At 44.2% G+C, this 125881-nt stretch overlaps 5 protein-coding genes, 5 non-coding genes and 1 pseudogene across 11 annotated transcripts in view; 7 read left to right on the top strand and 4 right to left on the bottom strand.

Annotated features, from left to right (window-relative positions):
- The window catches only part of LOC118389190 (cytoplasmic phosphatidylinositol transfer protein 1-like), a 94513-nt gene extending 80266 nt beyond the window's left edge, over positions 1-14247 (top strand). Inside the window, 6 exon segments of the mRNA XM_035779008.2 lie at positions 589-660; positions 5990-6088; positions 7623-7778; positions 7997-8060; positions 10058-10207; positions 10210-14247. Coding sequence (XP_035634901.2) covers positions 589-660; positions 5990-6088; positions 7623-7778; positions 7997-8060; positions 10058-10207; positions 10210-10415 — 747 coding nt within the window. The 3' untranslated portion in view covers positions 10416-14247.
- A 1577-nt stretch (positions 14248-15824) lies between these two features.
- LOC118389189 (nucleolar protein 11-like) lies at positions 15825-26840 on the top strand. Its single transcript, XM_035779007.2, has 18 exons — positions 15825-16025; positions 16471-16584; positions 16722-16778; positions 17025-17176; positions 17440-17497; positions 17671-17812; positions 18632-18832; positions 19108-19184; positions 19300-19423; positions 19676-19770; positions 19878-19943; positions 20126-20310; positions 23945-24070; positions 24470-24703; positions 25053-25131; positions 25406-25498; positions 25604-25711; positions 26221-26840. The coding sequence occupies exons 1-18, from the start codon at positions 15879-15881 to the stop codon at positions 26332-26334; spliced, it is 2172 nt and encodes a 723-aa protein (XP_035634900.1). The 5' UTR covers positions 15825-15878; the 3' UTR covers positions 26335-26840.
- Positions 26841-28551: 1711 nt separating this feature from the next.
- Positions 28552-28633, bottom strand: trnas-aga (transfer RNA serine (anticodon AGA)). Its single transcript has one exon. It is a non-coding gene; the product is annotated as a tRNA-Ser (tRNA).
- A 1070-nt stretch (positions 28634-29703) lies between these two features.
- LOC118389388 (nucleosome-remodeling factor subunit BPTF-like) lies at positions 29704-77955 on the top strand (annotated as a pseudogene). The gene is made up of 32 exons (XR_008144699.1): positions 29704-30467; positions 32859-33681; positions 38733-38953; positions 46000-46245; positions 46789-46980; positions 48277-48626; positions 48862-49080; positions 49679-49827; positions 52216-52347; positions 57576-57705; positions 58193-58328; positions 58686-59003; positions 59439-61329; positions 62286-62410; positions 64547-64699; positions 64918-65068; positions 65320-65359; positions 65441-65666; positions 65957-66100; positions 68475-68605; positions 68939-69053; positions 69313-69527; positions 69926-70151; positions 70485-71064; positions 71800-71882; positions 72882-73107; positions 73249-73529; positions 74062-74235; positions 74970-75162; positions 75518-75602; positions 76589-76775; positions 77011-77955. The product of XR_008144699.1 is annotated as a nucleosome-remodeling factor subunit BPTF-like (transcript).
- Positions 77956-81883: 3928 nt separating this feature from the next.
- LOC118389188 (UPF0450 protein C17orf58-like) lies at positions 81884-91358 on the bottom strand. Its single transcript, XM_035779006.2, has 5 exons — positions 91206-91358; positions 88371-89003; positions 87855-87941; positions 87281-87472; positions 81884-85345 (listed from the first exon to the last, which is right to left on the bottom strand). The coding sequence occupies exons 1-5, from the start codon at positions 91267-91269 to the stop codon at positions 85158-85160; spliced, it is 1164 nt and encodes a 387-aa protein (XP_035634899.1). The 5' UTR covers positions 91270-91358; the 3' UTR covers positions 81884-85157.
- A 2460-nt stretch (positions 91359-93818) lies between these two features.
- On the bottom strand, positions 93819-93891 carry trnar-ccg (transfer RNA arginine (anticodon CCG)). Its single transcript has one exon. It is a non-coding gene; the product is annotated as a tRNA-Arg (tRNA).
- Positions 93892-94222: 331 nt separating this feature from the next.
- Positions 94223-99000, top strand: LOC118389187 (importin subunit alpha-1-like). The gene is made up of 11 exons (XM_035779005.2): positions 94223-94248; positions 94560-94676; positions 94792-94932; positions 95202-95290; positions 95407-95675; positions 96078-96172; positions 96447-96710; positions 96999-97232; positions 97812-97994; positions 98391-98540; positions 98791-99000. Exons 2-11 carry the CDS (start codon positions 94611-94613, stop codon positions 98878-98880), a joined length of 1581 nt encoding a protein of 526 aa, XP_035634898.1. The 5' UTR covers positions 94223-94248; positions 94560-94610; the 3' UTR covers positions 98881-99000.
- Positions 95696-95823, top strand: LOC118389672 (small nucleolar RNA SNORA71). Its single transcript, XR_004826803.1, has one exon. It is a non-coding gene; the product is annotated as a small nucleolar RNA SNORA71 (small nucleolar RNA).
- On the top strand, positions 96772-96896 carry LOC118389670 (small nucleolar RNA SNORA84). The gene has a single exon (XR_004826801.1). It is a non-coding gene; the product is annotated as a small nucleolar RNA SNORA84 (small nucleolar RNA).
- Positions 98145-98279, top strand: LOC118389669 (small nucleolar RNA SNORA84). Its single transcript, XR_004826800.1, has one exon. It is a non-coding gene; the product is annotated as a small nucleolar RNA SNORA84 (small nucleolar RNA).
- An 8442-nt stretch (positions 99001-107442) lies between the features above and the next one.
- LOC118389186 (uncharacterized) lies at positions 107443-115889 on the bottom strand. Its single transcript, XM_035779004.2, has 6 exons — positions 115651-115889; positions 110433-110626; positions 108836-109645; positions 108189-108249; positions 107825-107895; positions 107443-107783 (listed from the first exon to the last, which is right to left on the bottom strand). The coding sequence occupies exons 2-6, from the start codon at positions 110608-110610 to the stop codon at positions 107695-107697; spliced, it is 1209 nt and encodes a 402-aa protein (XP_035634897.1). The 5' UTR covers positions 110611-110626; positions 115651-115889; the 3' UTR covers positions 107443-107694.
- Between the last annotated feature and the right edge of the window lie 9992 nt (positions 115890-125881).

The raw sequence follows: 125881 nt of genomic DNA, 5'->3' as shown, positions 1-125881 counted from the left end.
AACGCCATTATCGAAACATTACTGTAGCAGTGTTTTATGCCAAAGGGTTCAAGATTGATGACAGTCTTGGAAACCTGCCGGTACCCCCTGTAACATGCTGTCTGAATCTTCTAAAGCCTTTGAGCTGTGGCATTTAGAAATTCTCAGAAAGTGATAAATGCCACCACAGTGAGTCATATGGCTTCATATAGAGAGGAGGAGCGGATGGAGGAAAGGGGGGTGAGGGGGAGACATGGCTTTGACAGTGACAGAGTTTCGGGCTCGATAAAAGGCCGTGTGTGAGTCATAGGAGGGGTACATGCACGCACGCGCGCACACACACACACACGACGCAGACACACACACACACGGACATGAGCACACGGACATGCATACAGAGCATACTCCTATTCATTCATCTCCCCTTTCTGAACAAAGCACCAAACACATCAGTTGGTGGGGATACTGGTACAAGAAGTCTAGAGACTAAATGTCTTGATGACACATAAACAATTATAAAACTAAACACCCGTTTCAGGTGAAAGAGGTTGTTTTTCCACCATTTTCAAATGTCTCACCTGATACATCTCATCTGTGTTTGTTTTGCAGTGTTCTTTCTTGCCCAAGTTCTCCATTCACATAGAGACGAAATACGAGGACAACAAAGGCAGCAATGACAACGTGAGTAAAGACCGTGTGTGTGTGTGTGTGTGTGTGTGTGTGTGTGTGTGTGTGTGTGTGTGTGTGTGTGTGTGTGTGTGTGTGTGTGTGTGTGTGTGTGTGTGTGTGTGTGTGTGTGTGTGTGTGTGTGTGTGTGTGTGTGTGGTGCACTGAGGCCTTCAGTATGATAAAGTAATTCCATAATAGGGGCCTTATGGCCCCTCAGTGTCAGCCAAGTGCAGCTCTGCTAATTGAAGAGCCCATTTCATTTATACTCTGGCCTTCTCTCTCTCCCAATTCACAAACTCGTTTCTCTACAGAATAATAGTTCTACTACTGTGTTAGCATAATAATATGTTAGGATAAAGGGTGTGTGTGCGTGCGTGTGTGTGTGAGGAGTTGTCAGTCTTGGTCTTAGAAAAGTCCACTCTCTCTTAATGTCGTAAGAGAGAGTAGATGGGCATCAACCTGTCTGGTCATTATCATGGTGTGTGTGTGAGAGACTGGCTTCCATGGCCAGACAATGTTAGTGAAAGTCCTGCAGATGTAAAAAGAGAGGTTGTTATATCAGACTGAATGTAAAGGAGAGGATATTATATCAGACTGAATGTAAAGGAGAGGATATTATATCAGACTGAATGTAAAGGAGAGGATATTATATCAGACTGAATGTAAAGGAGAGGATATTATATCAGACTGAATGTAAAGGAGAGGATGTTATATCAGACTGAATGTAAAGGAGAGGATATTATATCAGACTGAATGTAAAGGAGAGGATGTTATATCAGACTGAATGTAAAGGAGGGGATGTTATATCAGACTGAATGTAAAGGAGAGGATCTTATATCAGACTGAATGTAAAGGAGAGGATATTATATCAGACTGAATGTAAAGGAGAGGATGTTATATCAGACTGAATGTAAAGGAGGGATATTATATCAGACTGAATGTAAAGGAGGGGATGTTATATCAGACTGAATGTAAAGGAGGATGTTATATCAGACTGAATGTAAAGGAGGGGATGTTATATCAGACTGAATGTAAAGGAGAGGATGTTATATCAGACTGAATGTAAAGGAGGGGATGTTATATCAGACTGAATGTAAAGGAGGGGATGTTATATCAGACTGAATGTAAAGGAGGGGATGTTATATCAGACTGAATGTAAAGGAGGGGATGTTATATCAGACTGAATGTAAAGGAGAGGATGTTATATCAGACTGAATGTAAAGGAGGGGATGTTATATCAGACTGAATGTAAAGGAGAGGATGTTATATCAGACTGAATGTAAAGGAGGGGATGTTATATCAGACTGAATGTAAAGGAGGGGATGTTATATCAGACTGAATGTAAAGGAGAGGATGTTATATCAGACTGAATGTAAAGGAGGGGATGTTATATCAGACTGAATGTAAAGGAGGGGATGTTATATCAGACTGAATGTAAAAGGCAGCCTCACTCTGGTCTCTACATCTGTAATCCAACCCCAGCCTATCTCTCTTTTCTAACAACTGCTGTGGCCAGTGTCCCTGTGTGTGCACACACACATAACACACACATGCGCGCTTGGAGTCATATCACACACACATATCACATACACATTTGTTGTTGCGTACAGACACCAGGATGCAGACACACGTATGTGTTTGTACGCACAAGTTCCACTAAAAAGCTCCCATGTGAATCTATCCGCCGACACTGCAGCTTCAGGGCTGACCAGCACAAGCTCTGGTCTTTTACAGCCCTGTATAGCCCTCTGGTCCAAATTTCAGAGTCTCCTCTGCCAAGATACTGTACGTTGTGAAGTAATATGCAGCCCAGTGTTTCTGTGCTCACAATGATATGAAAGATAATGTCAGGTTGTAAAAACCTGTTTTCACGTTCGCAGTCCTGTTTCCTGACAGAGAAGGGGTTAAATGTCTGTTTGAATGTAATGTGTGTGTCTGCCTGTGTGTACATCCATACAATGAAGTGTGTGTGTGTGTGTGTGTGTGTGTGTGTGTGTGTGTGTGTGTGTGTGTGTGTGTGTGTGTGTGTGTGTGTGTGTGTGTGTGTGTGTGTGTGTGTGTGTGTGTGTGTGTGTGTGTGAGCAGACTACATATTCTGTCTGAATGAATGGGTGGAGGGTGTGGTTAGATGATGTGATTGACAATTCCACAGTCGTATCAGGTAGCAGACCATGACAGGGCAGGCCTGCCGTTAGGTTTGGAGAAGAGCCATTGCTTAAATTCTGTCCCTAATGGTTCATGGTTGTCATTATCTCTCTCTCGTTCTCTCGCTCTCTCTCGTTCTCTCGCTCTCTCTCGTTCTCTCACTTTGTCTCTCTCGTTCTCTCACTTTCTCTCTCTCTCACTCTCTCTCTCTCTCTCTCTCTCTCTCTCTCTCTCTCTCTCTCTCTGTGTCTCCTTTAGACCTCACCATTAGACAGTTGCATAGTTTCTTTCTCTCCCTCTGCCTCTTACTTGCTCGTTTTCATTCATTCTTGCACGCTCTCTTTCTTCTTCCCTCCATCTTCCCTGTCCTTTCACCTTCTCCCTCTTTCTTCTAAACGTTCCTATCTCTCATTATTTATTACACAACTCTCATTCTCTCTCCTCTTCCCTCATTATTTATGACACGTTCTCCCTCTCATTTCTCTCCTCTTCCCTCATTATTTATGACTTCTCCCTCTCTCATTCTCTCTCCTCTTCCCTCATTATTTATGACACGTTCTCCCTCTCTCATTCTCTCTCTCTCCCCTCATTATTTATGTTCCTCCCTCACTTTGTCTTCCCTCATTATTTATGACACGTTCTCCCTCTCTTCTCTCTCCTCTCCCCTCATTATTTATGGCACGTCCTCCCTCTCCCATTCTCTCTCCTCTTCCCTCTTATCTCTATCTCCCTCTCTCATCTGTCTCCTCTCCCCTCATTATTTATGACGTCCTCCCTCTCCCATTCTCTCTCCTCTTCCCTCATTATTTATGACAGTTCTCTCATTCTCTCTCCTCTTCCCTCATTATTTATGACATGTTCTGCCTCTCTCATTCTCTCTCCTCTTCCCTCATTATTTATGACATGTTCTCCCTCTCTCATTCTCTCCTCTTCCCTCATTATTTATGACACGTTCTCCCTCTCTCATTCTCTCTCCTCTTCCCTCATTATTTATGACATCCTTTCATTCTCTCTCTTCTTCCCTCATTATTTATGACACGTTCTCATTCTCTCTCTCTTCCCTCATTATTTATGGAACGTTCTCCCTATTCTCTCTTCCCTCATTATTCATGACACGTTATCCCTCTCTCTCTCCTCTTCCCTCATTATTTATGACATGTTCTCCCTCTCTCATATTCTGTCCTCTTCCCTCATTATTTATGACATGTTCTCCCTCTCTCTCTCCTCTTCCCTCATTATTTATGACATGTTCTCCCTCTCTCTCTCCTCTTCCCTCATTATTTATGACATGTTCTCCCTCTCATATTCTCTCCTCTTCCCTCATTATTACACTTTCTTCTTCTTACTACACCCTCCCTCTTTTCTCTCTCCCTTGGCTGCACTCATCCATGATGGCATGTCACCCCCAATGTGCCAGCAGGACTCTTTCACACAGCTTGTGGCAGAAGGGCCCCTTGGAGGGAGAGGGAGGGAGGTGAGAAGAAGAGAGAGGTGAGGAAGTAAAAGAGAGGACACGGAAGGAAGAGATGAGAGGGTGATGAAGATAGGAGATGGAGAGAAGAAAGGAAGATGAGAGTGAAAAAGAGAACAGAGATGGACAAGACGATGGAGAAAAAGAGAAAGACGACAGGAGACAGAGTGAAAGGGAGAGCAAATTTGCATGTCCATGTCTCTCTGTCTGTAAGCACTGAACCTGAGAATGTCGACCTCCCACCTCTTGACATTGAGCACAGCACTACAGCTTCACACCCTGCTATATGTCACAGAGGGCAACCAGGCAGCGGTCAGAGTCCACACCTCAGTCAACTGTATCGATTGGAGAAACGTGTGCACTTTACCAACCCATAAGGCATCTTGATGTTTTGGCATTTGAGACTAGTCCAAATATAGCACATGAGTTGAACAATCTACGGTTCATCTTGCTTCCATTATGATTTTTAATTTACATTGTCATACAACATCATTTGACATTTTTCTTAATGTAGATATTATACATCAATAAATAAGGTGGAAATATATTATAAATGTGGCACCATCACAGCCACTTTGCTCTCGTTGGACTCCTTTTCATAATCATATTTGGCAGCAAGGCATACAATATTAATCCATCGCATCGAGCACGAAGCCTTACATATCTCTCTGAGGTTGTGATCCGTGGTGTGGAGTGCTCTTTTTAATGTTACTTCTTGACATTCGTGCAATATTTATCCGTACGCTGCAGTTTCAATACGTCCGCCAGTAGCTCGAAGCACGATGTGTAACGTAGACGTTAAAACACACTTTGAAATGTTGCACTCTGCCCTGGCTGAGGATTCGTTCACTCATCTCCTGAGGCCTAGCGTAATGGAGTATTCCTCTCTATAACCGAGCCTATCTCTCACTCACACACTCACACACTCTCTCTCACACACTCTCTCTCTCACACACACACACACACACACACACACACACACACACACACACACACACACACACACACACACACACACACACACACACACACACACACACACACACACACACCTCTAGCTCCTTAGATGGAAACAGAGAGTGGCTAATGCTATTGGTGTCTGTTTGCCCTGCGGCTATATATGAGGTCTGTCTGTCTGCCTGTCTGTGAGTGTGAATGGGAGATTATGACAGTGAGAGTACTGTACAGCGGAAGTCCATCAACACAAGCTTAGAGCTCTCCCTTCTGGCTGCATTGCGCAATGACGTGTCTCTGCAGTAGCCTCGTGGATTAGCTAAGTCTAAGTGGTCCATAATCAAAGATCTAAGATCAGGGCCTGTATGTATCAAGTGTCTCAGAGTAGGAGTGCTGATCTAGGATCAGACCCCCTCTGTCCAAGTAATTGTATACATTATGATCTAAAAGGCTAAACTGATCCTGGATCAACACTATGGTTATGAGCTGCTTAGTGACTACAGGCCCTGCTAAATCAAATCAAATATCTGACCCTGTGGATATTCTGACCACTCTGGCTGAAATAGAATGGACATTGACTAGCTTCTGTCAAATATCAAACAGATGACAAATGTCTGTAAATGAAGGGCCTCGAATTATAACACAAAGAAGATACTTTGGGAGGCCCAATCAATATCATTGAGCTGTGTAGTTTTGTAAAGAGAGGATATTGTTGATGCCTGGAGTGATAGATGACTAACTGCACCTTTGGGAATTTTTGTTTGTTTTCAGATCTTCTCAGACAGTGAAAATAAAGACCAGGAAAGAGAAGTGTGTTTTGTGGATATCGCCTACGACGAGATCCCTGAGAGATACTATAAAGAGTCTGAGGTGAGTGTGTGCGTGTATCTGCATCTCTGTGTGTGTGTGCGTGTGTGTGTGTGTTGTTTCATTAGAGCTAATGGGGCCCAGGGGTTAATGTAGGGGTTATTGTAGCCACAGGCTGTCTCTGTAGTCGAACACTGGTGATTAGAGTCTTATTATTAGTCTAAAAATAGAACCAGCAACATGGTTCAGACATATCAATGACAGTGGATACAAGGACATTCACCGATACTTATTGATACTCGGTGATACTCAGCGATACTCAGTGATACTCAGTGATACTCTGTGATACTTATTGATACTCGGTGATACTCAGCGATACTCAGTGATACTCATTGATACTCAGCGATACTCATTGATACTCAGTGATACTCTGTGATACTCAGTGATACTCTGTGATACTCATTGATACTCAGCGATACTCATTGATACTCAGTGATACTCTGTGATACTCTGTGATACTCAGTGATACTCTGTGATACTCAAAGATACCCATCAATACTCAGTGATACCCATTGATACTCATTGATACTCTGTGATACTCGGTGATACTCAGCGATACTCAGTGATACTCAGTGATACTCTGTGATACTTATTGATACTCGGTGATACTCAGCGATACTCAGCGATACTCATTGATACTCAGCGATACTCATTGATACTCAGTGATACTCTGTGATACTCAAAGATACCCATCAATACTCAGTGATACCATTGATTTGGGGCTCAGTGATACCTAGTGGTACTTGGATAGTAACCGAAGGTTGTGAGTTCAAACCCCATGACAAGGTACAAATCTGTGATACTGCCCCTGATACAGGCAGTGATACTCTGTTCCCAGGATACTCTGTGAAAATAAGAATATGTTCTTAACTGACTTGCAGTGAAATACCCATTGAAAAAAAAAAAAAAAATTTATACTCTGTGATACTCAAAGATACAATGATACAACAGACAGACACCATTTCAGTCTATTGGTTTTGCCCTAAGCATCCTAGTCATCCAAACTATTTCATTGGGTTGGAATTTTATTCAATTAAGTTTACTTTTAGTTATATTCCCGAATTGAGTTTGTATTGCAGATAAACCCACAAAACACTCCGCAATACAGCTCTGACCAGATAATGCTAGCTAAGCTAACTCTAGCATCACCTTCTGATTCACTCCCCATACACCTCTTCCTTATCTAACTTTCAGTGTTAGAAATTAGCATGTTAGCATATAGTGTCTGTGTAAGTATAGTTAGACTGTTGAGTATAGCAGATGCAGTAAGCGGTGGTTGAATGATCTCAGCCCCTGAGATTTAGCGAAGAGTCTCTGGAGGGAAAGATTACTATTTAACGTCAGTGTTCCATTTATAGCTTTCCCATAATGCATTTCTCTCAGGGCACAGAGGTTTGGATTAATTACTGAGATCTGTGTGTGTGTGTGTGTGTGTGTGTGTGTGTGTGTGTGTGTGTGTGTGTGTGTGTGTGTGTGTGTGTGTGTGTGTGTGTGTGTGTGTGTGTGTGTGTGTGTGTGTGTGTGTCCACCCCAACAGGACCTGCGGTACTTCAAGTCAGAGAAGACGTCGAGGGGCATGCTGCAGGAGGGCTGGAGGGACACCCAGGAGCCCATCATGTGCTCCTACAAGCTGGTCACCGTCAAGTTTGAAGTGTGGGGCCTGCAGACGCGCGTAGAGCAGTTTGTACACAAGGTCAGAGATCACTCACACACGTACACACAGCCATTCTGTCCTCCACTAAACCCTTCCGCAAAAGGCTTTATACTCAGTGCGTGAGTAGTTTGTGACTTAGTGTTCACTATTTAAATAGCAAATAGCAGCCACTTAATCTATAGAAAGTGCCGGTACATTTTTGTATATCTGCTCTGAGATCAGTGTTCTCTGACCCCCTCTACTGTCTCTCCCTATAGGTGGTGCGTGACGTGCTGCTCCTGGGCCACAGGCAGGCTTTTGCCTGGGTGGATGAGTGGATCGGTAGGTCGACAAGCATTGCTCTATTGGTCCTCTCACTAACTAATCACTGGGTAGTTTTCAGTAGGGAATTTTTTTTATAGGTATATAAGTATAGGTAGAGTCCCTCCCAGTTTATTCTGTACCTAATGAACACTCCCCAAGTTTAACACTGGGACCTAAAGTCACTCTTTCCTTAGAATGGTATCAATAAGAAAGCACTTCCATTTTGATTTTACTCCTTTTGTGAGTTAAGTGGTTACTGTTGATGCTGTCTCTAATTTAGAGATACTGTCTGTATCATTGTGTGAAATAGAACTAAATAAGGCATGTGAACCCCTAAACACCATCCAATTCCCCATCACTGCATCTAACCCCGCTCTATCTTATACGCTGGGTGACCTCTCAGATATCAATAATCACGTAACCAAGGGGGCAGATTCTAAGCCCAGTTCTGGACTAAGAAGCATGCGCAATGGAGAATCTCCATTGAAAGTCCTTTTTAGTCCAGCAATAGGCCTAATCTGTGTCTGGGAAAATCGCCCCCTAGAAGTACTGTCATGTCCACGGTTGGTCTGTGTTCACGAGCTCACTACTTCAGTCATACACAGACAGCAGCCCCTGGACTGCAGTTCCTTTCATGTTTATCTGTAAAAACCAATTCCTGCAATTCTGTGTTGGCGTTCAATCAAACAGTATCCCTCCTGTACACTGGTCTGTTTCTTCTTGTGTCCAAAATATTTGTCATTCTTTTTGACATCAAGGCTTGTAAGATGTTGGCATCAATGGCTCTATTTGCTACAATTTCCAAACAAAAGAATAGCAATTGCTGAAATATCAGGAGATATTACACAGAAGATATTGCACTCATTGGATCATGAAAGCTGTGTGTATGTGGGGCGTGAATGCATGGCAATAAGAGCAGCAGCAGTAGCAGTAATACTAGCAGGACTCTTATTAGCACTCAGCTTTTTCCATGGCTGCAGGGTAAGTCCATAACAAGCCATTACTGCTGTAATGGGACACCGCTACTCACTCTCTCCCTTCTCCTCTACCTCTGGGGGGGGGGAATAACTTTCCCTCCTATGCACTATTTGGATGATTCCCCCTCACCCATCTCCTCCTGACGTATTTGGGATGACCTTGTCTAGGACTGTTCTTTGGGAATGTATTTTTTTCCGTCGATGCTCTCAACCCTTCCCGTCTGACTTGGAGGGTTCTGGATCATTTGTTCTCCCTCTCTTCTCCTTTCCCTTCTCCCTCTATCCCTCCCTTTCTTCCTCTTCCTAACCTAGCTTTGGCCCGACTAGCTCTCTCCTCTCGACACCAACTCTTTTCGGTCGTGGGAAGCTAGCTCTGCCCTCTCCACCTCCTATTGATTGTGCTTGAACTTTGACCTTTCACCCCCCCCCAAAAGCACTAATCCACCACTCAGCGCTCTCTACTCACCCACGGCGTGCCCCTCCTCACTTAACCCCTCCTCTACCTTCGTCTTGAGTGTCCTAAAGGGAAGACGCCAACATCTCCACCTCCCTCCTCCCCTCTTTGCAGATATGAACTTGGATGACGTGCGGGAATACGAGAAAAGTATGCATGAACAAACCAACATTAAAGTTTGCCATGAGCAGCAAGAGCATTCCACGAACTCCCCATCACTGGATGACATAGAGATTCATGACAAAGTCAGCGTATGTGTCGTTTCATTTCCTCTTGTTCTGTTTCATATTGACGTGTTCTGTTGTTCATGTCGACATGACTCAGGAGGGAACCAATCACTCTTTTTCTATGCAAAATGTTTTCTGAAATAAGTGGTTCTTGCAAGCTTTAGTTGTTTCTATATCGGGAAAACATGAAGTACAAAAATATTCACATCTTGAGAAAATATCAAATGACTTTTGATTTGAAAATGTTTGATAATTTTGATTATGACATAACTAGTAGTGATGCCAGGCTAAGATTAGAAAGAAGCATTAGAATGCTTTGGAGTGCTGTCTCCCCCCTCATTCTCTCTCTCCGTGCAGACATGACGATGGATGAGGTGAGAGAGTATGAGCGCACCATCCAGGAAGCCACCAACGAGAAGATTGGGATTTTCCCCCCATCGATCTCCATCAGCGAGATGCCCCTGTCCTCCTGCACCCTCTCCGGCCCCGCCAGCGCCCCCACCACCCCCTCTGCACTGAAGCCCCAGAGTTCCTCTCCGTCCCCAAGGACCGAGCCCGCAAGAAGTCCGCCCCTGAGACCCTCACCCTGCCCGACTCCGCTACCCAGAACCAGAGTGGAGTCCCCCAGGGCTCTATGCTGGTGCCAGTTCCAAATCAAAATCACTCCCCCTGGCCCTCCTCTGACTCTGACCAGGCTGGGTTAGGGGAGGAATAGGAGGGACGGGATGTTCTTTTCCCCAATATGCCCCGCCACCTCACTGTCTTAGTAGCCCAGCAAGACTAGCCTCTACGCCCCAGTGCCCAGTCCTCCAGGCCCAACTAACCATATCCCAGAGTTCAGTGCTTCTTACACATATCACCAGAGGTCAAAGGTCTAACCACCAGTTTCCAATCTCTTACATCCTCAACACAAGTCGGTTTTGTCAGCCTTCAATGGATGGCTTCCTCTTCCTGAGATCTAGCCAATCAGATGTCTGACCGACTGTGACAACCACCTAAGCTGTCCATCAAGAGAACATATCCACAAGGGGTTTTGTGTCCTGTCCTCAATTAGCGATCCCTGTGTTCGTCTTAAAATAAGTTATTGATAAAATGCCAGATGGATTCTCTTTTTTTTTATATATCAGGTCAGCTGATGATCCTTATGTAATGTAAATGTAGTTGCCATAACACCACGAAATTAGAGATACAATGATATTAATATTGTTTTGTGAACATCTTTCCATGGACTTCTCAGCCTACAAATATATCAAAATATAATTTGGACCTTGAAATAAATACACTTTTTAAATTAACAAAATGGAAGTAGGAGTACTGTAGTATAGTTAGATTTTATAAATACATTGACACCACCTTTCACCTGGACAGAGGACAGACCATTCAAAACTGAACCCAGATCTGTGTATGTTCACGTCTCCACTCCACACTCCTACTGAAACAGATGCAAGATCAGTACAATCACAGAAAGAGATCCCTTCTCAGGTCTCCAGAGCTCTGCCTCAGCCCTCTTTAGGAAGGGCAGGGAACGTAACCATTCTCTCCTTGCTTTAAAACACAATTTTTATACCTGCACAGATATATCTATATACTATATCTATACTCACCTGTCTACTTAACTAACCTTTGGAACGTTTACACAACATTAGATAAGCCATGATAAAATACATATTGGGTATCAAGTTTGACATTGAGGAGTGATGCAGTCCGTTTAATCAAATTGGTATAGCAACAGAACAGATATAACGAGGGAAAATGACATTTGGGGGATATGCTGTAAATGTAAGTGAACATTGAGCACAGTGGAGTTGATAAGAAATTCCATGCTTTCGCAGGGCACTCGCTTCAACCTGGCCTTATTCTATGTACTTGGTTATCTTTGCGTTGTGCGCATTGTGTTTTTAGGAATACCGATAATGTTGCTTGCCAATGTTGGTTCTGTACCAGTTTCGGTGGGATCCGAAAGTTATTTTGACGCAACAACGTTAGCGGCGGCCATCTTTTTTTCCCCCTGCGCTAGCCTCACCACTGTCATCAGAAACTTTTGGAGGGGTGGGGGGGGGAGAAACATTGAGGACTGAAGGTTTCTCTTTATGTAATGCCCTAGCTACTGTTTTATACAATCACATAAATGCATAAAGGGGTCTCATATGCCGCATGAAATGTTCACAAACATGTATACATATGTGAAGTATATGTGTATATAAATGGCAGGATATATTGTGGATGCGAAATTGTAGAGAAAGCGAATGTGCCGTTGTCCTAGGCTCTGTAGTGTAACCATTGTATAGTAAAGCGGAGTTTTAGCAGAGACTGAAACGGAGCATGTTCTGAGAAGACAACTCTCTACTCAGTGCCTCTGCATGCAAAAGTCTCTATTGTCTCGTCTGAATACAAATCCAAAACATTTCAATGAAGAAAAAACATCCCATTTTGTTGTGATGTTAAAGGGCAATTGCACCACTTTTCAACCTCATTTTCATTATCTCCAGCACAATACCGGTGTCTGCATATGTGAAAATGGCGCAGTTCTGCATTTTGTAGAAAGAAATATAAAGTTACAAAGTTCTGCCCGATGACATCATCAACCATTTTTTTTAAACTGATTTTCAAACACATTGAGATTCACGGTGACGTGGAGAAATAAAATACCCCCCTCTGGCTTGAAACTCGTTTCAGGTTTTGAAAATCACAGTTTTTCTTCCTTTTAATCCTACCTTGTAATGTCATAGAGAAGCATTTAGAACCTTCTCTTTGCAACCACAGATCATAGAAACACACCGTTTTCACATATCTAGACACCCGTATGGTGCTGGAGATAATGAAAATTAGGTTGAAAAGTGGCGGAATGGCCCTTTTTAAGCCTACTATTCAATGTATTGCAATTTCAAAACATTGATTTGAAATACAGATTCATGTTAGTTGCTTTCATCATTGTTTTGTCCTGAAGACGTCACATTACATTACATATGTGGGCATTTGCACTTTGTGATGAGAAAGCGAAATTAGCCGTTAACAAACATACTGACTGTTATATCTCTGTTTTGTTGGACAAGCCGACTTGTTGGTCAGATATAGACCACTATAGACCACTCTACACTATAGACCACTATAGACCACTCTACAGTGTCTAACCCCAAAATGTCTCATCTTTACACAAGATGCTCACTATCATTCTAAACTGTACTCGTCTTTGCTGTTAAATTTCCTGTGGGATACATGTGTTAAATGATATTGACTATGAGGAATAAAAAAAAGTTCCAGGGATATGTTTGAGTGCCAGTAAACGAATGGCTATATCAAAACGAACGCAACATGAAAATGCATAACATCCAGGGTCAGTTAATTTTCGGAGAGAAGGTCGAGGTTTTATAAATAGTCAACTCTTTCATTGTCGGTTGCATGCTCCACGTAAGTTCATGAAGACTTTTTGAGTGAGCTTACTGGAGCATGGAACCGAAAGTGAATGAGTTTACTATTTACGGAACCTAGTCCTTCACTCTGGAAAAATAACCAACCCTTGAGATTATACTTGTCATTTTCCATTTAGTTTTGAGAGTGCAAAAGTTTGGTTTGAATCTACAACATTTAAGGTGCAACGTCCCATTTGTTAGTTCTCTTTATCGAGCTGTTAAAAAATCCACAGTAGAAAAGAACATTGTAACTACATACTGTACGTTACAACCCTATGTGCAAAATACATTGAAAATAGGTATTTTTGGTTGAAAGGACATTGAAAATAGGTATTTTTGGTTGAAAGGACATTGAAAATAGGTATTTTTGGTTGAAAGGACATTGAAAATAGGTATTTTTGGTTGAAAGGACATTGAAAATAGGTATTTTTGGTTGAAAGGACATTGAAAATAGGTATTTTTGGTTGAAAGGACATTGAAAATAGGTATTTTTCAACATATTATGCTCACTGTGAAAAGATTTACTTAGAATTTGGAACCTCCCCATTGTAGTGTGCATCATCGACATTCCAGTTGCTTTTGGTGATCCTACAGCTCTTTGACATAATGACACATGATCTATGAAAACAATATTTGAATCCATCTTTTTTTAGTTTCTATTGGGGGGGACTGTGTTTACTTTTGAATTTTTACAATATACCTTGACTCGGAGGTTGGTTTTCTGTTATAAGTTTCACAAGTGCTGTAGTTTGATTTTGTGGTTTGCTGTATTTCAAATGGCATCTGTTCATTCTATGAAAAGGACCAAGCTTTCGTTGTGTCCCTCCTGGTGCGGCTTGCCAGGCTGTCGTGCTGTCTCCCTAGCTCTGGTCCAGGTTGTCACTGCTGCTTCCTGACACTGAGCCTCTTAAGCAGGATGAGCGTTAGCAATCCACACTAACACCCTGGACCAGAGCTACTGTTTCCCTATCTGAAGTGCCATCCTTGTTCGGCTACTGGAAGTCGCTCTGGGTTCTTCCACTGATTATACTTGTTATATTTTTACTGCCCTCCTTGAGGTACATTTTGGTTCTCTGTTGTAATTATTGTTTCACTTTTTTCTTAATTCTTGTAGTAAATAAAGTTTACTTGCTACTACATTTTGCCATTGTTGGTTGTCAGATGTGGTGCCTCTGAAAGTTTGTGTGTGTGTGTGTTGTATGTGTGTGTGTGTGTGTGTGTGTGTGTGTGTGTGTGTGTGTGTGTGTGTGTGTGTGTGTGTGTGTGTGTGTGTGTGTGTGTGTGTGTGTGTGTGTGTGCATGCGCATGGTGGTGTGTGATTGCATGGGGGTTTGTGTGTGTGTGAGAGAGTGAAAGATAAAGAGCAAGGGGAATGAACATTTTGCTTTACACACTACATGACCAAAGGTCTGTGGACACCTGCTCGTTGAACATCTCATTCCAAAGTCATGGGCATTAATATTATGTTGGTCTCCCCTTTGCTGCTATAACAGCACCCACTCTTCTGAGAGGGCTTTCCACTAGATGTTGGAACATTGATGCAGGGACTTGCTTCCATTCAGCCACAAGAGCATTAGTGAGGTTGGGCACTGATGTTGGGCGATTAGGCCTGGCTCACACTCTGCATTCCAATTCATCCCAAAGGTGTTCTATGGGGTTGAGGTCAGGTCTCTGTGCAGGCCAGTCAAATTCTTTCACACCGATTTCGACAAACCATTTCTTTATGGGCCTTGCTTTATGCATGGGGGCATTGTTATGCTGAAACAGGAAAGGACCTTCCCCAAACTGTTGCCACGAAGTTGGAAGCAGAGAATCGTCTGGAATGTCATTGTATGCTGTAGTGTTACGATTTCCCTTCACTGGAACTAAGGGGCCTAGCCGAACCATGAAAATAGTCCCAAAACATTATTCATCCACTACCAAACATTATAGTTGGCGCTATTCATTGGGGCAGATAGCGTGCTCCTGGCATCCACCAAACCCAGATTTTTCTGTCGGACTTCACCATCTGGTGAAGCTTAGTTCATTACTCCAGAGAACGCGTCTCCACTCCGCTCCAGACTCCAATGGTGATGAGCTTTACACAACTCCAGCCGACACTTGGCATTGTGCATGGTGATCTTAGGCTTGCGTGCGACTGCTCGGCCATGGAAACCCATTTCATGAAGCTCCATTAAACAGTTATTGTGCTGACGTTGCTTCCAGAGGCAATTTGGAGTGTTGCAACAGGACAGACAATTGGTCCCGTTCTGTGAGTTTGTGTGGCCTACCATTTCGCGGCTGAGCCGTTGTTGCTCCTAGATATTTCCACTTCGCATTAAAAGCACTTACAGTTGACCGGGGCAGCTCTAGAAGGGCAATTATTTTACGAACTGACTCGTTGGAAAGGTGGCATCCTATGACGGTGCCACTTTAAAAGTCACTGAGCTCTTCAGTAAGGCCATTCTACTGCCAATGTTTCCTATGGAGATTGCATGGCTGTGTGCTCGATTTTATACATGTGGCTGAAATAGCTGAATCCACTCATTTGAAGGGGTGTCCACATCCTTTGTATAAATAGTGTATATTGTATATAATCACAGGGGCACAGACCGCTACAGGCGTCACACAACATTACCACAACTCAATATGAAATACCATAAACTAGTCACAGGGGGGCGCTGTCTGATCTTACCGAAGTTGTTCATCTTTACACCAGACACTGAATACTCTATGGTAGCCGTGCGTAAGTCTCGCGAGGTTTGCACTTCCTATTTTCTTCATCCAGCATGGCCACGCTGTTTGAGGGATTCACGTTGTGCGGACTTGTACAAACGCCAAGAGCTTCAGATTCGGCAATTCAGGGAATTGAACTGGATGGAGACAGTGACCATGCCGTCGTCACCGATTCTACGAGAGCTGTCACTTTATACAAGGTAATGTTGACCAAAACAAGTGGCTGGAATGTTGAACCAGCTCAGCCGATGGGATGATGGTACACTCGTGTCCATTGACATTGCAGTAGGGGATCCGACGTGTTTCAAAATATAGCTACATATAAAAATAGAAATCGCTCACTCTTACCAGTATTGCAATGGTGTTCAACAACGATCTAGCTACAAGTCTGCGTATTCATAAGGGTTACTTGAATCAATCGACGTGCACACGTACTGTTTCAATGAGAACAGTAAACGTTACTACTAGATAGCTGCTTGGCGTGGGTTTGTTTGGTTAGCTGACGTTGGTGCCACTGTCAAAAAGGTAGTCACACTCGTCTTCTACTTGAATATGAACTTAACGTACCTTTTTTATAATGACCAAGGTTGTGTTTCTGTTGAAAAAATGCATGTGGTGTTTACGTATGAGGTGCTGTGTTGACAGGTTTCAGACCAGAAGCCTCTGGGTAGCTGGACGGTGAAACAGGGACAGTTGTTGACTTGTCCTGCAGTGTTCAACTTTCAGACCAAGGAATATGTAGTGGTCTCTGACAACAAGGTAACACTTGTGGACAAGTCCCACAAACATATAAACTAAACCCATTTAAAACATCTGGATTTGACAGTTGAACTTGATTCTTAAAATAAAGTTTTTGTCTTCATGTTGTTCATGGTCAATAAATGTTTACTCACTAGGTCATCAGAGTTTGGAAAGAAGAGGACCTCAATTTAGACAAAGCATTTAAAGCAACTGTAAGAATGAGCTCTCTCTTGCTCCCTCACACACATACAATTTCAATCTCATCTGCTTTGACTTTGTCAATCATGGTGACATACTCTGCAAATGAACATGACCTGTGCCAGCGAAGTCATTGTACCATAATCGAACAAAAATATGCCATGTACATATATCTCAGGCTTCCCTCTGACTTTGCAGTCATTTTGCGATGTCTCACAGTTATTGGTCTTTAACTACTTCCGTGTCTGCGTGTCTCTTAGGTATCTGCTGATGTATGGAGGGTCCACTCTGCCCCAGGGGGAGAGCCTGTGGTGCTGTTTCAGAGAGGGGCAGTCAGACTCCTGGACTCCCTCCTCTCTGTCCCCCAGCAGCCCATAGAGGACATCCTGTCAGAGGAGGAGGAGGACATAAGGTCAGACAATGGACACTAGTCTGGATTAGCGATCCATAACCTTCGGGTTGGTTGGCTTTAGTCCCATCACTATAGAGGCCGGTTTGCTTATTCTCTTACAGAGCCATGGATATTAAAAAATGTAGTCTAAAAAAAACTTGCAACTATGTTAATTTACAGTGAGTCAGAGGCAATGATAATGCTGTCAGTACTTGGCTCGTTTGGGTAACAATAGTTTGTGTGAGAAGCACACAGTTGACAAATGTCTTCATGTTACCTCATAGGTGGAGCACCAACATCATGGCTGAGAAACAACACTTTGTCCTTTTCACGACAGAGCAGGTAGAATATCCTTTCCTTGCGCTACACCAGTACACTGAATAGCCGTGTGCTCAATGACCTGCCAATGAGCAGGCATAAACCTGGTGCCATTTACAACATGCTATATTTTGTGCAAGTATGAATTCGGTGCCACACTGTCGTGCTTAACATGGCTTCCCTGTTGTCCGTCACAGAGAGGGGAGCACTTCCTGTATGTGCAGAGGCTCAACCCCAACACCCTACAGAAGTATAGGCTGGAGAGCGAAGACTCTGGAGCTTCCCCATTGAGTTTCTCTGCCTCTCTCCGGGACAAACACATCAACCTGCTCTACCTGTGTGAGTACGGCAGTCACTTCCCTGCCGAAGTAGTATGTTATAAATGTTAATGTAGTGATGTTAATTCAGCTTTTAAGATGCAGTGGTCCTTCTGTAGCTCAGTTGGTAGAGCATGGCGCTTGTAACGCCAGGGTAGTGGGTTCGATCCCCGGGACCACCCATACGTAGAATGTATGCACACATGACTGTAAGTCGCTTTGGATAAAAGCGTCTGCTAAATGGCATATATTATTATATTATTATATTAAATTGTTCTGGCATTTCCTGGTTGTTAAAATTCTAATAGTTATTTTCAGTTTGTGACAAAACAAACAATGTATCGTGTAGAGAATCAATGTACCATTTCAAATGCTGTGAAATGTCTTTTAAATAACCACAAATAATGTATTTTCAGCTGTTTGAAGCTGGTGTACAAAACCGAAAGTAAAAGACGCGAAAACGAACCTTAAGAACAGAGAGCATAGAAATATCACACATAGAACATATGTACTTCTTAGACTTTTTTTCAATGAGTGACAGATCTATAACTCACATTTCTGTGTGAATTTGGTCATGTTGCCCAAAAAGTTACATTTCAGCTTTAATGGTGTGTGTGTGTGTCCCAGATAACCAAAATACTGTTGAAATGGTAGTGCATTCGATATCAATTAAGCACTTCACAAACAATGAAAAACGGTTGTTGATCATCTTAGCTCCAGTCTCATGATAGCACTTATGGTTTTCCTGAGAAACTTGCTCTCTCAATTATGTGATGGTGTCATAAGGCTATGATTGACCTGACTTGCGTCTCTGTCTTCTATCTCACTCTCTTTTCTCCAGACCCTAACGGCTGTGTGTACCAGAGTGTGGTGGCAGTGCAGGGGCCTGTGGGGCTGGAAGGGGTGCAGGCCCTGCCTCGTAGCCTGCGCCTGCGGCTGCCCGTTGGGGAGGGGGAGCTGGGCGCTGCCTCGGCTGTGGCCCTGGACGAAGCTCATGTGGCTGTGGTGGGGATGCCCCATCCTTCCGCCAGGACTGGCAAAGGTAAATATCAGGGTTGGGATCAATGCCATGTCAATTCAGGAGCGAAACTCAAATGTCGATTTTCCTCATGTGGGAAATTGGAATTGTAGTTTACTTCATGAATTTGAGTGAATTTTGATTCTCACAAACATTCACGCAATCCAACATCAACACTTTTCGAAGTTCAGATTTGATTCATGTAAACAATGTGGTGATATCTTCCCCTTGTATGCTTGGGAGCTTTCACCATATTGCTGACATCCATCCAATCCTTCTTATTTATTTTTTTATTTCAGATTTCCTCTGCATCTGGAATACTAATTTCCAGACTCTTCAGGCTGGCAAGGAGATGGTGGGAAGAATCCGTGGACAGGTAGGAATACTCAGAATTGTGAATTTTTGCCTCAACTCAATACTTGTATCTTGCACTAAATAAGACCCGCTTCACTCCTATTTATATCAATGATCATTCCTTCGTTTCCCCTCAGGTCTGGTGTTATTTAGGGAAGCTGTTTGTCCCTCATGGCAAGGCCCTCTCCGTCATTCCCTACGAGTGTCAGAAGTCCTCCCTGGCCTCAGCCCTGGGGAAACTACGACACCCTGGGATTGCAGGTCACACGGCATCTTCTCAGTAAAACAGTCACCAGAGTGGCGTTAGTCGTCCTTGACAGTGTCTGGTTGAATCTAAAATGGCACCCTATTCCCTATATAGTCCACTGCTTTTAATACACTCCCTAGTGTCACCTATCTAATGTACTTAATCTGTCAATTACTGTTGAAATTATCTGAATTGCATCGCTTGAAATGTTAGTTTATAATAACAGTTTAGTGACTGGGATTTTATTTCATTTGCGTTTTTTTTAGTGTCCAAATCGTCAGTGGCTATCCCCTCTTGGAACACCCTACTCCATGGGGATCAGCCACAGGGGCCCACCAAAATAGTGGATACCAGGAAGAGTGTAAGTTAACCTGACTTCCAGAATTGATTGACCCTAACCCTAATACTTTACCACTAGAATGGATTCATGTTAATTTCACCTGTTCTGATTGGTCCTCCCTTGTACAGAAGCTGAGACGGAAGAGCCAATCAGCGCCTGCCCTCACAGTGGACCAAGTACTGGAGCTTATCAAGGTATTTTAGATCAACAGTTCATTTTGCTCTTCTGTTTTAGTCTCAAGCAGGTTTTGATGTTGTACATTGTGAGTGACCCACAAATGACCAGTCCCTTTCATAGTATATTTATATAAAATATAATTGTCCTCGAGGAAATGTTAAGTCATGTGTTGACTGTGGTCCATCTCCAACCCTTCCAGACTGGTCCAGTGGAGGAGGTCCGGAAGGAGGTGGAGGCCCTGGTCTCCAGAGGCGATGCCCAGGACCTGCAGCTCTCGGTGGGCCGGCTGGCCTGCCACTTGGTGGCCCGAAGCCAGGTCGAGACGGCCTTCTACGCTCCTGTGGCCTTGGCACGGCTGGTGCAAACACAGTGCCTTTGCCACAGGTGAGGGTGGCATTGGGTTGACTGGACCTCCTATGGCACGGGAGTATTTGTCCTTTGGACAGGGAGGTTATCAGAATGATGGGCGTGACAGGTTAATGATGCTGAAAGGACAACAACCATAATACCAGCACATGTAGGAGAGTGGCCCTTTTCCAAAAAGTACAGTGGTGTAGTAGGTGTTGCGTACACTCCCTTAATCCCCACTGATGCAAAGTAGTGTAGTGGATCTAATTATGACGTATCAATTATGTAGTACAATAGAGAAATCATATATATAAAGATGTACTCCTCAGTACCCCCCACAAATATAAATAAATACAGTTGAAGTCGAAAGTTTACAAACACTTAGGTTGGAGTCACCACTCCACATATTTCTTGTTAACAAACTATAGTTTTGGCAAGTCAGTTAGGACATCTAATCTGTACAGGACACAAGTAATTTTTCCAACAATTGTTTACAGATGTTGAATTATAAGTGAAATAATAATCTGTATTACAATTCCAGTGGGTCAGAAGTTTACATACACTAAGTTGACTGTGCCTTCAAACAGCTTGGAAAATTCCAGAAATTTGTGTCATGGCTTTAGAAGCTTCTGATAGGCTAATTGACATAATTTGAGTCAATTGGAGGTGTACCTGTGGATGTATTTCAAGGCCTACCTTCAAACTCAGTGCCTCTTTGCTTGGTATCATGGGAAAATCAAAAGAAATCAGCCAAGACCTCAGAAAAAAAATTGTAGACTTCCACAAGTCTGGTTCATCCTTGGGAGGAATTTCCAAACGCCTGAAGGTACCATGTTCATCTGTTCAAACAATAGTATGCAAGTATAAACACCATGGGACCACGCAGCCGTCATACCGCTCAGGAAGGAGACGCGTTCTGTCTCCTAGAGATGAACGTACTTTGGTAAGAAAAGTGCAAATCCATCCCAGAACAACAGCAAAGGACCTTGTGAAGATGCTGGTGGAAACGGGTACAAAAGTATCTCTATCCACAGTAAAACAAGACCTATATCACCATAACCTGAAAGGCCGCTCAGCAAGAAAGAAGCCACTGCTCCAAAACCGCCATAAAAAAGCCAGACTACGGTTTTCAACTGTACTTGGGGACAAATATCATACTTTTCAGAGGACAAATGTCCTCTGGTCTGATGAAACAAAAATAGAACTGTTTGGCCATAATGACCATCGTTTCCGGAGACACCTGAAACCCCACCTCTTTAAGGAATACCTAGGATAGGATAAGTAATCCTTCTCACCCCCCCCCCTAAAAGATTTAGATGCACTATTGTAAAGTGGCTGTTCCACTGGATGTCATAAGGTGAATGCACCAATTTGTAAGTCGCTCTGGATAAGAGCGTCTGCTAAATGACTTACATGTAATGTAAATGTTATGTTTTGAGGAAAAGGGTGGAGGCTTGCAAGCCGAAGATCACCATCCCAACCATGATGCACGGGGGTGGCAGCATCATGGTGTGGCAATGCTACCAAATACTAATTGAGTGCATGTAAACTTCGGACCCACTGGGAATGTGATGAAAGAAATTAAAGCCAAAATTAATCATTCGCTCTACTTTTATTCTGACATTTCACATTCTTAAAATAATATGGTGATCCTAACTGACCTAAGACAGTGAATGTTTACTAGGATTAAATGTCAGGAATTGTGAAACTGAATTTAAATCGATTTGGCTAAGGTGTATGTAAACTTCCGACTTCAACTGTGTGTGTATATACAGTGCCTTGCGAAAGTATTCGGCCCCCTTGAACTCTGCAACCTTTTGCCATATTTCAGGCTTCAAACATAAAGATATAAAACTGTATTTTTCTGTGAAGAATCAATAACAAGTGGGACACAATCATGAAGTGGAACGACATTTATTGGATATTTCAAACTTTTTTTAACAAATCAAAAACTGAAAAATTGGGCGTGCAAAATTATTCAGCCCCTTTACTTTCAGTGCAGCAAACTCTCTCCAGAAGTTCAGTGAGGATCTCTGAATGATCCAATGTTGACCTAAATGACTAATGATGATATATATATATATATATATTTTTTTTTTTTTTTGTATTTCTCCCAGACCTCCAAAATGGTCATTTTATAACATATCATAATAGAAAAACAAAAATGTGATGTTCAGGAGACCATTTTGGAGGTCTGGGAGAAATACAAAAATATTTTACATTTATTTTTAATTTGGTTCTCATCTGAAAAATATATAGGAAAACTCATTTTTTTAAAATGTAGAAAACAGGATTTTTCCTTCGCTGGGCAGGCCCCTTGGGTTTTTTCTTTAGCAAAATGTGAGTATACCCACTACCAGGCACCACTACACCACTGCATAGGGCCGATGGAAAGACAGCATAATGTTAAAGGATAGGCCGCCTATAAACTTGGACAGAATAAGCCAGTAGGTCCCAATCATGAGAAAATGAAAATCACAACATTTACGCTCATGTACAACTATTACTTCCCATTGCGTAAAACATTTCATGTTTAAGCACACAAAGTAACCAGTGTCCAAAAGTTTAAATACAACAATATTTCACACCTTATTTTGAAAGAGATTGCTAACAGCAAGCGTGGTGCAATAAAAAAAACACATTTCCACTCACCAGATGATCATTTGAAACTTAACTTCTTGTTGAAAGTTATTCTTGAAAAGTGAGAAGCTAACAGCCTCTGCAAACTGGTCTGCAACAAAAGATGGCTGCTAGACCGTGGGGAAACTACTGCTCCCTATTGTGTAGTGAGTGACCTGTTGGCCTTTGAGAAGGCAGTAGTTACCATGTGTTTTTTTTTTTTTAGCATAAATGGTCCCACCTATTACAAGTCAATTTGATTGGTTGATTAAACTGTCACTCCAAAATGTTACCCTAATACAGTTGAATGGCAAATTCCTTCTATCTAGCTTATGATGGCCTAGCCAATGGCTGTCTTGGCTATCTAGATTTATCTCCCAACAGACCACCAAAAAAAATCTTGATTGCATCTTTTTTTCTCTTCAGTGTTCACCTTTCCTGACCAACTAAATCTGAAGAGATTCAATCAGAACATAATTGAAAAAAACAATGTCATTTATAATTATTGTTATAATTATTTAATAAATTATCTGAAGTTGTAGAAGGCCCTCATTGTTCTCCACTGACTTCGGTTTAGTAATAATTTGTCGTGTCTCTATTTTCTCTCAGGTTGCATTTTTTTCACTATTCTGAAAGTCTAAAGAATCCATATGTTGTTCTGAAATGCTGGATATGTTGAACTCATTATTATGGTGGCCTTATGACAAAATTATAATCATGGTCTTGAATTGGACTTTTTCGGGGCTCAGTCTTGACTCTCGGACCGCTTGTCACCCTCCCGGTCTTGACTAAGTCTCGCCCCCCCAACCTCATCCGGTTTTGGTCTTGACTTTGACACTCTTTTCTCCGGTCTTGGTCTTGAATTGGTCTCGAACACTGCCAGACATCATAGGTGAAGACATGTTGGGTGGGTACCTATCCTATTTCTTTGCCTATCAGTAGCAATGAAGGAAAGGAGACTGGGAAAGGAAGCTTTTTGTTATAGTATTTTCACACAGACTGTTGTTGAGACCCTTGGTTTGGTTCTGACCTGTTCTATGTCTTTCTGCAGCATGTGTCCTGACCTCCTGCTGCTGGCTCTGGAGCACAAGGACTACTTCCTGTGTCAGCTCTGCCTGCAGCTCTTCCCAGACATCCCTGAGGGGGTCACGTGTGCCTGCCTCAAAACCTTCATCGGGTCAGTCTAACTCGATGGTGTATGGGGCGTCTTTTGTAACGACCTATACGTTGTGGATAAGATTAATTCTGGTGAAGTTCAGGATAGTGTTTCCTGCCAGTGCTGGAGCTTGATTATGTATTTGTTGGCCTAATTGTTTTGATGGTTGAAGTTTCTACTCATTGTGTACAATGCATATTCTTTCCACCACATTGTAAACCAAGCGCTCTCTTTGTGGCTGTGAATTGCTTTTTAAATGGTTTATTTTGAAGTTCTTTATTTCTAGAACTTGTTTTGTTTGAACAATTTCCAATGCTTCCAAGTGTTGTTACAGCAAATACATAGTTTGTCAATTCATATAAATAGCCTGAAATCAGGATCGTTGTTGTAACGGCTGTGTGTCGCTCTCCCTCCTCCAAGTGTGCCAGACGGCGATGTGGAGATGGTGAGCCTGGAGCCGGACAGCGTGTCCTTCATGGAGGGCCTGGTGGCGGCGGGGGCCCGGGGGGGCCAACAGAACGGCTTCAGCCCCCCTCTGTTTGAGGACAGCTGTGACCCCCACCACCAACCTAAACCTCCCCAGCACCAGGATAAGAAGAACCCCACACTGCAGCTGGAGGTCTGCCCCGTGGGTCTACACAAGGCTGTGCTACTGTATCCTTGTGTGTAGTCTGGACAACCAATACCCTAAACACTGTTCCATTGCGAGACTACAGTAATATCTGATAATGTCATTGTTGATTAAACAGTGTATTTGATAGAATCATCAATAGTCAGATGGATTGAACCAATACAGGGCTGTGTTACTGTATCCTCTCACTATAGGTTTGTTGAATTGGTTGATTCGTTCAATTGTTCATTAATAGGGATAGATACAATGACACATTTCATTGTCAACAGTCTGCTGCGATGCACCATAATGTTTACTGTGCGCTAATATCAGTCCATAGAAATGACTCTTAGACATGTGTAGAGGTGTTATAACTTAACTGTGCTGCCATAGTAATGAGGTCCTGCAGACGCCGTACAGTGACAACCTTCTCGTCCCCCACCTGAAGGACCTCAATGCTCCGCAGGTTATTGTGAGTAGCTACCTGTCTCTCATCTCCTTGACAATATGCCATAGTTGGGATCAATTCTATTTCATTCAAGTCGATTCAGGAAGTAAATTCCATTCTTCCTCATTGAAGAACAATAACATTTTGTTAACTTCCTGAATTGAATTGGAATTGACTGTAATCCTGCAATATACCATGGTGGGTTTTTATCTATTGACTTCCAATTTATAAACTGCAGTTAGCTATGAGGATATGTTGAAAGACTGGTTGCATCCTTCTATTTCCTTTCCTCTCCTAGCTCTTTCTTCAGTACCTCCAGTTCATCTATTTGAAATATTCCCAAGACGTCTACACACAAACGCCAGTTTTGAGATCGCCCACAATGACGCAGGTTGGTACATGGAAGCATTAAAGTTATACAAAAGATGAATGCATTAATTATATTGCATAGCATTAACTTAATGTGTGTGTTCTGAATTTCCTTTTTCTTTTCTAGATCATTGACTGGGTGTGCCTGTTGTTGGATGCTCATTTCACAGTCTTGGTCATGGCTCCTGATGCCAAAGGATTGCTGTCAAATCTCCAAAGCTTTGTCAAGTCCCAGGTATGTGCTTTCTCTTTGGTCCTCACTGCAAATGATAGTTGAGCATTTTTGTCATAATGGTTCCCTTGATAACAACTAGTGTCATTTGTTTTTATTGCTGTGATAATGAAACCCATTTGAGGCACCCAGGGAGGAATGTTTACCTCTTCAGTGGTTCAAACAGGAAAAGCAAGTGGTGTTGCCATTATAAATGCTAGCCGATTTCTGTCACGAGCAGCATCAACAATATTAGGATGAACACGATGCACGACTTTGCTCTCACACAGTCACACAAGGTGTCTGCGGATGTGCACTGGTTCGCTCCACTCTGCTAAACCGTGCCCGCTACTCAACCATCCCAGCGGAGGAGTTTAGCCACACGCTTCAACACTCTTATTTGTTGTGTAAATTGGCACACTACTGCTATTTACTTTGTGCATCTCCTTCATCTCGCTGACGCACATACTGTATGTATATGGTTCTTTGTTGTACGGGTTGATTTAACATCTATCCCTGTCTACCCATTCCAGGTGAAACTATTCTCTGAACTGGGGAAGATCGAGGGCAGCCTTCAAGAGCTCCACAAAATGAAGCCGTCGAAGGACATCAGCCAGTACTCCATAGAAGTCATTGAGCTTTTTTAGACCATATTTACAGATTATTTCCAATAAAACTCTGCCGTTGACCTTTTCCCCATTTTTATCTTGGTCAGTTGCATTGTTGTTCCACTTTGTATTTGGTATGCTACCAAAAGGTCCATGGTTCAACTGCTATATCATACCTCTCTACTGTAGATGCCTACGCTGGTCCCAGGTCTGCTTGTGCTTTCAACGATTAACATAGGAGTTGGCTGTGCAGCGCCCAAACATATCTGGGATCAGTCTAGTTGATTCCCAGATGTGTAGAGAAAATGATTCTCAAGTTCTGAACTGTGGCATTGCTGAGGCCGAGGTCCCTATAGCCATGTGATTTGTATTTGTCTGTATAATCTGAGGGTGTGTGTAGTAGAAATATTTGCTCATATGAATTATGAAAACTATAGTCCCATGATATTTCATCATGGCATAGATACTTTTAACCTATGGAACATACTGCCCCTTTTTATAGGAATATACTGACATGTCTAAAATAAAAATGCGTCTGAACCTTCCATATGGTTGACAATCTTGTGGTTGAATGTTGTATTTCATGAAGGCGATTTGGACAGTGAATAACGTCTCCCAATCACATAGTCGCACATGTTTTCTATAGATACATTTTTGTGTTACATTCTAACAAAGTCAATTCTGAATTCATATGACAGTATTTGTATTAAAAATACCCTATGCACAAAATGAAACTGGCCTTTGTTCCATCATGATGAGTTGTATGGTTATCATATGTATGTTTAAGTTAAGATTACATGGTACCCTATACAAAAGTATGTGGACACCCCTTCAAATTAGTGGATTTGGTTATTTCAGCCACACCTGTTGCTGATGGGCACGGGCACAAGTTAGGTTTTAAAAGTAGGTGGGGATCATGTATGTATGTATATATATATTTTTTTATCCAGTCAGACTCCAAACGGCCTACCCAACCACTGAAGCGCATAAAAATCGTCTGTCCTCTGTTTTAACACTGACTACCAAGTGTCAAACTGCCTCTGGGAGCAACGTCAGCACAAGAACTGTTCGTTGGGAGCTTCATGAAATGGGGTTCCATGGACAAGCAGCCGTGCACACAAGCCTAAAATCACCATGCTCAATGCCAAGTTTCGGCTGGAGTGGTGTACAGCTCACTGCCATTGGTCTCTGGAGCAGTGGAAACGTATTCTCTGGAGTGATGAATCACACATCACCATCTGGCAGTCCATGAACAAATCTGGGCTTTGGTGGATGTCAGAACGCAACCTGCCCCAATGCCTAGTGCCAACTGTAAAGTTTGGTGGAGGAGGAATAATGGCCTGGGGCTGTTTTTCATGGTTCGGCTAGGCCCCTAAGTTCGAGTGAAGGGAAATCTTAACACTACATAAATCAAATTGTATTTGTTACATGCGCAGAATACAACCTTACAGTGAAATGCTTACTTACAAACCCTTAACCAACAATGCAGTTTTAAGAAAAATTGTGTTAAGTAAAAAATAGATAAGTTCAAAATAAATGTAACAAATCATTAAAGAGCAGCAGTAAAATAACAATAGCGAGGGGGTACCGGTTAGTCGAGGTAATTGAGGTAATATGTGCATGTAGGTAGAGTTAAAGTGACTGCATAGATAATAAAGAGAGGGTAGCAGTAGCATCAAAGTATGGGTAGCTATTTGATTAGCTGTTCAGGAGTCTTATGGCTTGGGGGTAGAAGTCTTTTGGACATAGACTTGGTGCTCGGGCACCCCTTGCCGTGCGGTAGCAGAGAGAATAGTCTATGAATACAATGACATTCTAGACGATTCTGTGCTTTTCACTTTGTGGCAACAGTTTTGGGAATGCCCTTTACTTTTTCAGCACGAAAATTCCCACGTGCACAAAACGTGCAAGCTCCATATTACTGCTCATGATTTTGGAATGAGATGTTCGACGAGAAGCTTTCCACATACTTTTGGTCATGTAGTGTATGTAATTTAGATATCTACATCAATATTTTTTGCAATACCGCTAAAGGCTACATGCAACCAGAAAATGAAGTATTTATTTTTTAACACTTGGAGGTGCCCTTTTCCATTGTGTTGTACCACCTTTTGCATGAAGACTGTAGGTAATATCAAGACATTAACTACATTCAAATTTACGTAACAAATGTATAGTTGAATGATTTTGGGATTAGAAGGACTACCCTTTAAAGTGAAAATTCACATTAACGATTATTACATCATCAAAAGATGACGTTGTCGGCAGGATTCGAACCTGCGCGGGAAGATCCCAATGGATTTCTAGTCCATCGCCTTAACCACTCGGCCACGACAACTTGATATCTACACATGAAATTATTCCCAATTTAACCTATGTCGAATAAAACCTGCTGCTATTTATCATTTTAAAGACTATTAGCTATTTCTTAAACTACCATTCACTATGCTGGCTGCTTCTATTGAGAATGTAGCTATAACATCGAAATAATTAGACTTCTGCCTGCTAGACTTAATAAAGCAATGTGCTTGCTTTAAAGAGAAAAGCCTTGGCATAGACATACTACAGAGAGCAGGCATCAACCAGTACTAGACATAGTAGGCCTTGTTTAAATAGGCTACATTTGAGGACATAAACCACAGACTGTAATTAAACATCATGTAGCTAGGACCTATCATAAGAGAGGGATTTAGGAAACATTGTAGCAACAAAGAGAAAAAAAAGAAACAGTGTTGCACCACAACTGCTGCATTGGTACGTTTTGTCACCATTATTCATTCCATGGTGATGGAACTGTTCTGGTGTTATACGTTCTGATCGAGAATGTTGAATGACCTCTTCATAATATCCACTGTGTGCATCAATAAGTAAACACAACGTTTGAATGTATAAATGCATGCAATTTTCCAATGCAATACACAATATGTAAGTCGCTCTGGATAAGAGCGTCTGCTAAATGACTTAAATGTAAATGTAAATGTAATGAGTATTTTTTGCCATTAAAATAAGTTTATCGAATAACTGCATCAAAATTACAAACGGAGTCTCTTTGATAACAACAAATCAACTACCAATAGCTACATGATTTAAATGTTGACATATAGTGGACTCCTGCCTAATATGTGATAATATTTGCTCTAACTCTGAAACAACAACTTGGTTTCATGATTCTGATCTTTCCTGTGGCCGACTACGTATTGCTTGCTTACATTCTGGCTAGAATGACGACGTCAGCTGCAAATTGACAACGCTGTTACATTGTAATAAATCGATATTTTCTTGATTTATGTGAATTGGCATGACAAGTGAATGTAAATAAACAATCGTGGGGGCATCACGTTTGCATGGATAACACATTTTATGAACTAAATGCGTCCACTGTAGAATAGTGGTCACGTGACCTCCATACAGGGCCTGCTGTCTGTTTTCAGTGGAGGGAGATATCCGAAGAAAAATGGCGACTGCAGGCGACCTAAAGCGGGACGCAGGCCATTCTATTTGATCATTCTACCAAAAATTGAGCCCGGGGCTTGGTGGGGCTAATTGTGACTATCGCAACGTTGGTTAGGGTTTCCGAGGTTGCCCGGTTTCTCGGGTTTGTGTGGACTAGTCGCGCGCTAAAATTGAAATTAAAAATAATACATCTGCTACAATGCGAGGGAGAAGAGGAAGGCCGCCCAAACAGGCAGCGGAGATGCAGGAGGTTTCCCCTGTGCCAGTTCGCGGTTCAAGAGGGAGAGGGAGAGGTAACCGTGGTAGGGGAAGGGGCCGAGGACGTGGCCGCGGACGGGGTTCGGTGGTGGATACCGGCGATACAGAAATTCATCGGAGAGAAAACTACCATTCGTCCAGGGGCCGGAGGAAAGTTGGAGCTGCGACGACATCGCGGGGCAGAGGAAGAGGCAGGGGTTCGAGAGGTGGTCGCGGCAGCAGGGGGAGACGGCCACTGTGCAAGGTGGTCTACGATGACAACAGCGACGAGGAAGAGGATAATATTAGTTTGAGGTCGGAGGAAGACGAACTTTTACACGAGAATCCTTCCTCAGACTACGAAGAGGAGGCCGTGGACAATGAGTCCGATTTTCTGGAAGAATTACCAGATGAGGATGATGCTAGCTACTGTACAGATAGCAGCTTTCGGAGCCATGATAGCACGCACGGCAGCACTCCAGGTACGTTTGCTTGCAAATGCAATTTAGAAGCATTTTTCATATGCACGCCAAAGTGTTACAGTTTTATTTAGCACATTTGGGAAGTAAACTGCATTGTTCAAAATGGAGATTGCACTCATAAACAGGCCTTTGTTTAGGAGCTCTGGTGATCGTTTGCTAGTTCGCGCACAGTGAACAATACTGTCACCTCGCATGTTTTCTGTTATAAAAAATCAGCAACTATTGGCAAAAATGAACACGAATTTAACGATGGGGATTATTGTAATGTGGAATTGTTCATTTGCATAATTGCACCATTTTGCATGCAACATATTAGACGTTAGTTCCAGATAAACATTTAGCTACTTTCCATTCATTCATTTAGCAATTATCGTGAACAAGATTGCCATGCTGCACTACTTGGCTACAAAATATCACGATAAGATTTATACTTTTTTGTTTTAGAACTGCGCGTGCGTTTTTGATACTTTGTCGCCTTGCATGGCATGAATATACTGTTATACAGTTCCTGTAGTAGATGTAAACAATAAAGGGTCAGTTTCATCAACTAGTTGTAATTTATCCCCCTCCTCCTCCTCCTCCTCCTCCTCCTCCCTTAGTTTAAACAATTGTTTCCTTCAGAAAATCAAGTGTTGCGATAGATTTCGTGAGATTGTGGTCAAATCAGCTTGACAGGACATCATCGCGCGGCCCTTTGTTTTGAAAAGAGGCGCTCTAATTTCACCTGTTGCAGCTTGAACTCATTATAATATCACGTACTAAATTGTGCGGTAACCATAGCAAAGCCAATCTGTCAATGTAAACGAACAAGAGCAAAGGTAACCTTCTTTGAAAAATAATTGTTGAACTGTTAAGTCAATAGTTTTGATCTTGTATAATGTCAAAACATGAGTGAAAGTGACATTGATGTCATTCATGTACTTTGGACTTCATGTAGTCAATTTCAAGACATTTATGCAATATTAAGGATTATGCATAAGATTAGTATACATTATTGTACATTTTCTGATATATTTTGGTGTTCAGTAAAATTAAATTATCATAATTCCACATGTTCCTGTAGACCTGGAATGGATCTGCTGATTCATAATGCAATGCAGAAAAATATTTCCATGAAATTACAGATTTATTCATGTTATGTGTCCTAAAATGGCTGTGAATGTGTTTCATAACTTGCCCCACATCTCATAAGCACAGATGTGTACAGCCTAGACAACTTGGTATTTCTTGAATCATAATTCTATCTCTCCATTGCACCCCAGTGACTGACTACGCAAATAACCTCCTACCCCAATAACCTCCTTCCCCAAACAGGCCCGATTATTAACAAGTGAATATGGCTGAATTGTTCAAGGAGTGGTTTATGTGCCATTCATATGACCTATAATCACATACACACTCATTTTATCACGCTGAGTCACAAATACATGCTTACACATACACAGAGACTCTGTGCATAGGGCGGGAGGAATGAAGGCAGAGGTTTTTGTACACAGCCCTCACCGGGGGCACACGCTCAGGGGAGAGGTGCTTGTTGGTCATTTTTAATGTCACCTCATCTATGCCTACTCTTAATGTCTAATGTTTGAAATCTAATTTATGTCAGTTGTTATACCTACCTACTCTAACTGATATCAGAGGGTGTGGATCCCTGGCTTTATGTTTCAGATTCTGAACCTGATCAGGGTCCATATTCATAAAAAGTGCTGATCTAGGATCAGTTAAGCCTTTTCGATCATAATGAATAAGATTACATGGACAAGGGGAGCTGACCCTAGATCAGCACCCATACTCTGGCCCAGGGTAGAGTGAGTGAAGGAAGGCCAAATTCTCCACTGCACAGTGAATACTCAAGTACCAGGTGCTAGGTCGGCTTATTTAAATTTAAGACTCTTTTTTTTTTTTTTTTTTTTATGTACTGAGTAAATCAAAAGTTCTCTTTCCAAAGGGAGAAATTCTGTTTATAGAAGAGATTCAGACTTTATATACGCCGTGGATTTATGGAAATGTAAAAAATACAAGTTGGTTATAACCAATACGCTGTACTTAAAAGTTGATACAGCGAAAGTAATGCATACATTCACAGAGCTGTTATCCAGAAACAGTAACAAAATAGTTACACACTCAAAAGTGTTGAATAAGAAGCCCTGCCTGTTTGATAGAAACATCGACAGCTGTTATGGTTGATGCAAATTGTGCTGCCTGCTTTGGCTCATTCACTATGTATCTAGTTTTGTCTTTGTTTCTTCACCTGTTTTTGTTGTGTTTCTCAGAGTCCAGCACTCAGTATTAAAGGGACTTTTTTTCCTGACCCCATTTTATGTCTCTTGATTGATTTTAATTATTTACATCATTTATAGCTCTCTCTCTCTTCATCCCTCTCTATCTCAGGCCGGAGGGGCAGACACCCGCACCGGCCCCGCTCGCCCATCTTCGAGGCCAAGGAGGTGCCCTCCCTAGAGCTGCCCAAGTCCTCAGAGGACTTGCTGGTGCCGGCCAATCAGCTCCTCAACATCTCGGCCGTCTATGAGGTGCTGCGCAACTTCGGCTCAGTCCTGCGCCTCTCGCCGTTCCGCTTCGAGGACTTTTGTGCGTCGCTGGCAGGCCAGGAGCAGTGCACCCTGCTGGCTGAGACCCACACCGCCCTGCTCAAGGCCATCCTGCGCGAGGAGGACACGTCCAACACCACGTTCGGTCCTGCCGACCTCAAGGACAGCGTCAACTCCACACTCTACTTCATCGACGGCATGACCTGGCCCGAGATGGTGCGCGCCTACTGCGAGAGTGACCCAGAGTACCGGCAGGTGCTCCCTTTACTGGAGGGCGAGGAGTACCCCTACGAGCCCCTCGAGAGCAAAATTAAGGTCCTTCAATTCCTTGTGGATCAGTTCCTGGCCACCAACTTGGCTAGAGAAGAGTTAATGTCGGAGGGGGTGGTGGCGTACGACGACCACTGCAGGGTGTGCCACCGGCTGGGGGACCTCCTCTGCTGTGAGACGTGCTCGGCCGTCTACCACCTGGAGTGCGTGAAGCCGCCGCTGGTGGAGGTACCCGAGGATGAGTGGCAGTGCGAGGTGTGCGTGGCACACAAGGTGCCTGGCGTGGTGGACTGTGTGACGGAGGCGCAGAAGAGCAGGCCATACATCCGCCAGCTGCCAATCGGCTATGACCGCCACCGCCGCAAGTACTGGTTCCTGGACCGCCGCGTCGTGGTGTAAGTAGACAACAACAAACAAACGTTCACTCACTCCAAAATTATACTCAACAAAAATATAAATGCAACATGCAATAATTTGAAAGATTTTACTGAGTTACCGTTCATATAAGGAAATCAGTCATTTTAAATAAGGTCATTAGGCCCTAATCTATTGATTTCACATGATTGGGCAGGGGCGCAGCCATGGGTGGGCCTGGCAGTGCATAGGCCCACCCACTGGGGAGCCGGGCCCAGCCAATCAAAATGTGTTTTCCCCCACAGAAGGTCTTTATTACAGACAGAAATACTCCTCAGCTGTCTGGGAGACTGGTCTCAGACAATCCCGCAGGTGAAGAAGCCAGATGTGGAGGTTCTGCGGTTGGGTTATGAGGCTATTTGGACGTACTGCCAAATTCTCCATAATTATGTTGGAGGTGGCTTATGGTAGAGAAATGAACATAAAATTGTCTGTCAACAGCTCTGGGGGACATTCCTGCAGTTAGCATGACAATTGCATGCTCCCTCAAAACTGGAGACATCTGTTGCATTGTGTTGTGTGACACAACTTCACATTTTAGAGGCCTTTTATTGTCCCCAGCCCAAGGTGCACCTGTGTAATTACCATCCTGTTTAATCAGCTTCTTGATATGCCACATCTGTCAGGTGGATCGATTATCTTGGCAAAGGAGAAATGCTAACTAATAGAGATGTAAACAAATTTGTGTTCAACATTTGATATAAATAAGCTTTTTGTGCTTATGTAACATTTCTGGGATCTTTTATGTCAGCTCATGAAACATGAAACTAACACATTACATATGGGAGATTTCAACTGTACAGGGCAAATGGCAGACAGTGTGTATGTTTCAGCATGATAATGCACGGCCTCATGTCGCAAGGATCTGTACACAATTCCCGGAAGCTGAAAATGTCCCAGCCTGCATACTCATCAGACATATTTTGGATACTCTGGATCTACATGTACGTCATTGTGTTCCACTTCCCACCAATATGAAGAGGAGTGATGGTCACACCAGATACTGACTGGCTTTCTGATCCACGCCTCTACCTTTTTTTTAAAGGTATTTGTGACCAACAGATGCATATCTGTATTGCCAGTCATGTGATATCTATAGATTAGGGCCTTTCAACTGCCTGAGAGGAATCCCATTGACAGTTATATCTGCCCTACAATCAATAAGGCCTTTCAATTCACTGATTTCCTTATGTAACGCAGTAAAATCTTTGAAATTGTTGCATGTTGCGTTTATAACTTTGTTCAGTCGAATAAATAGTTATTTCAACTTCCTATTCTACCTGGCAGATAATTGTGTCTGTTCTAGACAATATATTTATATCTGAGTGTTCTGTAATGTTATATCCCCCTGGACATCCCTTTTCAAGCAATTGATTAGTTGGATCAGGTGTGATAGGACAAAGAATTGCTAGGGGCCTTGGAGGAACGGATTGGGAAACACAGGGTTATGGGTTAGGTTGGGATGATGGGCTAGGGCTGTTGTCTCACCTGGGGCTGTTGTGCAGGATTGGGCCTGGTCTATCATGTCCCTGCCTAAAACACCTCAGTCTTTGAAGGGATGCTGTTGTGTTAACCGTTTGCTGTCCTGACACTAGGAGGAACATGAAAACCGTTGTCATCACAATGTGCAATGAAGACCGCGATACTAAACTGAGTATAGTGTCCAAACTCCTTTTTAAAAGGAAAGGATGAGTGTTGAAGGCAACTGCTAATGGCTACCCCGGTCTTTCCATAGAAAGGTCCTTTGGAGGAAGAATGTGGGGCATATATTTGACACTTTTGTCTAAACCAGTGTTTCTTAGGTAGCCTAGCAGTTAGGGGGTTGGGCCACTAACTGAAGGGTCCCTGGTTTGAATACCCGAGCCGACAAGGTGAAAAATCTGTCTGTGCCCTTTGAGCAAGGCACTTAATTAACCCTAATCTGCTCCAGGGGTGACGTACTACTATGGTTGACCCTTTACCTGGTCCTGTGGACATTTTTGTTTTTGGCCTTGGACTACACAGCTGAGTCAAAGGATCAACTCATCAAGCTTTGGTGATTTCAATCAGATGTGTAGTGCTAAGGCAAAAACAAAAAATGTTCACCCCTTTGGGCCCCCAGGAACAGGGTTAAGAAACACTGATCTTAACATTATTTACAAATTACACATGTTGGTGTTTACCTTCTCGGTATCTCAGCCTGTCACATCTCCAACAGTGCTCTTAGGTCAGCTACAGGATAAAAACATTTTTGGAGAGAAGATGTGCAACATGTATAATAATGGCAATATGAAGACTAATACATTTGGCAGTGCTGACAAAGATTGGGCCAGAATCGATTTGCCTTGCTACCCTATAGGCATGCAACAGGGATTTGAATTTGATGCACACTGCTAATGGGAGCCAGTGGAGAGTGTGAAGGAGTTTTGTACAGTCTGGTAAGGGGCCATAATGGAGTTGTTAACTGTGACAGAGGTATTGGAGCAGGCAGGCTTTGCCAGGGAGGAAGAGCAGCTTCTCTTGTCAATGTTGAGCTTTGAGTTGGTGGGCTAGCATCTAATAACTGTGTGATTGGGAAAGTCAAGTCTCAAACCACTTTCTAACCCTCCCCTTGGCCCTAACCATTTGTTTCTGCAGATCTGTAAGGTGTGAGATCCATCATTGCACTGCTTATAGCCTACCTTCCCAGACCATACAGGTCTGCAAACATCGAGGGGTTAGGGCTATGGGGGACGGAGCAATTTAGCACTGGCTTTTTTTACCAAGCATTTAGATCTAACTTTCTTGCCTGGTCTTTGATATGTCTTGGGTTTTTAATCCAGTGGACAATGATATAATGCACATTGTTCAGATATAACCAGAAAGTACATGTTAGGACTAGTCCACAAAATATGTTGACATGTAGTAAATTTACTGCCAGTTGGTAGATGCAAAGATGATCTTTAGCTGACTCAAAGGTATCTCCATTTTAGCAAATAAATCTCCCACTGACAAATGTAGGTGGCCAGCTAGCTCGGATCATTCTATTATCTTAGCTAACATCGCATTAATGAAATAAGCATTTGTTATCCAACTTGCATAGCTAGCAAGCTAGGTGAAAGAGTTGTTTATATGTTGGCTAAAAACTAGCTTTTACATTTCATTTAGCTATACAAGCAAGCTAAAACTGCACAGCTCTGAGAAGAAGCCATGTCGACCAGCTGACAGTTTATTATGCTAGCTAGCTGATTCAAGGGTGAGTGAGGGTGAGCCGAGAGACATCTGCAAGAGTGCAGCCATCTACACAGGAGTGTTCACAACTAGCTAACAGGCTTTCGGCTAATGCAGCAATCGCTATGCTAACATATAAACAGCTAACTCTTGCTGTTCCACCCTGTTGCTAAAGCTACCCCACACTGGCTAGCTAGCCAGCCCCGACAGAAGCGCCAAACAATCAGTAATATATTATTAGTGATAATTACTTATTTATTCATGTGTACAGTGTCAATTTCAATCAGGTACTGAGGTTATCCACGCAAGAAACACTGTTAACCCAGAATCAAAATTGAAGCAGAAGTGCAAGCAATTGACCCGTGATCATGTTCAAACTGTGAGCTTTTTTTTACATGACAGATGGCACTCTTCAATCTTCGCTTTTATCCAGAGCGGCTTACATCACTTTTTTAGCTTCTCTGGTAAGGTACAGAAAGGCCAATGCCTCACTTGTTTGAAGGATAATGACAATGTAAACACACAAATATTAGTAAGCGATAGCATATACGCCAGCTATTAAGCACAAGTCACAGATGGTGTGGTAGCAGACTCCTTTAACCAGAGAGGAGAGTGTCACACACTCATGTACACGAGCACAGACACACACCTGAACAGAGGGATTCGGGGGGGGTCGCCTTCACTGTCTCATTGCCGTTCCCACTCAAGAAGGTGGCCTTCACTGGTTGCAGTGTAATCGATCTTCACCATCCCGATAGAGAGAGAGAGAAAGAGAGTGTGTGTGTGTGTGTGTGTGTGTGTCTCGAGTGGGTGGTTGCATCCTGAGAGGATGCTGACTAGATTGTTGGAATACTGCCTAAGGCTAGTGAGACTCAGGCCTAGACCCTGCTGTGCACAAAGCTGTCCATTTGTTGATATTTGATGTGGGCCTATGTGTTATGCATGCCTAGAGCGCCCAAAGGTCTTTCTTACAACTTTAATTTCCCAATAATCATGTTTTCCTTGATTGCAGCTAAGGCCATGTTATAAAACGTAAAAGTGCAATTCCATCGCTTCTCAACCTAATTGTCATTGTCTCCAGCAATGGGGCGGCAGGGTAGCCTAGTGGTTAGAGCGTTGGACTAGTAACCGGAAGGTTGCAAGTTCAAATCCCCGAGCTGACAAAGTACAAATCTGACGTTCTGCCCCTGAACATGCAGTTAACCCACTGTTCCTAGGCCGTCATTGAAAATAAGAATTTGTTCTTAACTGACTTGCCTGGTTAAATAAATGTATGTATAATACAGTGTATGTGAAAAAGGTGCATTTTCTGCATTCTACCCAATGACTGATTTTTCAAACACATTGAGATTCACGGTGACGTGGAGAAATAAAATACCCCCCCCCTGGCTTGAAACTCGTTTCAGGTTTTGAAAATCACCGTTTTTCTTCCTTTTAATCCTACCTTGTAATGTCATAGAGAAGCATTTAGAACCTTCTCTTTGCAACCACAGATCATAGAAACACACCTTTTCACATATCTAGATACCCGTATGGTGCTGGAGATAATGAATATGAGTTTGTAAAGTGGCGGAATGGCTTTTAAGGAAAACTTGCACCATAGAAGACAAATGTATTAAATAGTTGTCCTTACAGTGAACAATTTACAATGGCAGGTGTCTGCTTAAATGTTCTTCATTCTACTGCTCGTCATTTGATGATGGTATCAATTAATCAAAGACATTGATCTCTTTCTCCCTTATTCTCTCCTTCCCTGTCCCCTCCATCTACCTCTTATCTCTCTCCCCTCCTCTTTTTCTCTCCACCCCCTCCACCGGTGTCTCTCTCACTTCCTCCACCCCAGTGAAGAGGACGGCGAGCAGGAGGACAAGACCATCTGGTACTACAGCACCAAGGTGCAGCTGGCTGAGCTGATTGACTGCCTGGACAAGGGCTACTGGGAGGCCGACCTGTACGCCACGCTGGAGGAGATCAGGGACGAGGTGCACACGCACATGGACATCACCGAGGAGCTCACCAACAAGGCCCGCGGCGTCAACAAGTGCTTCCTCACCGCTGCCAACGGTAAGAGATGTGGACCCGTTCAGATGGATGTAGGTTATGTAGAATAAACATGCCCTATCTGACATGTTGAATAAAGTAGAATAAAAATCTCTTAATGGCATTTCTGCAACGTTGACCGATTATGATTTTTCAACGCCGATGCCGATTATTGGAGGACCAAAAAAGCCGATGCCGATTTTAAAGTATATATTTATTTATTTATTTATTTGTAATAATGGCAATTACAACAATACTGAATGAATGAATGAACACTTATTTTAACTTAATATAATACATCAATAAAATCAATTTAGCCTCACGTAAATAATGAAACATGTTCAATTTGGTTTAAATAATGCAAAAACAAAGTGTTGGAGAAGAAAGTAAAAGTGCAATATGTGCTATGTAAGAAAGCTAACGTTTCAGTTCCTTGCTCAGAACATGAGAACATATGGTGGTTCCTTTTAACATGAGTCTTCAATATTCCCAGGTAAGAAGTTTTAGGTTGTAGTTATTATAGGAATTATAGGACTATTTCCCACTATACCATTTGTATATCATTAACCTTTAACTATTGGATGTTCTTATAGGCACTTTAGTATTGCCAGTGTAACAGTATAGCTTCCGTCCCTGTAGTTAGTGCGCGCTAACTCGCTAGCCATTTTACTTCGGTTACAGCAGCCTCATCTCGGGAGTTGATAGGCTTAAAGTCATAAACAGCGCAATGCTTGACACACAACGAAGAGCTGCTGGCAAAACGCACGAAAGTGCTGTTTAAATGAATGTTTACACGCCTGCTTCTGCCAGCCACCGCTCAGTCAGATGCTTGTATGCTCAGTCAGATGCAAGTCAGATGCTTTTATGCTCGCTAGATAATATCTAGTAATATCATCAACCATGTGTAGTTAACTAGTGATTATGATTGATTGTTTTCATAAAATAAGTTTAATTCTAGCTAGCAACTTACCTTGGCTTACTGCATTCGCGTAACAGGCAGTCTCATTGTGGAGTGCAATGAGAGAGAGGCAAGTCGTTATTGCGTTAGTTAACTGTAAGGTTGCAAGAATGGATCCCCTGAGCTGACAAGGTGAAAATCTGTCGTTCTGCCCCTGAACAAGGCAGTTAACCCACCGTTCCAAGGCCGTAATTGAAAATAAGAATGTGTTCTTAACTGACTTGCCTAGTTAAATAAAGGCATTTAAAAATATATATTTTTAAAAAATCGGCGCCCAAAATTACAGATTTCCGATTGTTATGAAAACTTGAAATCGGCCCTAATTAATCGGCCATTCCGATTAATTGGCTGACCTCTAATTCTAGGACTAGTATTGTCATTTACAGTCATTTCAGAAGAAGGTTTTACCAGTTCTTTGCGTAGTTATTTACTATTAACCTACCGGTATTACATACTGACAACGTGTCTATTGAATGCAACTCTCTGTACGTTGTTAGATAACTAACCTTACATTCCCCATAGTACACATCCTATTGTTTCCTTCCTTTTGAAGTCTATCATTGTGTTACTATCATTGGATGGGTGAAAGCTTTACATTGAATCTATTGAGACCCCAGTGAATTTTCAGCACAGTTTAGTAGGGTAAAGCTGTTATGTATTTGTTTTTACGTTATAAAGTAAGTTTAGGCTTTTTCTTCAAATAAGACTGTTTGGTTGTGTCCTAAATGGCACCCTATTCCCTATGTAGTGCACTACTTTTAACCAGGCCCCATAGGACTCTAGTTAAGAGAAGTGCACTTTAAAGAGAATAGGATGCCATTTGGGATGTACACTTAGTCAAGAGCGGCTAATTCCAGTAATTAGCGTTTGACTCTGACAAATAAAATCAATGATTGGTTGTTTGGCGGTTGCCCGTCTGAGGGAAAGGAGCACAATTGCAGCAATGCCTGCCTCAATGGAATAGATTATCAATCTCTCTGAATTGGGCCACTCTGTCATTTCCATCAGTCATTGGTTTTGCCTCTTGACAATGCTCAGTGGTTTGGAGAGAACTACTAGTCTATTACTCTATTCCCCTTTCAGTTCTTCCCCTATGGTGAATGAATGGTGTTAAGTGATGAGCAAATACTTACTCTGACTGTGTCCCAAAATGGCAAATGTAGTGCACTACTTTTGACCGGGTACCTTTTGGGACGCAGGTACGCTGTCTTTTGTTGATATTCATCATTGGCATCATTTTCTCTGTTCGGTTGGTTCTAACGAGGCTGCAGATTGCCTCCTGCCCACGGCTGTACCTCTCAATCTCTCTGTGTTGGTAATGTGAGGGTGCTGATCAGCACGGCAGCATACACACACACACACTTACTCAGTTCAGATCCATGGTATTGGGTGTGTGTGTATGGGTTTTACAATTATGACTCATGAAAGTTGTGCACATTAGCATTTTGTGTGTGTGTGCATGTTTGTTAGGAGGGACGTGCACATGCACATCATGTGAGGCTCTAGATATAGTAGTCCATGTATGATAGTGTTGTGGGTAATTTTTCACCATGTCAGTGCCATTATTTGAATTCCAATTTGTTCCATTTTTTTCTGTGAGCTCAAATTGCACATTGCGTTTGAGTTTCTCTAGAGATAAATCACATTGTAAGCGAACTGTGCGATGAAGATGGGAATTGTAGTTTCCAACAGGCCAATGTTCTACATAGTTTAGCGCAGACAAAATTGTAATGAACTACGATGACCATAATCCATTGCACAACTACTTGTCCTGTCTGTTTCTTTTACCACATGCTATGGAAGAGACTGAAGAAAATACATGATCTAAGTGATTGGCAGTTGGTATTCAGTAGTCATAAAACTTATGCCTTATTTACTTTGAAGAACAACTAAAATAATTATTTTGTCAGACCGCATAGGTTGCAGTTTTATAGAGATGAGATGATAACTGAATTAAATAATAAAGTTGTAATATACACAACAATAGAAATATTTTATTAAAGTAAAGTAATGTGAACAGCTGATGGTTAATAAGTAATTGGCAGTCATTTGCATCGTGGGACTTTATTCATTGTTTTATTCTGTTGTTACAGCATTCAACCCACATGCATTTAATGTTTTAAAAAATAATTGAAAGGAAAAAATCTTTATAAAAATGTGATAATCGAATCGACCTCAAAAAGCACTAATCGCTCAGCACTAATGTATGTGACTAGCATACTGCTGTCCCTCTCCCACCCGCCTCTTGTCAGATTATCATAGTGGATTTACCACTGCCATCCCAAAGCAATATCCTAAATATTTCCAGACCCCTCCTATTTGGGTAAGTAGGCCTTAATCAGTGGGGCAGTAGCAGGTTGGCTGGCTGGTTGTGTTTGAGTGCCTCTATCTCCTCCAGTGCTGGCTTGGCCTGGCTGTAGGCTCTGGGGGCTGTGGCACTGCTCCAGCAGGATTCACTGGGAGGAGGTCCAAGATGGCAGGACTGAATGCCTCTGAGGCAGAGAGAGAGGGTAAGGGGGGGGGTAGAGAGGCAATAGTCATTGGTGGGGTTGAGGAACAGTGGAAGAATATGGAGGCGAAAGGGGAGGAAAGAGATGGAGAAAGAATGACGGAGATAGAGGATAGAGAAATGTAAGAAAGAGAGTGAGATGGAAGACGAGGGGGGGGCATGGCTATGCTGGGTGTCCACCTGTCTTCTATACGTAGCCAAGTTAGCCAAGACAGTCTAGCTGAGCCAAAGGTCTCTGGCTCTGAGAGTGTGAGGCGCTCCATTGTCTAACACCAGAGAGCCTACCAATGACTCCTCCTCTGCCCAGTCTGTCTCCCTCTCTGTCTATCTCTCTTTATCCTGCTTGCTCTCTTTCCCTCTGCCCTTCTTTCTCTCATCTCTCATTCTCCCTCGATCTCTCTTACTCGCTTGCTCTCCCTCTCTCGCTCTCTTTCCCCCCTTCCTCCCTCTCGCCCTCCCACAGTTAAGTGAATACTACTCAGTCATGTTGAAGGGCCATAGGAACCAGTACAGCCATTCCATGACAACTTTTATCTCCAGTCCCAGTTTGGCTGGGCTCCAAACAGTTTCCTTATCTCCTTCATGACAACTGATCTGATGAAAGAACAAATGGGATGGTTGAATGTGATAGGTAAAAGGATTGGATAACCTTAACACCCTATCAGTGGTCTCGAGGTGACGACAATAATAGGAAGCTGTTGTAACAGCTATTTGGCTATGTATGCTATTGCTGAGGCTTTTTAGATTGGGACTTGTATCTGTAGCCTGGTCCGAGATTTGTTTGTTTGACATGGCAATGACCGTAGGACTGTGTTAGAGAGTATAAACAGATCTGGGACCAGGCTATTGTAACTGTGCAATTGTGATGGACTCGGATACAGGCTGAGATCCAGTTCTCTGTTGGTGTGCCTCCCATTGAGAATGAATGGTTTGAAATCTCACCAGTGAGTCTACTTACGACCGGCTCCTGCACTGTGGAAATCACATTATGTCTGAAAGAGCATTTTACACACTTTCTCTCTCACATGCACATAGACAAACACACCACACACACACACTCCATAAGACAATGACATTGGGAGCGCGATCCCAGACTGGGCCCCCTACGAAGACACTTTAGGCTGCTGTCAAGGTTTCTCCACCACCCACACATACATGCTGTCAAGTGACAAATGACAGAGGAAGTAGGCTATTTCTGATACCTGCAACAACCTGTTTTTCTTTGTCACCATTCCATCCTTCCCCCCAAAATATTAAATAACCTGCTTCATTACAGAGTACGACTGAAATTTCTCCGCATGTGGTCCTGCCATAGAGTGGAAGTCACACATTAATACAGGCTAATTTATTTGTTTTTACCGCATTGAGCAGTTGTATTAAGCCGTGACAATTTCTCGCTATGCGGCTATCACTTCAGATAAGTCTCATTTTGAGGCGGTGTTCAATTCAAAGCACAGCTGGGTGATAATGTGCTCAACCCCAGACAGACTACATGACCATTCCTATAGTATAACCCAGAGAAAAGCACAGTCCGTAGCAAGCTTTCAAGCACAGGTTTGAGTGTTTGATTTAAAGGTCGACCGATTAATCGGAATGGCCGATTAATTAGGGCATAACAATCGGTAATCATGACAATCGGTAATCTGCATTTTTGGATACTGAATATGGCCCACTACATTGCACTCCATGAGGAGACTGCGTGGCAGGCTGACTACCTGTTACGTGAGTGCAGCAAGGAGCCACGGTAAGGTGCTAGCTAGCATTAAACGTATCTTATAAAAAACAATCAATCTTAACATAATCACTCGTTAACTACACATGGTTGATGATACTACTAGTTTATCTAGCTTGTCCTGCGTTGCATATAATCGATGCAGTGCCTGTTAATTTATCATCGAATCACAGCCTACTTCGCCAAATGGGTGATGATTTAACACGCGCATTCATGAAAAAAGCACTGCCGTTGCACCAATGTGTACCTAACCATAAACATCAATGCCTTTCTTAAAATCAATACACAAGTATATATTTTTAAACCTGCATATTTAGTTAATATTGCCTGCCAACATGAATTTATTTCAACTAGGGAAATTGTCACTTCTCTTGCGTTCTGTGCAAGCAGAGTCATGGTATATTAAGCAGTTTGGGCTGCCTGGCTCGTTGCGAACTGTGTGAAGACCATTTCTTTCTAACAAAGACCGTTATTAATTTGCCAGATTTGTACATAATTATGACATAACATAGACGGTAGTGCAATGAAACAGCAATATTTAGACTTAGGGATGCCACCCGTTAGATAAAATACGGAACGGTTCCATATTTCACTGAAAGAATAGACATTTTGTTTTATAAATTATAGTTTCCGGATTCGACCATATTAATGACCAACGGCTCGTATTTCTCTGTGTTATTATATTATTATTTTTATATTATTTGATAGAGCAGTCTGACTGAGCGGTGGTAGGCAGCAGCAGGCTCGTAGGCATTCATTCAAACAGCACTTTCCTGCATTTGCCAGCAGTTCTTCGCTGTGCTTCAAGCATTGCGCTGTTTATGACTTCAAGCCTATCAACTCCCGAGATGAGGCTGGTAATACTATAGTGCCTATAAGAATGTATATGAATGTATATGAATGTATATGTATATGAAATACAAATGGTATAGAGAGATAGTTCTATAATTACTACAACCTAAAACTTCTTACCTGGGAATATTGAAGACTCATGTTAAAAGGAACCACCAGCTTTCATATGTTCTCATGTTCTGATTAAGGAACTTAAACGTTAGCTTTTTACATGGCAAATATTGCACTTTTACTTTCTTCTCCAACACTTTGTTTTTGCATTATTTAAACCAAATTGAACATGTTTCATTATTTACTTAAGGCTAAATTGATTTTATTGATGTATTAAGTTAAAATAAGTGTTCATTCAGTATTGCTGTAATTGTCATTATTACAAATATATATATATATATATATATATATATATATATATATACAAATACAAATATATATATATAAAAAACATTGCCAGATTAATCGGTATCTGCTTTTTTTGTCTCCTCCAATAATCGGTATCGGGGTTGAAAAATCATAATCGGTCGACCTCTAGTTTGATTCTTCTGGCAGAATTGCGGCGTGGTCAATTCAGAAGATGTATTGATTTTAGCGTTTTCTGTCAGTGTGGGATGAAGCTATAGCGAATGCATACGCTGACTGACTCTACTCACTATCGCTTGCTGGCGAGAATACGAAAAATGCTTTGAGTTATAAGTGTTTTATAGGCTAGTCAATAAAACGGTAGTTAATGCTCAGACCGTATATGAGACCGTCAAGGTGTAGCTCAGGGGTGCATAACTCAGCGCCTTGATTTTCTGCTGTCCCGCTGGTTTCAAATTCTACCTGACTGATCACCATTCTCTAATAACTCAGATTTTATTGTGTTGTCCTTGGTAGTGTTTAGTCTATATACTGCTGAATGTTTTAAAGATGTTTAGTTTTCCCACAAAAACATTTTTTTAGACATACATAATATGTATTTTAATTTGAATTATCTAATCAATTAAATTAATCAATCAATCTGTGTCCTCTCCCTTCTCCAGAGGAGATCCTGGACCGGCTGAGGGCCAAGCAGGAGGAGGAGCTGGAGGAGGTGAAGCGCCGGGCGGCCGAGGAGAGGGAGAAGGCGGAGGCGCAGAAAACTCTCCGGAAGGAGGAGGAGACGGAGGGGGGAGAGCCCAAGGAGAAAACTGATGAACTCGAGAAGAAGGGAGATGAGGAGGGAGCAGGGGAGGGTAAGGCTGAGAAGGACAATGACCATGCGACCAAGGAGGGGACCACCATTACAGGTAAGAGACACACACACACACACCATCTAACTACAGCTACTGCTACATTGTGGTCCTACAAGCTCTACGGCCTGTTTGATATTACTGTGTCTTGATATAGAGCGATGAAGGCCTAATGAATTATTGATCCGTTTCCCACAGCTCTCTTCTCTTTCTGAGCCAATTAGAAATCCCTTGTGTTGCTTGTCAACACATCGGAGACCACTTTGTCATCTTAAAAACAATGACTTCAGCAATACTGCTGATAACTCCTCTGTAATAAGCGTACTCACAAGTTTTACACAATGCCTGCTAGTCTTATTACAATACAGCATCTTCTATATACACAAGCTGGAAGTGCTTGTTGTGCATATTCCACACAGTCTGATACATACACTTTGACCAACTCTGTTTGAAATGTGTAATTTTATTGGCTGCCATCTTGGCACCAAAAGTTCCAAGATAATTACATTCTGGTGAGAATGCACATTTGAATGGAGTTAGAATGTTTTCAACATGTAGCATAGTTTGCCAAATTCTGAATATCTGCGACTATGGTTGTAGCTGAGCTGGCTCCCTCTACTGGTGAGGGCTCCATCCCTGAGGGAAGTAAACCTGATCTTCTGGCTCCACAACCCACCCTCCCCGCAACAGAGGCCCCCAGCCCTGCCGTGGGGGGGCAAGACCTCCCTACCGGGGCCCGAGAGCCTGGGGACGAGGCCCTAACCAACATGAAGGGAATGCAGGAGGCTGAAGGTACCAAGGGGGTGGTGTCACTGCGAACTTTGAACCCCATTCATCAACCCCCTCCTTTAACTTCCTGTGCTTGGGTTGTTCCTCTCCTCACATCCCGCCTTACCCTTGTCGGAATGTTCTACCATTGGTCGCTGTCCCTCTTGCATCCATCATTTCATTGGCTGTCAAGCACCTCAATAATTTATCCCGCAAACAGTAGGATTTTTCATCCCTCTCAAACACCTGAATTTCAGCCTCGTTACTGAACGCTTGTCGCTACTCTGCTGAATACCTGCTTTTATTTCATTCCAAAATAACGCTTAAAGCTAATTGCTTTGATATGCAATCAGACTGAATACCTTGGCATGAATCACAATGACTTTCAGACATGGCGTTTGATTCTGAGCCTTGCGGGCGCTATTTAACCAGTCAACAGAAGTGCTTCGCTTCTGGCTTGCCGGCTTGTTATCATTATCATCACTGTTGGATGCTTACTCTTAGAGAACATGTCTCATTGTGAAGTTTAACCATCATGGCTGCCATGATTTAATATCCATCTTCATGTGTTGCATTTTAATAAAGAGCTTTACCTTTACTGTACTACTGGTATAAAACAAGGTGTGTTGGGTTTGGCCATATGTTGCATTCCTGTCATTTTGACACTGTACCTTCAATCTTTGATTGGTGTCTTATCTGTTGACATCCATATTCACCGCTGGGTAGACATTGACCTTAGGCTCAGATCTACAATCAGCCTTACCCCTCTCTCACCATTTTTGGAGGGAAACTCAGAACTGACCTTGGATCAATGTCTAGGGGTGATTGGTCATGCCTTTAATGCATGGGTCCAGATCATTACAATGAATCATCATATCTCTATTGGCTGTGTAAAAGGCTGTGTGGGCGCTACAGGAATGACATGCATGCTGATTCATGACACCAGAGGGAGCTATTTCATGTCATTTGAACTTTGAAGGGACTGTCTGTTGGGTCTTCTTTAGAAGTCCACATCCCAGGCAAACAAAAATATGTATATTTGATTACATGCCACAATCCAAAATGAATGAAAAGGGTAGGCACCGTATAATTTCCTAATTCCCTGGTGGTTATTCGTTCGTTTGGGTCGAGGCATATAGCTGGATCTACATACATGATTGCATACCAGCTGCAAACAGATAGGATGTGGACTCATCTTGACATATGACTAACTTTGACGTCTGGAAAATATGTGTCAAACTTAGATTTTGCCGTATAACATCCCTGTAAAGCATGATTTTAAATAGAGACTTATGTTGTGATTTTTTTTGTGGTTGGCAGAGAAGGCAGGTTCTGTGTCTAGCTCTCCCAGGGGAGAGGGGGTCCCTAGCCTGAGCCAGCCCTCTCAACCCGGTGGTGAGGAGAACAGCAACAGCAGCACCATTGCCAGGGAGGCCCCCAGGGTCCCGGAGGAGCCCGACCTAGCCGACAGGTCCTCTCAGTCTTCTATCAACAGCCAGGACGACCAGGGGGTGAACGGCGAGGCCGGTGGAAAGCGGTCGGCAGTCACGCCGGGCGGCCGCATGGTGACCCGCCTGCGTAACCCGGAGAGTAAGCTGAGCCAGCTGAAGAGCAAGAAGGTGGAGGAAGCCGTTCACGAGGCCAACAAGGGCTACAAGGAGGGCAAAGAGGTGATCACTATTCATCTACAAAAAAATACTGATTACCCATTGCATTCCTAGCTATCCTTAGGTTGTTGCCCGGTGTACCAAACTTTGTTTGAGATTACTTTATATTTTTCGTTATCGTGGGTCACATTTTTTTCTTCTAAGAATATCATGCATTTATTTCATGTGTCGCTCGTCTGTTATCGAAATATAATGTATTTGATTTACCTTTGACTTGACCCCCCTCTCCTCACTCAAGGTGCTGGTGGTGACCCCGGCGGGCGATGTGTCGCGCCTCAGCACGCGCAGCCTAACAGGCAAGGAGGTGGTGATGAAGGGCACACTCAGCCACTTCTTCAAGCTGGGCCAGGAGGGCAACTTCCGCGTCTACCACAACCAATACAGTGGAAATACGCTGGCCCTCAACAAGCCCCAGCACCGGGAGGACCTGGACAAGCGGCGACACCTCTCGCACAAGGTAAACTTTAAGATAACTTTGGCTTGAACACAACTGAAGGAGTCAACAGAAACTTGAGCAGATAAACACTTGCGATAAGTTTTAAGTTCAACTGTTTAAAGGGGTACTTTGAGATTTTGGCTATGAAGCCCTTTATCTACTTCCCTAGAGTCCGATGAACTCGTGGATACCTTTTATGCCTCTGCGTCCAATATAAAGGAAGTTATAGGTAGTTTTGCGAGCCAATGCTGACTAGCGCAATGACTGGAAGTCTACAGGATAGCAATTTCACTAGTTAGCAACTTTCTTCAAACCGCACGCAGAGACATAAGAATGGTATCCATGAGTTTGTCTGACTGTGAGGGAAGTAGATAAAGGGCTTCATTGCCAAAAACTCTGAAGTATCCCTTTAAGTCTATGATGCCTCCTTTCAATCGTGTTTGTATCTTGTATCTGGTCCTACATCCTTGTTTAATTTTAGCTGGATTTTTTTCCCATCTATTTTTCTAATTGTTTCTCCTGAAAGCATTTTTAATTTTGTTTTAGATATACAGTGCTTTGTGATTTCCCCGTGTAATGAAAATCTCTCTAAATATAAAACTGTTATTTTATTATTCAGTTTTGCATGACGCCGGCAGGCGACTTCAAGTGGAACGGCTCCATCCACGGCTCTAAAGTGCTGACCGTCTCCACGCTGCGCCTCACCATCATCCAGCTAGAGACCAACGTGCCCGCGCCCTTCATGCACCCCAACTGGGCCTCACACAGGTACGAATGGAATGTGGGCTCTGGGTGATTTTGAGATCCGAGTTGGTTGATTTATATGTTTTGAAAAAATATGATCAAAATGTTCTTAACCCGTTAACCTCTTGCTCCTACCTGGCACGCAGGCGTCCCATCTAGAGCTCTGGAAATGCGCATGCACTACGCTAAATGCTAATAGTATTAGTTAAAACTCAAACGTTCATTAAAATACACATGCAGGGTATTGAATTAAAGCCACACTCGTTGTGAATCCAGGCAACAAGTCAGATTTTTTAAATGCTTTTCGGCGAAAGCATGAGAAGCTATTATCTGATAGCATGTAACACCCCAAAAGACCCGCAGGGGACGTAAACAAAATAATTAGCATAGTCGGCGCTACACAAACCGCACAAATAAAATATAAAACATTCATTACCTTTGACCATCTTCTTTGTTGGCACTCCTAGATGTCCCATAAACATCACTATTGGGTCTTTTTTTTTTCGATTAAATCGGTCCACATATAGCCTAGATATCGATCTATGAAGACTGTGTGATAAACGGGAAAAAATAGCATTTCATAACGTAACGTCATTTTTTAAAATTCAAAAAGTCGACGATAAACTTTCACAAAACACTTCGAAATACTTTTGTAATGTAATGCAACTTTAGGTATTAGTACACGTTAATAAGCGATAAAATTCATCAGGAGGCGATGTCAATTCTATAGGTGTCTGTCTCGAAAAAATGTCTTGGAGAGAGTTCGACCAAAACATCCGGTCGGAGACCGGAGGGAATCGATTCCTTTGATTCGGTTAGACCAAGAATCAAAGCTGAATCAAATGACAAGACTCTAGACAACGTGTGGAAGCTGTAGGCACTGCAAGGCCTCATTTTAATTCGGTTCACTTTGAACAATTCCTTGAATTTATTTCCATTTTCAGTGATCAGATTTTCCTGCACTTTTCGATGAAACGCACGTTCTGTTATAGTCACAGCTGTGATTTAACCAGTTTTATAAACGTCTGAGTGTTTTCTATCCACACATACTAATCATATGCATATACTATATTCCTGGCCTGAGTAGCAGGGCGCTGAAATGTTGCGCGATTTTTAACAGAATGTTCGAAAAAGTAGAGGGTCGGCTTAACAGGTTAAGAGTCGAAGCCAGGGGAGGGGGGTTCTACTAAGTTATATGGAATTGTTTTAAGAAGGTCATTCCAAGGATCATTTAGCTATTTGATTTAGGATTTTAAGACCCCTTGAAGTATACCTTTTTTGGGGGAATGATTAAAAAATGTTGCTTTACTGCTGTAGGCCCATACAAATGTGTTGAATAACATATTCGCTACATTGAACAACAGTCCCCCCGAAAAATCAAAGGGAAGTTTGTTTTGAAGTGTCTGTCCTATATCTGAGATATAAGAAAGGAATATACATTTTTTTAAACATTTATTTAACCCCTTATTTTTGGCATTAAACAGTCTCCATATAAACTTCCAGAAATGTTTTCAACTGGTACCGGGGGACCTTCAGACGAATCTTGTGAGGCCTGTGGATGTCCTAGAACAATACAACCGACATGTATATGTTCGTGAGAGTCTCACCTTTCCACAGAGGACTCGTGAGTTTTGTTGCCCAAACTGTTCCGACGCTACAGACAGAAGTTTACAGATCGGCTGTACCGACTTCAGACGAGTCCCAAGATGCTTGTGGGGTCCGTAGAGCAAAACGGAGAACACCATTGTGTTTGTGGGAGTCATCTTTCCATAGTTTTGTAGGTCAAACCGTTTAGATGCTACAGATGATTTTGTGAGGAGACCGATTTTCGGGATGTCTCATGGTCTGACAAACACCGCTCGAGCTCTTTCACCGCAGATGCAGAAGTGCGACATAGGCGGATGAGGTCGATTTGAGACTGGTCGATTGCAAAAAACTCTAGCTTAAACTGTTTTTTTATTTGTATTTGTTATTATGCTAATTAGATTCATGCAGGGGGCGTGGACATCGACCTTAAGGGGTTAAGTGTTCGTGTAACCATTGTGTGCTCTTCCTCGTTAGGGGAGGGGGGCACAGGCTATTATTCAGATACTAATTTGTGACATTATTTGGTGATAACATATTTGTTTTTACATGTTCATTGACGTTAGCGTGCTCTGCTCTTGTTCAGTTCTGACCCCAGCAGTCCCAGGTGACAAATAAAGTCGCACTGTCATGATTTACGTGTTGTTGTCTGTTCACACTGCTATGCTTTATCTTGGCCAGGTCGCAGTTGTAAATGAGAACTTGTTCTCAACTAGCCTACCTGGTTAAATAAAGGTGAAATAAATAAAAATGTGATGTCACCATGCTTCCATATGATGGATAACACCATTGTCTGACTCCCTTTGGCTTTGTTTTGGTTTTCATCAGGAACAACTGGATTAAGGCGGTGCAGATGTGCAGTAAGGCCAGGGAGTTTGCCCTGGCGATGGCCATCTTGGAGTGTGCCATCAAACCTGTGGCCCTGCTCCCTGTCTGGAAGGACTCTCTGGGACACACCAGGCGAGTAGACTCAAAGCGCACACACACACAGCCACGTCTTTCACTTGAAATTGGTATCGTCTTCAAGAGAACCTATTTTACCGTGTTATGTCATCCTTACATGTCATTACCACTTCAAATAACGCCTTAATACCATTTAATCATACAAGTCTGCAGCCACTTCCAAGTCTGACTTCTTAGAACAAGTGTAAACCCTAGACCAGTGGCGGCTGCTGACTACCCGGGGTGCTGGGTGGTTGGAGATGCCGGGGTGTACCCAAATGGCATCGTCATATACTTGTACGCCACCCCTTGGAAGGCGAAACGCAGAAACTTCCTGTGACGCGGATGCATTGGATGCGTCCTTTAGATCTAGGCTTACACAAAAGTCCTTGTCGTGAATACATTCCAGTAGATGTTTTATCATAAGCATTCGAAAGGGCGATTTGCTACGCTCTCGTTGAGAGTGCGTAAATCCAATATCGGCCTCCTTCCCCCGTCTTCTTTGGCACTCGGTAGTAGGGCGAATATATTCCGCTGTTCCTTTGCTCTTGGGGAACTACTGTGACCGCCTCCTTTGCCAAATGTTCCGTAATCTCTTTAACAAGAGTGGCTACTTTCTCTGGCGTCTTCATCACCGAAAATGGGGGAGGAGTTCGGTGAAATTGGATGGCAGAACCCTTCTCCAGCGTCCGACTTAGCCAGGAAGAGAGGGTGCAGCTTTGCTGAGTAATGCCCTGAAAGAGGGAGAGCGCCAAGCTGTGGTACAGACAGAAGGAATGACCTGTATTCCTCTGGCCCAAGTCCCGCTGTCCCTTGACACTGAAGTGGTGGGACAGCCCAGGGTGGACCCCTTGAAAGGGGGAGTAAATATTGGCCCGTTCTGTGAGAAACGGGGGCGCCAACACTTTGGTAATATGTGTAACCTTGTGATTCCAGCCCTCCGTGAACACAGCACGGGTCTGAGCGGCACTGACTGACACCGTCCCCCAACAGCGATTCCGTCATCGGCCCAACATGGGGCTGTGTACGCAAGATGTTCCTCAAACCCTTATCCACATTACTCCTCAGGTTTCTTATGAGGTATAGCATGGCGGCTCATCAAGAGCATCCGCTTTGCTGCCCTCATGTCATTTTCCTTCAACATCCTTGTGTGTGCTCAGATTCACACTCCTGGTGGGCTGTGGTACACACAGGTTGGTGAGCGATAGAGAGAAGGAACATGAACAGTCTCGAGTTTGTTATGGAAAAGAGGTTATCTTGTGACAAAGTCAGATGGAACACATTCTTTATGAACAAAGGACACATTAGATCCTCCATCCCTTTGCAGGGGTGGGGGATGAACAGTGGGCGATGTCATACGAGGTGCTGCGCTCTCTCCCGTCATGGTCTTCGTCTCTTCTGGCTGCCCCTAGGCTGCCAGGGCGACGAGATGAAGACCTCTCCTGCCGGTGAGGCAGCTGTCTTCCCTGGTGCTGCCAGAGGGGCAGGTCCCGCTCTTGGTGCACCAGATGCTCTGCAACCACCAAAGTGGTCATGGACCTCCCCGCCGCATATAGCCGACGCCTGTATGAGATGGAGGATGGCGCCTGAAATTCTCGATGCTTCCTCTATCTCCTCTCCCAATAGCTCAGTCTTACCCGTGGTGACGCAATATTGTTAGCTGCTGCTACAGCTTGCACTCCTACAGTGAAGGACTTCCCTACCAGCTGGACTGTAATTCTGTCCTTCGTCCTGGGTAATGTGGGTTTCTTGGATGACGGCCAGGAGCTCGAACCTGGGACGAGGTACACAGCCAGGACGTCCTCGAGCCTAGGGATCTCCTGAGGCAGTTCACCATCCATTCTGGTGAATGGGATGTACGCCTTCATCAGCGCTCTGGCTGTTAAAGGCGATTCCCATGCACCTTCCGCAGACTTAGTGAGTAAGGGCATGGCAGGTGCCAATGGCAGGTGCCAATGGCAGGTGCCAATGGCACCGCCGCCCGTCTCGGACTAGATTAAGGGCCGCCTCCGGGTTGGGGGGAATGGGGGGGCAGTACAATCTAGGCTACTCGCGGCCTGCTCAATGAGGCTTGTAAAATCAGAGCGCAGAGAGGCGGTTGCGTAGGAGGGGGCTGCTGAAAACTCAGAGTCCGTCTCTTCCTCACCCACAGATGTGAAATTCCCCTTGCTCTTCCTATGGAGGGGGGTCATCTCAGCATTGGTCGGTAGACTGGGCTTTTCCCAGCATCCCCGTCATCTCCGGAGACGCCATCGTCATATGTTGCCTCAGAATCTGAGGCTAGCACAGACATGGTGTCTTCCAGAGGGAGATCTCCCTTGAAAAATGCCCACCGCTGTTTCCTTTCCTTGAAAGAAAGGAGGATGCATCTAGGGCATTCCGGGGGATCTGTGAAGCCGCCCTAGCGTGCTGCGAACCCAAACACATAAAACATACGTTTGTGTGGGTCCGTAGCCACCATAGTGGAGCAACGACACTGAGCTCTTAAAAAGAGATTTGGGGGGTGGAAAATGCGTGCTCATTGAAGCATGACGTCAAGACCAGGAAATCTACGGCGGGTTTGTCCTGAGTCTTCTTTCTAGGCTTCTTCAGTCCAGTCCTGTCGCTGAAGATGATGGGAGACTGATTGAGGGGAAGCGTCCCCTTATATAGTGACACCTGTACTCCTATTGGATGCAGGTGTGTGCATAATCTTCTCTCAGGCTATTCACTGCCCAGGCAGTGGGGTAAACCACTAGGAGCAGAGCTTCCCTATGAGGTGGAGCTCCACAATATAGAGCTAACTGGGGATAACTAGCTAACATAATGTCACAAAGAAATAAGTGAAGACACATTATCTAACTGGGGAGAACCAGCTAACTGGGGATAACTAGCTAACATCGTGTCACAAAGGTGATTATGCAGACTGGGGCATGTTGCGGGTAGCCTCAGAGAATAGTATTGATTTATACATGGATTCGTTTATAAGGAAGTGCATAGGAGATGTGGTCCCCACTGTGACTATTAAAACCTACCCGAACCAGAAACCATTGATAAGAAAAACTGAAAGCGTGAACCACCGTATTTAACCATGGAAAGGTGACTGGTAATATGGCCGAATACAAACAGTGTAGTTTTTCCCTCCGCAAGGCAATCAAACAAGCAAACTGTCAGTATAGAGACAACGTTGAGTTGCAATTCAACGGCTCAGACACGAGACGCATCAAAGCTGTGATCGAGAGACTGAAAAACAGCTTTTATCTCAAGGCCATCAGATTGTTAAACAGCAAACCACTAGCACAGAGAGGCTGCTGCCTACATACAGACTTGAAATCATTGGCCACTTTAATAACTGGATCACTAGTCACTTTAATAATGCCACTTTAATAACGTTTACATATCTTGCACTACTCGCATGTATATACTGTATGTTATACCATCTTTTGCATCTGGCCTATGCCGCTCTGTCCTTGCTCATCCATATATTTACATATACATATTCTCTTTCACCCCTTTTAGATGTGTGTGTATTAGGTAGTTGTTGTGGAATTGTTAGATATTGCTGCACTGTCGGAAACAGAAATACAAGCATTTCGCTGCACTCGCAATAACTTCTGCTAACCATGTGTATGTAACCAATACAATTTGATTTGACATTATCTAACTGGGGATAACTAGCTAACATGTCACAAAGCATAGTGCACTAGGCAGTAAACTTTCATTCTGAAATAACCTCATATTTTCCGAGTTAGTCAAATATTAGTTTTGAAAGACTTGAAATTGGCATGGGAGCTAGCTAGCTGCTGATCATACTGATTCATTTGACCAAAAACTCAACCAAAATGTTTATTCATGTTTCTCAAAATTAATGTAGCTGTCTAATTAATTTGTTCATGCGTTATGATATACCCGGTGTTATGATATACCCGGTGTTATGATATACCCGGTGTTATGATATACCCGGTGTTATGATATACCCGGTGTTATGATATACCCGGTGTTATGATATACCCGGTGTTATGATATACCCGGTGTTATGATATACCCGGTGTTATGATATACCCGGTGTTATGATATACCCGGTGTTATGATATACCCGGTGTTATGATATACCCGGTGTTATGATATACCCGGTGTTATGATATACCCGGTGTTATGATATACCCGGTGTTATGATGTTTTTAGTCCACATATGTTGCCCTGTCACCTACAGCACAACCTGATGATCACCGTGTGGGGGAAACGCAATTGGCCTGCCTCAGGCATGCTTTTTTGTCTGACCAGATCCACGATGAGAAGGTTCTAGCCAGTGTATCCCTCTGTCCTTCGACTCTTGTTGGATGTACTTGTCCGGTTTATCAAGTCCCAGGCTCCCATGACTGTTAGGATTATTTATATAGAGGTTCATCTGTACCTCATAGATCAGATCTAGTCTCACGTGGGGTGCGAGACATTTGAACCGTGTATCGGTGAATCGTTACATCCATGGTGGGCTTCCAGAGTGGCGTAGCGGTCTAAGGCACTGCATTGCCGTGCTAGAGGCGTCACTACAGACCCGGGTTTGATCCCTGGCTGTATCTCAACGAGCTGTGATCAGGAGTCCCATAGGGCGGCGCACAATTGGCCCAGCGTCGTCCGGTTTGGGGTGGGGGGGCTTTACAAGTAGGCCGTCGTGGTAAATAAGAATTTGTTCTTAGCTGACTTGCCTAGTTAAATAAAAAGTTAAAAATCGTATGAAGCAATGCATTCAGTATGCACTCAAAGGGATATGCTTGTATAAACATTGGAATATAGTGCCTTCCAAATGGAATCCTATTCCCTATATAGTGTACTACAAAAGTGTGCCATATGGAACGTTACCCCACTCTAGCAGCTCCTCTGGCCCCTCCCGTCCCACTAAGACCAGTTTACCCAGAGGTGATCAGCAGCAGACCCAATGGCCCACCCCCGGCGTGTAGCGCAATATTTATATGCTGCTCTACTGATGGGTAAAGACCGCAAATCTCCTCCTCTTTAAAAGACTTGATTATGTTATAGTAGGGGTGGGTATGTGGGTGTGCAGAGTCAGTCAAGGTGCTCACATCGTTTGTGTGTGTGTTGCTCGGAGCCTTGCCAAGAGCAACGAGGGAGTTACCCTCCTCTACTTTATGATCCGGGCTACCCCAGACCTTTCACTCACACCAGAGTGCATTGAAGGAAGCCGCTTTTGAACTGACTGTGTTTTGACTTTCTCTCTCTCTCATCCCCCTTTCTGTGCCACCATGCAGGCTACACCGTATGACGTCCATGGAACGGGAGGAGAAGGAGAAAGTGAAGAAGAGGGAGAAGAAGCTGGAGGACGAGGAGACCATGCAGCAGGCCACCTGGGTCAAGTACACCTTCCCCATCAAGCACCAGGTATTACACACAATCACACCCGCACACACACACCTGCACACGCACACAGTTAAGGGCTGTTCCACAGACACATACACCCTTTTCATTTGGCCCTTTTTACTGAGCGAACTCAGGCCCTTTTAAGTCGAAGCTCTACCACTCTATTTATGACCGGGCCGTTCACCACCACCGCTAATCGCTAAGACGTGTTTAATTGCAACTTCCTGCCTGCCAGAATGGCGACCGGTGCTAAAAAGCCCTTTGATGAGGCGTGAGTGTCAGAGTTCCGGTGCGAGTGTCATCTTTCACATAGTGGCCCTGCTAGATGTGTTTGCTTAATGGTGGGTGTGAATACCCTCAGGCCCTCTCATTTCTCTCTCTCTCCTGTCCCTTCTCTCACTCCTGTCTGCTTCCTTTATCTCTCTCTCTCTCTGCCTGCTTTCTTCATCCCTTTGTACCCTCTCTCTCTTCCATCATTCCGCTCTTTCTGTCTCTCTCTCGTGTGAAGGTGTGGAAGCAGAAGGGAGAGGAGTATCGTGTGACGGGCTGGGGCGGCTGGAGCTGGATCAGCAAGACACATGTGCACTGCTTCCTGACCAAGCTGCCCGGCAACACCAACGCCAACTACCGCGCCGAGCTGGAAGGTCAGTAGGAGCGTTCCAGTTTGTGTCCTCTTCATAGAGATGGATAGAGCTCTCATCTTTGTATCTGTGCCTTTATTGCATCTGTGACAGCACTGGCAATGTCAATGCAAAATATTTATTATATCCAAATAGAGATCTTTATCCATCTCTGATTTGGTTTGAAGGAAATCAAGGAATTCAGTGGGCAAATGTACACGTAGCTGTCAAACTCCTCCTCTTCCTTCTTAATTGCCGAAAGTTGTGAGAAATGTGCGATCAATTGTTAAGTCACATGGGATAATGTCCCCTGTGAAATTGACTCAACTAATGTAAATGTGTCAATGGTAACTCAAACCTGTATGTTTTCTTCTTTCACAGCTGCCAGACGTGGTGAGAAATGCAACTTGCTGGACTTGGGTCCGAGGCCAAGGTTGTTCAAAACAACTGTAGCTTCAGAACCCCAGGGAAGCAGAAGACCCGTAGAGAAAGATGGGGGTGCTACCACCACGACCACCCCAGAGCCCTCAGCAGACCGCCTGTCGGGAGAGAAGACGAAGGAAAAGCTAGAGGAGGGAAAGAAAGATGAGAGTGACGGGCGAGCGAAAGTGAAGATGCAAGACTCCGCTGCAGAGGAGGCTGCAGACAAGATGGAGGTGGACCCTAGCCTCTCAGACTCAGGACAAGACGATGAAAAAGGTTAGCGCTTTTATAGACTGTCATTGACTCCCTTATTGATTGTTAGCTTTAACTTCGCTAAATAACACATGCAATATCAGTCACACGTATTATTGAATCCATCAGGTCTTATACTGCTCTACATGCCAATGTGAAGGGTGGCTCATATACTTCCATACTTGGGCACTAAGCTTCTTTACCATTGTTCTGACGAGAGAGGATAAGAAGAATGATCCAGTTTATTTTTATTTTACCTTTATTTAACCAGGCAAGTCAGTTAAGAACACATTCTTATTTTCAATGACTGCCTGGGAACAGTGGGTTAACTGCCTGTTCAGGGGCAGAAAAACAGCTCGGGGGTTTGAACTCGCAACCTTCCGGTTACTAGTCCAACACTCTAACCACTAGGCTACGCTGCCGCCCCAGTAACTTGTGTCCATTTTGTTTTTCTCTCAGGAACCAGCCCAGGGACCGAGACAGAGATGACGTGCGTGAAGCAGGAGCCCGGTGAGGGGAACGCAAGGCCCTTTAACTACGACGTGGTGGACGTAGCCCAGGGCTTCCTGACGCGTGTGGCCTACAAGAAGAAGGTCAAGGCCTCCAAGCTGGATGGTCTGCTGGAGCGCCGCGTCAAGCAGCACGCCCTGGAGGAGAAGCAGAGAGCTCAGGGCGCCCTGGCCAAGCCTACCCCAGTAAAGACCACCCCGGTCCTGCCACAGACCCCACTCCAGACCCAGAGTCCCACAGTGAAATTGGAGTTCAGCACCCCTTCGGTGCCACCTGCACTTGCTCCATTGTCAGTCAAAGGGGAGGTGCAGGCGGACCCTTCAAAGACCGCTGAGGGGGTCCCTCAGCCAGCCCCAGCGACCCCAGCTGAAGCATCCCCACGAACACAAAACCAAATGACCCCCCAAAAACAGGAGGGAGACCTCCCTGAGAGGACTATAGGACCCACAGGGGCTGGTTCAGGGCAGGGGGGGCTTAAAAGGCCCAGCAGCACAGCGGAACCTATGGAAACTTCAGGTGGGATGTACTACACTGGCAGACCATCAGAGTCTACCAGTGCCAAGCCCGCTTCCACCGAGGGTGCAGGACCTGAAGTGGCCGTTTTTAAATCCCACTCCACAACGATACCTCCAAGCACTATAACCCAGGAGAGCAGCCATAGTGCAGCTACCGTTCCTAAACCCCCCCAGCAAAGCACAGAGAAGAACGGGAAGGGGCCTGAGGAGAGGCAGGATAACGGACAGTGCAGTATCGAGGCCATCGCCACTGGGTCCCAGCCCTCCTCTCTACCTCAGATCAATGGAAATGACAGTGTGGAGGCTAAAGCCTTGACCAACTCTTTACCAACTCCAAACGAGGCCTCCACTACTCTCACTAACAGCTCTGAGGTCAAAGTGAACAGCCTAGGCAAGGCAGAGGGAGAGGGTCAAGTAGTCTCGCCCCAAAAGCCCCTGCTCAACGGCAATGTGGCCCCTGTAGCCGAGCGGACCGGGACGGACAGCACAGAACCAAGACCGGCTCCAAGGGTAGAGTTGGAGAGCAAGGTCATAGTGTCGGAGCAGGAATACCAGCCCCCGGTGAAGGTGGCCAGGTTGGAAAACAACGTGGAGGCGCTCGGGTCTACGACCACCCAAAGCACCCAGCAGCTCATCAACACCCAGCCCATGGAAGTTAAGCCTGATGCTACCACGCCCAACAAAATGCCCCCCTTGTCGGTGTGCTCTGCAGAGGAGAGCAGCAACAGTGGGGTGGGATCCCTCTGTAACACCATACTCACCCAGGTAACCACCAAAACAACCACCACCACCACGGTATCCTCAGAGTCTCGGCTAAAGGTGGGCGTCTCAAGCTCTTCGGGGACGACGGCCGCGCCCATTGTCTCAACCACTGAGAGCAGCGCGGTGTCCACGCTCACCACCATGACCAAAACCACTGTGACCAAAATGCGCTCACCCACGCCCGACAGCCAATCGGACGAGAGCCAGAGCGAAACGGTGACCGAGTACAAGACCGCACTCCTCGCCACCCGCAAGGAGTCCTCTCTTTCAACCTCCTCTGTTTCGGGGGGAATTACCTCGTCGACCTCCACCAAGGGCCGCGTTCGCCTCCTCAAGTTCTCGCGCACCAAGAAGACACGCTCAGGAACCGCCTTGCCATCCTATCGCAAGTTTGTTACTAAGAGCCAGCGTAAGAGCATCTTTGTCCTGCCCAACAACGACCTGAAGAAGCTGGCACGGCGGGGTGGCATCCGTGAGGTGTCCATATTCAGCTACAACGCCAAGCCGGCCCAGGACATCTGGCCCTACCCCTCGCCCAGGCCCACCTATGGCATCACATGGAGGTGAAAACACACTTTTTAAGATTTCTCATTGGCGCCCCTGTTTTCAACGGGCTAGCACCTTAGCTAGCTGCATTATTTGATATGATTAGGGCCCTGAGTTTTTCCAGACTACCTGGCTAGAGAAAATTCAGGGCTTTAAATATATGAGTTTTCTAATGCTTCATCTGATTTACGATTAGCGTTATTTTCAGCCTTGCACTCCATCAACTCTGAGCGATGATACAGTCACTGCACCACAATAACTGAAACCTCTCGAGCATTAATGCTCCGGCGAACAATATTCACGTCTTGTCCTGTTGATTTGTTGGTTATGCCTTCTGTTTACCGTTAATGGGTTTGGTTTGGCCCCTGTGGCTCTCAGAGAGACCTCAGACTATTTTGACCACTGCCTTTTACTGCCTTTTTACTGCTAGACGTGAATCATATTGGCGGTCTGCAAGTGTCAGGATATTCGCGTTGTGCTTTAACCGCTCCGAGGATGTTTTCCCTGCCTGTGGTTAAGTCAGTCACTCTGGGAAAGGGGGACTGGCTTTCTCTGTTTGTATCCCAAATGGCACCCTATTCCCTACTACTTTTGACCAGGGCCCTATGGTATACTATGGTATAGTAGTGCACTCTATTGGGATTTGAGTGCCATTTGGACAGACACCTAGACTGTCCCCTTTTTTAAATGGCCAATAGAGCCATTTAATGCTGTGGAAGCATACCAAAGAGTCAGGTTCATAGCCAACCTTGGAAACAAGGAAGTAACACGGTCATTTTACCAGGCTGCCAGGGTTGACTTATAAACTTCCTGAACTCTCTGTATGTGTGTGTGTGCGTGTGTGCGTGCGTAGTCTATTTTCCATTGGTGACCCCAGACACTTGTGTGTGTATGTCAATATGTGTTTGTGTGTGTTTGTGCACGCGCTTGTGCTCCTGTGTGTGTGTGGTAACCTATTTGTCTGTCTCTGCAGGTACCGTCTCCAGACAGTGAAGTCCCTGGCAGGGGTCAGTCTGATGCTGAGGCTACTGTGGGCCTGTCTGAGGTGGGACGACATGGCCGTCAAGCCCTCCGCCGCTGTAGGCACCACACGCACAGGTAGACCATCCTTTCTCTTCAAGTATCTCTTCACCCACACACCATACACACTGTAGGGGAAGTGTACCAGTTTGATGTAGTCATTGCATGCTGAGAATATGGAACCAAATACTAAACGTTTTACCACACATATGAGTGCATTTGTCCAAATAGTTATGACACATTTTAATTTTGGGACTAGATACATAGTGTTTGAATTTCTAAACCGTAAAATGGATACAGTACCTTCAGAAAGTATTTACACCCCTTGACTTTTCCCACCTTTTGTTGTTACACAGCCTGAATTTAAAATTGATTTGATTTAGATTTTTGTGTCACTGGCCTACACACACACAATACCCCATAATGTCAAAGTGTAATTGTGGGTTCGCGCCCAGGCTCTGTCGTAGCCGGCCACGACTGGGAGGTCCGTGGGGCAATGCACAATTGGCCTAGCGTCGTCCGGGTTGTGGAGGGTTTGGCCGGTAGGATATCCTTGTCTCATCACGCACTAGCGACTCCTGTGACGGGCCGGGCGCAGTGCACGCTAACCAGGTCGCCAGGTGCACGGTATTTCCTCCGACACATTGGTGCGGCTGACTTCCGGGTTGGATGCTGCTGCTTGGTTGGGTTGTGTTTCGGAGGACGCATGGCTTTCAACCTTTGTCTCTCCCGAGCCCGTACGAGAGTTGAAGCGATGAGACAAGATAGTAACTACTAACGGTTGGATGCTGCGAAATTGGGGAGAAAAGGGGGTAAAATGTAAAAAATAACATTTTTAAAAAGAAAGAAGTGCCTTGAGTCTAAGTATTCACCCTCTTTGTTATTATAAGCCTGAATAAGTTCAGGAGTAAAAATGTGTTGCCCAATCGTTTGTAGCTCGAACGGTTCGGTTGCTACCAAACAAATCACATCTACGGTACCGATTTCTCAAACCTTTCTGACGCTACAGACGTTTACGTAAGAAGAATGATTTTCTGGATGTCTCATGGTCTGACAAACAGACTCTAGTTCGGCCACCTTTCACCACCAATGTGGAAGTGAGACACTGGCAGGAAAAAAAAGCAGACATTGAATATCCCTTTGAACATGGTGAAGTTATTAATCACACTTTGGATGGTATATCAAGACACCCAGTCACTACAAAGATACAGGCGTCCTTCCTAACTCAATTGCTGGAGAGGAAGGAAACTGCTCAGGGATTTCACCATAAAGCCAATAGTGATTTTAAAACAGTTGAAGAATTTAATGGTCGTGATAGGATATAACTGAGGATGGATCAACAACATTGTAGTTACTCCACAATACTAACCTGTATAGAATAAAACATATTCCAAAGCATGCATCCTGTTTGGTAACTAAGCACACAAGTAAAACTGCAAAAAAATGAGGCAAAAGTAAGGAACTTTGTTAATGTTAAGTTTGGGACAAATGCATTACATAGTGGTGGCTGCATCATGTTATGGGTATGCTTGTAATCATTAAGGACTGGGGAGTTTTTCAGGATTAAAAAAATAACGGATTGAGGCTAAGCACAGGCAAAATCCAAGAGGAAAACCTGATTTTCTGCTTTCCACCAGACACTGGGGGCTTAATTCACCTTTCAGCAGGGCAATAACCCAAAACACAAGGCCAAATCTACACTGGAGGTGGCTTATCAAGAAGACGGTGAATGTTCCTGAGTGGCCGAGTTACAGTTTTGACTTAAATCTGCTTAGAAATCTATGGCAAGACCTGAAACGTGTTGTTTAGCAATGATCAACAACCAATTTGACAGTTTGTGTGGAAGCTCTTAGAGACTTACCTAGAAACACTCACAGCTGTAATCGCTGCCAAAGGTGCTTCTACAAGGTATTGACTCAAGGGTGTGAGTATATATTTTCAGTTTTTTTTAATTCCGACTGTAACACGACAAAATGTAGAATAAGTTTTAGTTTTACTGTTGAAATAAATATGTAGGGGAGTGTATATACTAAAATATCCACTATGAAGCCTATTTCCTCTGCTACTCTTTTTTTGCTCAAATGTCAGAGGCTTTTCCCATGGAATGTCATTCCTGTGTACTGTATTGAATGGCAGCGTATTAAGTCGTTACTGTGTCATGTCTTGGGAGTTGTTCTCTGCATCTTCCTCCTCCTTCATCCTACACCAACCCAGCCCTATCCCCACTCATTGCCACAGAGACCTCCGAGACGGAGATCACTACCACAGAGATTATCAAGCGCCGCGACGTGGGGCCCTACGGCATCCGCTCGGAATACTGCATCCGCAAGATCATCTGCCCCCTCGGGGCTCCCGAGACCCCGAAAGGTGAGGGAGCAGCAGCCGGCTAGAATAAAACTCCACATGGAATGTAAAAGAGAGGATAGTGTTATTTTTTTGTCAAGGTGGTTCATTTTATGCCATTGTTGACTCAGTCTCTTTCTCTCTTATTCTTCTCACTCCTTCCCCCTCTACTTTTGTTTTCTTGCTCGACCCTTACCCACCCCCCCTTATCTCTTGGATCCATTCCACACACACACATACAGAGACCCACACGCCACAGAGGAAAGGCCTGCGCTCCAGCAACCTGCGGCCCAAGAAGCCAGAGCCCAAAAAGGAAACTGGGCCGGTGGTGATTGAGTCCTGGGTTGCTGAGGAGGAATTGGACCTCTGGGAGATCAGGGCCTTCTCCGAGAGGTCAGAGGGCAAAGGGCACGAGTTCTAGGGGGCATAGTAACTGCATACTCCATGCTATTGGATTGAACTGTCAATATATTCTGTTATGAACCCACTTCGACTCTCTTAGACTAATTATTTTTTTAAACAATTCCCTAAATTTGCTTTACTATACTTTTTGTATAGCTAATTGCATTAATTTGGGGAAAAAATAGTTATGTTCTAACTCTTTCTCTGGTTTGTGTATGATGCATCTTTTTTCGTCTTCAAAGGGTTGAGAAAGAGAAAGCCCAGGCAGTAGAACAGGCCAAGGTGAGTAGGACCACCAGCTGTGTGAAAAATAGGGATATTTTGTTGTGTTTCCGAATTATTTCACGGTTTCTCTTGTTCTAGAAGCGTCTGGACCAGAAACCTGGTACTGGCTCTACCATCGTCACCACCCCGGGGAGCCCAGCCACCCCCGCTTCCACCCCCAAGGTAGTGACCCTATCGGGCCAGGCCACCCCCGGAACCAAAGTGGTACTGGCCACCAAGATGGGCACCCCCGTCACCTTCCAACAGAACAAGAACTTCCAGCAGTCATTTGCTTCCTGGGTCAAGCAGGGGCAGCCCAGTGGAGGTATGTCAAAGGTCATATGTCCTTTTCTATGTTCACAAGCCAGTAGATTGGTAAAGAGAATAACCTCATTGAATCTCAATAAAATGTGTCCTGATTTAATTTATACTCAAGTGATGTTATTTTTTACTTAGTAGGGAATCCTTGCAAATAGAAAGTAGTAGTGGTTGGTGTATAAATCAACCCCTAACAAACTTAATGTAATGTTTGAGTCACTGCTAGCAACTGTGCTTGTTTAGCAGCGGTTGTTGTTTGACTCTCGAGCGGAGCCTCATTTGCATATTTCCCTGTAGCCTCGCCGGGCACGGTAGCCACGTCAGCCGGACAGACTTTCCAGATCACGGGCACGTCCATGGGGGGCAAGGTGCTCACCGCCAAGCTGCCGCTGCCCGCCAACAGCAAGATTGTCACTGTCAACGTGCCAACCACTCAAGGAGGTACAGTAACTCCCCTGTGCCCACACCTGAGACACAGCGAGCGAGAGGTTTCGCTTGAAAAATATATATTTTGACTTCAATGGGACAACCTGGTAAAATAAGGTTCAATTAAACAAGAGAGAGGTCCTGTTTTAATGCTGTTCAAATGCATCCTTCATTCCTCCATTTTTTCCATGATGACAAGGATGGATGACTGAAAGCAAAATGTTTCTCAACCAACCGCCGTCTTCTCCAACCACTAACTTAACTTACCGCTATTGACAGAAGCACTGTCTCTCACAACTGATGTGGCACAACACTGTGGTAAGGTCTGTCCTCTTGACCAGGCTAGTGGTGCGGTGCCCACTCGATGCCAACCCCATTGTGGTGCTCCGCCACCCGCCAACCCGTGAGTCAGTGGCTCAGTCTGGAGTGGCACATGCACATCACGTCTAGTTGTGCCCTGTCGGCATGGTAATGGAATAGACTGTTGTTATTTTAGGTGGGACAGAACGGTAGACTGTGTAGTCTAAGAGCCGTCTTTGGAAGTAGCATGCTAGCTAATTTAGAAGTCAATATTGACCCATCAGATGAGGGGAGGGTTCATATTTTTAGAACCACTGTCCCGTTTGAGTTCACCTTTAATAGTGGGTTGATGACGAGTGTACAACACTGTTTAAAGACACAAACCTTCATTTGTTTATTCAGCCAAATGGCAATTCATTGAAATTCCAATTGGATATCTGTAAGTAATAGATGCTTCGCGATGACTGACCTGGACTAATATTTGGTTGTTAGTGTGTGAGTGATTGTAGTTGAGGTAGTTTTCTAGTGTCTAAAAAGGTCAGATACCGAAGATAAGCTTGTAGACTTATCTGTGCCGAAACGTTGTCTAACTTCAATAAGGCTTAGCTTTTTCACCATTATTACTAGAACATATACAATGCAAAAACATGACCTTGTCCTGAACCTGTTTGTGCCTCCCAAATTTCACAAAATCCTTCCTGTTTCCAGTTATCTATATAAAAGGGTGGTCAGGCTCATGCCTACACTCCTTGAATAAATATATATATATACACACACACACACACATGCTCTCTCATTCACACACACAACACATCCATGTTTCAAGCGGGTAGGCTAAATTACTCCGCAAACAAACAGCGCTCCTGTCTAGTGACACCCGTGTTTCATCCTGTCGACCAGGGAGGGAGAGAGAGAGCTGGTATTAAGGGGCAGTAGTATATTTTTCCAGCGTGACTGTTTCAATGCCTGTTTGTTTTGGAGCGTGCTAAGGAAGCAGAGCAGGAAAACAAGTTTACCTTGAGGTCTGCTTCATCAGACAGGGAACCCGCTATAGAGAGGTGGAGGATGGAAGGATTTCCACCCCCCTACTTCTTTCAGTTTCGCTTACTCGCTAGCTCACCAACTCTCCAAACAGCTACACTTATGAAGTGGGCGTTTGATGTCGGTGCCAGAACTGAAACTCCCCAGTCTTCTACTGTAGATGGTTTAACCTCCGCTTTTTGAAGAGGGAAACCATTGATGTTGAGCTTTACCTGATCGGTTTTGTGGTCAGATAAAAGGCATTAAAAAATACACCGAGAGATGGTGAAGAGAGAGAAAAAGACGACAATTTAACATCTTTTGAGGAAACGCGTTTTCATTTGGGTTGCCATCCTGTGTCCAAAATATTGAAGCGCGACCAAAGTAACAAATATGAAACACTCGCTTTGTCTGAGGAAAATAAAAATGTATGAATTCAAAGAAAATACATACATAATTTATGAGCGGGTCATACGTGATGGATTCAAACCAACATACCCCGTTTGAAGATAGTTTTGATGTTGTTTACTTGCTGGGTTAATATTTACTGTGGTCAAGATCAGAGAGGGTTGCGACTTGAAAGGAACAGAATCCACATGTAATTTATAGAGTGACATATTGATACGTCATGAACCGTGCAGAATGGATAGTTTGTTTCTATACCTGATGAAGTGAAACTGGTAGCCTTGAGGGGACATTTCAGTTTTCTTCATTGCCAAAAGACAAAAGTGAATAACTAGATTAGGGATATCGTTTTTTCTAGATGTTGGTGAATTTTGAGTGGATTCATTTCTGTCTTTAAACGTGAAGCATTTGATAATCAAAAGTCAGAATAACACACAAGTATAGTATTCTGAATATTGAATATTCTGAATATAGATTTTCTCCTTAATGCTAGTGTTATGGTGATATAAATCAAATCACATTTTATTTGTCACATGCATCATAAACAACAGGTGTAAACTGACAGTAAATGCTTACTTACAGGTCCTTTTTCAACAATGCAGAGTATTAGATAAATACCAATCCTGTCTGTTCACAGTAATAATATGTCCTCTCCTCTCCCCAGGTATGATTCAGAAGCAGGTGCTGGGCATCATTCCCACAAGCCAAGCTGGCGGCGCCCAGACCTTCGCCTCGTTCCAGCCTCGCACCACAACCATCAACATCAGGCCAGGCATGCCTGGCTCACCACAGCAGGTAACACCCCATGGAACATCTTTCCCCATCTGTCAGTCAATCAATCACATCTATTTATAAAACCCTATTTACACCATCAGTTGTCACAAAGGGCTTTACGGTAACCCCGCCTTGATCTTCAAATTCCCCCTTCCTTACCGACATCCACCCTTCCTCCTTGTCACTTCTTCTCCCCACAGCCCTCTAAAACAGGTCATTAGCAGGACCACGTGATGGACACGTTATTGAAAGAATTCCCCATGAACAATTAACAGCAACCCTTCACTGGAGTCAGTGTCGTCCCTGTGGTATAAGGGGAAGTCCCGGTGTTTCTGATCTTGGCTGTGTTTCTAGGTGCTCACCGCTGGAGGCCAGATCCGTCCGGGGATGACCGTGATCCGCACGCCCATCCATCAGACAGGCACCATGGGTAAGACCCTCCTCCAGACACCCCTCATGGTGCAGCAAGGTAGGCTGTTTCTATTTACCCACTCAATTTTAGCTTGATAGGCCAGTTAGAATAGTCTCTGTCACTAACATGTGTGTTCATGCAAGTTCTGATTCTCTCTCTCTCTCTGTGTGTGTGTGTGTGTGTGTGTGTGTGTGTGTGTGTGTGTGTGTGTGTGTGTGTGTGTGTGTGTGTGTGTGTGTGTGTGTGTGTGTGTGTGTGTGTGTGTACTTGTACTTGTGTGTGCGTCCACTTATGTGTGTGTGTTTTCCTCCTCCAGGTCAGGCTGGCCAGCAGGTGGTGACCCAGATCATCCGTGGGCAGGCCGTATCCACGGCCATCTCAGGTGCCAGCCCCGTCGCCACCGTGGCCGGGCAGAGGGTGGGCAGTGCCCCCAAAACCCCGGGCCAGCCCAACACGGCCCAGACACCCCAGCAGCGGGCACAGCAGGGCCAGGTCAAACTCACCCTGGCACAACTCACCCAGCTCACCCAGGTAACATCAGCTACCTCATAATAACCCTTCTACTGATGTTAGGCAACAGTGGGACTACAGGCTTCTGCTCTGCCCACCTAGTGTATCGTAATTCTGCAGCTTTCAAAACAAGTTTGTTTTGATTTTAGTCCTATTCAACAGGAAAGATCGTAATAACTCCCTTTCATGTCCCTGTTAGTATATCTATATGTGCTAGTTTCAACATGGTCCGTTTTTTTTTTTTTTTTTTAAGAGTAGTGCACCCTTGCTTAATCGCAGATCAGTTTGTTGAGCCAACTCCTATGGTCGTTGTAATATATTGCATGACCAACCGATCTGGGACCAGGCTACCGTTGTACCTCTAAACTACCTTCAAAAACATCACCCCTCCCTCATCTCTCTGTCTCTCCCCCCATCAGAAGCAGCAGAGCCAGGCAGTAGAGCGGCCAGGCGGCGGGGCCCAGGGCCTGACTGTGATGATCCAGGGCCAGGGCCAGGCCACGGGCCAGCTGCAGGTCATCCCCCAGGGGGTCACGGTCATCCCCGGGCCCGGTCAGCAGCTCATGCAGGCGGCCATGCCCAACGGCCAGGTCCAACGCTTCCTCTTCACCCCCATGGCCCCTGCCGCTACCCCAACCTCCACAGGTAGTCAAAGGAGCTGACAATCGTGTGTATTATTAACACGGATACGGACACACACGGTCACCATCATCCACTGCAGGGTTGTGTTCAGTTGACACAAAAGGGGGAAATGTTTTCGAACAAACCGTGAGAGATTACGGCCGTACGTCAAAAGTGTTTTATCCTGTTTAGTGCCCACTGAACAGGACCCAGAACCCAAATGTTATGTTGCCCACCAGCAGTCACACACACACTCGCAGATCATTGTTTTACCTTTCAAATATTTGCCTGTATAAACTATTCATAGCCTGTGTGTCTTCTAAAGGTCTGCCCATCCTCTTTCTCTGCTCCCTTCAGCCCCCACCGCCCCGGGTCAGACCACCAAGGCCCCTGCCCAGCCCGCCCAGCAGGCTGCAGCTCCCATCCAGGCCGGGGCCGCCCTGGCCACCAGCACCCCCCCATCCGCCACTCCCCAGAGCCAACTCCCCTCCCAGACCCAGGCCCACATGCCCATCCAATCCCCAACCCCCCTCCAGGTCAAGTCCCCCAACCCCCCCGGCACCCCCATGGGCCGGCCCCAGCAGACCCTCCAGCTCCAGGGCTCCCCCCACCAGCTCATCACCGTCCCGGGCCTCCAGCAACAGGTCCAGGTCCTGGCTCAGCTCCAGGCCCAACAGGGGACCTCTGGAGGCTCTCTCCCCAGCAGATCAAGCTCCAGCTTCCCATCCAGATCCAGCAGCAACCCGGGGTCGGTGGAGCCCAGCCTGGAGGTCCAATCCAGAACGTGGTGACCATCCAGACGGCCAGCGTGCAGGAGCAGCTCCAGAGGATCCAGCAGCTGAGGGAACAGCAGCAGCAGAAGAAGAGGCTGGCGGCCGAGGCCAAGCGGGAGCAGGCGCTGGCGGCAGCCAGTCAGAGCCACATCATCCAGAAACAGGTGGTCAATATCAGAAATGTGTACTTACGTGTGTGTGCGTATGTCTGTGTGTTTGGATTATGGGGTTGTGTGTGTGTGTGTTCAGGCAGCCAGCCAGACACAGGTGGTGTAACACTATAATATCCCCGTCTCTCTCTGACATCGGCACATAAACAGTCCTCTTATAAAGCCTGCTCCCACGACTGGTTTATTTTCCAAGCTGTCCCCCGCCACCGTCTTTGTCTATTTTAAATGCTACCTCTGTGTGTGTGTGTGTGTGTGTGGGGGGATGATATGTATGATCTTCGTGTGTGTGTGTGTGTACGTATGTGGCTTGCATGCGCCCCTAGTCTAGTGCATACACACTATGGTACCTCTGAAATGGCACCCTATTCCCTATATAGTGCACTACTTTTAACCAGAGCCCTATGAGGCCGTGTCAAAAGTAGTGGGATAGGATGCCATTTGGGAAGTAACCAATGTATATGTGTCTGCGTTCTACAACGCATGTATTTTACCTGTGGTGTAAGAAACACCTGCTTCCTGTATATTTCATGTCTTTGACATTTCTCTGTTCTTTCTCTGTGTGAGATGGAATGTTCCCTAAATGGTACCCTATTCCCTATATAGTACACTACATTTGACCAGAACCCTATGGAACCTGGTCCAAAGGAGTGCACTACAAAGGGAATCGGGTGCCATTTGGGACGGAATCATGTGAGTTGACCTCTGACCCCTCTGTCTCCTCTGTGACAGGTGGTGATGAAGCAGAACGCAGTGATCGAGCACCTCAAGCAGAAGAAGCCCATGTCCCCCGCCGAGAGAGAGGAGAACCAGAGGTGAGGGACAAGGAGCTAGCTAGTGCTGTTGCCATGACGATCAGACCTTGTGTTGACCCGCCGTGTGTGGAGGTGTCATCCTCTCCCTCCCTATGGAGAAAGCCAGGGGTTATATTTAACGTGTCTGGGTCATGGGAAAGGTTACCACAGACAGTCCATGTGTTGTGTCCTCCTCACTGGGTTTAAACCAGACCTACAGTCCTTGAGCAGGGCAAGTCCGGGCACTGTGGCTGTGTGTCCCAAATGGCATCCCAACCATGTGTGTGTGTGTGTGTGTGTGTGTGTGTGTGTGTGTGTGTGTGTGTGTGTGTGTGTGTGTGTGTGTGTGTGTGTGTGTGTTGAGAAAGGGAGAGAGCAGACTAGCAATAGGAAGCCACTATCTTTCCATCGCTCTCTGGCCCCACCTCTAAATAAACACGGGGAACAAAAACACTCTTTACATCTGTCACATGTGACCTTGTGGCATGGCTACCGATTGGCTTACAGTGTTTTGTTTCGTAGTGTGAGGTAGCGGGTGATGGAAGGGTTTATGATGTATGGAAACATTATACATTACATTTCCTTCAAGTCAATTTATCTTTGATCATTTGAATAACCCCCCCAAAATATATTAACTTGAAAATGTCCTTAAAATTCCTTCACTGGACTATGGATGAAAATGAGCTTCATAGCCAACTATCCTGTTACATCGATGGGAACACTGAAAGGAAGACTGTACATTGTCCCTGTCACCGAAATACAAAATGTTTTAAAATCCCATCCACCCCTTCCCTCGGGATGATTGGGTTCCTGTTGGTATTCATCTTTATAAATGTCTATAAGCATGTATGAGTCTTTACAATATCTCATAACAAGTATTACAATATGTTACGTCTATCCCCCTCCCCCCAGGATGTTGTGTGGCTGGCAGTATAATGCTAAACTTGTTATAAGCGTATAGGAGCCTTTATAATGTCTTATAAGGCTTATAACATGTTGTCTCTCTCCCCTTCCACCCAGGATGATTGTGTGCAACCAGGTGATGAAGTTCATCCTGGACAAGATCGACAAGGACGAGAAGCAGGCGGTCAAGAAGAGGAAGAAGGAGGAAGCAGGTGAGCAGAAGAGGACCAAGGCCAACGCCACCAAGCTGTCGTCGCTGCTCTGCCGGCACAAGGAGACACTCAAGGCCGAGATCCTCAAGAAGAGAGCCCTGCTGGACAAGGAGCTGCAGCTGGAGACGCAGGTCAGACACACACACACATGGCATTCTCCCATGAAGATACTGTACTCACGATTGACACATGGTAGCAGAGCTGCGCACAGATGTCCAACTCTCACACATACACTTTTTGATCTTACTTTCTACCCTTATCTCCTTCCACAGGATGAGCTGAGGAGGGACCTCGCCAAGCTGCGGCGGGACAAGGAAAGGGCCCAGGCCGCTGCCCACCAGGCGGCCGCCGCCGCGCACAAGCATCATGCCCTCATACACACCTCCCAACTCAACCCGGCGGCCTTCGTCCACAAGCGGAAGCGGGAGGAGGAGAGGGACGCGGCGTCGACGGCTAACGCCAAGAAGAAGAAGATGATCACCACCACTACCTCAGACAGCAAGAAGGAGACCAAGCTCTACTGTGTCTGCAGAACGCCCTACGACGAGTCCAAGTAAGAGACCAGCTGTGTTTTAAATGGCACCCTATTCCCTAACCAGGTGAAAAGCAGTACACTATACTGGAATTAGGGTGTCCATTGAGTTGTAGTCAAAAGTAGTGCACTAGGGAATATGCGCCATTTGGGAAATACCCAACGTTTATGTACCTCAAACATGACCCTTGTCTAAAGCCCTTCTGAGGAGCCTCAATATTGTTCAAACATGTTAAATGTATAGTAAGCTACCGCCGATGCCTCTCTGAAGAGACGGTCAAAATGTTTTGACCATTTACGGGAAAGCTCAAACATTATCAGAAGTGAAGATCAATTTCACCTGAAACTATTGCGGTGTGTTAGGACTTTAACAGGTGACTCTCCATTATTTATCTTCCTGAAATGTCATCAACCAGGAAGTTGAAACACTATGGCAACACACGAATGGCATTCAATACATTCCTAACAAACGCACCTGAAACCATGGTGGTTACTATGACCTCATATGACCCCATAGTGATTTGGCATTCTTTCACGTCCTGTGTTCTCCCAGGTTCTACATTGGCTGTGACCTGTGCACCAACTGGTACCACGGTGAGTGTGTGGGCGTCACCGAGAAGGACGCCAAGAAGATGGACGACTACATCTGCAGCGAGTGCAAGCGGGCCCAGGAGGGAAAGACAGAGGAGCTCTACTGCATCTGCCGAACGCCCTACGACGAAGCACAGTAAGTGCATACGACTGTGTGTGTGTGTGTTTTTGTCTGTATGGTTCCTCATGGGCGAAAACGTACAATAGTGTCTATTAGATGGTGATATCGGTTGAGCTTTTGTTTAGTTTCAGTTATATATTGTATAGTTTCATATTTCCTTTGATGTCTAAGGTTGAAGGTTGTTCTATGTAACAGCTTGAATTCCTTATGTCGAGACGTTGGCCGTGTCCGAAATCTGTCTTGCCCACCACTGACTAAAACTACTTACTGTGTGCTAATCGTACCACGTGCTATTTGCAACGCACTGTTTACTAAAAACAAGCCAAGCAACAAATATCAGCATTCCAGGCTCATCCATACTGAGACTGCATCTAATGCACAATTGCGTCGATTCCCGGCATTTGTTAATTTTGGTAGAGCTCATTCCCTATTCCCCTATACACATGGGACTCCAAAGACTATCCTCTCCTTCAATAGTGTGCAGCGAATTCTACTAGATGTAAACCTGAAATGAGTATGTCTATATCACCCTGGCTTTTAAAGCGTACACATTTTCTGAAATGTTCCTTACTATAAAAATGTATTAATTTCACATACCCAAAATGCCGCCTATTTAGAATGCGACTAGGGTATTCAGACACGCCAGACTCTATTTCTTCAATCAGACTTGGGACAGAAACCCGGGTCGTGTTCATCAAACACAATGAACGTGACCCACCCCTGCCACCCTCCTCCCCGCCCCCGCTCAGGTTCTACATCGGCTGCGACCGCTGCCAGAACTGGTACCACGGCCGTTGCGTGGGCATCCTGCAGAGCGAGGCCAACCACATCGACCAGTACGTGTGTCCGCAGTGCCAGTCCACAGAGGACGCCATGACAGTGCTCACGCCGCTCACTGACAAGGATAACGAGGGGTTAAGGAGAATCCTGCGCTCCTTACAGGTATGCCACCCCTTCCTTCCCTCCTCCCTTCCCTCTCTACCTAGCGTAGCGTCGGGACGGTACAAAACAAAGCTTTCCTCTGTTCTCATCTCTTATCTGATCTGTACGCAGGTCCCCTGGGCGGCACTTGGACAACTGCCCTGGCTACGGGGGTTTTTCCACCCTCTTCCTTCTCTCCTCTCTCTTCTTCCCCTCCTCCTCTGTGTCCGCATGGCACGGACGTAGACGTAGCACATCTGTGTTGAACCAGCTGCTTCCAATGCCATTTTCAACCTCTGTTTGTTTTCCTTCTTTTTCTGCACGTCTCTCAAGTGTCTCCTCTCTCTTTCTCTCTCTCTCTCCCTACCTCTCTCAGGCTCACAAAATGGCGTGGCCGTTCCTGGAGCCAGTGGACCCGAACGACGCCCCAGACTACTACGGAGTCATTAAGGAACCAATGGGTGAGTGGGGGGAGAGTTCTGCCGGTTTGCATTGATTCAACATTGTAAAAAGAGATGCTGTTTGTCATAAGTGGAATAGTCATCACAAGGGACTCCTAAGTTGTTACACACAAACACACCCCCAAACACACACACACACCCCATCGCCCTGCTCGAGAGGAAAGGCCTCCAACTCAGATCAAACTGCCCATGTAAAAGGCAGACTTGTGTCAACAGGGCCTTTTTGAACTTCCACACAAACAAACCATTAATGAGCTGGCGGAAAAACCCCAGAGACTTCTACACTTGGACACTACAGTAGCCCCCTTCTACACTACAGTGCATTCGACTTGGGCCTGGAAACTCTAGTCCACCGCCTGCAAAAAAGAAACCTTTTCAACCTGCAGAATGAAAAGCCAAGTCTAGCCACAACGGTCCGGACGGCGTAAGTTTGGGGTTTATAGATTAAGTCTGATGACGGAGAAGAAGGCCCTCTTTGATATGGGCACGGGGTCGGTCTGCTGACTGGGTGGGGGGTGAGGGAAGGTTAAGAATCGGATATGTTTGTTTAAAATGGAGCCCCGGGGCACGACACGGGAGAAAACCACTGCTGCCCTTTGGGGAATTATGAAGGACCAGGCTTGTTGCTAGCTTACCTCGCTACCTATCGTAATAATTGAGGGTCAACTTTCAACTTCTTTCAAAGGCAAATGTCATAACGATGACAGCATGTTGCTAGAATCGACTGGTCGGCCGCTCGGTCACACCCCGTGTAATTCACTTTGAAAGGGCCGAGCCAGAGTTTGAGGCTTGAATCTGGCGTTGAGCTGGGATTTCTGACAGTCAAGTTGATGTACAAGTGATGTATTGCGCTTTCAGACTAATACTTGAATATCTATCAAACATTCACACCACAAAAACTGCAATTACTTTTGAAGCAACTATGCGAGATGCTGGAGAAGAGTCGTCCGAGGTGATTCATGTTCTGTTGTCTTCCTCCCTTCTAGATCTTTCTACGATGGAGGAGCGGTTGCAGAAGCGCTACTACATCAAGCTGACAGAGTTCGTGGCGGACATGACCAAAGTCTTCGACAACTGCCGTTACTACAACCCCAGCGACTCGCCGTTCTACCAGAGCGCCGAGGTCCTTGAGAACTTCTTCGTTCAGAAGCTCAAAGGGTTCAAAGCCAGCAGGTAAGACCTCGTCAGTCAACTCTGACCTTTTGAACTCTGAGCTCATTCCACCCTTTTCACTTTAGAGCTGTCCAATCCATTCTCAATGTCCTTTGCATCCCATCTCCTGTCTTTTGCACGTAGTTTTGCATCTATACCTCCTCCCCTCCGCCTGCATTGTGTGTTTGTGTGCTTATGGTCATGTGCTTCCACCTGCATGTGTTTATGTCATCCATTCTCTCTCCCTCTCTTACAGATTGTGATGTCATAAGTCTGGCCTTGTAGTTGGAATCTGAGCTGGGTGCCGGGGTCACTCTAAAAAAAAAAAAAAACATTAGGCTATCCTGGACCTTGCTGTTTTTATGTCTTTAAAAACAGCATCAAACTATTTGTAAGAAAGTATATTTACAGTATAAACCACCGTAGGTGTGTTTTTTTGTATTTTTTAGAAGGAAAGACACTTTAAAAACATTTCTCCATTTTGATAATGGCAGCCATGTTGGTCACAAACAGCAATCAAGGGAAACATCTGTTTGTTTTTTTTACATTCATTTCAAAGACGACAGATATTCGATGGAAGTTGAGTTCATTTCTGTTTATCTCAATCTGGTGATGTGTGAGGCACAATATCAAGTATCGAAAAGGTTAGTTCACAACATGGTTGTGATTAGATTTTGCTAAAATGTTAAGTCATTTCTCACATGTAATGTTGTATTCAACTCAGTTCCACATGTGCAGATGACCTATCATTTAATTGAATGGAGTACATTTATTGTGTAGATGAAGTGCAAAGATTGTATCTCCTCTTAGCTGGCCATTTTTAAAAGATTAACAACATTTATCAGTTAGTCTTTTATCTGAATTATTAATGTATAATGTTATTGTTTTATGTGCATATTATATCCTTTTGTGAAGGAGTATTGTATGTTCAAAAAGAAAAATAATGGTAAGATATAGGTCATAGTTTTTTGTGTAGCTTTGCAGTTCATTTCTGGTGAACTCGACTGTCCCATGTTTTACATGGTATGTTTTCACTGTATATACAAGCCATATAGAACATTAAACGAACATTACACCAACATGGCTGCTCTCTCTGCTCAAACGTCTGACCCCACTGGCATCCAATAACTGTTTTTGTATTCCCTCGTGCATATTTTGTGATTTGTCAAGCTTTTAATAATAAAAAAAACACGTCAATCGATCACATCAACTGTTTCCCCTTCTCTCTGCGTTCTGTAGGTCTCATAACAACAAACTGCAGTCTACAGCATCTTAGAATACACGGTCGGCACTCCTTCTAAAGCTTACTGTCAAAATGGCTGCCAATGTGGTTCCCCCTGAACACTCGTACTCCAATGGGGAAGCCAGGCAACTTCTTACGTGTCCACACACATACCACCACACCTGTCGGACTTGGGAGTGGGAGTTACACCCCCGTTTAAAACCAGCACACACTCCTCGAAGATCGTAGCCGACGCGTGCTTCAGGCCGAACGGCCTTGTTACCAAACTGTATGAGCCCTCGCCACTCCTCAACCACCTCTAAAGCCGTGGAAAGAGAAGAGACTGGCAGTGGAAGGTTCCATTATCCAAACCCTTAGTATTCATGATGGGAGATACCACATCCCCAACAGACGGGGGGAGGGAGGCTCAGACTTTCAGTTCACAGCCTGTTTCCTTCCTTCAAAGCACTTCCGATCTGGTGGATGAAATGGAGGGATGGCGGGAGAAAACCCCCCTGAAGTCAATAAGCTAATGGGCCGTTCAAGGGCAGTACGAAACAAGGCAGCAGTAGACTCTTTTCAAGTTGTTTATTCCATAACTAATCTCACATCTCTTTTGTATCAGCTATTCTTCCTTCCCTGGGGGTCAACTCCCATTTCAGACTGTGTATGTCCCAAATGTCACCATATTCCCTATATAGTACACTACTTTTGACCAGAGCCATATGGGCCCTGGTTCAAAAGTAGTGCTCTATAAAGGGAATAGGGTTCCATTTGGGATGACACCCACTGACACTTTCCAGCTGTGTCTGCTTCCTCATCTCGTGATCCCTCATTCGAAATGGGTCTAAATAATAAATAGCACACACCTGTCTTGCTGCTTGTGTTTGGAATGAGCTGATCCTAGATCATCGTGAACTCACTTGGTGCCACCTTGAAGATGTATGTGCCCTGACCTCCAAACAGGCCATGGAGAGTCCCAAGTTACCATTTCTATGTCATGTCTCACAGTGGAAATGCTATCCTGTTTGTAAAACATTATTTTTTCTGACGTTGAACCTCTGTTATCCTTTTCTTTGTTACCACCTAAGATGGGAATATTGGTGTATATGAAACAGCCGACAAGAGAAAACAAGCTCTATTTCTCGCCATGTCGAGGCTTCTCCAACATTTTTAATTGAAGATATTCATCCGATGAAAACAAGAAAAGCACTCCGAAGTCCTTCCACAGGAAAATAACCGAGGATGGACTTGGAGAATGTGAAAACTGTTAAAGGGCATATTTAACCTAAGTGTACTGACCATCCACACCGCAACCTCCCCCCTCTCTCTCTCTCTCCCCCAATGGTTTGTCAAGAAGGTTGGATCACATGCATCTCTCAACTCGATAGGCCCCCTATAAAGGATTAAGTCAAATGCTTTTGAGTTTTCCACTGCATCAAGTAAACATGTTGTGGTCTAGAACAGTAAATCAGAAAGTCAAAGTTGAGGAATCTTTATTTTAAATTAGGGTTTGTATGAAGATTTTTGTTTAGGAACTTACATTTTTATCATATTTGGAACTCTTCTAAACTGTAATAATTGTGTCGGCAGTACTGTTTGTTGGGGGGAGAACATTTTTGGAGTTGTCACTGGTGCTCTTAGTTAATATCTCTTAAATATCAACTTAATAGTAGGGGGGAGCCTTAGGTTTGAAGAGGGGTTGGGGTAAATTTCATTTCAGTTTTGGAAGTGAACTGAAATTTCCATTTTCAATGGAGTTTTGAATTGAATCCTGAATTGAAATGGGAATAACCGAAACCCTGGTTTGAAGTGCCAGCAACATTTTCGGAGGTGGACTGAGTTGAGAGATGAGGTGACCGAAGCCTGTTTGTTTGTCAGTCCTATTCACAGACCTGTTTGCATTTCAAACCATGCACTCCAGTTTCTATTCTTACATGCATCGTCCACCATTTGTATTTCATATTGTATAATATGGCTGTCAATATACAAAGAGATTTTAGAGGTTTTTAGAGCATTAGTACTTTTATTTTTGTCCATTTTTAACCAGCAACTAAGCCTACCTGTACATTCAATAGATATTCTCTATCTTTTGTCAAAGTGAACTCTACATTTAGGTAAAATTGCCCTTTATATTAAAAGTGCTGCATATTGTGTGCATATTGATTTAAAACGGGGTGGAGAATGTTGACTCTTCTTGAAGATTTTCTTTTTTAAAGAACCAACCAGTTCTACACATCTCTTAATAACTTCATCACAATATCTGTTTTTATTTATTCATATTGCTGAAAATATGACATTTTTTAGTAAATGTAAGAGGAAAAATACTATGTTTTTAACAGATTGTGGCAACTCTTAAGAGATCCTTTTTTGTACTTGATAGGACATTTCATCCAAGATAATAAAGTCATGTTTTTGACATCGATTGTCCAATGTGCTGTCTTCTTTGGTTTTGTGTACTTATGTTGTTATTTATTTGTGTTTAAGGGCCAGGAGTTTTGTCCGGACTTGTTCATCCTGTCAGGTCACGTGGTCAGGAACATATAATATAATGAATACTAAGTAGTTTGTACCTTTTTCATCCCTTTCCATGGTGGAGTTGAATTAAGTTGCCTCAGACACTGTTCTAGAGTCAGCTTCCCTGCATTTCCCCCTGTAATGTTTCAGGTATTTTGGTATTTATTAGGATCCCCATTAGCCTCTGGGAAAGCAACAACTACTCTTCCTGGAGTCCACAAAAGGTAAGACATTTGTGGAGGATTAGCTGACCCTTGATCTGTGCCTAGATGCAACTTCTACCCAGACCAGAGCAGGGGTTGATGCCTGAGGGCAGCACTTATACTTTGGGTACCCCCACACACACATTGTATTTCCCCTGCATAAAGGAGTGTTGAACACAAGTCACCGCTGTCATTAAAGGAAAACACCCCAACATTTTTTGGGGGGTATTTGTTTCATTAGTTCATTGTTGATATAGTCCCGTGTCATGCATTTTGCGTCATGATTCTGCGTTTTTCATCATATGATACAAAATGCAACATACGAGCCAGATTTCTGGATTTTCAGTTACATATCTTGAAAACTTTATTGCTGACATGCAAAGCCTTTTGGGACTATTATCAACAATGGACGAATGAAACAAATACCAAGAGAGTTTTCCTTTAACCTTCCCCTCTCACCGAAGACACACACACCCCTCCCTCTCTCTTCTTCACGCTCCCCCTTCACTCCAAACCCCTAACTGAATCCAGAGCTTTGCATGGACACCAAATGGACTACAGATGACCACAAGTCCCATCAATTCCTCTCACTGTGGCTTGGGGGCTGGAACTCTCTCTCTCTGTCACACAGGAAGGAACTAGGACAAATTCCCACCTCTTCCCCCATCCCAACCCCTTATCCCTATTCGTCTCCATAAGGAATGTTGTCCCACTGTGATGGTAGCCGAGATGCGAGCGAGCTCCCGTTTCCTGCCCGACTGCATCTGTTCTCTCCAGCTCTGTTCCCAGATGGACTTCAAAGCATGGGAACGGCTTGGTTCGAAAATCATTCCCGAAGCCAGACGGAGCCCCTATTACACCCCAATTATGACCCTGTTTTTGGGCACTTAATCGCCAGGGGTTATCATCATGATTGAAACAGTATTTTTAACTATACACTCCAGTTAAAATCTGTGTGCACCATACATAGAGATCCTATAATTCACGAGAGAGCCTGATGTCATAGACCCTCATAATTCCAGAATGTGTTCATTATGGCAGCCATCTTGGTCAGGAATGAATCCAAAAGTGATTATATATGTACTTCTGTGGTGCCATTCAAGAATGTGTGTTTGCAAGGCTTCGGCTGAGTGTTAGCCCCCACCGATAACACATGAATAAGACCCACAGACCACACCGACACGCAATCAGTAAAAAAACAAATACATCTTTATTAGTTCCATGTAGTATGAGATGAGATATGCGCAGTGCAAACCTTTGGCTTTTCTCTCATTTTAAGTATGATCATAGTCAAAGATGACAGGCCAGACCAAAGGTCTGTGGCCTGGATGTCTATCTTATCATCCAGTCAATGTTTTCCCTCAGGAATGGAGAGCCCAGGATCTCTCTTTCTCTCCCAGGGTCTCTCTCTTTCTTGATGTATGTACATACAGTGCCTTCAGAAAATATTCACATCCCTTGACTTTTTCCACATTTTGTTGTGTTACAGCCTGAATTTAAAATGGATCAAATTAAGATTTTGTGTCACTGATCTACACACAATACCCCATAATGTAAAAGTGGAATTTTGTTTGTAGAAAAAAAAAATCATAAAAGATGAAAAGCTGAAATGTCTTGAGTCAATAAGTATTCAACCCCTTTGTTATGACAAGCATAAATAAGTTCAGGAATAAAAATGTGTTTTACAAATCACATAAATTGCATGGACTCATTCAGTGTTCAATAATAGTGGTTAACATTATTTTTTAATGACTACCCAACCTCTGTACCCCACATATCTGTAAGGTACCTCAATTGAGTAGTGAATTTCAAGCACAGATTAAACCACAAAAACCAGGGAGGTTTTCCAATGTCTCTCAAAGAAGGCCACTGATTGGTAGATGTGTAAAAAATAATACAAAATAAAGCAGATGTTTAATATCCCTTTGAGCATGGTGAAGTTATTCATTAGGTTTTGGATGATGCATCAATACACCCAGTCACTACAAAGATGCAGGTGTCCTTCCTAACTCAGTTGCAAGAGAGGAAGAAAACTGCTCAGGGATTTTACCATGAGGCCAATGGTGACTTTAAAACAGTTACAGAGTTTAATTGTTGTGATATGAGAAAACTGAGGATAGATCAACAACTTTATGGTGGCTGCATCATTGTATGGGTATGTTTGTCATCAGCAAGGACTCTGGAGTTTTTTAGGACAAAAATAAACAGAGTACAGCTAAGCACAGGCAAAATCCTAGAGGAAAACCTGGTACAGTCTACTTTCCAACAGACACTGGGAGACACATTCACCATTCAGCAGGACAATAACCTAAAACACATGGCCAGATATACACTGGAGTTGCTTACCAAGACGACATTGAATATTCCTGAGGGGCCTAGTTACAGTTTTGACTTAAATCGGATTGAAAATCTATGGCAAGACTTGAAAATGGCTTTCTAACAATGATCAGCAACCAACTTGACAGAGCTTGAAGAATGTTACCAAGAATAATGGGCAAATATTGTACAATCCAGGTGTGTAAAGCTCTTAGAGACTCACCTACAGACTCACAGCTGTAACCTCTTCCAAATGTGTTTCTAACATGTATTGTCTATGGGGCGGTGAATACTTAGCTAATCAAGATATATTAGTATTTTATTTTTCATAACTTTGTAATAAATATTCACATTTTTTTCCACATTACAGAGTATTTTGTGTTGATCGTTGACCAAAAATGACAATTAAATCCATTTTAATCCCACTTTGTAACACAACAAAGTGAGGAAAAAGTCAAGGGGTGTGAATACTTTCTGAAGGCACTTACAACCTTCTTTCTCTTCTTTCTTTTTTGCCTTCTTCTCTCCTTCTCCTTCTCTCCTTCCTCCCTCCTTCCCTCTCTCCTTCCCTCCTCCTCCCTCTCTCCTCCTTCCTCCCTCCTTCCCTCCTTCTCTCCTTCCCTCCTTCTCTCCTTCCCTCCTCCTCTCCTTCTCTCCTTCCCTCCTCCTCTCCTTCTCCCCTTCTCTCCTTCCCTCCTCCTCCCTCTCTCCTCCATCTCACCTTCCCTTGGCCACTCTCAAATGTCTCCTTTGAACTTTTTCCGCATCGGTTGTGGGTGTGTGTGTGCATGAGTAAATAAGGGTCAAAGGTGGCATTAGCTTTCACCTCACCATCTCCAAAGAGAGCCGGCAAGGAGAGTCGCACTTTTCTGAATCCGTGTGTCCAGGTGCCCTGGGGGGGGATCAGATTCCCGCGATGAGATTTACAAAAACACCCACTAATACCACCAGGTTCCCTTATGAAGTCTGTCTTCGCCGTCGGATGTTTCAACGTGTACACTTCTTTAACATTAGAAAACTAGGTTAAGTTTGGTCTCTTTTCTCAACTTATCCCTCCTCTGGGGTTTGTTGTTGTTGATGCTGCTTTTCCAGTCTTACATCCCACCCCCCTCTTCTCTTTCACATACAGTAAAAGTGCATTTCCTGCAATCAAATGACAGGAACAAAACAGTGTGAAGATGCGACCGCTTTTCTTACAGGCATAAATAGGAGATTGCTGATATTGTACATTCAGTCAATAGGAAGTCCTTTAGAGTTTCCTACCAAGTTCGAAAGGCGAAATGTAATTGGACTCTTGCCATTGGAGAAGCACCCGTGTGCAACTAGATCTGAACAGATAGTCTTTCTCATGGATGATTGGGATAACCTGGAACAAGCCAATTGGAGAGATGTGTGTGTTCGCATGAATAGTGGAGCTGGAGTTGGCAGTCTTCCTCCCTCAGGGCAATTATGGGCTTCTTTCACATGCTCGGACAACATCTTCAAATGTGGACACGGGACAACCAAAACATTCTGATGAAAAGTTGTGTTACATCGAATTAGCCAATGAAAATGTCTACCTAAATTATTCCATTGAAACAGAACTCTGGGTTCGCTGGCAGAATATTGAAATCGTAAAAGAAACCAATAAGAGGGATGCACTGATCTGACCGATTCATGTACCAGACATGAAACAAATTATCATTTGAAGTACTACGACATCTTAATAAATGAGTATAGAAGACTTATGAACAAAGAGATATACTAGAGAGCTCATCTTTTACCTTTGTTAAGTGTGCCCTCTATCCAACTAAATGCTCATGCACAATAACAGAGAGCAACAGTGTGAGGAAATGGGGCAACACTTCAAACAGAGGTTTGAAGACGAGAACCTTTGATATAGACTCCACTTGTGTCTTCTATCAAAGAGGACCCAAAGCTACACGGCAAAGACTGTACAGACAGACAAGCAAAAACATTACCACTCAACCTGGATTATGACACAAACAAGTGCAGGAGGTCCATGCCGTAAAAAAACAACAACACCTTGGCCTCGTCCATCTACGTCGCGGCTGAAATGCTGTAGGGTTATAGGTCACAGTCACTTCATGTTGACGGCTGCAATGTCTTTTCCACCGCTGCAGGGGGCGATAGTGTGTTTTGGTTTCACCTACACTTGGAGCGGGTAGCCTCCAGGGCTTTCTGGTGTCTCCTCTTGTTGAAGCGCTTGACGTAGTTGTTGCTGCGCAGGAGGCCGTCGCCTGGCTTCAGTTTGCCCCCCAGCAGGGCCAGAAGGTCATTGGGAAGGTGGCGCCTCCGGTGGTAGATCTGGCCCATTACAATGTACCGGCTACCTATAGAATAGCATTGGGGTAAGAGAAGGTGTCAGTGAATTTATTAGCAGTATTTGGTCTCTCTGCTCAACTGGTAGACATGAGTTCAGTACCATTGACTATACTAGCATACCATATAGCATGGAGAAATGTATTGGGAATCGATTAGAAGTAATATGCTAGTGTTGATATCGGAACGTAGCCATGGTGGAACCTTGTATCCCTCAAATTCATAACTTGACCGCAAAGCCAGTTCCACTGCTTTTTTTCATTGTTCTCCTCTAAACAGGGACTGATTTAGACCTGGGACACCAGTTGTGTGCTATTAATGATCACATAGAACAGAAAACCAGCAGTACTTCAGACAACCAGGACGGGATTTGAATACTCTTGCCCTATATAGTCTACTACTGCACCATATAGGGCAGGAGAGCTACCATCCTGTAGGTTCACTCCAACCCTGCTCCTGGAGAGCTACCATCCTGTTGGTTTTCACTCCAACCCTGCTCATGGAGAGCTAACCCTCCTGTTGGTTTTCACTCCAACCCTGCTCCTGGAGAGCTACCATCCTGTTGGTTTTCACTCCAACCCTGCTCCTGGAGAGCTACCATCCTGTAGGTTCACTCCAACCCTGCTCCTGGAGAGCTACCATCCTGTTGGTTTTCACTCCAACCCTGCTCCTGGAGAGCTACCCTCCTGTTGGTTTTCACTCCACCCTGCTCCTGGAGAGCTACAATCCTGTTGGTTTTCACTCCACCCTGCTCCTGGAGAGCTACCATCCTGTTGGTTTTCACTCCACCCTGCTCCTGGAGAGCTACCCTCCTGTTGGTTTTCACTCCACCCTGCTCCTGGAGAGCTACCATCCTGTTGGTTTTCACTCCACCCTGCTCCTGGAGAGCTACCATCCTGTTGGTTTTCACTCCACCCTGCTCCTGGAGAGCTACCATCCTGTTGGTTTTCACTCCACCCTGCTCCTGGAGAGCTACCCTCCTGTTGGTTTTCACTCCAACCCTGCTCCTGGAGAGCTACCATCCTGTTGGTTTTCACTCCCACCCTGCTCCTGGAGAGCTACCATCCTGTAGGTTCACTCCAACCCTGCTCCTGGAGAGCTACCATCCTGTAGGTTCACTCCAACCCTGCTCCTGGAGAGCTACCATCCTGTTGGTTTTCACTCCAACCCTGCTCCTGGAGAGCTATCATCCTGTAGGTTCACTCCAACCCTGCTCCTGGAGAGCTACCATCCTGTAGGTTCACTCCAACCCTGCTCCTGGAGAGCTACCATCCTGTTGGTTTTCACTCCAACCCTGCTCCTGGAGAGCTACCATCCTGTTGGTTTTCACTCCACCCTGCTCCTGGAGAGCTACCCTCCTGTTGGTTTTCACTCCACCCTGCTCCTGGAGAGCTACCCTCCTGTTGGTTTTCACTCCACCCTGCTCCTGGAGAGCTACCATCCTGTTGGTTTTCACTCCAACCCTGCTCCTGGAGAGCTACCCTCCTGTTGGTTTTCACTCCACCCTGCTCCTGGAGAGCTACCATCTTGTAGGTTCACTCCAACCCTGCTCCTGGAGAGCTACCATCCTGTAGGTTCACTCCAGCCCTAATATAGCGCACCTGATTCTAATAATTAGCTGGTTGATGAACTGAATCAGGTTAGTTATGTAACCTTTATTTACCTAGGCAAGTCAGTTAAGGACAAATTCTTATTTACAATGACGGCCTACCAATGACAGCCTACTGTCGTTCTGCCCCTATTCAGGGGAAGAACGACAGATTTTTACCTTGGAGATTCTGCAACCTTTTGGTTACATCCCCTACGCTCTAACCACTATCCTACCTGCCGCCCCAATTACCACTGGATTGGAGGGAAGCTCTCCAGGAACAGGGTTGGAGAGCCTTGATTAAGGGGATAGGGTGATATTTGGGATGCGTTTATTGGTTCCTTAAGTTGACACTTACCTAGTTTGATGTCAGGACAAGGCTTGCTACATTTGTAGGTGTCCAGGACTAGGAGACGCACTTTGAGAAAGAAGCTGTCTGGAGTGACGTAGAGACGGCTCATCTTGTAGAAGCCATCGCTGCTCACCATCAGTGTGATGAGTCTAATCCCCTTACGCACCATGTCTATGTCATGAACGATCCCATTGACGGCTGAAATGTCAAAGGTAAATGGTCAAATTAAAGTAAAGGTCATTGTTTTTAACTCTAAAGTGAATAGTAGCACAGAGCACTCATAGGTACAGATCTAGGATCAGCGAAATTGACCAAAGATCAATGTTTTGGGGCAACTTCACCCTGCACCATGGTGAGAAGACTACATGACCAAAGGGAATGTCTGTCAATCCAGTCTAAACTACAGCATGATTGGCAGGTTGCAAATAGACAACACCAGACATTGTGTAATGCCCTTATTTTGTCCCCTTTTCCTATCCCTTCACTTCACTTCACTTCACTTCGTCTTTATGGAGAGATGGTCAGGCCATCCATCTCACTCTCATGCAATAGTCTAACCATCGTTCACACACACACTCACCAAATTCACTGTAGCAGTAGTGGTCTCTCTCCTCCTTCTCCTTCCTGCACTCACTCATGCAGACGGCCTCGTGAGTGAAGTCAGACTCTGCGAGTCAGGGAGACAAAGAGAAAAGAGAGAGACAGAGATGAGAAGGAGAGAGTGACCGACCGTGCCTTTCCTGCTTGTGTGGAGCCAGACTTCATTCCAGTGTCATTAGAAGGACCAGGGTTGTCATTACAGAACCCAGGCGTCGCATTCCGCAGGAGGGGACTCCACGTTCCCCCTCCTCCCCGCTCCGGTCTCACTCCTTAATTACTGCATCCTAACTGATCTCACTTAGGCATATTTAGCATTGCTATCATGACCTCTCACCCCCCAAGACTTCACACAAAGGGGCATATTCAATCCAGATGTAGGCAGCAACTTGTGGCTGGAGAGGTAATTAAGCTAACTATCATGAAATCTCAGCAGACTCACTGTGACGACTCCCTTTGTACCATACATATTGTGGGGGTGCAGTGTCACTTTTCGTACCTCGTTTCAGGATGTCGAAGTGGTAGAGCAGGCTGGAGGAGCGACGGTTGAGGAGCACAGATGAGCGGCTGTTATTCCGGTTGGCGCCGCCAGACTGGTACAGACTGGACTTCCCTCCAGGGCGATTCTCCTCCGGGTCCAGCTTTCTGGTTGGGGGGTCCCTGCGAGGGGAGGTGGCTGGGTGAATGTGGGGGTGGCCCCTGGGTCTGGAGTTGGGGTGACTGTCCGGGTCAATCTGCGGGGGGTTGTTGAAGTAAGTGTGGGGGTCTCGGTAAGGGTCCACGTTTACTTTTTGTGTGCGGTTGGTAGCAGCGGTAAGTGGTGTTTTGGGAAGTGCTAGACTGGCCTCGCCGCGGTTCTTCTCGCTGTTGTGCTCGATCAGGCGGTCATTTTTAGGGCCCTTCTTGCTCTTGTTGTGGGGGCCGGGGCGAGGGTCACTGTGCTTGGGCCAGACCCCAGAGGGAAGGGGGTGGAGGGCGTACTTGGGGTCCCCAGCTTTGCTGCTCTTTTCCAGGGGCTCGTTGATGGTGAGAGAGGGGTCTTTGGCCCCTAGCCTTGTGCTCTGGTTCTGGCCAGGGTCGGGTAAAACACTCTGGCCCTTCTCAGGGGGGGTGCTTATCACGGAGAACAGCTCTGGATAAAGCAGGCAAGGACAGTTACACCCAGCAGTATATTATAACTGTATCATATCAATGGCCCATATCATACCTCCATCATATAAGGTTCTGAGTACAGTTGACTGCTTCTTAATATAAGCAATAGCTTGAGACTATCAATATTTTTTTAACTGTCAGAGCTGGGTAAAAAAAAAGCATTCCAGTTCTCTGCCCCTTCCACTTAGAAGAAACTACAAAAGGGCATGAAATTACAAGAGCCTGTCTCCTTGAATGTGTTTAAAGCTAGCGTAACAACTATGGTGAACAATGAAGTGGGGGCTGTCAATGTTCTGACCCCAGGGTGCACCGCACCTCCAAAGTATCTTGCCTGCTCAATCTTTAAACTGTAATGCTCTGTGTTTTATTATGCTGTAAATGTGTGGTGATATTTGGCCAGGTCTCTTGTAGAATAGATATTTCATCTCAATAAGACTAACCTGGTAACATCAAATAAAAAATAAAAAGAGTGTGGGCACTGAACTAAAGCATGCAAAGTGCACTGCACATATTCTATTCAATTGTGTTTTTTTTGTGTTTTTTTTTGTGTCACCATATAATCTAATATATTGATATTACATTGTCATTTATAAAGCCATTTTCATCCAGATCTTAGAAGTATGTCTGTATAGTATTACTGTCAGCACACAAGCCAAACACCCAAAAGTAAAGTAAAACATTCACATGATCAAATCATTGTAGACTCAATGATCAAAATCGACATTATGGGGTGGCAGATTGACAGGAGGTAGCAGTTAAGAACGTTGGTCCAGTAATTGAAAGATCACTGATTCGAATCCTCGAGCCTACGATGTGAAAAATCTGTTGATGTGCCCACGAGTAAAGCACGTAACCCTAACTGCTCCGGTAAATCACTCTGGATTAGAGTTTGTGCTAAATTACGTAAATGTCTAGTGGCAGTATGCTTTGTCATTCGAACTAGCTGTAACTGCCTGACACCGATAGTTGTCAGATTAGGAGAATGTCACTATTTTTGTGAACTCCAGCTATATGATATGCACATTTCAGATTATTATATTGTTGCAAAGTAGCATATACAAATATTTAATTAGATATGTCAGAGATTTAATTATAGGCTTATATTCGTGAAAGAGATATTTTTTTAAATATCAATCATAAAATGTACTTTAATTCCAAACATAAATATACATAAAGTCCTGCCATCCAGGAACTCATATCAAGCTGTGTCAAAGGAAGGCGCAATAAATTGCCAAAGACTCCAGCCACTCAAAGCCATAGATTGTTCATTATGCTACCGTCCGGAAAACGGTACCGGAGCGTCAGCTCTCAGACCAACAGGCCCCGAGACAGCTTCTGCCCTACGTCATAAGACTGCTAAATAGCCAGACTGTTAAAAGGTAAATTAAGGGTACCCAAACTACCTGCACTGACTGACCCTATGCACACTCGCTAGATGTTATATACACACACCATTAACACACTCACACTACACTGTCACTCCCACACAAAACCCTAACATACACACATGACACACGCGCACACTCACAGACACTTTTACACTCATAATTTGCTGCTGCTATTCTATTCCTTATTTTACTCTTATTAAGTATCTATCCGGATACCTTGTCACTTCACCCTGACTTCATGTGCAGACTGTATCTACCTCAAATACCTCGTACCTCTCTCTGCACATTGATCTGGTAGGTTACTGGTACTCACTGTATATAGCTCCACTCTTGTGTATTTTATTCCTCGTGTTAGGTAATATTTTTTATTATTATTTTTAAACTGCATCATTTGGGAAAGGTTCGTAAGCAAGCATTTAGTCATGTCTATTACTAAAGTTGTATTCGGCGCATGTGATAAATAAATAAAATGTCGATTTGATAAGCAAATATATATATATTTCTTTATTGCACCTCTGAGAAAATGCTTTATAAAATCACGATGTCATCACATTTACAATAGATACAAAAAGGTTTCAAAGTAAGTCGCTTTGGATAAAAGCGTCTGCTAAATGGCATATATTATATTATTATTATTATTATAAAGTATATTCGTTTTAAAACTTGCTATTTCCTAACGGATCTTCTGGTCTACAATACTACTGTCACCATTCTTCACCATTCTTATCCTTAAAATGTAACATGTAAATGTAATAAGACAGTTGGAAAGCAGCAAGAATTGTTACCCGACTTACCATTGTCCTCGGCGTCAGAAAAACTAAACGCAAGTACCAACAGGAGTAGAATAATCACTGTCATCCTGAAAAGTACTATTGGACCAACTTCGAAGTCTGCTGGAGTGTCTCTGAATTCCTGAGGTTTATATGCCTCGAGCCTGGAATGGGAGGCGTGTCACTCCGAGGCAGAGGTAAATAGAGTGACATCAGAGACACTTCATTCATGAAGCCATAGAGGTCCTGTTAAATTCCCAATTCTATGCATGAAACGCCCTTCGGTCTTTAGTAGGCTACTGTGTGTGGGGCATTTTTTTTAAAAACGTGGCCCAGATTTTAGCCTTTAATTCCACTAATTACTGATGATAATGATTATTAGTGATTACGGATTGTGATCAGTTGTTGCATTTGCCCAGTCATTTAAAAAAAAGTAACATAGTGTTAAAGTTCACAGTTAGCGATTGTTCTGTAAATTACATCTGAAAAGTACCAATGGCCTGGTTTTGGTCCTCGACACAGATTATCCATTATATTGACTAGATACTCTAGTACCCGCTCTAACAGTGAAAATAAATGTCGTCAAAAATGGGAGGCAGTCAGGAGGCGGCAAGATCAGGTGGGACAGATTCGCGTGTGAACGTTTCCACTAGTTACTTCAGCCCCAAAGTCTAAATATGTCTATAGTAAATATTAATTAAAACAAAAATGAGCTTTTTGGTCTTAATTTAAGATTAGAGTTAGGCATAAGGTTAGAGGTGTGGTTATGGTTAGGTTTCAAATAAATGTTTAAAAGATACATTTTAATAATTGCCGTGTTAAGACGTTGTGGCTGTAGTAACTAGTGACGATCAGGCACAACTCCAATATAAAATGTTTTTTTTTTCTCAAAGTTTCCGGGATGTCACGTGTCCTACTTATATCAGTACACTCGTAACAACGCAATCATTACGAAATGTATATTCGATCAAATAATCCACACGTCGCAAATAAGGACATTACATTTTTTTGTAACCGAATTCGACACGCGTATTGATCTCCATACAAAAACTCCTCGCTTGGTGGAGTGAAAAAAAAACCGCCACCTGCTGGAGAAGACAGATTTTGGGCACAATTATCCCTCTAGCTTCGCATCTTCCTCTCTGCCCGAAATGAGAGCAGGTCCGCAACAAGCTTTCCCTGCCCTTAACCTTGTTCTGAACACCTCCAAAACAAAGGTTATGTGGTTTGGTAAGAAGAATGCCCCTCTCCCCACAGGTGTGATTACTACCGCTGAGGGTTTAGAGCTTGAAGTAGTCACCTCATACAAGTACTTGGGAGTATGGACAGACGGTGCACTGTCCTTCTCTCAGCACATATCAAATCTGCAGGCTAAAGTTACATCTAGACTTGGTTTCCTCTATCGTAATCGCTCCTCTTTCACCCCAGCTGCCAAACTAACTCTGATTTAGATGACCATCCTACCCATGCTAGATTACGAAGACGTAATTTATAGATCGGCAGGTAAGTGTGCGCTCGATGTTCTTTACCATTCGGCCATCAGATTTGCCACCAATTCTCCTTATAGGACACATCACTGCACTCTATACTGATCTATAACCTGGTCATCTCTGTATACACGTCGCAAGACCCACTGGTAATTTATAAAAACCTTTTAGGCCTCACTCCCCCTATCTGAGATATCTACTGCAGCCCTCATCCTCCACATACAACACTCGTTCGGTCAGACAAATTCTGTTAAAGGTCCCCAAAGCACACACATCCATCCCTGGGTCGCTCCTCATTTCAGTTCGCTGCAGGTAGCGAGCGACTGGAACGAGCTGCAACAGACACTCAATCTGGTCAACTTTATCGCAATCTCTTCATTCAAAGACTCAATTATGGACACTCTTACTGACAGCTGTGGCTTCTTCGCGTGATGTATTGTTGTCTCTACCTTCTTGACCATTGTGCTGTTGTTTCTGCCCAATAATGTTTGTACCGTGTTTTGTGCTGCTGTCATGTTGTGTTGCTACCATGTTGTGTTGTCATGTGTTGCTGCCTTGCGATGTTGTTGTCTTATAGGTCTCTCTTTATGTAGTGCTATGTTGTCTCTCTTGTTGTGATATGTGTTTTGTCCTATATTTATATTGTATTTATTTTGTATTTTTAATCCCAGGCCCCCATCTCCGCAGGAGGCCTTTTGCCTTTTTGGTAGGCCGTCATTGTAAATAAGAATTTGTTCTTAATTAACTGACTTGCCTAGTTAAATAAAGGTTAAATAAATAAATACAATGCTGTTTGCCACTGTGAATGTGTAGCCTATACAGGTAAAAGTCAAACGCGTAGAACCACTGCCCCCTTTTGGACACAATGTTACAAACCGCGAGGCGACGCTTGGATGCTCGTGGTATTGCAAATATCAAACATTTGTATTAAAGTCGTGATTAAACCTTATTGCTATGTATGTGATTGATTTGTATGGTACATTTTCGTGGGTCAAGGCTCCATAGCTTAGTTGTGACGTTTGCAAATGCAATCACATTTATATGAGACAAATTGTTGTCGGAGTGCATTCATCCGGTTTTATAATCCATGTAGCTATTATCAATCATTTATTATGTTATATGTCATTTAACGTAAAACGGAAACTAAATACGACCCAGATGGGACTCGAACCCACAATCCCCAGCTCCGGAGGCTGATGCCTTATCCATTAGGCCACTGGGTCATCACGTTCCGAGTTAGCACAGGCACAATTTATAACACTGAAAACATGACGCCAAATGCATGAAAAGTTCCATAGAATGGGTATATTTTATTTCATGATGAACATATTTGCTACCAGGTTTAACCAAACTACTGTGCTCTGCGAAATGTCGCAGGCAAATTTAGTCACACTTTGTGAAAAACTGTAGTATCGTCTCGCGATAACCGCGCATCACCACCAGTGACTCTTTCCGACCTTTTCAAAAAGGGGCCAATGAAGAGGTGCTTTGACTCGAATGGGCCAATCACAGATCGAGAAAGCCGGAAATTTAAAGTCGGTCTCAAGTTTGACGTCATTGCCAGTAAGAACAAGAACAAGGTGAGTGCGGTCCTTATGCTTTTGTTAGTTCTGGTTTATTTTAATGGTAAAACTATTATAGTTACTGGGTGCATTCGATATAAGTGATATGCGTTGACATAGTGTTACATTATGACTGATTTTCTGGTGTACTGGTTATGACTAAATGGTACATTTTAAGCGGTTTCAACCGGCCACATGGTGGTCTACGTCAGATTATAGTTCGCCGGGCAGCAGGAAAGCGGAACTGTCTTGCTAGCGAGGAGAACGTTGGTTATTTTATTTAAAACAGGCACAGAGCTAACATTTAAATGTCCCCCCCATTACCTTGGTGATCAACACTACAGTGAAGTCATCGTCTTGTTCAATAAGCAACGAAAACAATGTCGACAACTGCGAACGACGCCGATCGTATCACCCAATTCAAAAACAAGGGCAAAGATACCAACGTAAGTTGATATCGCCATTGATGCCTATATCTTGATTGATTAGTCAATCATTAACACCTAGTTTACAGTATTGCCATTTGTCTAGAAGCATGCTTACTTGACTGTTCATCTGCAGGAATTGAGGCGCAGAAGAGTCGAGGTCAATGTCGAACTTCGAAAGGCAAAGAAAGATGACCAACTTCTCAAAAGAAGGAACGTCAGTATCTGCCCAGATGAGCCTACATCTCCACTCCAAGAGAAGGACCAAAATGCACAGGTAATATTTTGTATCCATATTGTAACTACCCTTATTTGAAACTAAAACGGGCAATGGCAAGTTTTGGATTATGACTTTGTACAGGCCATCAACAAAGGGTGAGCAAGCCAAAGCTGTCCCTCTTCCCAATTTCTGTCCTGTACTCGATCAGAGGCCTGTTAGCTAGTGCCTATATTCTGTCACTTTTTTCCATTGCCACGCATGCAGACGCTCCACAGATGGTGTGCCAGGTCATGTAATTAATGTGTAATCCTGCCATGTTTCCATAGCCTTCACAGCACTGGACGGTTGAGGAGATTGTGGCTGGTGTAAATAGCCAAAGCCTAGATCATCAGGTGCAGGCTACCCAGGCAGCCAGGTAAGTCACTAAGCTTTCCATTGGAAACCGGTGTTGGGTAATCACTGTTTCCGTTCTGACTGTAGGCCTTGTCCACCCCTAACCAAGACTTTCGACCCGGCCTTCTTCCACCACAGGAAGCTGCTGTCCAGAGAGAGGCACCCTCCCATTGATCGCATCATCGACGCCGGGCTCATCTCAAACTTTGTCCGCTTCCTGGGCCTGGCTGAGTGTCCTCCCATACAGTTCGAGGCGGCCTGGGCCCTGACCAACATCGCATCTGGCAACTCGGACCAAACCACCGCAGTGGTGGACGGAGGAGCCATCTCCGCCTTCATCAGCCTGGTGATGTCCCCGCACCCCCACATCAGCGAGCAGGCCGTCTGGGCCCTGGGCAACATCGCTGGTATGAGAGGGCACACTTTCACCTGTATCGAAAGTGACTATGGCATGACTGTTGCCATTGTCATTGATAGTACAGGAAGAGTGATCTGAAAGCTTTTCCCGTGTTTGTTGGAATAACTGTTCCTGTCAAACCCTGTGTCTTTCAAACATCTTTACGCCGGTGCAACTTTAGTGTGAAACTTCATGTTTGTTACACCAGTAATGCTGATAAAGATTGATATTGCTACCAGGCAGGTAACAATATCAATTTATATCAGTATTTCTCTTTTGAAAATACTACTACTTGAACATATGTTAGTTCAATATACCTTTTGCAATAAGCCTCCTTACTCTGGTTGTATGCCAGGTCAACGGTCTTCTGTGACCACATTTTTGACATGGCCTGATTCCTCCTTATCCATAGGTGATGGCTCCACCTACAGGGACTTGGTCATCAAACACGGCGCCATTGAGCCTCTCCTGACTCTACTGGCCGCCCCTGACCTGTCTGTGTTTTCTGTAAGTTTACATATAATGATTAAAAGCTCTGGGTTGTTGTGGAATTTGTTAGCAAGTGCTGTGGAAAATTCCACTCGTCAGCTATTTTTCCTGGTGGTTCTCTTAAAATAGGTGTGGTTGATTTATGATGTTGCGCTATAATAAAGTTGACTGCTTTAGCTTTCTTAACTTCATCTTTGCTCATTACCTCAATTTGATGCCTCCAATAAATCTAAATATATCTGGTAACGGTGTGGCACATTGATCTCTAACAACATCTCCCTGCTCCTTCCAGTCTGGTTACCTTAGGAACGTGACATGGACCCTGTCTAACCTCTGTCGGAACAAGAACCCTGCCCCGCCACTGGCGGCCGTGCAGCTGTTGCTGCCCACGCTGGTGCGCCTGCTCCACCACGATGACAAGGAGGTGCTGGCCGACACCTGCTGGGCCGTGTCCTACCTGACGGACGGCCCTAACGAGCGCATCGAAGTAGTGGTGCAGGCCGGCCTGGTACCCCGCCTCGTCCAGCTGCTCGGCTCCGGGGAGCTCACCATCGTGGTACGTCCCTTTTCCACAGTTACTAGGCTTTACATTTTTGATTGCACCTGTACAGTGGTCTGCCTTGTGGTTCCTAGAGACGGCTGATCTGTGGGGTTTGATTGACGGGCAAATATTAACATCTGTGATTTATGCATGGGAGCTACCACTCCAAGTAACTTCCTTAGCCCGGTTGTTGAGACATTCCAAGTTAGTGAGGAAAGCCTGTTGTCACAGACATGAGTCAGCTGTGTAGCTTGCATCCAAATCCTGGCCCCCCCCCTTATTTTTAAATTCTCCTTTTCCCAGACTCCCTCTCTGCGGTCGCTGGGCAACATTGTGACTGGCACAGATGAGCAGACTCAGTGTGTGCTGAACTCAGGCGCTCTGACAATGTTCCCCGCGCTGCTCCGCCACCACAAGTCCAACATCCAAAAAGAGGCGGCCTGGACCCTGTCCAACGTCACGGCTGGCAAGGACACCCAGATCCAGGAAGTCCTCAACGCCGGCCTCGTTCCATTGCTGGTGGACATCCTCAAAAAGGTACGACATGGGTTCTTCATTAGGGGGCAAACCATTCAGGGGCTATTATGCATCGAGGGCTGATCGACTAGATTAATTTGTCCCTTTTTAGGACCTAGACGATTGCTACATGCAGCCCCAGATTTGACCTCCCCCGTTCGACTGTTTTCCTCAGTTTCATGCCTACTGATCTTATGCCTGGTTTCTGTTGTGCTGCTCCACAAACATCTGCACTCCTTGTCTGAGGGTGCCGACAGCAGAAATGCAACCCGTGAATGAGTCTTTGCATGACATGAGCCCTGCCCATAGAGATTGATAGCGGCCTCTAGTGGCCAAAATTGTTAGCATGGGCAGTGCCAAATGAATGTACTCAACTGTTGGGACTTCACTGGCTGATCTCTCCTGGTTAACCTGTTGGAGTCATGTCCAACTGTGACATCAGGAGTGATCAGCCAATCATGAAGGAAATTGACTGCTCCAAAATTGATATGGCCTCAATGGTGTTGATAGTGCTGTCATAGACACTACAATGGCACAAATACAAAGATGAGTCCCCTAGCTAGCTCTATGACCTTGCCTCATTTGTCTTTCTTCAACCAGGGAGACTACAAGACTCAGAAGGAGGCGGTGTGGGCCATCACAAACTACACCAGCGGGGGGACAGTGGATCAGGTGATCTATTTGGTACAGGCCAATGTGCTGGAGCCCCTGCTCAACCTGCTCTCTGCCAAGGACAGCAAGACCATCCTGGTCATTCTGGATGCCATAACCAACATCTTCCTGGTAAGTTCATCTCTGGTCTGTTAGAAGAACCAATGGGTAGAGCTTAAGTGATGACACAATCATTATGAAGGTCAAGATGTCCCTCTTACAACCCAGAATTCTATCAGTAACACATTATGGTTAATGAGCACCCTATAACACTGACAGTTTGCCGAGTGGTTCCTAGAGACAGCTGGACAGTGCTGATCTGTGGGTTTTGATTGACCGGCAAATATTAATCTCTGCGATTTATGCATGGGAGCTACCACTCAAAGTAACTTCTATAGCCCGGTTGTTGAGACATTCATGTTTTAGCATTGATTTTAACATTTGAATGTGCATGTTATGTTTATTGGTTTTAAAATTAGAAATGGGTACTGTGGATTCGCGTGTGTAAACTCATACTAAACGTCTTAGGCAGGCGAGAAGATCGGCGAGGTGGAGAAGCTGTGCGAGATGATCGAGGAGTGTGGTGGCCTGGACAAGATTGAGGCGCTGCAGTCTCACGAGAATGAGATGGTCTACAAGGCCTCTCTCAACCTCATCGAGAAGTACTTCTCTGGCGAGGTGAGACCTTCACCAAGCAATGACAAAGTCCAAATACACTTATGTCCTCTAGCTTGTCTCACGTCTTTCAGGTCCATTCATGGGTGAAGCGGCTGATTGTTATCAAAAGGAGACATTGACCGTGAGCTGGGTTTTATTCCCCAAGCTTCAGGTGTTATTGGTAGAGAACAGCTCTTTTAAGTGAAACTCTGCCATGATACTCTGCCAATTTTAAAACTATTCTGGTTGACACCATCTGTCTTGCTTTCAGGATGAGGAGGACGAGTCTGTTGCTCCAGAAATCACAACTGACGGCTACGCCTTCCAAATTCCTGAGAACCAAAGCACTTTCAACTTTTAAATGTTCTTGTGTCCTGTATGTCTTTTTGTATGTGTACTGTAGTCCTTCACAATTTCACAAGTGTACATAAGTACAGACACTTCCTTGTTCTACAACCTGTAAATAAACTTTATTACAAAATGTGGTGTCAAATTGGGTGGTTTTTGGTAAACATAAAGCTTGATGCTTCCAGTACAGAGGAAAAAGAGGAATTAAATCATTTTAAAATGGAGGTTCCGGTGGTCTACACCACATTGAATTTACTACATAACATGCACATATTGTATACTTAAGTGCCCAGCATTTTAAACATTGATAACAACATTTTAATTGGGTATTCCCAGGCTGTTCCATCAGAGCTAAATGGTGTAACTAGCACAAGCTGCTGGGAGGGTGAGAACACCAGGCAGAGCCATGATTTGCTCATGTGGAATGAGAAGTTAAGTTGTGGCATTAACTTACAGTCGTGTCATTCAGAGTACATGCTAATATTATTGACACCTTTGGAGGACCCACATGTATGTTTCTCCCATTGAAAGGGTGTACATCCTTTGTAAAATGGGATATCATTGTCTTTAAATTGCAATCGGAACAAATGCTCACAATTGAAATACAATGACTGGCTCTGATTTTAAAATGACAGCCCATGACTGCGGTGTGCTCCTATCCTCTCATCTATTTTAGTGTCTGGTCCCAGATGACCTGTGTAAGATGACAATCTTTGACCATGTCACTTCACCTATCACTCGTCAACCATTGCCACGCAACCAACTCAGCATGCTAAATGGGCCAGGGGTCTGTGTATTCCACTAATGTTTCTAGACAGGATATGAACAGGAACCTTACAGATTTGATGGGGTCAACTGGGAGGTGGCCTTACGCCCAAAGCCAAGCAAACCCTCTGTGCCGGTCTTGGGGCTCCGCTGTTGGTCTGCCCTGGACCACAGGACTTTGAGCTGGTCTGTTGGAGACTGCAAGATGTTCTGTACCCGGGCTGATCTTCTGTTCCTGGCCCAGTATGTTCATGTCTGCTACATGGATCTTTGACCGGTAGGAAAGGAAAACCTCTATTTAGTGCAGATCACCAGCGCAAGTAAAGCCTCAGTCTCACTCATGTTTGTTACTCTCACCCTTCACACCGGCCAGGCCTCTAGACTCACTGCTGTTACTCTTTACTTCCCTATTCCATGTGCGTAGAAGGTTGTTGGGTCAGGTGGAGGACCACAGCGATATCTGGCCTTATGAAGGGTGGAGGTGATGATGGAGGATAGGTCTGTAATAAACCAAACAACCAAAATGACATTTATCAATGATATAACACTGTTTCAAAAGTATCTTGAGGATATACTTGTGTGTTGGTACAGTATGCACTTCAAGAATGAGCTTAAAGGCCCAGTGCAGTAAACTTTATTTCCTGTGTTTTATATAAACTCAAAAACTCAAAAAAAGAAACGTCCTCTCACTATAAACTTTTCAGCAAACTTAACATGTGTAAATATTTGTATGAACATAAGATTCAACAACTGAGACATAAACTGAACAAGTTCCACAGACACGTGACTAACATCAATTGAATAATGTGTCCCTGAACAAAGGGGCTGTTCGCTGGCCATGGCAGAACACTCACACACCTGTCTTGCAGGAAATCACGCACAGAACGAGCAGTATGGCTGGTGGCATTGTTATGCTGGAAGGTCATGTCAGGATGAGCCGGCAGAAAGGGTACCACATGAGGGAGGAGGATGTCTTCCCTGTAACGCACAGCGTTGAGATTGCCTGTAACGACAACAAGCTCAGTCTGATGATGCTGTAACACACCGCCCCAGACCATGACGGACCCTCCACCTCCAATTCGATCCTGCTCCAGAGTACAGGCCTCGGTGTAACGCTCATTCCTTTGACAATAAACGCTGGTGAGGACCTTCCTTACAACAGGCCTAAAAGACCTCAGTCCAGCCTCTCTCAGCCTATTGCGGACAGTCTGAGCACTGATGGAGGGATTGTGCATTCCTGGTGTAACTCAGGCAGTTGTTGTTGCCATCCTGTACCTGTCCCGCAGGTGTGATGTTCGGATGTACCGATCCTGTGCAGGTGTTGTTACACGTGGTTTGCCACTGCGAGGATCAGCTGTCCTCCCTGTCTCCCTGTAGCGCTGTCTTAGGCGTCTCACAGTAAGGACATGGCAATGTATTACCCTGGCCACATCTGCAGGCCTCATGCCTCATTGCAGCATGCCTAAGGCACGTTCATGCAGATGAGCAGGGACCCTGGGCATCTTTCTTCTTGTATTTTTCAGAGTCAGTAGAAAGACCTCTTCAGTGTCCTAAGTTTTCATAACTGTGACCTTAATTGCCTTCCGTCTGTAAGCTTCCATCTGTAACCTGTTATTCCACAGGTGCATTGCTCATTAATTGTTTATGGTTAATTGAACAAGCATGTGAAACAGTGTTTAAACCCTTTACAATGAAGATATGTGAAGGTATTTTGATTTTTACTAATTCTCTTTGAAATACAGGTTCCTGAGGTTGCTGAGTTTATGTTGGAATAACATTGTGAAAATTATGATAATGCCATTTTAATGTAAGAGCTGTTTGAAAAGATCGCCTGAAATGTCTGCCTGTTTTGGTGGGATGGAGTTTTGGCCCGCCGGTCACCAGGCGGTAAATTACTCAATAGACCAATAACAAAGAGAGTTCCAAACCTCTCTGCCAATAACTGATCGTTTTCAGTTTTCACCTCCCCACTCAGACTGCTCCTAGACAGTCCTAGCAAATTATTTCTAGAGAAATTGCTCTTTGCTAAGAAGCTATTTTGTTTATTTTCGTCCATTTTAATTGAAAACAATCACAGTAAGGTTACCCAGAAATGATTTGATATAAGAAAAAGAAAACATTAGAATTCCCATTACAAAGGAATCCATATTTTCACTCTAAATCATTGCCAATACTTCACATTGTGGTTTACGAGAGGTTTTTATACACCTACAAACTATACGTCTACAGCACATTTCTCCAGCAAAACATATAATTCTACCAACTTAGCTATTATACCCACACCAGACCATAACGGATTTAGGAAGTGGTAAGAGATAAGTGACTTTTATGAAGTCATTCGCCGAGCATGATCTTCAACAATAATTAAGGACAGAGCAACCAAATCTGTATTTTCTGCACATGCTTTTTCTCATTACCCTCCTACATGGGTTTTGGCAAGTAGGGAGGCCGGCGATGCTGCTGCACCCTCTGATAAATTGAAATGTTAAAAATGTGCCTAAAATAATTTTAGGCTACCGTTGTCTGAACAAACATAGGCCTAAATAAAAGCCTTCAAAATACTACACCAGAGAGCATCATTTAGCCACCGAGGAGCATCTAAAAAATAGCTGTGGATTCAGCAAGCGTGGTAAATATACAGTAGAACAGCTTGTTCTGTTGTGGCCATAGACATGTAATTCATAGAAGGGTTATGGAATCTCTAACCCTGGGAATTTGACTGTTAAACTCATGGGTACATTGGCAATGGCTGCCAGTCCTGACTTGAATGGAAACTTCTATCTATGGATTATATTTCTATGGTTGGTTGCTGCTGTCAGTTTGCCTTTTGCAAATGTCAAAATACAATAGCGGGAAAAACATACAGTTTGGAAAGCAAATACTTACTGCTGAAAAGAGAAGACTAATCTCACTGGGCACAGATGTAAATTCAACGTCTATTTTTGATTTACATTTGGTTGAGTTTTCATCTAATGTGAATTCATCATGAAATCAACAAAACATGTCACCATGTTATTGGATTTATGTGAAAAGGGGTGAAAAGAAGACAAAATGCCCTTAAGTTGATGACTTTTTGCAAATCCAGTCAGTTTTCCCACATCGATTCAACATCATCACATTGATTTGTTTTGGTTGAAATGTTGATTTAACTAGTTTCTCTAAGTGGGATCTGTCTGTAGAAGCTGACAATTTGTCTTTCTCAACAACTCCCAATTTTGAGTGAACAGCAGTGTTTTCAAAGTATCTTATTTGCCATCACCGGTGATTAGCCTAGGCTTCATCTTCACTGAACGGTTGGATGAGCATGAAAACGATGTAAACCATATGCCATGACGGACTTACCATTAGACAGAAGAGGCATTTGCCTCAGGCCTCACATCATCAAGGGGCCATATGAGCTGGGCATAAAATAATATACAATTAATATTCATTTCTCAGTTTGAGGCCACCCCACCATGCTCTGCTCGAGGCACAATAAAACAAAATCCAGTCAAAATCCGTTTGTTTACTCTAGAGATGCATGGGCTGTGTCTCAATCCACCACATTTGCAGATGTCCGGCCTTATGCATCTGCGGTGAATGGGACTTCACTAGTTACCACAGCCACAAAGTCGTAACAATGGCTAAACTCCGCCTATTTAAAAATGTATCTGATATTAGACCTAACCTTAACCAAATTGCTAACCTAATGCCTAACCCTAACCTTCAATAAAAACATTTTTCATGAATTATTACGATAAAGCCAATTTGTACTTTGTGGCTCTGGTAACTAGTGACAACCTTTGGAAGGTGGCAGAGCTACAGCGTTTTTTTCTTTCAAAACAGAAGACATCCCAGAAGTTGGTCTTCCCTTGATAACGTCTGTAGCATCCGAACGGGTTGTTCTACACACACTGATATGACCCCTCTATGGAGTGATGAGACTCTCACGAACACAATGGTGTTCTCCGTTTTGCTCTAAGAGAAGTTTCACGGGACTCGTCTGAGAAGGTAACCTGATAACATGCCCCCCAAAATTGTGGAATAGTGCATTTCCCCGTAAAGGTATACGGGTAATTCCACTGTAAAAAATTATGTTCATTTTCCAGATTTTCCTTATATTTCCCAGATATATGACAGACACTTCAAAACATAGTTCCAAATTCAATGTTTCATAAAACAATGTGATACCTACAGGGGTAATAAAAGACACAATCAAATAGCTAAATTATCCTTGGTATGACCATCTTAAAACAATTCCATGTTAGCTTACTAGAACCCAGCCCCGGGCTCTCAGACTCTAAGAGGATACAATATGCATTTATTTCCTAAAAAGACAGGACCTGCTATTAATACTTCCATCATCGTTGAGGCAGAGGAGATGTATTTGAAGCCCGCGTATCTGATGCTGTCTGGATGAGAAAAGTCAGGCATGTTCTCTTTGGACGAGAGCGTCTGCTATATCAGGCGTTTCTAAACATTTTCACTCAGGCCCCCCTTCTAGTATTGGGGAACATCATTTCTATGGGCACAAGCACTGTTCATGACACAAACTGTTCACACCCCTCTTGTTGGTGGAGAGAAAATTTTGCAGGTTTAAAACGTATTTCCTGCAATTGCACACAATTTGTCATAGGGTGCAGATAACATTTTGCTGTTTTAAAGCTCATTGTCTGGAAATTCTATACATTTTGCCATGTCTAATGGGTATTAGTGTGATATTTGAGTGACTCAAACAAAATCTATGGGCTAACAAAAACCTAGCTAAAAAACGTACGCTGACTAGTTGATCTGGACATTTCAAGTTAAAATAGCTCTCTAAGGTATACAATGACTGACATGACAAGAGGAACAGATGATGATACGTGACCCAATTTCGAAATTGCACTCTACTCTTCTAACTTTCAATAATAGTAAGTTGAAAGCAGGACTGCCGCCCCCCTCGCCGACCCCACTGTGCTAATATTCTATAATGTAAAAAACAACAAACCTGGGATACGTACAGGCTTAGTAAGACAAAGGGGCACTGTTTTGCTTTGCTTGGATGCTTTATCCGGTCAGATAGTTTCCGCCACTTGCGAATTGAAGGAAAGTTGGCGGGTGCACAGTGCACTGTTCGAATGCTGGAATTATTTGGATGGACGTACGAAGGTAACCTACTTTTTAAAGTAATTTATGGCCGAAGTCTCGGCGAGATCTTGCCAATGTGCAAACACTCTCCATACAACATCTGCCGGATGTATCATGTATACATCGGGCCCATGTCGGTGCGATATACAGTACAGGTCAAAAGTTTGGACACACCTACTCATTCAAGGGTTTTTCTTTATTTTTACTATTTTGTACATTGTAGAATAATAGTGAAGATATCAAAACTATGAAATAACAAATATGGAATCATGTAGTAACATAACAAGTGTCAAATAAATCTAAATAGATTTTATATTTGAGATTCTTCAAAGTAGCCACCCTTTGCCTTGATGACAGCTGTGCACACTCTTGGCGTTCTCTCAATTAGCTTCATGAGGTGGTCACCTGGAATGCATTTCAAATAACAGGTGTGCCTTGTTAAAAGTTAATTTGTGGAATTTATTTCGTTTTAAATCTGTTTGAGCAAATCAGTTGTTGTGACAAGGTAGGGTTGGTATACAGAACATAGCTCTATTTGGTGAAAGACCAAAGACCATATTACGGCAAGAACAGCTCAAATAAGTAAAGAGAAACGACAGTCCATCATTACTTTAAGACATGAAGGTCAATCAATAGGGAAATTTTCAAGAATGTTGAAAGTTTCTTCAAGTGCCGTCGCAAAAACCATCAAGCGCTATGATGAAACTGGCTGTCATGAGGACCGCCACTGGAAAGGAAGACGCAGAGTTACCTCTGCTGCAGAGGGTGAGTTCATTAGTCACCAGCCTCAGAAATTGCAGCCTGAATAAATGCTTCACAGAATTCAAGTAGCAGATACATCTCAACAGCAACTGTTCTGAGGAGACTGCAAGAATCATGCCTGGTCAAATTGCTCCAAAGAAACCACTACTAAAGGACACCAGTAAGAAGAAGAGACTTGCTTTGGCCATGAAACACAAGCAATTAGACTGGTGGAAATCTGTCCTTTGGTCTGATGAATCCAAATTTGAGATTTTTGGTTCCAGCCGCTGAGTCTTTATGAGACACAGAGTAGGTGAATGGAGGTGTGGTTCCCACCGTGAAGCATGGAGGAGGTGTGATGGTATGGGGGTGCTTTGCTGGTGACAATGTCTGTGATTTATCTAGAATTCAAGGCACACCTAACCTGCATGGCTACCACAGCATTCTGCAGAGATACGCCATCCCATCTGGTTTGCGCTTAGTGGGATTATCATTTGTTTTTCAACAGGACAATGACCCAACACACCTCCAGGCTTTGTAAGGGCTATTTCACCAAGAAGGAGAGTGATGAAGGCTGCATAAAATTATCTGGCCTCCGGAATCACTCTACCTCAACCCAATTGAGTTGTTTTGGGATCGCAGAGTGAAGGAAAAGCAGCCAACAAGTGCTCAGCATATGTGGGAACTCCTTCCAGACGGTCACATTCCAGGTGAAGCTGGTTGAGAGAATGCCAAGCATGTGTCCATCTTTAGTCCAGTGGGCCTGTCTAAATTGGGGATTTTGTGCAGAATTAACATTATTTGGATAATATTGGGCGGATTTCTGCTCCCAGTCAGTTTGATGAATAATCAAGTTATGCAATGTGTACAGATTACGTTGTTAATCATGTTTTCAAAATGACAAAATTGTCATTAGAGGAACCACAAGATATGATTTAAATCAGTGCACAGGCTATATTTTTGGGATATACCATGTTTGCTTAGGTATGTTTGTCGTTTTTGTTATTGTTGTTACCCCCATTTTTTTTTTCTCCAAAGCTCCAAACATCCACTGACCCAAGGCCCGTGACATGTTCTGTTAATACCCACTGGACACACACTAGCTGAATCAACGTTGTTTCCACATCATTTCAACAACATTACATTGAACCAACGTGAGATAGACGTTGAATCGGCAATTTAAAATGTTACTTAAGTTATTTCTTAGGGTATCTGTACTTTACTTTACTATTATATTTTGACTACTTTTACTTCACTAAAGAAACTAATGCGCTCCTTACTCCATACATTGTTCCCTTAAACCCAAAAGTACATTTTGAATGCTTAGCAGGACAGGGAAATTGTCAAATTCATACACTTATCAAGAGAGCATCCCTGGTCATCTCTACTGCCTCTGATCTGCCAGACTCACTAAACACACATGCTTTATTTGTAAATTATGTCTAAATGTGTGCCGCTGGCTATCTGTTAAAAAAAAACATTTTAAAAAATGAAAATGGTGTCTTCTGTTGTGCTTAAAATAAGGAATTTGAAATTATTTTTACTTTTACTTTTGATAGTTAAGTAAATTTTAGCAATTACATTTATTTTGGATACTTAAGTACTTTTATAGTATATTTAAAACCAAATACTTTTAGACTTTTTTTTCTTCACATTGACTTGAGTCATTTTCTATTAAGGTATCTTTACTTTTACTCAAGTATGACTATTGGGTACTTATTCCACCACGTCGTTGAATTGATGTCTGTACCCAGTTGGTAGCTTCTATTCTACATATCTCATTTCATACCATGATCATCCCTCCATATAATGACAACTTAATAATACATGTTGGGTTTCAGTTCTTTGAGATTAAAATGGAATGCTTCATTTAATAGAATTGTATTTATTTAATACACACAAGCAATGTACAGACATTCAAATATTGGCATGTAGGAAATAATACACTGGAAACCAAAAGTCTTTATGATCATTTTATGTATTTTGGTTTTTCAAAGAAGGCAATGTTACCAAGCAACAAAGGAGACATTTTCAACAAAATTGCATCTGTTCAATTGAACTTCCTTACTGGTGGTAGTTGGACAGTTGGAGGAGAGCACGAGAATGGGATATTGTTGCCTAATGTCTATAGGAGCCACTTGTTGTCCCAAGGAAAACGGGCTCAAATCCTTCCTAGCACGCCATCTAGAAGTGATGGAAAGTAGCATATCTGCTAAGTGGCGCTTTTAGCAGAAGATAAGAATTCAGAGAAGGAAGGAAAATGCCATGTTGTTGTTTGAAAAGTACTCATAGTAGTGTTAAATGGTTGGTCACACTCAAAGTACTCATAGTACTGTTATTAAGTGGTTGGTCACACTCAAAGTACTCAGAGGCTTGCAGCTTGGCACATTTCCATGGGAACCTCAGACCTTTCCTGGAATAGACAAATGAAAATGGTGATGATTATTTTCTTATTGTATATTCTTGCTTCAAAGTTGTACAACGGCTTAAAAGACTATTTACCGTACAAAAGTAACCATTTATGTTATTGCATTTTGAATGTCAAATTTCTATTGAATAAGATTTCAGTAATTAAGGCCCAAACCACACCTGTTTTGTGCTGTCAGGGGGCTGCTTCACTCTAATTCATGTTTTATGGATCAAGATCAGTGTGACATCAATGTCATTGTCCTAACTATTCACTGGTATTGGCAGTCGTTAACTTACATCCAGGCATGAGACTTCACAAAGCAGGCAATGTCATCACGGATGTCATCATCAACGAAGGCTGGAAGGGCAGAAACACAGTCATACAGTCAGTACAGTTCCCGTCGATTACCTAAGGCCTTTGTGTGCACGTTGCAGGTATCTTAGCCCTGCACCTTAAAATGGTTCGCTAATGTAGGACTAAACGGAGTGAGTGTGATTACAGGGAAGTGAGGTTGATTACGAAACCCACTAGTTCTATTCTCTTGTCTTGTCTTTGTTCATGACACAAGAACAATCCATCTGTTTGTTTGTTTGTTTGTTTGTTCGTTCGTTCATTCATTCGCGCAGGACAAGGTTGGTCCCAAGGCTTGGTGTTTAAGCCAGACTTTAGGTCCAAACTGCAGATAACTGGACCAAACTGGACCAACCAAGTCACAGTGAGAGCACGAAGGGAATTGAGAGAGATTATGTATTTGGACGTTTTTAAACAGCAGTACCTGGAGGTGTGTTGTTGAACACCAAAGAAAGGGTTTGACATGATCAAAAGCCTGACGTTTATTATTTCATTCATTTTTTCATACATACATGTACTGTACATACATACATGCAGGCATTTGATGACATTCTGTTAAACAGGTTGTGGACAGAAAGATGTTTGTACTCACAGCTGCACTCTGTCTTACAGAGATTGAGAGAGCGAGTGGTGTTGGAGGAGATGCAGGCGAGGCGATTGCTCAGCTGGAAGAGACCAAAAAAGCTGAAGGACAGGGTCTTGATCGGCTTGAATGGCCTGAATGGCTTGCGCATCGGCTTACGTGGCAGTGGCTTGCGGCTGTGTCCGTGACCTCTGAACTGCTTTGGCATGTGTCTCTTCCTCCTGTTCCCCTTTCTTTCATTTAGTTCCTCTCCTTCTTGCTCGTCCAGCTCCGCCTCTACCTTTTCGAGGTCCTCCTCGTCCAGCTCATCCTCGTCAACCTCATCTTCATCACCCTCGTCCTCATAGCCGCCAAACTCTTCCTCCTCAGCCGCTTTGCTTTCTTGCGCCTCAACTTTGTCATGTTCTTCCTCATCACCAGTGGACTCCTCGGCCTCACGCTTGTTCCTTCCTCTCGCAGGACTCCCTGGTCTCGGTCCCGGTCTCGGTCTCGGTCTCTTCCCCTCAGGCCTCTCTGATCTTGGGCTCACTCCCTCTGTTTCCCCAATAGGTTTTGGTTGCATTTCCCCGCGCTTTCCTATAGGTCTTGGGCTCATTCCCCCAGGCTTCCCATTAGGTCTAGGCTTGTCCTCTTCTCCCTCAGAGCTGACTCCATCTTCCTTCGACTCAACATCTCTACCTGGACGTTTGCACCCGAACAGTCTCACAGGTCTCCTGCTGATGCGGCGCCTTTTGGGTTTATGCAGGATAGGTTTGCGCAGGACAAGGTTGGTCACAAGGCTGGTGTTTAAGCTAGACTTTAGCTCCAAACTGCAGATAACTGAACCAACCAAGTCACAGTGAGAGCAGGAAGGGAATAGAGAGAGATTATATATTTGGAAGTTTTAAAACAGCAGTACCTGGAGGGAGGGTAGCCTAGTGGTAAGAGCATTGGACTAGTAACTGGAAGGTTACTAGTCCAACAGAAGGTTGCACGTTCAAATCCCCAAGCTAACCAGGTACAAATCTGTTCCTAGGCCGTCATTGAAAATAGGAATTTGTTCTTAACTGACCAAGTTAAATAAAGGGTTTGATGTGATAAAAAGCCTGACATGATCCTCAGGGTGCCATCATCAAAGGGGAAGTTCAGTATTTTACAACTTGATGTTGGATGGTTCCTCACCCTGAAAGTAGTCTATAAAATAAACTGTAATCCAGGTTTTTTCTCTCTCTTTAAACAGCCACTACAAACTTCAACTAACCTTAGCTAGCGGCAACCGTGCAATGTTATTTTTCATGGCCAAATCACCTTTAATGAACTTTAATCAAATATTGAGTTTATTTCACTTGATTTGGCCATTCAATTTTGTAAATTGCCCTTATCATCCCAATTGATTTAGGCTGAAGTTCACTGAAGTTTGTAGTGGCTCTTTAAAGAAAAAGTCTCCAGGCCCATAGACTTCTAGGTTGACGACCGCTTTAACATTAAGTTGTTAAATACTTCCCCTTTAACTAAATTTGAGACGTTGTGCAGTAACATTGACGTTTTTTGCTATCTCACACCACCTTCAAGTAATCTCTCGAAACTCGCAGAAATACAATCGGCCGACATAGAATTCACAACCCACTTTTGGCCAAGACGTCGTCCAGTTCGACACCCTTTGCTGCATTTTTCTCATTCATATTGAATTGGTCAGCAGCCTCTGCCAGTTTGTTCTTCAGCTCACATTTGGAGAGCAGCAGCCCCTCAGACAGGCTGGGAACCAGGGTTGCTACAGCCAACACCACCAGCAGCTCCAGCTTCATGTTGTCTCTGGGTGATCTGTTTAGAATGGTATGGAAAGATATAGGATAACAAAATACATGATTATCCTACAAAGAGAAGCTGTAAGGCTGTTCTACACAAAGGGCACAATTGAAGAGTTTCATTCCAAAACGCTATACTATCAGGAATCAAGTTAAGATCCAGATGCAGACCTCGTCGAAGTAACAATGTTTATTACAGCAACGGGGCAAAGGTACAGGACGGCAGGTAGGGTCAGGTCAGGCAGAGGTCTGTAATCCAGAGGTGGGGCAAAGGTACAGGATGGCAGGCAGTTTCAGGGTCAAGGGCAGGCAGAGTGGTCAGGCGGGTGGGTACAAGGTCAGGCCGTGCAAGGGTCCAAAACCAGGAGGACGAGAAAAGAGAGACTGGGGAAAAGCAGGAGCTGACACAGTGGTCCTTCTGTAGCTCAGTTGGTAGAGCATGGCGCTTGTAACGCCAGGGTAGTGGGTTCGATTCCCGGGACCACCCATACGTAGAATGTATGCACACATGACTGTAAGTCGCTTTGGATAAAAGCGTCTGCTAAATGGCATATATTATTATTATATATACACAAAAACACTGGTTGGCTTGACAAACAAGACAAACTGGCAACAGACAAACAGAGAACACTTGATTGGAGTCCACCTGTGGTAAATTCAATTGATTGGACATGATTTGGAAAGGCACACACCTGTCTATATAAGGTCTCACAGTTGACAGTGCATGTCAGAGCAAAAACCAAACCATGAGGTTGAAGGAATTATCCGTAGAGCTCCGAGACAGGATTGTGTCGAGGCACAGATCTGGGAAAGGGTACCAAAAAATGTCTGCAGCATTGAAGGTCCCCAAGAACACAGTGGCCTCCATCATTCTTCCATCGAAAAAGTTTGGAAACACCAAGACTCTTCCTAGAGCTGGACACCTGGCCAAACTGAGCAATCGGGGAGAAGAGCCTTGGTCAGGGATGTGACCAATAACCTGTTGGTCACTCATACAGAGCTCCAGAGTTCCTCTGTGGAGATGGGAGAACCTTAGAGAAGGACAACCGTCTCTGCAGCACACCATCCATCAGGCCTTAATGGTAGAGTGGCCAGACGGAAGCCACTCCTCAGTAAAAGGTACATGACAGCCCTACTTGAAGTTTGCCAAAAGACACCTAAAGGACTCTCAGAAACAACATTATTTGGTGCGATGAAACCAAGATTTAACTTTTTAGCCTGAATGCCAAGCATCACGTCTGGAGGAAACCTGGCATCGGTCATCACCTGGCCAATATCATCCTTACGGTGAAGCTTGTGGTGGAAGCATCATGCTGTTGGGATGTTTTTTAGCGGCAGGGACTGGTGGATCAGTCAGGATCGAGGGAAAGATGAACAGAGCAAAGTACAGAAGTACAGAACAGAAGTACAGAACAGGGCTCCGGGCAGCCGAGCGGAAATGGAGGAAAACTCGCCTCCCTGCGGACCTGGCATCCTTTCACTCCCTCCTCTCTACATTTTCCTCCTCTGTCTCCGCTGCTAAAGCCACTTTCTACCATTCTAAATTCCAAGCATCTGCCTCTAACCCTAGGAAGCTCTTTGCCACCTCCTCCTCCCTCCTGAATCCTCCCCCCTCCTCCCTCTCTGCAGATGACTTCGTCAACCATTTTGAAAAGAAGGTCGATGACATCCGATCCTCGTTTGCTAAGTCAAACGACACCGCTGGTTCTGCTCACACTGCCCTACCCTATGCTCTGACCTCTTTCTCCCCTCTCTCTCCAGATGAAATCTCGCGTCTTGTGACGGCCGGCCGCCCAACAACCTGCCCGCTTGACCCTATCCCCTCCTCTCTTCTCCAGACCATTTCCGGAGACCTTCTCCCTTACCTCACCTCGCTCATCAACTCATCCCTGACCGCTGGCTACGTCCCTCCCGTCTTCAAGAGAGCGAGAGTTGCACCCCTTCTGAAAAAACCTACACTCGATCCCTCCGATGTCAACAACTACAGACCAGTATCCCTTCTCTCTTTTCTCTCCAAAACTCTTGAGCGTGCCGTCCTTGGCCAGCTCTACCGCTATCTCTCTCAGAATGACCTTCTTGATCCAAATCAGTCAGGTTTCAAGACTAGTCATTCAACTGAGACTGCTCTTCTCTGTATCACGGAGGCGCTCCGCACTGCTAAAGCTAACTCTCTCTCCTCTGCTCTCATCCTTCTAGACCTATCGGCTGCCTTCGATACTGTGAACCATCAGATCCTCCTCTCCACCCCTCTCCGAGTTGGGCATCTCCGGCGCGGCCCACGCTTGGATTGCGTCCTACCTGACAGGTCGCTCCTACCAGGTGGCGTGGCGAGAATCTGTCTCCTCACCACGCGCTCTCACCACTGGTGTCCCCAGGGCTCTGTTCTAGGCCCTCTCTTATTCTCGCTATACACCAAGTCACTTGGCTCTGTCATAACCTCACATGGTCTCTCCTATCATTGCTATGCAGACGACACACAATTAATCTTCTCCTTTCCCCTTCTGATGACCAGGTGGCGAATCGCATCTCTGCATGTCTGGCAGACATATCAGTGTGGATGACGGATCACCACCTCAAGCTGAACCTCAGCAAGACGGAGCTCCTCTTCCTCCCGGGGAAGGACTGCCCGTTCCATGATCTCGCCATCACGGTTGACAACTCCATTGTGTCCTCCTCCCAGAGCGCTAAGAACCTTGGCGTGATCCTGGACAACACCCTGACGTTCTCAACTAACATCAAGGCGGTGTCCCGTTCCTGTAGGTTCATGCTCTACAACATCCGCAGAGTACGACCCTGCCTCACACAGGAAGCGGCGCAGGTCCTAATCCAGGCACTTGCCATCTCCCGTCTTGACTACTGCAACTCGCTGTTGGCTGGGCTCCCTGCCTGTGCCATTAAACCCCTACAACTCATCCAGAACGCCGCAGCCCGTCTGGTGTTCAACCTTCCCAAGTTCTCTCACGTCACCCCGCTCTTCCGCTCTCTCCACTGGCTTCCAGTTGAAGCTCGCATCCGCTACAAGACCATGGTGCTCGCCTACGGAGCTGTGAGGGGAACGGCACCTCAGTACCTCCAGGCCCTGATCAGGCCCTACACCCAAACAAGGGCACTGCGTTCATCCACCTCTGGCCTGCTCGCCTCCCTACCACTGAGGAAGTACAGTTCCCGCTCAGCCCAGTCAAAACTGTTCGCTGCTCTGGCCCCCCAATGGTGGAACAAACTCCCTCACGACGCCAGGACAGCGGAGTCAATCACCACCTTCCGGAGACACCTGAAACCCCACCTCTTCAAGGAATACCTAGGATAGGGTAAGTAAGGGTAAGTAATCCTTCTCACTCCCCCCCCAACAAGAGTTAGATGCAAGTGGCTGCTCCACTGGTTGTCATAGGTGTTTGCATCAATTTGTAAGTCGCTCTGGATAAGAGCGTCTGCTAAATGACTTAAATGTAAATGTAAATGTACAGAGAGATCCTTGATGAAAACCTGCTCCAGCTCTCAGGACCTCAGACTGGGGCGAAGGTTCCCCTTACAACAGGACAAGGACCCTAAGTACACAGCCAAGACAACGTGGCTCCAGGACAAGTCTCTGAATGTCCTTCAGTGGCCCAGCCAGAGCCCGGACTCGAACCCGATTGAACAACCCGATTGGAGAGACCTGAAAATAGCTGTGCAGTGACGCTCCCCATCCAGCCTGATAGAGCTTTAGAGGATCTGCAGAGAAGAAGCTTGTGCCAAGCTTGTAGTGTCATACCCAAGAAGACTCAAGGCTGTAATTGCTGCCAAAGGTGCTTCAACAAAGTACTGAGTAAAATGGTCTGAATACTTATGTAAATGTGATATTTCAGTTTTAAAAATATATACATTTGCAACAATTTCTATAAACCTGTTTTTGCTTCGTCATTAAAGTAAGGCTGTAACGTAACAAAATGTGGACAAAGTCAAGGGTTCTGAATACTTTCCGAATGCACTGTACACAGCAATTCTTCACACATTTTTTCTGAAATGTTGGTAAATGAGCTTTTATTGTTTAAAGAACTTATGAAAGAGATGGATGTTTTTTTTTCACCATCTAATCGTGGCATGGTGTTCAATGACAGACGTGTATTTGTTTGAAATCTATCACTTGATGGTTTAATTTCAGAGAGACAAATAATAATGTTTTGTGGCAAAACGCTATATATCCTTCTCACTCTCAGAGGAATAAGTAGCACTGCTGGGTTTTACACAGTCAAATGTGATAAGTAACTACATTTTTAATAGAGAACTTATCATACATTTGTGACGTCAATATATAAAATTAAATTAAATTAATCAATACAGTAACATGAGATCTGTATGTAAAATATTTACATTTGACATTTTAGTCATTTAGTAGATGCTCTTCTCCAGAGCGACTTAGTTAGTGCATTCATCTTAAGATAACTAGGTGATACAACCACATATCACAGTCAAATATACAGGATACGGACATTCCATTCCAGCTAAACAATATATATAATTTTGCAACAAAACCCATTTTAATACACATCTAAAATCTATTAATTAAGAATCTGAGAACATTAATATTTTACACACATGAAGGTACCTAAATAATATAATTTTGGAATGAAACTTCAATTGAAGTTCATGAGAGGCTTTACATTATTGTTGTAGGCAAAAAATATGAAACCTGAGCAGGTAATTTAAGGATTTTTCAACCAACACTTTCATGTATGTTTTAAAATGTATTGTCAAGTGTACCAATATATTTCAAAGCTATCACCGTAAGGGATGAATAAACATCAACTTTTTAAAATGTATTCTTGTATTTAAATATAGAAAATATATACAATTTTAAAATGTATATTTATTTACGTATTTATATTTGGATATTCCTGAGCTAGCAAATGATGTTGTGAGACCTCAATTATCAAAACACGCATTTTCTCAAAGTACATCACATTTCTCAAAGTACCTATATTAACTTTTTCACTGAACATTCAACATACAACATACAACGCAGGTCAAAACAATGAGTCCGTTAAATAAAAATGTTCTTACCAGTCGTTCAGTTCAGGTAAGCGATGAACAGTGTTCAGTGTAAAACAGCACAGCTGATCGAGCTGTACCTACTCCTCTGTGTCTGACAGACAACACATCAGGGTTATTATACTGGAAGGATGGGTAGCCGGACGGGTAGCCGGACGGGTAGCCAGGTGTGCCAATTCTTCACATTTTGTTCTCGGGCCACTGCGTGACAACCCATCCCTTCAGCAAAAGTAATGGAAAGTACAGTATGTACACAGACACTGTAGATCTTCATTGCAAAAGTGGGAGTGAAGCTCAGGTGTTAACGGGCAAGTCTGCGTTAGGCATAATGTAGCATGAGAACAATGGTATGAAGATGACACAAACTCTAACCATCACTTTAAACCAGGATTGGGCAATCTGGTCACCTGCCACTGCTGGTGTCGGTGCAGTTTTTTGTTACAGCCAAGCAGTAATGGGCTACACCTGACAGGATTCTTATCTAAAGGACCTCAGTAGCAGTCATAATTGACTCCTCGTTTTATCATAACTTTCATCTGTGTTTGTGGTTTAGGTTACTAACACGTTGGTCCATCCAAGACCAACACCTGTTCAAATGGAGTTCACTTTGTCCCAAAATCAAACATTCTACAAACACATAATCCCATGATATTACTGTGTATTACCCAACTGAACACAATGAACACAATGAAAACACATGTTTGCAAGGTGCACAACACTATGCATACATGGTTGACCGGTAAAATGGCATTTATTCTTTATTTTTGCCTAGTCACTGTGATCACCGGATTATGTCAATTACTGTGGGTGTTTTGAGATGAGAACTCAAGACTGAAGCTATAACAATGTGTAATATGAGCCCCATCCTGCCTACCATTCAACTCACAATACCTTGAATAGAAACCATAACCAATCAAGCAAGAACTTAAGATGCCATCATGTTTTCTTTGTCTTTCTTTGCATTTTCTGAACAAAGCGTTCAGAAATGTGGCTCTGTATTCAATAACCGAACACTATGTCCCCCTACACACTCAGGTTGTACAAATGATATAAATCACTTGAGACAACGGTTGTGTAAACATTTTTGTGCAGACAAACTCCCCTTTGTGTCACAAATGTGTTGTACTGTCTCAAATGTGTTGTACAATCTATGTGTACACTGCCTATTTTTCAGACATTCCAGGCTCATGTCTTCCTATCAGGTTCACTGGGTTTGTGTAGTGTCCCGAGCTGTTCAGAAAATGTGGGTACTGTCGCTTGGTAAAAGCACATACAGTTGAAGTCGGAAGTTTACATACACGTCAGCCAACTACATTTAAACACAGTCTTTCACAATTCCTGACATTTAATCCTAGTAAGAATTCCTTGTTTTAGGTAATTTAGGATCACCACTTTATTTTAAGAATGTGAAATGCCAGAATAATAGTAGAGAATGATTTATTTCAGCTTTTATTTCTTTCATCACATTCCCAGTGGGTCAGAAGTTTACATACACTCAATTAGTATTTGGTAGCCTTCCACAAGCTTCCCACAATAAGTTGGGTGAATTTTGGCCCATTCCTCCTGACATAGCTGGTGTAACTGAGTCAGGTTTGTAGACCTCCTTGCTCGCACATGCCTTTTCAGTTCTGCCCACATATTTTCTATAGGATTGAGGTCAGGGCTTTGTGATGGCCACTCCACAACCTTGACTTTGTTGTCCTTAAGTTATTTTGCCACAACTTTGGAAGTATGCTTGGGGTCATTGTCCATTTGGAAGACCCATTTGCGACCAAGACTAATGTCTTGAGATGTTGCTTCAATATGTCCACATAATTTTCCTGCCTCATGATGCCATCTATTTTGTGAAGTGTACCAGTCCCCACCACATGATGCTGCCACCCCCATGCTCTGCGGTTGGGATGGTGTTCTTCGGCTTGCAAGCCTCCCCTTTTTTCCTCCAAACATAATGATGGTCATTATGGCCAAACATTTCTATTTTTGTTTCATCAGACCAGAGGACATTTCTCCAAAAAGTACGATCTTTCTCCCCATGTGCAGTTGCAAACCGTAGTCTGACCTTTTTTTATGGCGGTTTTGGAGCAGTGGCATCTTCCTTGCTGAGTAGCCTTTCAGGTTATGTCGATATAGGACACGTTTAACTGTGGATATAGATACTTTTGTCCCGGTTTCCTCCAGCATCTTCACAAGGTCCTTTGCTGTTGTTCTGTGATTGATTTGCACTTTTCGCACCAAAGTACGTTCATCTCTAGGAGACAGAACGCATCTCCTTCCTGAGCGGTATGACGGCTGCGTGGTCCCATGGTGTTTATACTTGTGTAAAATTGTTTGCACAGATGAACGCCTGTTGGAGGAAATTATGGTTGAAATGACTAATTATGTATACATTCCAATTAGAACTGACTAGTCCAAATGCTATAATGTACTGTACATATTAATTTTCTCTCTTGTTCCCTTTCCCAATTGTATATAATGTAGTCAGGAGCTTAGTAACAATGAAGGTCTGTTCCTTAGTTCATTCATTTGTACAATCTCCAGGTGGCAGGAACGGGCTATCTCCAGACTGTCTGGAATGCTGATTTATACTGACTGACCTTGACTTCAGGCGTGGAGCGAAAGCTCGAGAAACTATAGGGCCTCTAAGAGATAGAACGTTTAGAAAACGCTGACGTTATTTTCATGTTTATAACCTGTGGAAATATGTGTATGTGGTAGTACTCTCTTGCTATAAACACTGTTACCTGGCTTTTAAGACTGGTCTCGATCTACTTCATGCATAATTAATGAATTTACAACTCATTAATGAACTAGAGAGAGTGCGAATTTCATTTTGGCTATAAAACATATAGGAATTTAGAATTCCTCTAACAACGCCATACAGGCATTTAGAAATTTCTCCCAAGGATGAACCAGACTTGTGGAGGTCTACCATTTTTTTCTGAGGTCTTGGCTGATTTCTTTTGATTTCCCAATGATGTCAAGCAAAGAGGCACTGACCCTGAAGAAACTTTGCAACGACAGGAATGTTTCCTTTTGTGACAACTTTGATTTGCAGTGGGAGCAACCAGCACTTTTTAAAGACATGGGATTCACCCTAACCACAGGGGTTCCAGGAGTATTTCCGGCAACATTGTAAACTGTTTTAGAGACTGACAGACAGGGTCTGGTAGTGATCCAAGCAAAGAGGAAGAATAAGCAACAGAGGACTTGGAAACCATATCAACTCCCGTAGAAATTACTCTATGGTTTTTGTGAGTAAACTAAATTATCTTCCTCTAAATCCGACTTCTACTGAGTTTATAAAAACAGTCATCTCCTACCATTCGGATAGATTGGAGACTTTCAGAAAACGTGGTTGTAACATGATTCATTTATTTGTTATTCCATTGGTTACCTCAAGACTGATGCCCCAGGGGCAGAGTGGCCCACACATTGAATATGGCTCTTTAAATGTTAGAGCAGTCACTATTTATTTATTTATTTTTTATTTCACCTTTATTTAACCAGGTAGGCTAGTTGAGAACAAGTTCTCATTTGCAACTGCGACCTGGCCAAGATAAAGCACAGCAGTGTGAACAGACAACACAGAGTTACACATGGAGTAAACAATTAACAAGTCAATAACACAGTAGAAAAAAGGGGAGTCTATATACATTGTGTGCAAAAGGCATGAGGAGGTAGGCGAACAATTACAATTTTGCAGATTAACACTGGAGTGATAAATGTTCAGATGGTCATGTACAGGTAGAGATATTGGTGTGCAAAAGAGCAGAAAAGTAAATAAATAAAAACAGTATGGGGATGAGGTAGGTAAAAATGGGTGGGCTATTTACCGATAGACTATGTACAGCTGCAGCGATCGGTTAGCTGCTCAGATAGCAGATGTTTGAAGTTGGTGAGGGAGATAAAAGTCTCCAACTTCAGCGATTTTTGCAATTCCTTCCAGTCACAGGCAGCAGAGAACTGGAACGAAAGGCGGCCAAATGAGGTGTTGGCTTGAGGGATGATCAGTGAGAAACACCTGCTGGAGCGCGTGCTACGGATGGGTGTTGCCATTGTGACCAGTGAACTGAGATAAGGCTGAGCTTTACCTAGCATGGACTTGTAGATGACCTGGAGCCAGTGGGTCTGGCGACGAATATGTAGCGAGGGCCAGCCGACTAGAGCATACAGGTCGCAGTGGTGGGTGGTATAAGGTGCTTTAGTGACAAAACGGATGGCACTATGATAAACTGCATCCAGTTTGCTGAGTAGAGTGTTGGAGGCAATTTTGTAGATGACATCGCCGAAGTCGAGGATCGGTAGGATAGTCAGTTTTACTAGGGCAAGTTTGGCGGTGTGAGTGAAGGAGGCTTTGTTGCGGAATAGAAAGCCGACTCAAGATTTGATTTTCGATTGGAGATGTTTGATATGAGTCTGGAAGGAGAGTTTACAGTCCAGCCAGACACCTAGGTACTTATAGATGTCCACATATTCAAGGGCGGAACCATCCAGGGTGGTGATGCTGGTCAGGCGTGCGGGTGCAGGCAGCGAATGGTTGAAAAGTATGCATTTGGTTTTACTAGCGTTTAAGAGCAGTTGGAGGCCACGGAAGGAGTGTTGTATGGCATTGAAGCTTGTTTGGAGGTTAGATAGCACGGTGTCCAAGGACGGGCCGGATGTAATATAGAATGGTGTCGTCTGCGTAGAGGTGGATCAGGGAATCGCCCGCAGCAAGAGCAACATCATTGATATATACAGAGAAAAGAGTCGGCCCGAGGATTGAACCCTGTGTCACCCCCATAGAGACTGTCAGAGGACCGGACAGCATGCCCTCCGATTTGACACACTGAACTCTGTCTGCAAAGTAGAAAACCATTCTTGTGAATGACCTCATTACGGAGTGCAAAGTTCATTGCATGTTTCTCACTGAAACATGTCTGTCTTCAGATTGTAGTGCCGCCCTTATTGAAGCCTCCCCTCGGACTACAGCTTTTTATACACTATCAGAAAAGGGAAAAGGGTGGGGAGACAGCATCTATTTTTACTAATGTTCTCAGCTGTAAGGACATTTCTTTGGCGACTTTGAGTCTTTTGAGTATCATGCTATATTGTTCAAAAAGTGTAATCTACATAATTATTTATCATGAGAGGGCCATAAACAATAACTAGTAATGCTGCATACTCCAACAACGGTTAAAATCTCACTTTTATGGTAAAAAATAATTTAATTGCTGAGGTGTAGTCACTTTGAGGAAACAAGCTCAAATACACAGTACAAATATGATAAAAAATATAAAAATATGAAAGATTTTATATTATGTATTTCCTATTCAACAAAACTGAATAAGGCATGTGTTACGCCCTGGTCGAAGTATTTTGTGTTTTTCTTTATGTATTTGGTCAGGCCAGGGTGTGACATGGGTTTTTGTATGTGGTGTGTAGTTTAGTGGGATTGTAGCTTAGTGGGGTGTTCTAGGAGAGTCTATGGCTGTCTGAAGTGGTTCTCAATCAGAGGCAGGTGTTTATCGTTGTCTCTGATTGGGAGCCATATTTAGGCAGCCATATTCTTTGGTTGTATTGTGGGTGATTGTCTTGATGTCCTTCGTCTGTGTTAGTTTGCACCAGTTAAGGCTGTTTCGGTTTTCACTACGTTTATTGTTTTGTAGAGTTTGTGTTTTGGATTCGTGTTACGTTGTGTAAATAAACATGGATCACAATATACGCGCTGCAGTTTGGTCCGACTCTCCTTCACCATTAGAAAACCGTGACAGAATCACCCACCGTAAACGGACCAAGCAGCGTGTCAACAGGCAGGAGCAGCCCAAAGAGGAGCTGCATATGTGGTTGCAGGTATAACACATAGACAAATGCATAGGATATATGGAGTAGTTGAACACTAAAAACAGACTACATGAAGGAAAGGTGACATAGCTGCCAGGATAGCTGAGAAACATTCCTAGTCCAGCTGGACATACAAAGGTCAGAGGTTGTATAAGGAGGGGGTCAGCCAAAGGACCAACTGATGGATTACAGATATCAATCACATCACAGGGGAGATATAAGTCTGTTTGATCTTAGACAACCATATGAAAAGAAGGTGACCAGAACAGCTGGGCACCCTAAGGCTAAAGGAGATAAAGGACACACATACAAAAGGGACACAGAGTTAATTACAGAGCCAAAAGCATAGGGCTGTAAAATAGAGGAATGTAAACTATTTTTAGTATAGCTGGACACGCTAGAGACTGAGGAGACACAGTCTGCTGATCCTGGATAGTGCACAAACAAAAGAATGCATTTAGCTAAGTGCAGGAACAGCAAGGGTCTTGTAATCTGCCGAAAGCAGATGTGGGCATTACTGGTCTGAACAAGCAGGATGCACGGATTGGAATGTAACGTAATTTACATGTGGGATGGGCTTATATGTAATATGTGGATAAATACTGGAGCCAGGGCTCTGGAAAAGGCGTGGGTCCCGTGAGTCCGGCGGGGCTCTCCGACTTATGATACGGGTGTATTAAAAGTCTATCATTGAATTCAAAGTTCTTGGTCGTGTCATGTTTGAATCGATTGGCCACTACACGTATTAAGGATTTCTGGACATGGGAGGAAATCCTTGACGGGAGAGGACCCTGGGCTAAACCAGGGGAGTGTAGCCGCCCAAAGGTGCAGCAGGAGAAGAGGAAACAGGAGCAGCCCAAAGAGGAGTACAGTATGGACTATACTTCTTGGGAGGAGATAGACAGGTGGGCGGTCGACCCAGGGAGAGTGCCGGAGCCCGCCTGGGATTCGATGGAGCAGTGCGCGGAAGGTTACAGGAGAATGATGTTGGCGAAGCAAGCACGAAGGCGCGGACGGAAGCCCGGGAATCAGCCCCAAAAATTTATTGGGGGGGGCTTACAGGGAGTATGGCAACGCCAGGTAGGAGACCTGCGCAAACTCCCTGTGCTTACCGGGGGGCTAGAGAGACCGGGCAGGCACCGTGTTATGCAGTGGTGCGCACGGTGTCCCCAGTGCGGGTGCATAGCCCGGTGCGGTATATTCCAGCTCCGCGTATCGGCCGGGCTAGATTGAGCGTCGAGCCAAATGCCATGAAGCCGGCTCTACGCATCTGGTCCCCAGTGCGTCTCCTTGGGCCGGCTTACATGGCACCAGCCTTGCGCTCGGTGTCTCAGGTTCGCCTACATAGCCCAGTACGGGCTATTCCACCTCGCCGCACTGGCAGGGCGACCGAGAGTATTCAACCAGGTAAGGTTGGGCAGGCTCGGTGCTCAAGAGCTCCAGTGCGCCTGCACGGTCCGGTCTATCCAGTACCACCTCCACACCCCAGCCCTCCGGTAGCAGCTCCCCGCACCAGGCTTCCTGTGCGTGTCCTCGGCCCAGTACCACCAGTGCCAGCACCACGCATCAGGCCTACAGTGCGCCTCGCCTCTCCTGCGCTGTCGGAGCCTTTCTCCTCTCCTGCGCTGCCGGAGTCTCCCGCCTGTCCGGCGCCGCTGCCGGAGTCTCCCGCCTGTCCGGCGCCGCTGCCGGAGTCTCCCGCCTGTCCGGCGCCAGAGCCCCTCAGCCCAGAGGCGCCAGAGCCCGTCAGCCAGGATCCGCCAGAAGTGCCCGTCGGCCAGGATCTGCCAGTCGGCCAGGATCTGCCAGTCGGCCAGGATCTGCCAGTCGGCCAGGATCCGCCAGTCAGCCAGGATCTGCCAGATCTGCTAGTCAGCCAGGATCCGCCAGAAGTGCCCGTCGGCCAGGATCTGCCAGTCGGCCAGGATCCGCCAGTCGGCCAGGATCCGCCAGTCAGCCAGGATCCGCCAGTCAGCCAGGATCCGCCAGTCAGCCAGGATCCGCCAGTCAGCCAGGATCTGCCAGATCTGCTAGTCAGCCAGGATCCGCCAGTCAGCCAGGATCTGCCGGAACCACCAGCAAGCCAGGATCTGGTAGATCCATCAACCTGCCTGAGCTTTCTCTCACTCCTGAGCTTTCTCTCACTCCCGAGCTTTCTCTCACTCCTGAGCTTTCTCTCACTCCCGAGCTTTCTCTCACTCCCGAGCTTTCTCTCACTCCCGAGCTTTCTCTCACTCCCGAGCTTTCTCTCACTCCCGAGCTTTCTCTCACTCCCGAGCTTCCCCTCAGTCCCGAGCTGCCTCAGTCCCGAGCTGTCCTTCAGTCCCGATCTGCTCCTCAGTCCAGTGGGGTTCTGGGTGAGGACTACTAGGCCATGGTCGGCGGCGAGGGTGGTCTATCCAGGGACGCGAGGAGAGGGGACTAAGACAATTGTGAAGTGGGGTCCACGTCCCTGCCGGAGCCGCCACCATGGACAGACGCCCACCCGGACCCTCCCTATTGATTTGAGGTGCGTTCGGGAGTCCGCACCTTAGGGGGGGGGGGGGTTCTGTCACGCCCTGGTCGAAGTATTTTGTGTTTTTCTTTATGTATTTGGTCAGGCCAGGGTGTGACATGGGTTTTTGTATGTGGTGTGTAGCTTAGTGGGATTGTAGCTTAGTGGGGTGTTCTAGGAGAGTCTATGGCTGTCTGAAGTGGTTCTCAATCAGAGGCAGGTGTTTATCGTTGTCTCTGATTGGGAGCCATATTTAGGCAGCCATATTCTTTGGTTGTAATTGTGGGTGATTTGTCCTGAGTGTCTTGATGTCCTTGTTTGATGTTAGTTGACACATGTATAGGCTGTTTTCGGTTTTCGTTTCGTTTATTGTTTTGTAGTGTTCGTGTTTAGTCGTGTTTACAATTGTTTAAATAAACATGGATCGCAATCGACACGCTGCAGTTTGGTCCGACTCTCCTTCACCATTAGAAAACCGTGACAGCATGAAATGACTTAAATGCTTTCTAAATATAGTATAATCAAATGATAAAATAATTAACTATAAAATTCCACCTTCCTTAAAAGTGTAAAATACACTTTAGTGTTAGAGAAAATGTGGATATTTTCTAAAGCTCACTTGATCAAAACATCTGCCCCCATCGCTGTGAACGTCTCACGAGCCTACCAGACGAGCTAAACGCCTTTTATGCTCGCTTCGAGGCAAGCAACACTGAAGCATGCATGAGAGCAACAGCTGTTCTGAATGACTCTGTGATAATGCTCTCGGTAGCCGATTAGAGCAAGACCTTTAAACAGGTCAACATTCACAAAGCCGCGGGGTCAGACGGATTACCAGGACGTGTACTCAAAGCATGAGCGGACCAACTGGAAAGTGTCTTCACTGACATTTTAACCTCTCTCTGACTGAGTCTGTAATACCTACATGTTTCAAGCAGACCACCATAGTCCCTGTGCCCAAGGAAACAAAAGTAACCTGCTTAAATGATTACCAACCCGTGGCACTCACGTCGGTAGCCATGAAGTGCTTTGAAAGGCTGGTCATATGGCTCACATCAACAGCACTCTCCTGGATACACTAGACCCACTCCAATTTGCATACCGCCACAACAGATCCACAGATGACGCAATCTCAATCGCACTCCACACTGCTCTTTCCCACCTGGACAAAAGGAACACCTATGTGAGAATGCTGTTCATTGACTACAGCTCAACGTTCAACACCATAGTGCCCACAAAGCTCATCACTAAGCTAAGGACCCTGAGACTAAACACCTCTCTCTGCAACTGAATCCTGGACAACCAGACAGGCTGCCCCCAGGTGGTAAGGGTAGGCAACAACACGTCTGCCACGCTGATTCTCAACACTGGGGCCCCTCAGGGGTGTGTGCTTAGTCCCCTCCTGTACTCCCTGTTCACCCATGACTGTGTGGCCAAACATGACTCCAACACCATCATTAAGTTTTCTGACAACACAACAGTGGTAGGCCTGATCACCGACAACGATGAGACAGCCTATAGGGAGTGACAAAACAAGTTTGTGACAAATAACGTTTGATTTGATATCCCATCCTACGTCACACAGACTCAGGAGAAGCATGGAGAGGCAAGCCATTTCAATCTACGGCGTCCAAAGATCGATCTATAAGCCAAAATGTTGCTCATAACCGGTACCAGAACCATGCAGGTCCCCTAAACAGGGGACTTTACATCTAAGAGGTTTTAATGTCAGCCACCAGTGCTGGCTATAACCCTGTGTAGGCCACCAAAGCACTGCCCCACTTTCTTTACGGATTTCTCAGAACTATTGTCTAATGTCCTTGAGAACTATGATAAAATCACTGTGTTGGGCGATTTTCATTTTCATGTTGACAAAGAGACTGATTCCAAAGCCATTGGTTTTATGAATCTTTTGAGCTCTTTGGA

The sequence above is a fragment of the Oncorhynchus keta genome, chromosome 10 (genome assembly GCF_023373465.1).
Source record: "Oncorhynchus keta strain PuntledgeMale-10-30-2019 chromosome 10, Oket_V2, whole genome shotgun sequence".
In the NCBI taxonomy this organism is placed as follows: Eukaryota; Metazoa; Chordata; class Actinopteri; order Salmoniformes; family Salmonidae; genus Oncorhynchus; species Oncorhynchus keta.
This window is presented reverse-complemented; position numbering and strand designations above follow the sequence as displayed.

Coding starts and splice junctions, on each gene's coding strand:
- LOC118389187 (XM_035779005.2), top strand. CDS start 94,611: ATGTCGACAACTGCGAACGACGCCGATCGTATCACCCAATTCAAAAAC. Junction 96,711..96,998: donor CCGGGGAGCTCACCATCGTG/GTACGTCCCTTT, acceptor TCCTTTTCCCAG/ACTCCCTCTCTGCGGTCGCT. Junction 97,233..97,811: donor TGGTGGACATCCTCAAAAAG/GTACGACATGGG, acceptor TTCTTCAACCAG/GGAGACTACAAGACTCAGAA.
- LOC118389186 (XM_035779004.2), bottom strand. CDS start 110,610: ATGAAGCTGGAGCTGCTGGTGGTGTTGGCTGTAGCAACCCTGGTTCCC. Junction 108,250..108,835: donor CTGTAAGACAGAGTGCAGCT/GTGAGTACAAAC, acceptor CTGCCCTTCCAG/CCTTCGTTGATGATGACATC. Junction 107,784..107,824: donor CTTTGAGTGTGACCAACCAC/TTAATAACAGTA, acceptor GTGACCAACCAT/TTAACACTACTATGAGTACT.
- LOC118389188 (XM_035779006.2), bottom strand. CDS start 91,269: ATGACAGTGATTATTCTACTCCTGTTGGTACTTGCGTTTAGTTTTTCT. Junction 89,004..91,205: donor TTCTGACGCCGAGGACAATG/GTAAGTCGGGTA, acceptor TGCTTTATCCAG/AGCTGTTCTCCGTGATAAGC. Junction 87,473..87,854: donor CTACTGCTACAGTGAATTTG/GTGAGTGTGTGT, acceptor TTGACATTTCAG/CCGTCAATGGGATCGTTCAT.
- LOC118389189 (XM_035779007.2), top strand. CDS start 15,879: ATGGCCACGCTGTTTGAGGGATTCACGTTGTGCGGACTTGTACAAACG. Junction 17,177..17,439: donor GAGGAGGAGGAGGACATAAG/GTCAGACAATGG, acceptor GTTACCTCATAG/GTGGAGCACCAACATCATGG. Junction 17,813..18,631: donor CATCAACCTGCTCTACCTGT/GTGAGTACGGCA, acceptor TCTTTTCTCCAG/ACCCTAACGGCTGTGTGTAC.